The following is a 144,179-nucleotide window of genomic DNA, read 5'->3' on the forward strand; positions in this document are numbered from 1 at the left end:
TTAGCCCACACCACATTTTTAACACCACATTTTTTGTGTCTGTTCTTTCTTCTTTTCCTTACAGACATTACATTTAGCATACCATTAGCTATTCAAAATAGATTTTTTTCCAAATGCTCAGCAAGTGAGTAAGATGCATGAATGTGCTATTGCTAGTTTGGTACATTTTCCTTCCATTTTTCGACATTATGTGGATGTATAAGCCATTCCTGGGTTTCAGGAGATTTAGAGGTTATCATTTTTTTCTTTGATGTGATCCCTAGTGGGCCCAATGTTGAGTCAGTTTTTCCTTTTTTAACATATCATTATTGCTCAATAACAAAGAAAAAGTAAGCATGAGACACAGACGCAACTATTTATATATATTCATTATAATGTAATATTCGGTACAGGCAGTCCCCGAGTTAGGCAGATCCGACTTACGTCGGATCCACACTTACGAACGGGGCTTTCTCGCCCTGGAGCTCACAGGCAGCGGGACCACCCAGAGCGCAGCAGTCCCGCCATCTCGACCTCCGGGGCGAGAAAAGCTGCTCCGGGTGCCCCTGGTCTGCTGGGGACCGTCTCCAGCAGACCAGGGAAACGTGGAGCAAAGCCTGTGGTAGAGCAGGTGGGGCGCTGCCGGTTGGTCCCGCAGCACCGCTCCTTGGCGCTACTGGACCAACCCGGCAGCACCCCAGCTGCTCTGCCCCAGGAGTCCTGATTCAGCCGCTGCTGATCAGTTTCAGCAGCGGCTGAATCAGGACACCTGGGGCAGAGCAGCTGGGGTGCTGCCGGGTTGGTCCAGTAGTGCTGAGGAGCGGTGGCGCTACTGGACCAACCCAGCAGCACCCCAGCTGCTCTGCCCCAGGCGTCCCCAAGTCAGCCGCTGCTGAAACTGACCAGTGGCTGACTATAGGAAGCCCCTGCTCTGGGGCTTCCTGGAATCAGCCGCTGATCAGTTTCAGCAGCAGCTGACTTGGGGATGCCTGGGGTTCTTAAGTTGAATCTGTATGCAAGTCAGAACTGGTGTCCAGATTCAGCCGCTGTTGAAACTGATCAGTTTCAGCAGCAGCTGAATCTGGAGGCCAGTTCCGACTTACATACAGATTCAACTTAAGAACAAACCTACAGTCCCTATCTTGTACGTAACCCGGGGACTGCCTGTAGTATTAGCTGACCTTTTCTCCTGCTATGTAATGGTACGTGGAGAATGTTAAAGGGTTCTCAAATGTGTTCAGTGTAGCATTTGAAATAAAAATAAACACTAAGGATATTAATTTTGATGACATTTTTACCCAGCAATGATGGGGTAACTTTCCACATTATTATTTTGTTTGACACTTCTAATTCAAAGTCATTACCAGGAATTTTACTACAGCAATTGCAATTTTCTTTGTTATATCAGGATCAATATTTCCTCTATCACAACTGAGGACTAATATTTCAGATTTGTCTATGCTGTGTTTTATAATATATTTTCACAAATTCTGCCCAAGTATAAAATCATAAGGAAAGTAGATGACAGATATTATATATATATATATATAGGTTGTACCTTCAAAATCCGGGAGTCTCTGGGCAGGCAACATCTGGACCATGTATGCTCCTGGAGTAGAGCGCCTGGGAGCCTATGGGCAGGAGGGCCAGCTGGGTAGGACCTCAGAGCCAGATCCCTCCAGCAGCCCCCAGGAGCATTGGGACAGGGCCAGAACCTCACAGCTTCCCCTGCCTGTGTAGGACCAGGCTGGGGCTGCGTGGGGATGAGTCCAGGGCCCTATAGCTTCTTCCAGTTGCGCAGGAATAGGGCCAGAGCCCCATAGCTTCCTCCAGCTGTGTGGGGCAAGGGCTGGAGCCCCACGGCTTCCCCCTGCTACATGGGACCACGGCTGGGGCTGCGGTCAGATCCCCAATCCTACAGCTGCTCCTGGCTGCACAGGATTGTAGCCCCAGGGCAGGAGCTAGAGCCTGTACCACCCAGGGAGCCAGCAGTAGCTGGGCAAGGAGCCCAGCCAGGTAGGGGAGGGGAAGGCAGGATTGCCTGCTGGGGTAGCCAACCAGCTGATGGGCTTGGGGGGCCAGTGGCAGAAGACCTCCCTTGGCCCAGCAAATTCTCTTGTTTGGAACCTTCAGGGGGTAGCCGAGTTAGTCTGTCACAGAAAAAAACAACAAATGGTCTGGTAGAACTTTATAAACTAACAAAACATGTAGATGGTATCATGAGCTTTCGTGGGCACAGCCCACTTCTTCAGATGACCGGAGTTGAGTAGGGGATAGGAAAACTTTTAATAAATAGGAGAGGGGAAGGAGAGGGGGGAGAAAAAGAAAAAAAGGAAAAAGGAAGGGGGGTGTGAGGCAGGGCACCATTAAGTATCTGGAGAATGGGTATTTAAACATAAACAGATCAAAGTAAATAGATAGATGCTAAGACAGGAAGGATACCACTCACAGACATAGTTTAGGTCCCAATGATACCGGACCAGAGAGGTCCAATCTGTAGTTATTTAATATGTATATTTGAGTTGTGATGAGTTCTCAATGACTAAGATGCCTTCTATTATGCACATTATCTAGGTCAGCAGTTCTGTAAATATATGACGAGAAATTTTTAAGTCAGGTTTTTGCAGCTGTAAATATCATAATGACTGTTGGATGGTTTATGCAGCTGTTAAAAAGAGGGTGAGTGCATTAATTAAATGTGCTAATGGATTTATTTTGAAGCAGAGAAGAGATAAAAAATGAAATGAAGCTGCAGTTAGGAAGGGGTCTTGTTACTGTGCTCTCTTCCTTTGTATTCCCTATAATAAGGGAGTATAAGAATGGCTATCTTGATGTCAAAACACACATTTTGCAGGTAAGAACATATCCGCTAATGAAGCGTGGAATTTGCTGAGCTGCAAAACTCTATTTCTGTGGCAGAATTAGGAAATGGAAAGGCTGTGATTCAGCATATAACTGCATTTGGGATAGAGCATCTAGTTAGTTAGCAAAAACTAATTTTAAAGAAAATTGAGTCTGCAAAGTCAAACACTCAAAAGTTGGTTATTAAGGTTGCTTGTTCCAGTTTAATTTGGTCTTCTTGTGCATATGGATTATCATGGTTTTTAATTTTATAATCACATACTATTTTTGTTGCAGAACCCCTTCCTTATTCGGTGCAGAGAGTGGACTATGCTCAATGAATGAGCACTTATTCAGAATTTTGTTGTAACCTCATTATTCAGTGTGCCTTATTTACTGCACACTGTTCAAACCCTGCTCTGAATACAGAATTATTAATTTCCTAAGGGGCTCATTCCTACAGCATCTAAGTGTTTCACAAATATTAATTAAGTTATCTGCACAAGATCCCTGTGAGATGCTTATTACTGTAACAGCTGAGTCCTTCACAAATATTAATTAAGTTATCTGCTCAAGATCCCTGTGAGATGTGGAATAGTATTATTATTCTTTTTACACATGGGGAACTGTAGCACAAATAAATTAGAATCAAAAGTATCTACTAATTTTGGGTGCCCAAATTTAGATGCCTATGGCCTGATTTTTTTTCAGAGAACTTAGTATTTTATGGTGCTTTATTTGTACAGAAATCTCTACAACAAAGGATAAATGGGCAAAAATCAGCCATCAGAAATGGTAATGCACATAAACCTGTAAGGAAACCTGCCTGGTCATAGAATAATAGGACTGGAAGGGACCTCAAGAGGTCATCGAGTCCAGCCCCCCGCCCTCAAGGCAGGACCAAGCTCTGTCTACACCATCCCTGACAGATGTCTATCTAACCTGTTCTTAAATATCTCCAGAGAGGGAGATTCCACCACCTCCCTTGGCAATTTATTCCAATTCATTCAATCATGTATTTTAAAATAGCCATTCTTCTACAAAGGAATTTCACTAATCAATTATAGAGAGAGTCTGCAGAACTGGAATTCATCTATAGATTTGACACTGTTACCTTGTGTTTGAACAAAGGCTAGGTCTAGACTACAAAGATAAAACTACAAAGCCTTTACTTCCGAAAGAGGCTTTTCTGAAATTTGGCCTGTCTACATGGGGCCAAATTTTGGAGAAAAAAACCTCTTTTGGAACATCCCTTCTTCCTTGTAAAATGAGATTTACAGGGATGCCGACAAAACGTGTCTGCTTTGCCAACATTTTTTTTTTCGGAAAAGCGAATGCTTTCCATGAATGCGGCAGAGCTTTTCCGGAGGTATCCCAGAAAAGCTGTGCAGTCTAAACGTTAACTGGTTGAAAATAGCGAATGGTCCTATGGCACCTTAGAGACTAACCAAAATATACAGAATCATGAACTTTCATGGGCAAAACCTGCTTCATCAGGTGAATTGGGGTATGACTACACTACAGAGTTAATTCGAAATAACAGATGTTATTTCGAATTAACTGTAATAGCTGTCTACACATACAAACCGCTATTTTGAAATTAATTCAAAATAGGGGAGCCCTTATTTCGAATTAGGTAAACCTCACTCTACGAGGAATAACACCTAATTCGAAATAGCTAATTCGAAATAAGTGCTGTGTAGACACTTATTTCGAATTAGAGGGCCTCCAGCCTTTCCCAGTTCCTCCTGGTGGCCACTCTGGGCCAAACCAGGAAAACTCCTCTCCTCTCACCCAGCCCCTGGGCCCTTAAAGGGGCAGACTCTGGCCACTGGGCACGTGCAAGAGCCAGGTCTGCCAGCAGCCGCAGACCCTTAGCCAGTGGCAGGGACAGATGACCATTTTGCGGGTCCCAGGGCAGCACAATTTCATGGGGTCCCTTTGCCACGGCACATGTGTGGGGCTTCTTGAAGCGCGGGGCCTGGGGCGGCCGCCCCACTCGCCCTGCCCTATATCCGCCCCTGGCCAGTGGCCAGAGGATGGCAGCCGGTGGCAGCCAGCTCTTCCCCACCCAGTCCCACAGCACCAGGGGCCAGCCAGGGGCCGTAGATGGCACGCGCCCTCCTGGACTAGTGAGGAGGTCATGGACCTCATTGAGGTTTGGGGGCAGGCCCCAACATCCATGATCTCCGCACTAGGCAGAGGAATGCGGCTGTCTATGGCCCCATAGCTGCCACCATGGCCAGGAAAGGCCACAGGCGCACCCAGGAGCAGGTGCGCCTGAAGGTTAAAGAGCTGCGTCAGGTGTACACCAGGGCCACTAGGGGCAGTACCACAGCAGGGGCTGCCACCTGCCCCTACTTCCCCGCCCTGGATCAACTCCTGGGGGGAAGAGCGGTCCGTGCCAGCCCAGGAGGCAGCGAGCCGGGACCAGAGGGCCCTGATCCGGGCACACCAGAGGGGCCACCGCCAGCTGTTCCGGCACCAGAGTTGGCAGGGTCGTGCAGGGAGGCCATACTGGGTAAGTGCCAGCACTGTCCTCTGCCCGGGGGGAGGGGGAGGTGAGGAGGGAGATCAAGGACCGTGTGCGTGGGCCATGCCTCCCATGGATCACACAGCCACCTGTGCACGTGTGAGCACGTGCCATGCCAGCCTTGGGCAGGTGGCTCCAGCTGCATGACACCCAGGGGCCGTGGCCCAATAGGCACACATGTGTGTGAAGAGATCAGGAATAAGGGACCTTTCAGAAAAGGCTTTATTTTCCAAAAGATCCCAGTCTAGACTGGCGCTTTTTTCCAGCAAAGCTCCGAGCCGGAAAAAAGCAGCAGCCATGTTTATACAAATGAAGCGGGGAAAATTTAAATCCCCGCTTCATTTGCAATTCCGACTTGTCTCATCTGCATCCCTTTTCCAGAAAAGGGGTGCAGTGTAGACAGCCCCTTTCTACACAGAGGCAGGGGACATCTCCTCCCCGCCCCGGCCACACTATACACAGCACAGGGGCATGAGTGCAGTCTTGGGGTAGCTCCCAGTACTGGGGAGAGCCAGACATCCTGACCATGGCCTCTGTGCAAGCACATCGGCTCTGACAGTGTAGGACACGGTCGCCCTCGTGTCGCGGGGGAGGGGCTCGGCCTCATCCACTGTGTCCCCAGAGAGAACTGACCATCTCTTCTTTCTCTACAGCTGCACCAGCTGATCGTACAGGGCGCACCACCCCATCTGGGACTTGCTCCCGCACCCGCGTCCTGCTCCGGACCACCACCATGCGGCAGGAGTACTGGGACCAGCACCTGGGGGCCCTGTGAGCCCTGCACCGCACCGTCCAGGCCTGGATGCTGGAGGACCTGCAGCTGTGCTGGGAGCAGCTTGCTCAGGACCGAGCGCTGAACTCAAACCTGCAGGCCCTGCTGCAGAGCATGGTGCCCCATGCCGGTCCTGCACCTGCTGCCCCCCCAACTACTGTCCCTTCTCCCACTCCTGCCCACTGCTTCCTCCTCAACCTCCACACCCTCCTCTTCAATGTCCACACCCCCCATCTCATCCTTCGCACCCTCCTTCCCATCCCTCCAGGGACGCCGAGGCTCCCTCTCCCCCCCCCCGTGATGGGAGGTGGTTGGCCCGGTGAGATCCCCACCCCTGAGCCCTGAACTTCCCCTCCCCCTTCTTCCCCTTGCTTCCCCCTTCCAGCTCCCTCCTCCCAGTTTTCCCCCTCCCCTCTCCCACCCTCTCTCCTGCCCTCTCCCGCCTCCTTTCCCCCATCTCTCCAGAATTTCATTCCCCCTTCCCAGTTGTGTTAAATAAACCCAGTTTCTATTTTTGAAAATACATATCTTTTATTTGACATCAGGAAGGTGGGGGAGGGAGGCTAGGGAAGGATAAGTGGAAGGACGAGAGGGAGGAATGGGGCACGAGCCCCCAGTGGGGAGGACTGGTGTGGCTCTGAGGGCTCCTCGGGGTGGAAGCTCTCCGGCACGGCCTCCTGGATCCTGACAGCCCCTCGATGGTCCTCCTGGATGGCAGCCTGCAGACAATGCAGCCAGGCTGCTGGCAACGTGTCCACGAGATGCAGCAGAGTCCCTAGGGGCAGGTCTGGTTCCATGTTGCAGAGTGCTGTGGCGTCCCGAGTGAAGTCAAGCAGAGTACTCCAAGACACAAATGCTTTGTTGTCCCACGGCGAGGTGGACCAGCAAGCAGAGAAACCTGAGAACTGTCTGTCTGCATGTGGCCTTTGGTGGCCAGGCTGGCAGCTATCCTGCCATAGACAGCCCCGTTCCTCTGTCTAGTGCGGAGATCATGGACGTTGGGGGCATCCCCCACCCAAACTGAATAAGGTCTATAATCTCCATCCTGGACCAGGAAGGCGCCCGCCTTCCCTGGGCCCTGGCAAGCTCCTGGGAGCTAGCAGACTGCTCCTGGGGAGTGGTGGAGGACTGGCTGCCAGTGGCTCGCGGGCTCATGTTTTGGGGCCACTGGGTCAGGGGCAGTGAATACTGGCTCTGGGCTGGCAGGCTTGGAGCTGGCACAGACACTGTGGCCAGAGTCTACCCCTTTAAGAGCTCCGGGGATGGGGGGAGGGAGAGGAGTGTTCTTGGTTGCGGCCAGAGTGGCCACCAGGGCAACCTAGGAAGGCTGGTGGCCCCCTACTTTGAAATAAGTGGCTACACAGCACTTATTTTGAAATGGCAATTTTGAAATTGGCGTTATTCCTCATGGAATGAGGTTTATCAATTTCAAAATAACCCCTCCGCTATTTCAATTTAATTTCAAAATAACAGAATGGTTGTGTAGATGCTAAGATAGTTATTTCGAAATAACAGATGTTATTTCGAAATAACTTTGCTGTGTAGACATACCCTGAGGGACTGACCAGAGACAGGAACGTGGTTACACAATCTGTAGGAAATGAACCAAAGCCTGTCCACTTGGCCAGCCATAGGAGCCATAAGCATCCAAACCGACCCCCAGAGACAAAGGGGGGGGGCGGAAGTTGCTAGAACCCTAACTATGGGGGGAATCTGGATTTTGTGGCCAAGCCCCAAACTTAAGGACTATACTAAATTAGTGGGCCAGAGTTCCTTGGCCAGGGCTACCAGCACCAGGGTTCTGTACTCTTTTTCTGCCAGCTAATTCCATGACCTAACCACTAGGCCACCCCGTCGCCAGGGACACCCGGCCACATAAGGTCATCATGCTTAGTGTTAGGTCAAATTTGTAATGTGTGTTACACTGCCAAATTCTTCGTGTTGACCTAAAGGGTTTTTAAAATCAACTCCTGTATTCCACCTAAAAGGACATTCACTCCTCAATTTAAGGGCAATGTAAACACAGTGTTGTAATTTGGAGTTACTGGCCTCCAGGTGGTGATCCAGAATGCTTTGAACTCCAATGCTGTTTATCCAGGTGAGCAGGAAAAGCCTGGGAAACTTTTGAATGTTCATTCCTTGTTGGAGCAGCATAAAAAGCTCACCAGTAAAGCTTAACATGCAGTGCTCAGAGCTGCAAATGCACTCCAGCGTGGAAAAGAGTGTCACAAGGAGGTGGGAGAAAGTTGTTCTCCTTGGCCTCTGAGGATAGGACAAGAAGCAATTGGCTTATATTGCAGCAAGGGAGGTTGAAGTTGGACATTAGGAAAAACTTCCTAAATGTCAGGGTGGTTAAACACTGGAATAAGTTGCCTAGGGACGTGGTGGGATCTCCATCTCTGGAGATATTTAAGACCATCCCTACCAATAAGCAGAGTATGCAGATGCACAGGGCATCATGAAATTTGGGGCATCAAATTTCCCCAAATTCCATGGTGCCATTGCCAGTTGTGTGCTGTCCATGGGGCAGCATTAATTCTAGTGGCCAGCTCTATCCCTCAGCCACTCCCATTCTGACAGGTTGCACCCAGCAAGGCCATCCCAGGGGGCCATGGGACCTAGGATACCTCCACGCTTCCTCCACCCATGCCATCTCTTCCCTAGAGCCACATGGCCTGTGGGACAATAGGGAAGTCCTGGCACCAAGGGCAAGGGTTCACACCGCCCCCCTACTCACTGGCAACAGTGGTCGGGGAGGGGGAAAGAGGAGTAAGCAAGATGCTGCTCACTCCACTCCCCTGCCTCCCAAATGTGTTGCTTTGCTTTCTACCACCACTAAGTGCAGGAGGTAGTCCCAACCCTTTCTCCCAGCTCCCTCCCTCAAGCAACATGGCTGGGAGACAGGAGAGTGGAGGAGGCTGGGGCCAGCTTGCTCCACTTCCCACTACTTTTGGTAAGTGCAGATCCAATCCCTGCTGCCTCCCTGCCCCACTCCTGCTCCCTACAACTCCTCCCCCATGGTCAAGAGACAGTCCCCTTACATAGGGGCCGCCACCCCCACCCCTCCACAAAAGGACAACTGCCCTCTCAAAGGGAGTGGTGTAGGGCATTAACATTTCTAGGGACAGTCCTGTGTATAGGCAGAGCTTTGAACCAGCAAAAACAATGCTGATATCTATGCCAAAATCACACAGGGATTGGTGGATAAGGGCTCCACTAAGAACACACAGTAATGCTGTGTGAAAATAAAGGAGCTTAGATAAGTGCATCCTAGAACAAGGCTGGTTGTGAGCCACAGATATGGAAGGTTTATAGTATTCACTCATAACGACTGGCAACAAAGTTTTCATCTCATGAGACCCGAGCCCAGCATTCCAATCTGCTGCAGAGAGTGTAAGTTAGCTACCCACAATGCATCACTCCTTGAATCAATGCAACCACATTGATTGCTGACTCCATCAACCACAGCCACCTACTGGGGAAATGCAAAATCACATTTGTTAAATCACATGCTCAAACACAAATTAAATAAAATTGACTTACTTCAGTAGTGTAGACACACCCGAAGACAGTGATCCCCAACCTTTTGGAGCTGCCGGGCACCCAGGGGCGGGGCTGCTTCCGCTCCCAGGGGTGGGGCCCCCCATGCACCGCGGGCCCGGGACCAGCGACCCCATGTGCTGCGCATTCGGGGGCAGGGCTGCCAATTCACTGCATGCCCAGGGTCACTGCCCCCCATAGCCGCACGCCTGGGGCCAGTGCTCCCCTTGAGCCACACACTTCGGTGGGGGCGACGCTGCCCATTCGCCACACACCTAGGGCTGGTGCTCCCCATGCACCACAAGCCCGGGTGAGGGGCCGCCTTTTCGCAGGGGCGAGGCCACCTATGCACCCAGGGCCGGCGCCGCGCACATAAATGCCCCGGCGGGCGCCATGGCACCCACGGGCACCGTGTTGGGGACCTCTGCCCTAAGAGCTCTGTGCTGCCACCACTAACTGAAGGACAGGAAGACTGGAATTAAATTTAAGATAATAAAAATAGGATAGAGACAGAGAATCATAGTGTTAGAGTATATTTAGATATGGATAGTTTATTATTATAAAGCTTTAATTATTAATATAGTTTTAGGAGGTTACAGCTAGCAATGACAAGATGGTGGTGGCGGCAAGCAATCACAATTAGAGTAATTCAAAATGGAGGACTGGGAGTCAGCCATAGGGAGCAGACAGAATGAGGTGAAACAAAGGTCATTCCAAAACCTGAAGGGAGGGGGTCAGTTAAGCATAACACAGGTTCTCAATCAGGTCCAGTGTCTAAAGCTCAGGTTTTCTATCAGTTCCAGTTTCGATTGACAGATAGAGAGCTGAAATCTGATTGGTAGAAAACCTCAGTATTGTAAAAATAACCAAGCAGAAGAGGGAAAAATCTGTATATAAGAAAGAGAACTGTCAGTCTTTAGTCAATCTGTGTCAGAATATGAGTTGAAGGTGATGGAGTGAGTGAATGTTTTGAGTCTCATCAAAAGACATCACGAACTGAAAGTTAAAAGCTAAAATTACTGAACAGAGGCAGAAGCAAAGAAGCAGTAGCAGCAACATCAATCATAACAGATCAGAAGAACCTAGACTGAGAAGAGGAACAGAAGACTGTGGAGAAGAAGGCATGATGACTGTCACATAAGATATGTGATTGGAATAACGGAGACTTGTTGGAATGACTCTCATGATTGCAGCACTGTCATGGAAGGATATAAACTATTCAGGAAGGAAAGGCAGGGGAGAAAAGTTGCAGTAATTGCACTGTATGCAAAAGAGCAGTATGATTGCTCAGAGCTCCAGTATAAAACAGGAAAAAAGCCTGTTGAGAGTCTTTGGTTGAGTGTAGAGGCAGAAGCAACAACGGTAATGTCTTGTTGGGTGTTTGTAATAGACCACCAGATCAGGTGGATGGGGTAGACAGGGCTTTCTTCAGACAACTAACAGAAGCTTTCAGATCACAAGCCCTGATTCTCATAGGGAACTTAAATTACCCTGATATCTGTTGGGAGATCAATACAACAGTACACAGACAATCCACAAAGTTTTTGGAGAATATTGGGGACAACTTCCTGGTACAAGTGCTGAAGGAACAAACCAGGGGCATACTCAGCTTCACTTGCTGCTCACAAACAGGGAGGAACTAGCAGGGGAAGTAGATGTGGGTGGCAACCTGGGAAGCAGAGATTATGAGATGGTCAAATTCAGGATCCTGAACTAAAGAAGAAAGGAGAGCAGCAAAATTCAGACCCTGGGCATCAGAAAAGCAGACTTTGACTCCCTCAGGGAACTGATGGACAAGATCCCCTGGGACACTAACATGAGGGGGAAAGGAATTCAGGAGAGCTGGCTGTATTTTAAAGAAGCCTTATAGAAGGCATAGGAACAAATCATCCCAACATCCGGCAAGAAAAGCAAATATGGTAGGTGACCAGATTGGCTTAACAGTGAAATCTTTGGTGAAATCTTAAACACAAATGGGAAACTTACAAAAAGTAGAAATTTGAACAAATAACTAGGGCAGAGTATAAATATACTATGTGAGTATGCAGTTAGGAAGGAGAAAGTGCAATTGGAATTGCAGTTAGCAAGATATATGAAAAGTAACAAGAAAGGCATGTTAACAATAAAAAGGTGATCAGGGAGGGTATGGAACCCTTACTGGATAAGGGAGGTACTCTAATGATAGATGATGTGGGAAAAGATGAAGTACTCAATGCTTATTTTGCCTCTTTCTTCATAGACAATGTCAACTCCCAGACTGCTGCACTAGGCAACACAGTATGGAAAGGAGGTTGGCAGCTCTCAGTGGAGAGAAAACATGTTAAGAATTATTTGATAAGCTGTACATACACAAAACCATGGGGTCGGATCTACTGCATCCAAGGGTGCTGAGGGAGTTGGCTGGTGTGATTGCAGAGCCATTGGCCATTATCTTTGAAAATTCATGGTGAGTGCGGGAGGTCCTGGACAATGGAAAAAAGGCAAATGTAGTGACTATCTTTAAAAAATGGGAAGGAGAGTCCAGGGAACTACAAACTGCTCAGTCTCATCTTACTCCCCAGAAAAAAATCATGGAATGGATTGTCAAGAAATCCCTTTTGAAGCACTTGGAAGAGAAGAAAGTGATTAGGAATAGTCAACATGGATTCACTAAGTGCAAGCTTTGTGGATAGGAGAGAAAAAGTGGGTGTGGTATACCTAAACTTTAGTAAAGCATTTGATACGTTCTTGCATAATCTTCTTATCCATAAACTAGGGAAATACAATCTAGATGGGGCTACTATAAGGTGGGTGCATAACTGGCTGGATAACCAGTTTCAGAGAGTAGTTATTAAGGGTACAACAAAAGGGGTTCCGCAGGCGTCTGTTTTGGAACTGTTCTGTTCAATATCTTTATCGATGATTTAGATATTGGCATAGAGAGTACACTTATTACGTTTGCAGATTATACCAAGCTGGGAGGAGTTGTAAGTGCTTTGGAGGATAGGGTCATAATTCAACACTATGCAGTTGTTGAGGGATTTGGTCAAGGGATTTCACTTGGAGGATGGTGAAGCACTGGAATGGGTTATCTAGGGAAGTGGTGGAATCTCTATCCCTAAAAGTTTTTAAATCCAGGCTTAACAAAGTCCTGGGTGGGATGATTTAGTTGGGATTGGTCCTACTTTTAATGGGGATTGGATTTGTTACCTCCTGAGGTCTCTTTCAACCTTATGATTCTATAAGGAATATCTAGAATGTAGGAATGGTTGTATCTGAGATAATAAAACTGAATGATTGTATATGTACCTTATCTGTAACTGATCATTGCACATAAAATTTAACCTCTTAAAGTTATTTTCTAATTGTAGGATATTGCAATTTTGGGTACTTTAATGTGTATCTATGCTAACAGAATTTTATATTTAAATCTAAATTTAAAATGTTTTTGTTTAAAAAGAGTGGTTTTATTCTTTTTAATATATGTTTTAGATTTTCTGTGTTTTCATAATGTTCTTTTGTTTTAGATACATTAGGAAATCTGATGTAAAATAAAAAGTTTTTTTTATTTTTGAGGAATTTCTGCCTGAGCATCAATCCTTTGAGCCGAAGTCTGTATCCATGTTCTCCTGGAGGTGAGAGAATGAGTCTGTTCTGGGGAGCAATTCCTCTAGGCCAGGCCACCCCCTTTCACCTACCAAAAACAGAAAAACTTAGAATTAAATTACAAATATAGGCAGATAATTCTTAGGGTTTCTGAAGTCTGATTTTGGAAGTAACAAGCCCATAATAAGATAACTCAATCAATATAATATAATGCTATCCCCTAGGTCAATACAAAAATACTCATCCTTCCACTCTTGTTTTATATATTGAGGCAAGCTACATATTACATTCCATATGTGCTTTGTTTTTTATCCTGTGACTTGTACTTTTTAATGTGAACATAACAGTGTCTTGCCCAGAATCATATAGGAACTCTCAAGCAGAGACAGGAACATAATCCAGTTCTCCAGGGCAACATTAAACTGTATTAACTATGAAACCATTGTGACAATCAGAGTCCATACACCCCAAGATGAGAACAGATGGTTTAACCCCAAAAATAAGCATTGAAAACAACTGATTGTATACAATGTTATTGTACAGTAAAAATTAGAGATCTGTTATGAAAGCCTGTGGTGTTCTAAACTAAGAAATCATGAGATATGTATACAACTATGGTTATGAATATACGTTTCTGCTTATACAGAGAACTGTACTCATAAACACCTCACAGCATGGCAGTGAATGATCAGACAGGGAGAGGCACCTCTGACGCTAAGTATTTATACAAAACTGGACTCAAGTAATGATCCATTGTACAACCTAGGAAAAGACAGTGATCGGACGTTCCAGTTAATGGAAACATATTGAGATAACTGGAAATTTCCCTCACTTTGACTGTCTACAGTGCCTGAAGGGAACAAATGCACCCTTTTAAAATGGAAGGGGTTTGACATGAAATCTATTCAGAGCCTGACACACAGCCTCTAGACAAGAAGCTATCTGTAAAACTCTGGATCCTGTGTAGCTAGGAGTTATGCTGAGAAACTATTTGAATGCAAACATATATTGTACTGAAGGGGTTTTATCTAAATGGAATTATGTCTTTATGTTTATTTTCAGAATAACTTGTATATGTTTGCCTCATTATTTCATCTTTGAATTGGTCTCTTTTCTATAAAATAAACTAAGTAGATCTCTAGTATGCAAACTGTGTGAAATGTGCATGCCAGAGTGAACTAATAATTAGAGAACTGATTTCATACCTTCACGGAAACAAATGAATAGCTCAAATGTCTAGTAATTAAGAAATCAGAAAGGCTGGATTTGGGAAGATTCAGGACTAAAAGGGCTGTTAATGTCACCTGAAAGGAGTACGAGGGCCATGAGAGCATATAAACCATAGTCACATAGCACCAACACACTCTGAAGTTACAGGGCATGTGGTGATAGAACCCCTTACTGAACTAAATGATCCCCCAAAGATCACAACATTCCTTTTTCTTCCTGCAATCCCCTGCTTCATTCACTGTTGCCTGTCGCTTTGTGGGTAGCAGTTGAGGTGGCTGCTGCTAGCATTGCTACTGCTGTGCAGCTGGTGAGTTGGGGAGCTGGACAGGGTCCTCCCCACATTCCATCCACTCTTGCTCCTGTTGTTGAAGACTATCTCCTGGCCTACTTGTTTGCCAGTCCCCTGGGACAACTACTGCAATAGAGACTCTTATCACAAGCACATGTGAGGATTTTCCTTTCCCTTCCCTTCCCCCCCCCCCCCCCCCCCCCCCCGCTCCTGTTTACATTGGGCTGGGTGGCCACTTTCTCCTCCTTTTGTCTATGCCTGCCCAGCAACCCCTTCCTCTTGTGGCTTGCAACCCCTTCACTCTTGCACAATCTTGATCTTTTTTACAGCTGCTCACCCCCACTACACTGCCTATTGTGCCCAGTGCCCTTTATGCTTTATTTCACTAACTCCCTCCCCTCCCACATAGAGCCTCCATTCTCTTTACCCTGACTTCTCTTTATCATTTCTACCCTCCTCTACAATGGTTATTCCTCTCAAATGCCCTCAGTGGTGAACACCACCTACTCAACCACACATGACTTCTACTTCGGCGGCTTCATCCATGGGGAGACTGAGGAAGATCTGAGAAGCCACATGGGTGGGCGCTGGGCAACTGCCTTGCTCACCTTGCCCTAAGACAGGGCCTGGTACTGAAAAATAAATGATTAGGCTGTAGATGAGAAGGGAAATCCTGGGAGAAGTGAGAAGTCACTTGAATGGCAAGAAAGGAAACAACTGAAAGAACTAGGGTAACAGAGTATATATGAGGGATAGAGAGAAGGGAACGAAAGATGAAATACTCTCATACAGTGATAAACACCTAGATAAATCACCATGGTTGGAGCTCTAAAGGCTAACCAAAATAAAAGAGAATGATGATGGAAACACAGATAACAGAATGAAAGACTGAATATAATAACAATAGGGGAATAGAAGAGTGAAGAGATAGACAAGGCCATGTACATAAGACTTTAAACTGTAAGCTGTTGGAGATAGGGACCGTCTTTTTATTGTTTATATTATGCTGTTAAGCACTACCATAATACATAATAATAGAAAAGATGTATTAGAGAAATGTAGGCACTGTTTTTCAAAGGAAATAGACAGCACTAAACTAGTAGTGTTAAATATATGGTCCAAGGTCAGGTATGCTTATTATTTGTATTAGGTATTTATCTTATCTCATGAAAAACTGCAGCTTACAGGTCTTTATTTTTAAAATACAAGGTTTTTATGCTTTTATGATTATGAAGAAAAGCTCCTAAATGTGAACTGATTTTAAATCAATGCAAAATTGTCTTCCTTCACTGCAGATAGTCTGAAAAGCATGAACTGGTACCTTTACTCTCAAAATGATAACTTCAAAAGTCAGATTTTAAAATAATGTAAGTGTTAAGTGCAAATCTGTGCCTCTAATTTGTGCAATACATTGACAATGTATGTGTGAAACACGCAGTAACATGCTAACAATCTAATAAACAAAAGGCAGAAATAGCCCATGGCTTTAGGAGCTTTGTGATAAATGATGTGTGTGCAAAAATAACTTCATTAAAAACCTGATAATGGAAACACTTAACATGCAACTGCACTAGGGAAAAAGGTATGTTCTTAAGTCCTGAGAACATATATGATAACACAAGGCAAAATCTCAGCAAAGACAAGGCACTTTGTAGCTTTCACATTAGAAAGTTGAGCTAAAGACTTTCTAGTGAAGACAAGGCTTTAACCATTCATTGGGACTACAGGCAGTCCCCGGGTTACATACAAGATAGGGACTGTAGGTTTGTTCTTAAGTTGAATCTGTATGTAAGTCAGAACTGGCGTCCAGATTCAGCCGCTGCTGAAACTGATCAGTTTCAACAGCGGCTGAATCTGGAGGTCAGTTCTGACTTACATACAGATTCAACTTAAGAACCCCAGGCATCCCCAAGTCAGCTGCTGCTGAAACTGATCAGCATCTGATTCCAGGAAGCCCCGGGGTAGGGGCTTCCTGTAGTCAGCCACTGGTCAGTTTCAGCAGCGGCTGACTTGGGGACACCTGGGGCAGAGCAGCTGGGGTGCTGCTGGGTTGGTCCAGTGGCGCTCAGAGCGGTGCTACGGGACCAACCGGCAGCGCACCAGCTGCTGTACCACAGGCGTCCGGAGCAAAGCCGTGGAGCACGGGGGCAGCAGGACAGCCCAGACGCGCCGTGGCTCTCCTGCTGCCCTCGGGCTCCGTGGCTTTGCTCTGCTTTGCTCCCCGTCCTCCTGGTTTGCAGACCAGGGGGACGGGGAGCAAAGCGGCGGAACACGCGGGCAGCGGACATCCCAGACGCGTCTGGGCTGTCCGCTGCCCGCGTGTTCCGCCGCTTTGCTTCCTCTCCCTGGTCTGCTGGAGACCAGGGAGAGGGAGGGCCCCGTTCGTAACTGTGGATCCGATGTAAGTCGGATCCGCGTAACTCGGGGACTGCCTGTATTCATTTGCATGAAGTTATACACTTGCTTAAAATATTTCTGGTTTAATGTTTTGATCTTGTGAAGGAAATGTTGCAGGTGAAGCCCCATCAGCTATATACAGATGTAGAGATCCACCTATATTTCCAATATAAATTCCAACTCTAGTACTGGAATTCATGCAAAGAAATTTAGATATGTGTACTGTAAATCATTATATTTTTACTTTTGTTTGACAGTGTGATTTTCCCACATTAATGATGGCATGGGTTTCTAAACCAATCATTTTACTTGGAAACAGTGCCTGATTTCCTTCTCCTCCAAATGACTGCCATCACTATAGAATCACAGAATACTAGAAGTGGAAGGGACCTCGAGAGGTCATTAAGTCCAGTCTCCTGCCCTCACGGCATGACCAAGCACTATATCTGTAGTAGATATAACTATGAATTTTAAAAATGTATTGTTTGGCAATATGAATTTATTCGGTGTTTCTAACACACACCAGATTTGAATGTATTTAATTGTAGCTACTTTTTCTATAGCTAATGCTTTTCTACATATTTTCCCTGATTTGGGAAAAAACTGAAATATATTTTGTTTTGGATAATAAGGATCATGTATAGGTTTTTAGAACTGAGATGGGAAAGTAGAAGGATTTGTTTGACTAGCATTTGGTATCTTTGGTGATATTTAGAGTTTGAATGCTTATTAAAGAGCCAACTGTACTTTGTAATTAAGTAACTGAAGTTGTTTAGGTTGTCCACTTTGTTGTTGTTATTGGTAGGAATTTTAAATTCTTTCTTCCTTGGGTACTTCTGATAAATCTTTAGATTAGACACAATGTAAAAACTGGTTGATGCCTACACTCTCTTTTTTCTCCCAGAAGATAGAAGGGATTTCATCTGCACTAAGTGCAAGCTGGTTGCCATATTGGAAGAAAAAATTAGAGGACTCGAGGCCCAAGTATCAACCCTGCACTCCATCAGAGAAGATCAAGACTTCCTCGATAAAAGGCAGCATTTAATACTGCAGGCACAGAAGATTGAAGAACCAGTGAAGGCAGTACAGAATAAGGAAATGTAATCTCCAGGAGAAATAAGCTAACGCAGGTATCCCCAATTCCATTAGAGGTAAGTATCCACTTTCAGGCTCTCTGCACAGGTACTACGGTGGAGAATGTTTTGGCAGAGACCTCTCATGGAAGGGATCAGAAGAAGGCATAGGATGCGTAGTCCTAGGGATGGGGGTTCTACGATCACCACCCCCAAGAGAAGAAGATGGGTGGTGGTGGTCGGGGACTCTCTCCTCACAGGGATAGAGTCATCCATTTGCCGACCAGGCCTGGAATCTCAAGAAGTGTGCTGCTTACCAGGAGCTAGAATTCAGGATGTGACTGAGAGTCTTCCAAAATGTATCAAACCTTTGGATCGCTACTCCTTCCTGCTTCTCCATGTGGGAACTAACGATATGGCCAAGAATGACTTTGAGCAGGTTCACTATGTAACACTGGGAAGAAGAATCAAAGAATTTGAAATGCAAGTAGTGTTCTCGTCCACCCTCCTTGTTGAAGAAAAAGGTCCAGGTAGGGATCATCAAATCGTGGAAGTAAATGCGTGGTTGCACAAGTGGTGTCAGAGAGAAGGCTTTGGTTTCTTTGACCATGGGACCCAGTTCCTGCACAAGGATTGCTAGGAAGAGACGGTATCCACCTAAACAAGAAAGAAAAGAGCATCTTCGCGGGCAGGCTTGCTAGTGAGGAGGTTAAGTGGGAGAGTGGGATACTGGGAAGAAACACAAGGAAGAAAGAGCAACAAAAGAGGACCCCTGATTCAAACGGAGAAGGTAGAGCAATCAACTAGTTATCTAACATATTTGTACGCAAGAAGCATGGGAACAAACAGGAATAATTAGAAACCCTGGCACAGTCAAAGAACTATGATTTGACTGGAATAAGGGAGACTTGGGGGGATGACTTGTATGACTGGAACACTGTCATAGAAGGGCATAAACTGTTCAGGAAGAACAGACGGGGGAGAAAAAGAGGAGTTGCACTGTATGTAAGAGAGCAGTATGATTGCTCAAAGCTCCAGTATATAGAGGGAGAAAAGCTCATTGAATGTCTTTGGGTTAAGTTTAGAGGTAGGAGCAACAGAGGTGATGTTGTGGTTGGTGTCTGCTATAGACCACCAAATCAGGTGGATGAGGCAGACGAGGCTCTCTTCAGACAACTAAGAGAACCTTCCAGATCACAGGTCCTGGTTCTTATGGGGGACTTCAATCACCCTGCCATCTCTTGGGAGACCAATACAGCAGTACACAGACAATCCAAGAAGTTTGTGGAGAATGTTGGGGACAATTTCCTGGTACAAGTGCTGAAGGAACAAACCAGGGGCATACTCTGACCTGCTGCTCACAAACAGGGTGGAACTAGCAGGGGAAGTAGATGTGGGTGGCAACCTGGGCAGCAGAGATCATGAGATGATCGAATTTAAGGATCCTGAACAAAAGAAGAAAGGAGAGCAGCAAAATTCAGACCCTGGGCTTCAGAAAAGCAGACTTTGACTCCCTCGGGGAACTGATGGGCAAGATCCCCTGGGACACTAACATGACGGGGAAAGGAATTCAGGAGAGCTGGCTGTATTTTAAAGAAGCCTTATAGAAGGCACAGGAACAAATCATCCCAAACATCCGGCAAGAAAAGCAAATATGGTAGGTGACCAGATTGGCTTAACAGTGAAATCTTTGGTGAAATCTTAAACACAAAAAGGAAGTTTATAAGAAGTGGAAACTTGGTCAGATGACTAGGGAGGAGTATAAATATATTGCTCAAGAATGCAGGGGAGTAAGCAGGAAGCTGAAAGCACAATTGGAATTGCAGCTAGCAAGGTATGTGAAGTGAAACAAGAAAGGTTTCTATAGGCATGTTAGCAATAAGAGGGTGATCAGGGAGTGTGTGGGACTCTTACTGGATGAGGGAGGTAACCTAGTGACAGATGATGTGGGAGAAGCTAAAGGACTCAATGCTTTTTTTGCCTCTCTCTTCACAGACAAGGTCAGCCCCAAGACTACTGCACTAAGCAACACAGTATGGTAAGGAGGTGGGCAACCCTCGGTACAGAAAGAACTGATTAGGAACTATTTAGAAAAACTAGACATACACAAGTGCATGGATCCGGATTTAATGCATCTGAGGGTATTGGGGGAGTTGGCAAATATCATTGCAGAGACTTTGGCCATTATCTTTGAAAACTTGTGGAGATTGGGAGAGGTCCTGGATGACTGGGAAAAGGCAAATGTGGTGCCCATCTTTTAAAAAGGGAAGAAGGACAATCCAGGGAACTACAGACCAGTTAGCTTTACCTCAGTCCCTGGAAAAATCATGGAGGGGATTCTCAATGAATCCATGACTGACCAATCTGATTAGCTGCTATGATGAGGTAACTGGCTGTGTGGACATGGGGAAGTCAGTTGATGTGATGCACCTTAATTTTAGCAAAACTTTTGATATGGTCTCCCACAATGTTCTCAGTAGTGGTGGATTGAAGAAAAAGGAGCAATGGTCTCAAATTACAGTGGGGGAGGTCTAGGTTGGATATTAGGAAAAACTATTTCAGTAAGAAGGTGGTGAAGCACTGGAAAGGTTACTTAGAGAGGTGGAATCTCCATCCTTAGAGGTTTTTAAGTCCTGGCTTGACAAAGGATGGGATGATTTAGTTAGGGTTGGTCCTGCTTTGGGCAGGGGGCTGGACTCGATGACCTCCTGAGGTCTAGTCCAGCCCTAGGATTCTGTGATTCAGTAGATACCCTCTATTTCCTTTCTCTGCTTTCATTCAGGATTAGATGCTTACTTTCTCAAGATTTTCCTAGTTCTGTGGACCATGTTTGTTTCATAGGGATGAACTCCTCATTTAAGGCTTGTTATTGCACCATTGATGTGGAGGCAGTTTTTCAACTGACTTGAATGGGACCTGGATAAATCCCTTGCAAATCCATCACCATGGCATTTTACCACAGATGAATCAATGGTACTTGTAAACTTACATGTTCATAGATTTTAAGGGCAAAAGAACCATTATGAAAATCTAAGTTAAACTCCTAGATAATACAGGCCATGGAATTTTCCTAGTAATTTCTGCACTAAACCTATAGCTTCTGGCTGAACTAGAACATATATTTTAAAAGACATCCAGTTTTGGTTTAAAGACTTCCAGTGATCCATCACATCACTAAATTCTTTCTTGCTTTTCTTTGACAAGAAGGTCAATCTATTTAAGAAAGGTTTTCAAGGCTTTGAATCATTGTGATTTTTTTTCTGGACACTTTAACGTATTTCAACAAATCCCATCTCTCCTCACTTCAAGGACCGAGCTTAATTTGTTTTTAAATGCTGCTAGTGTGGTATCACTGTAATGCAGTGATTCTTAAAGTGGTTGAAGACCCCATTTTAATTTCCTGGGACCCAAACCCCATAGCCTGGGGCCAAAGCATGAGGATTTCAGCCCTGGGTGGTGAAGCTCAGGGTTTCAGGTTTCCCACCTGGGGCTGAAGCTCTTGGGCTTTGTCTTTAACCTCCCGCCCCATCCAGGGCTGTTGGGCTTGGGATTCATCTTGGTCCCCTCACCTCCCTCCACCTAAGACAGTGGGGCTTTGGCTTTGATCCTCCTAGCCAGGATGGGGGACTTGGATTAGCTCAGGGTTCAATCCCCCCTGCTGGGGGCAGGTAGCAATTTTTGTTGTCAGAAATGCACAAGGAAGTCTGAGAACTCCTGCAGTAAGGAAAAGGCAAGGTAAAAAAACAGGGTTTTGCAGTTTCTCTAAGGTTGTGAGAAGTGGAAGAGTAGCTGCCTCTTCTCCAGTCTCCATCTGTACTTTGAAACCTCTTTGGCTGAGATGGCAGCTTCATTACAAGCTACAGCCAATCAGGCTCTCCCAGTTCCAGGATCAGCTCTAGAGTTCTAAAGCGGGGCTGTTGGGGATCCCAACTGTCACCTCAGCGGATGGTGAACAGTTTAGTTGTCCAGTCCTTGCAGTGCAGCAGCCAGAGCAAGGCTTTCTAGCTTCCACCCACCTAGCTGATAGTTACCTACCTCTTTTCCCTTGCTATCTCCTGCAGCTTCCTCTCCCCTCCCCTGCCATTGCCTGCACTAACCCTATTTTTCCCTGTCATGGCCTAACAACTATCCTACCTCTCCTGCCCAGTCAGCTGTCACCCATCCTCCCCTTTCCTGCCATTACCTACCATTACCTACCATTACCTACCATTACCTACCACCCACTCCTTCTGCCCAGGTAGCTGTCACTCATCCTTCCCTGCTGTTGCCCCCCTGCATACCCTCCACTTCTCTCCCCTCCCCTGCTGTCACCAGCAGCCTACTCTGCCCTTCCCACCCAGCCAGCTATCACCCACCTTCTCTTCACTTACCATCTACTCTTTTCTTTCTTGCCATCGCCCCTTGCCTACCCTTCAAGAGAGTTAGCAGCCAACAGGTATGTAACAAATATCTGACTCCAAATATTCACTCTGAAATGTTCTTTTGGCATTAATTACTGTTGTCTTAGGCTGTGCTAGGCTTCTGCTCTCCAGATTAATATAGCACAACAAGCAGGGAAATATTGTCTAACTTCCTCATTCTAGTTATTATAATAATCCAGCAACTCTTTTTAGTACCTATTTATGATACTTCCCCTTTGCTATCTTTGTTTCAATAAGCAAACAATACATTCTTACAAGTCCTTGAATGGCTTTGAAACTCATACCTCTAGTTAGTAAATACCTGGTAACACTATAAATGAAACCTTGTCTGTAAGCATTTGTGATGAAGATTTTAAAAGCTGTCACCACAATTGTCCCATGGTGCTAGCCGTGTAAGCAAAATCTATCTGGTAAATAACAGCAAGAAGTTGGAGTATGACAGAATATATATAATTTCTGAGGGTACAAAATGGCAGATAAATAGAGACAAGGGCCGTGTATACACATTAGGTATTCTTGTATACCATCACAAGTTGCGGGGACTCAAAAAAAGATTGGGGGATTCTAATGGATAATCAGCTGAATATGAACTTCCAATGTGATGCTGTGACTAAAAACAAGCTAATACAATTTTGGGATGCTGAACAGAGGAATCTTGAGTAGGAGTAGAGAGGGTAGTTAGCAATGTTGCAACTGCTGCTAGATTTACCAAGAAGGATATTGATATATTTGAGACAATTCATAAAAGAGCCATGAGAATGATTAAAGGATTAGAAACAAAGCCTTAGAGCAGGAGTGGTCAACCCATTATAGGCAAAGAGCCAAAATAGTTGTGCATATAGCACAAAGAGCCGGGGAAGCTGTCGAGCAATGAAAAAAAGAAGAAGCCCCCAGCCGCATTTGGTCAAGCGAAAAAAAAGGACTATCCCTTTAAGAAACGTGGTTAAAGGCTTTCTGGCCACATCAGGCTCCCACTGGACACTGCCATCTTGAAGATGCCATTTTGAATGGTCATATTGGATGGCTCTTCTGCCCCAGTGAGCACAGGGAGCCGGGAGACAGGAACCGTTTTCAGGAGTGCAGGGGCAGCTTCGCGAGCTGCACTTATATGGGGGGGAGCCGAATGCATTTCGCGAGCTGCTAGTTGGCCATGGCTGCCTTAGAGCGACAGACTCAAGGAACACACTCTATTTATCTAAAAGAGAAAGTAATGAAGTGATTTGCTTATAGTCTATACATATCTACATGAAGGATACATTTAATATATGAGCTCTTCAAGGTAGCAGGGAAAGGTATAACAATATCTAGTGGTTGGCAGTGAAGCTAGATGAATTCAAACTGGAAGTAAGGCATGAATTTTGAACAGTTTGAATACTTCACAACTGGAAGTTTACCAAGGGTTGTGGTCAATGTTTCCTCTAATCTTTTCCATCCAAGTGCAGAATATATTCTTTTATGTGAACCAAGGCATGTGTGAATTCACACCCCCAGTAGAAATAAAACCTAGCTATGGGCTGTTAATCAGCTGGATGGCATTTAAATCACTCCTGAGCAGTCGCAAAAGCACACAACTAACAGGCAACTCTACTTAGGTTCTCCACCAGTGATAAATTTTAAATTATTTTTTTTAAAAGATCGAGTCATTATTTTGAGGGATTTCTGTGACCTGTGTTATTCAGGAAGTCAGATTTTACAATCACAATAGTTCCTGCTGGCCTTAACATATAATGAATCTAGCCTTGCAGTGTACAAAGCAGGATATACTGGATGGAATTCTGGAATCAGAGTTTTGTTTTTTTTGGCAAAGAAATGGCTGTTGAATGGAATATATATAATATGTACAACACAACAGAAACATTATGCATGTAGTATATTATCTGGAAATACCTGGACTTTAAATCAACAATACTGAGAATGTAATAGTTATTGACAAATATTTAATCCCTGTGATTTCTCCCTCCCCCCCCATGTTTAATAACATTAAATAAATGGTCCAATAATAGTCTCACTTCATCAGTCCCATGAAGATGAGAACAGCTGGAGTGAGAGCAAAAAATCTTCCAGTAGTGTAGGCTTCCATGTCTCAGGAAGAGCATGCCACTGTCTTTCTTAGTGCATATAAACCCAGAAATGGCGTGGGAACGATCACCTTCCTGTTTTAGTGTGAGGTTACTTACAAACCTGGAAGGAAACAAACGGATAGGAACCATTTTAAACTTGTTCTTAAGGTTCGTGGTAGAAGCCAAATCGAGCCAAGATTTTTAAAATAAGCCAGGTTCACGGTGGCCCCAAGAAAGATCTGACCAAAGTTAGAGAAGATTGCAACTACTTACATCTGGGACACTGCAGATATAAGTTTCCACTGCTGACTGATGCCGGTAGCAGGCCCAACAGTGAATGACCCTTGGCTTCACCCTGCCTGCTTTCTGCCTCTCACCCTTAGTTGCTATGCCGCCCAGCGTCCGCCACCTTCTCCTTTGCTCCCTGTCAGGCCGCCACTTTACTCCCGGCTGCTCCAGTCCTGCCTTCTCGCGTAGCTCCTCCCTCTGCTCACACACTGTCCCAGGGCGCCGGGCTGACATCACACCCGGGGTTTCCATCGGACCGAGGGAGGGGGAGCCTGTACTGAGCGGTGGTAGCGTGATGGCGGCGGCCGGGAGGACCTAAGCGGTGGCGGCAGCGGCACAGCGGCACCCTGGTTCTCTCCCGCTCCCGGTTCGGGCTTCATTGTGCGAGGCGCCGCGGGCCAGCCTGTCGTGTAGGTCAGCGAGGGGCCCAGTGCGACCGGCGCGGGAGAAGCGGCCCAGGCCCGGCGGCGGCCGGAGCAGCCCCCGAGCCCGGGCTGTAGGCAGCACTTTGCTCTCCACTGGGATAACGCTGTGTCCCGACAGCGCAGCCCTGGGGAGGCCCGGCCGGGACACGCGCAGGTAGGAAGCGGCCTGCTCGGGCGCGGGCTGGGCTCGTTAGTTTCTCGCAGGTGTGGAGCTGGACTCGCTGCGGCTGCCCGGGCTCAGCGGCCAGGCCGGGGGCTGAGTGGGAAGAAGCCGGCCGGGAGTGGGGCCTGTTCGTTGCTTCCAGGCGGGCGGGCGCGCGGGGGTGATGATCGCGAGGGAGCGGGGCTCGCTGTGAGCCGCGGAGGGAGCGGGGGCTCGCTGGCTCCTGGGAGCGGGCGGTGGGAGTCGGCGGGCCGGCAGCGCGGCCCTCGCGGTGCCTTGGCGAAGTGGGGAGCGGGTTTCAGCGGCCCGCGCAGGAGGCTGCGGCGGCCGGGGAGCCGTGGCCAAGAGCGGCGCCAGTGCAGGCCGCGCCGGGAGCGGGGAAGTGTCCACGAAGGAGGGGGGAGACCGACCATTGGCGGGAGGGGGCGGAGGCGGTTCTGACCTGGGCGCTCATGGAGGGCGGGTGGTTGGGAAAGTGGGAGGCCGCTGCGTTTAGGGGATTACGGCAGGGGGCTCTTTAGCCAGGGGGTCCCACAACACAGCAGGCGGGGAGGTGCATGGTGGGGAGAGGGAGCTGCGAGCACCGGGGTTGGCGGGTACATTTGGACGGTGCAAAAGGCCGATTGGCGGGGATGGACATGCCGGTGAGTGACTTTGGGGTGGCAGGACTGAGGAGCCCGGTCCGCAACGGGTGCCAGGCCTCCCATCGGGCAGCTTCGTTGAACGAGTAGACCCCACATGTTTGTGATCAACAGGGGCTCTCCGACCTCAACTGCGTCAGTCAATGCTGCGGCGTAGGGCCGCTCCACGGACGCGCTCGGCTCCTTGTGAGCGGCCTGTTTGATTCCCGGTCGGGTTGGGTGTCTGGTTGAGGCAGAATTATCGGGCTCCTCGGTCGCTCGTACCCTCCGCCATGTCCTTTGTGTACTGGCCTGGATGAGAGACTGTGTTGCGGATGATGCCTGAGAGTAGCCGTGGCCAGAGGCAATCCCGGCAGGACAGACAATCGGATCACTGTGGGCAAATCAGGAGGCATCCGGACTAAGTGGGGTGGGGGGAACCCTGTATGCGAAACCCTAGTCTCATTCACTTCCATTCAGTAGGATTGAGGGCAGTCTTCATTCGCTGATTTGTTAGGTTCATCCTTTTACTCCTGGTATAGGACACTTACACTGATCTCAGACACTTCAGATACTTGACTGCCCACATTTCTGATTATCCTGATATGTGAAAAAATAACCTTTCCAGCTGTGAGATCTTGAGTTATTTGTTACTGGATAACTCTTGACCAGACCAACTTTTTAAATGTCTTGCAGTTAGGTTGTGTGGTAATAAACTAAAATATTATGCCTGAACAGCAGAAATGCTTTTACCATATGTTTATAATATCTCTACTGATCTTATTCCATCAGTTGAAATAAACTACTTGTCTTTTTAACTTTGTCCTTGTTTAAAGTTTATAATGCAGTAGTATTTAGAAACTAAGTCTGATCATGCTTTTTAACCCCATGATACATTCAATAAACATCCCAAAATATTCACAAGTAGTACTTCCTCACCTACTGTAAACTAGAAAATATTTTTATTTATTTTCAGTTTGTGTACTTTGTGTTTGTCACAGTACTTTCAGTTTAGCAGTTCCTTTGTATAGCCAGTTGTACTCTGTTCTTTGTGTGGCCTTTTCACAGAGCAATAGGAAAAAGAGAAACCATTATTTAAAACAGGAAAGTGATTACAAAACCATCAGTAATTGCAGCTGTTCCAGAAACTTATTTTTTTTTAATTAAGTAGATTTCATATTTGATTCTTGTATCTTTGGCATCCCCAGAGGTTTATGAAACCATGCAATATTTCAAATAATATTCTAAATACTTTTGTCTAACTCTATTTTAGGTAATTTGGGAAAGGATCTTGAATACCTTTAGTGAACAGTCTAACAAACAAGCCACCTGTAAAACACGTGGACTACAAGGACAACAACAAAGCTGACTTTTAATATCCATCTCAAAAACTGAGTGGACTTGTATTTTAAACGTCTGAATATTTACAATGAATGGGCACAGTGATGAGGAAAGCATAAGAAACAGTGGAGAATCAAGGTAAGCACTAATCATTTCAAGTTTCTGCTATATGGCTTTGTTTGAAGACAGCTTGAATTTTTAACTTTATTGTGGAGAGCTGAAACTCTTTGGCATAGATGCAGATCATAGTTTTGAGGTCTTGCTGTGTCCTCTTTGGATCCTTGGTACCATTCCTGTCACCATAATAGTTTGATGTATTCTGTATTTATAAACATACAGTTAACTAATTGGTATTTAGACTAAACATTACATTTAACCGGTTAACCAATTAAAGGGGACGGGCAGGGGGGCTGCTCTGCTGGAACAGCTCCCCTGCCTGCCCAGGCCAGGTCTGCCATATGTGGGGGCTGCTTTACTTAATGTTTAGCTGGTAACTAATTAAATAGGATTTTACATTCCTATTTCAAACTTTGTTTTGGTGCTTGAGGATGTATATTGTTATTTGTTGTTTAGAAGATGTTCTTCTTGCTCTAGGGAAGTTTATTTAGTATAATACAAAATTTGTTTTTCAAACCAAGGTAAGCAGTCCTCATTGAACTTCAAAGACTATTTTTTGATTTTTCATTAATGGGAATAGGAAAAATACAACTTTGTGTATAATTTGCATAGAATGTATAAATGTAGGGTTTCTCTGGATTTCTGATAACCTCCATGGCTGTTTTTAGAGTAGAAAATATAACTTCCATCTAAGAAATGCCTGACTGCAGATAATTTGAGCCAAGTTGTTCTTTTTATTTTTTGTTATTTTTACCATCTTCACACTTAAACAACAAGAGTGAAATACCCTTTCTTTCAATGGGATGTTAACTAGTTGTCATTCAAACTTCAATGTGTCAGTATTAACTATTTAATCAATTAACAAATCAGTTAAACCCAGATAATGTGTCTAAGCGCTATGGACTGGAATTAGAAATTGTTATCCTACAAATGTACTTGGTATGGTGTGCTAAGCTTGTGTGACTGTAGGATGCTCAAAGATTTCTGTTTAAATTAGTGACATGATGAATGCTGCACATGGGAGGGGAAAAATATGCACAAATATATATTTACACGGTAAATGATCCTATGTCTCTGTTTAATGAGAACTTCAATTATACCTAGAGTTAACAATGTATGTGCATTTTATGCTATTCTCTAAAATGACTAGTTTCAAATTTTTTGTTTTAGTGTTTGATGATTATAATGATTCACTCCAATATTTTTAAAAGCTTAGTTGATGACTAGACAGTTACCTTGCTTTTTATTAGAAACAGCAAAGTTGCAGGATTTCAGCTGCAATTAATACCATAATGTTCCTCAAGTTCAGAGCTATACTTATTTTTACTTTCTCAAAAAAAAAAATAGTGTCAACAAACGCTAGCCTGATTTTCAAAATGTTGTAAATCAAAATTCAAAAACTGTGGCTAACTTGACTGGAACATCTCAAATTTCTCTGCAAATGTATGGAATTGCATTGGCTATTTAAAAAGAAACACAAGCCATCCTAATTAAAGATAATGTAGAAAGAGAGATGCCTCATCTCAAACTGAAATGTCGCACCTGCTGCATAATGTATCTAGAATAACAATGTGTGTTTTCATGTTTAAAAAAGGTATCAAAAATGTTGCAATTAACTAAAATGTTTCAATTATGTCCAATAATCCCGATTACAAGTGAATATCAAGCAGAGATTCTAATATACATAATCAGCTTAATTATTAATTCTGGAGTCAGATTTCATTCTGCATTTAAATACAGCTTGTTTAAATGTATTATTTATTAACCATATAGCCAAATAATGCATGAATAGAACTTGAAAAATCTAGTTCCCTACTTGCAAGCAGGAAGCCTTTCTTTGTGAATGGTAGATACATTTTCATTTTAAAAGTTATTTGAGCCCTAGTTGTGAAGGTAATCTGAACTGTGTGTAAATTCTAGCAGTACTGTCTAGCTAAAATCCATCAAAGGGTCCTTAAATGTGTGGTCAACCCATGTAGCTTTGTTATACCATAATGCTTTTTTGGAGACTCCAGAATGTAATCTTTTTCTTTTTTAAAAAAAGAACATCTAACTCTTCTTGTTGCAGAGATAAGCTTTCAAATGTTCCCAATTCAGTGATATCTGTGTTCTAACCATAACCCAGAGAGCTGAACGCTCATGTCCCATTTTAATCTGACTAGAAGATCAGTATTGAAGTCTTGTGATGACACTTCATTGTCAACATAAACTGTTTAATCGCAGATCATTTTAGTGGATGGAATGGGGGTGAGAATAGGAGTGAAACACAATGAGTAGGTGAGTCAGAGTTGCTGCAAGAAAGTAAATTCAGAGAAAAGGATATAGGAGGCACTCAAAGACAGGGAATGGGGAGAGAAACCAATAAAAGAGGTTGGGGAAGGAAAAAAAAACCCAGAAAGAGTTGTAAATCTAGAAAGGTCTTTTATATTCTGTGTGACAATACAACAGATGCGGCACTGAACAAAATTCAGGTGCTCCCAAGTTTCAAAATCCAACTTATGAACATGTACACTTACAAGCCATATTTTTTTTTACCTTTAGCCTCAGTGGTGTCAGGCAAGAAGCACAGGTGAAGGATAGCAGCGCGAGTGCTGGCTGCAGGAGTAGGGGATGACTGTGCAGCTAGTGTCTGGAAACAAGCAGCACTTTGAAGGGGAAAGCAAGCCCCTGTTCGCTGCCTCATGGTGTGCAAGAAGTTGTTGCACAAGTAAAGCTCTCAAGAACTGTTCCTGTAGCCTGATGATAGAATTCTAGCTGTCTTCTATTTCCTTCAGTTGGTAATGGGGGAAGGGAAGGAAGAAGAGATCTTGCTTCTGACTAGTACAGATCTCTCTTATTTGTGTTCAGTCTCATTCCCCATCCAGAGGTTGATTAGATTTATCATTTGGCTTTTCTATCCCTGTACACTCATAGCAGCTGCCAGTTGGGAAGAATTTTTATCACTTATGAAAAAACTTGTAACTTTCATGTTCATAGTCCAAGCATTTGTGAAGTATTGCACGTGAACCTTTGTTGTTCATATGCCATACCTGGAAAATGCTTTGGCTAAGAATATGAAAGTTGAATGGAGTTTTTTTTCCACAACTGAAAAAATAAACTTTGTATCTATAATTTATCACTGGGGCCAACGATGGTGACAGCTGTAGGGTGGACAAGACTAAACATTTTATCATCTACCTCTGTTTTTTATCATCTGAGTGTTCTGTTACATGATTGTTTGGAGGCTTCTTTTCTTTCTGCTTATTCCAGTATGTAAAGTGCACAATCCTGTGATAATGTATGTATCCAGAGCACTTAACAGTAACATCACAAATATTGTTTCTCTGAATAGGAAGGAAGCATGAGCAGATAAAGTCAGCAATAATAAAACTGTCTTTGTGCAAATGACTTTGGTTGTTAAGGAGGAAAGAAACATTGTGGGAATCAGGTGTTGAGAAAAAGTTAACCTTTGTGGGCTAGTAACTTTTTAAGGAGGCTCAGTTACATTTGCTTGCCAGTTAGCATCAAGAAAAGCTAAGCAAGTTAGGGCAGCCCCATGGGGAAATTCAGTACTACATTACCTACTCCTGAATTGCATACACATAATATCAACACTAATGGGCTGAACTAATGTCTGTGATCTGTATTCCATTTTTCTGCTCCTTTTATGTGCTTCAGATAGGACAGGGAAGTGAAGCATTGTATTGTACAAACCTCCCTTTCTCTGGGTGAAGAATGAATGCATAGGAAGGAGGAAAAGAAGTGTCACTGTCCCCACTAGTAGCCAAGAAGTGCCCTGGTAGTGCTGTCCCTGAACCCTCTCTATGTGAACATTGCATGGACTTACAAGATAGAGAGCTAGTTCTGCTAAGTGAGATGCCCTGCTTAAATTCAGCATCAAAGCCCAACCCATTCCTTGAGCCAAACTGGAAACACATTTTTTAGGGAAATGGGAGATACAGCACCCACTACTAAGACAAGTCAGTCTGTTCGATTCCAGCACAAATCGGAAAGTAAAAGCAGTTTGTAGTATCTTTTCATCAAAAGAGTTCATATTTTAAAAAACTCTGGAAGAAGATTCTATACAATTTTGATTTTATTTTGTGGGTGTACAGTGGGCTTCATGGATCCCACTGAGTTTCACCATGGTCCTTTACATAGAGGGGAGACGGGGGGGGGGGGGGGGGGGGAGAGACATTTTCCTCCATTGCTTATGTATTACTAGAAGGTTTACCCAGCATTGCTGGGGTTCTTAACTGAATTAATTTTTCAGTTTTTTTAAAAATAAAATGAAAATGTACATGCTTAATTTAAATCATTGTGCTGGGGTGGGTTGGGGATGGGGGATTCAGGATGCAGGCTACCCCTGGGAGGGAGGACTAGCCCAGCTCTCACACCATTAGTAGCTTGTGGCTAGGTGAGAAGCACCTCTTTATGGCTGCTGCAGCTCTAGTGCGCGCAGCTGAGGAGGGTGCATGTCTCCTGTCTGGGGCATGTGTAAGTTCATCTGCCCCCTGAATGCCGCAGGCAGAGTGAGGAATGCAGTTAACTGTGCACTTTCTCCTTGCTCCCTGATGAAAGGGAAAAGCCAGCAATATTCACATATGAATGGGGGAGGGGGAGCTTCAGCCCTCCACTGCCCTACCTAAAGGGCATCTGGGGGTCAGAGGCTTGAGGCTAGGGCAATCCTGGATGGGGGGGTGGGGGGGGAAGCAGCCAGTCCGCCTCTTTCACCTGCCTGGTGGTTCTGTGTCTTTTCTGAATGATTTTATGAGAAGTGATTCCATTCCTGGCACAAGAAAACCCTCATTTTGCTTTAAATTATGATAAGAGGAAGCTGTATGCTGAATTTGGTGGCCCTTGCTCTTACCATTTAGGAGAAGTTCTTGAACAGACAGGCACACACGGACAGTATTAGATTAGTGTTAGTGATCGATTAAGAAACACAACTCCAGCAATGTAAGATACTTGGCGCCCTCCTTTCCCAAGGCTGGAGTAGCCCCCTGGCCACCTGTTAACCATAACTGGTAAGCATCACCCAATAAAGGTGATGCTTACAGGTTAGCTCTTCACATCCCTAGTTCAAAGAGCTTCTATGTTTCGCATGAATTATCATAAGCTATTTTGTTTTTATACTCTGCTACAAAAAAGCTGTATCAATGAGCTTATCTCAAACAACCAGACATGGCCCATTCAAGTGTATTTAATTGTGTTGGATTCAGTAAGAAGTGGCATTACTGGCTAGTTAGGAGTTTTAACTTAGATATTGCACACTGTATTCAAGTGCGTTTGCATAATCTCATGGTTGTAGATTGTAGACCATGGCCTTCTTGAGCCCAACTTGGGAGTCAATGGTTCTCTCTGTGTATTAAAGTCCAGTGACTCTAATTATGGTGGCACATGAATGGCAAGGAGCTACATACTGATAAAAGAGTCTAGTAGGTTGAGGGAGGGTGGATGGGAAGCACAAGAAGAGAGAGCCATATGCTGGTTTTATTGTTTTACGTGGACATTTCTGGTGGAATTTTTGAAGTACGTGGTTAAGAGGAATAACAGAATTGGGAGGATATCTGTACAGAGGAGCAATAGAGTTACTGACTTTGCATGTGAACGATGCAACAGAAGCTCAATCCAGAAATTATTCACACTGTCATATTTACTCTGGAAAAAGTTTAAGATTGAACAATCTTATTGGTAATTACAGGGGAAAGTAACTTAAGGATACTGCCTTTTAAGTTAGGAAAATCAAAGTTTAAATGTTGGAGGTATTGAAGTGCACATGACTGCCTCGTGCCCTTTGTGCTAGGATGCTGAATCTTATATAATGTATTTTCTCACAGGCATAGTCATTTAAAAATGTATGAAAATTTTGTCTAGATGAATTTCCAATTTTTAAGATGAATATGTACAAAGTTTTCTCTATTAAATTATGTCAAAGTGATAGATCCACTATACTCTGGTTACAGATTTCAATTTAACAAGAATGTAGTTAGGGTGTCTCCATTCCCTGTTTACCCTTTCTGAGGTCTCTCAAAATAGAATGGACCTTGTCATTTAAGTACATTCTCCTTTGTTTATTCACATTGAAAAGTTATTTTAATAAAGTCAAAATCTGTTTTTCCCAGATATTATGTTCTTCAGCCTCTTTCTGTTCCTTTTGAGTCTAGTCTCATACTCCTGTTATGAGTGAGGCAAAGCCCATACTGTGACAAGGAGTTATAAACATATATTTTGTAAAAATATCATTGAAACAGCAATTTAACAAGAATGGAATGTAAATTGCGAGTGATATTTCTTTTTCATGAGAATTTTTTAAGTGTATCGATACAAAAAGAATAATTTAAATCTTCCATCTTTTCACTGGATTATCACGCTTTTCTTTGCATGCCTTTTTTGGCAAGTAATCTAAATATCCCAGGGTTGTGTACTTTTTTCCATATTGTTGCTCCTCATGTTGATTCTAAGAACATGAGTTATACATGAGTAATGTTATGAAAGGTTCTTTTTGAACATAAAATTAAACTGTTTAACCATACACTGTGAACTTGTGCACCCATCTCAATTCAATGTCATTTTTGCTGCAGTAGAAACAAAGCAATTTCCTTTGGGGGTGAGGTGGTAGGTGGGAAGTAGAGACACTCATGATGTATCACTAAACTCCCCTTTAAAATTTATCCCAGTCTGGCAATATGGGAAAACTACACTGAGACTCATCTACACTAAGATGTTTACCTGGTGAGTTGTATTAATGTGAGGTACAAGATTCATTCAATGTCTGTACAAGTATTGTCAGTTCTGTTGCATAAAGCACACCATGCCACCATTCTGCCTTGCATCAGGGCAGAAAACAGTGGTTTTGCAGCTGACCTGCTGCTATTTGTACTCCCTATGTAGCACCACAGTGCCCCTGAAACTATTATGTACATTGCTTATGTCACTTTTTTGTTTTGAGCTATTATTTATAAAGTGCAGTGCATGCATCTTTAGGTTTCTCTTTAAAAAAATAAAGAATATCTTCATCAGTACTGACACAATTTAGTTTTACAGAATATATGTTTTATACATCCAAAATGTTTGTTAGTTTGGCTCATATTTTTTCTTAAGTTTGTATAATACCTCTCTGACGAATTGCAGTTTCTATGAGCCTATACTTTAGGCAACTGGAGAGGCACCCATAGTGTACTATTACTCAGCTGTTGTCCAACAGTTTGTGACAGCAGATGCTTGGCTGCACACTTCCCACACAGCTGTCATCAACAGTGCTTTCTTCCAATGGTAGCTCAATGTGTCAGTGAAGAACAGGAATTTCTAGGATAGGTGGCTCCACACCAATATCCCTTCTTTTTCCCTGTATGCTTTTGGGTACTAAGTTTCTTCTAATGGGGTGAGTGGCCATTTGATATGACATAGTGGAAAATGAGAGAAGAAAAACAAATAAAAGGGATCTTTAGAAGAGGAATGTAATCAAGGATGGAGTAAAAGGAAGACTATACAGGCAGTCCCCGAGTTACGCGGATCCGGCTTACGTCGGATCCGCAGTTACGAACGGGGTTTTTCTCACCCCGGGGACTGGAGCGGTGGGACGCCCAGATGCACCAGAGTCCCGCTGCCCGTGTCCTCCAGGGCGAGAAAAGCTGCTCCACATCTCCCTGGTCTGCTGGGGGGGAACTCCCACCCCAGCAGACCAGGGAGACGCTGAGCAAAGCCGCGGAGCACGCGGGCACCGGGACAGCCCAGACGCGCCGCGGCTGTCTTTGCTCCCCGTCTCCCTGGTCTGCTGTCTCTAGCAGACTAGGGAGATGGGGAGCAAAGCCTCAGAGGACGCCGGCAGCGGGACAGCCGAGGTGCCTCTGGGCTGTCCCGCTGCCCGCGTGCTCCGCGGCTTTGCTCCACGTCTCCCTGGTCTGCTGGTCTCCAGCAGACCAGGGAGACGTGGAGCAAAGCCGTGGAGGACCCAGGCGGCAGGACCGTGGTGTGTCTCGGTCCGCCGCCGCATCTCCCTGGTCTGCTGGGGGGGGGGGGGGGGGGGCGCAGGTAGTGCACGCCTCCTCCCTCCCCCCCAGCAAACCAGGCTTTTCTCTGGACGCCTGTGGTAGAGCAGCTGGGGCGCTGCCGGTTGGTCCCGCAGCGCCGCTCTGGGCGCCAATGGACCAACCTGGCAGCACCCCAGCTGCTCTGCCCCAGGCGTCCCCAAGTCAGCTGCTGCTGAAACTGACCAGCGCTGACTACAGGAAGCCCGAGGCAGAGTTGCTCTGCCCCGGGCTTCCTGGAATCAGCCGCTGATCAGTTTCAGCAGCAGCTGACTTGGGGACGCCTGGGGTTCTTAAGTTGAATCTGTATGTAAGTTGGAACTGGCGTCCAGATTCAGCCTGTTGAAACTGATCAGTGGCTGATTCCAGGAAGCCCGGGGCAGAGCAACTCTGCCTCAAGCTTCCTGTAGTCAGCTGCTGGTCAGTTTCAGCAGCGGCTGAATCTGGACACCAGTTCCGACTTACATATAGATTCAACTTAAGAACAAACCTACAGTCCCTATCTTGTACGTAACCCGGGGACTGCCTGTATAATGTGGAGGTAAATATGAAATGACAGGAAAAAAAGAAGTTTGAATGATAAGAATATGTTTGTTAATAAGAGAAGAATGGAAAGAGTGGAGAGAGAAAATATACAACTTCTGACTTGTCACTTTCATTTATGCTACAGAAGTACTGATACAATTTCCTCTCTGGGGTTTAACTCATCCCTTGATAATTGCAAGTGAACTCATGTTATTGCTTACAGTTCTTTGAGAGAACAGCAATGATACAGAGATTTAACAGAGCACGACTAACTACTACTGTTTATTTCAAAATTTAAAAGAACACCAGAACCTCTCTATTTTATAAATCCTACCTAAAACTTATTTTATTGTCATTCAGCTTATAGAGGAAAGAATGCTTACCTTTCTGGTCATAATCCTTTAAGTGGTCTCAGTAGATGGGACTGACGTATATTGAGTTTCACTCTACTGCTTTTGTGTTTAAGAGTAGCTGAACCAAAGATATGATCCTCACATTGCTCTTGGAAATTTTCTGAAGTGTGGGGGAGGCAAATGAACAAATTGCCTTTCTTACCTCTTCATTTTCTTCTTATCCTCACATAAGAACCACCAGCAGCAGCAGATGATCACAATTTCTGCAAGAATATCAGAATGAGAAATGAAGGTTCCAGTTATTTTCCTAATTTTGAACAATATGAAACAGATATGATCCGTGGACTGTAGGGCAAGAGTCAAACATAATGGAGAAACTGCATTGGTGAGCTACATCATATTTATTTGCAGTAGTTGTATCCGAGGATATTCATTCAAGTGTCAGGCTTGGTCACTTACTTTGTGGACAAGCACATATTAGAAACAATGAGCCCTTTGAGGTCCAGGGTGAAGGAATGTTTCAGTAATACCTCAAACTATGAAAATGAGGGGTATAGTTTTAGAATGCTAACTCATAATGAGCAGTATCTGTTCAGGTGACCATTTCCATACAGTTCAGTGAGACTGCTTGGGAGTGTCAGTGAATGAGCAGGGAGAATTCATTGTGAGACAGGGCATAACTAAAGAGGTATGGTTGATAATGAGTAGAATGCATTACTCTCCAGCTGGGGGTATGTCTACATTTGTACCCACTTCGAGAGAGGGATGCTAATGCAGACATTCGAAATTGCAAATGAAGCCGGGATTTAAATATCCCGTGCTTCATTTGCATATTCATATTATAGCACTATTTCAAAATAACATATGCTGTTAAGATGCGGTTATTTTGAGAGAAAACACTTCTCTCGAAATAACCCGTATTCCTCATACAATGAGGTTACCAGTTATTTCAAGAGAAGGGTTTTCTCTTGAAATAACCACGTCTTAACAGCGTCTCTTATTTCAAAATAGCGCAATAACGCAAATATGCAAATGAAGCACAGGATATTTAAATCCTGGCTTCATTTGCAATTTTGAGTGTCTGTATTTGCATCCCTCTCTCGGAAGAGGGTGCAAGTGTAGATATATCCTGGGAAAGGGAGTTGCTGGAATAATATGCTACTGGAGAAAGTGGGAAGGGATGGGGGGCGGGGAAAGGAAATAGAGGAAGCAACGCTTCTTCTAATGGTAATTTTTAGTCTAAATTTTTAGAGTAATTTTTAGTCTCAATTACACATGGAGCAAAGGAGACATTGAGATATAGCTACATTTGCTAACAGCTACTAGTTGAGATTCACATCTTAATATCTTTATTACAAAGGGAGCCCAGGTACTATTTCATTGTAATGTTAACTTGACTGACATGCTGTCATGTACTTCTTCTCTAGTAAAACAATTACTTTAAAGGTCAAGTTTGATATAGTGTGGAACATTACCAGTAGTAGTTCAGTTAAAAATGGAAGCTTATAATGATTCTTGCCTGAAACATATTGATCACTTCTAATATCACATCTTTCCTTTTCTACTTCAAGAAAGATTAAACCACTTGTCACTGTGATACAACTTGGGAGAAAGTTCTTCATTACCATAAATTCAGTGTGACTATATTTAATTGTTTTTCAAATGGATTTAGATTTGGGAATAGTTTCCTCTTCCTTGTCTGTAACTAAAAATGTTAGACCAGGAAGTAGCATGGGGGATGAAATGAATCTAATTTGTGATACTAGAAAGCCGAGTGATGAATTTCTGATGTCCATTTTTCTAGTAGATCTGATTTTTTTTTAAAAAAGAAGAAATTTAAATGCTAAATGTCTTCAACCACTCAGCATAATTTTTGCTGCTTCCTAAAGCCAGTCGATAATGACATTGATGTGGAATATTGGGGATGGAAGAAATGCTGTCGTAGAATTATCTTATGTCAAAACAGTTTATCAAGATAGGTCTTGTATGCACTAGGAAAACTTAACTTTTATTCACTCTGTGGATCATTTAGCACATTGGTATACTCGTGCTTCTAGTGACATTGAAATGTAAATAAAAATCACTTTATGGATGGGAGTTAGTTCCAGTAAAACTAACCAGTGTGCCAGCTTGTCTAAGTGTTAACGCGGAGAATCTTAGTAGCTGTGTAAATGTAATAACAGCAATGGTTAATACATATGCTCTTAGTGCTATCATAGAATGTCTTTGCTAATTCTTCTCCAACAGTTTTGGTGTCTCATATTATTGCCTCTATCATCTGAATACAGACAGGCATGCAAACTTGTCCAACCTAATCTTCCTGTCCCAATTTAGTGTTGGATTGAAAGCAGTCAAGATGGTACTCTTCTGAAGTTGGAACCACTTATCTTCCACTAGACTGATCCCCAATTCCATCTTACAGCGAAACAATGAAACCCAATGTAATTTAAACTTGTAACTTTTGTATGTATATTTTACTCATGGAATTCCACCTGGAATTTAGTCTAAACTACACATGGAGTCCCCCTCTCCCTATATACTTGGGGCTGCTACAACTCTCAAGTCTTTTTCTTAGGACCATCTTCCTTAGCCCTTGGCTCTGAAAAACAGAACTAGGGTAGGGTTCCCAAACAGTTTGACACGGGGACCAGTAAATCCATTCACAAACTTTCGGAGGACTAGTAACATCATTTGCATATTCATTATGCAAATGATGAATATGCAAATACATTGTTTTTGGTCCTCCCAAAGCTCCCAGGGTTAGCTTTCGTAAAGCTTTTGATTCAGCCACCCACAATATTCTTACCAGCAAGTTAAGGGAATATGGATTGGATAAATGAACTGTAAGATGGATAGAAAGCTGACTAGACCAGGCTTTCCCAAACTTTTACTTTAGTTGGAAACTGGGTTTTTTTTCAGTATTATTTTTGCAGCCCAAAAATATAAAATCACATAAGAAAAATGTATAAATCTTCATTGTTTCACTCGCGGCATCCTCCACCCAACCCGGGCCAGGGTTTGGGGGACCCGGCGCTACACGGGCACTCCAGGAGGTGGGAGCAGGAGCAGATTGGGCGTAGGGTATCTGGCTAGGAGGGAGAGTGCAAGGAGGGATAGGGTTGCCAGGTGTTTAGTTTTGTACCAGACAGTCTGGTATTTGAGGGTTCTGTCCGGAAACAAATTGAGAAAATACCAAACATAGAAAATGTCCGGTATTTTCTAATTAGGTACGTTTTATTATTACTATTATTAGGTGTATCAGTTTGTAGTTGTCAACTTCCTGGCTGGTCAACATGTGCTGCGTGAGTGTGTCCACCAGCCAGGCAGTTCGCAACTACTCGGGGGTGGCAAAATGGAATCTAGGAGGCCAGACTCCTTTGTGCTTCGCCCGGACCATGCACGGGACGGGCAGCACCCAAGGATCTGCGTGTGCCCGGATCAGTCCCACTCCCTGCTGGCCGAGTCTCTTCCCCCTGCCCCTGGCCATCTCTGCTCATCCCGACCCTCTACCAGCCTGGCGGTTCCCCCCCGTTTCTCCTGATTTCCCCAGCTAGCACTGCTGCCCACGCCAGCTCTGCTTCCTCCGGTTGGGTCTCTCCACCCGCCCCCATCTTTCCCGGCCAGCCCCACTGCCTCCCCCTCCCCTGCCAGCCTTGCTTCTGCCAGCAGAACCAGCGTAATCCAATAAAAACCTGCACCATCACATCATGAAAAGGGTCTTATTTATTTTCAGAAAGCTGACACCATCTTTGGAATTTTTTATCCATATACTCATTCCGGATGGTGGGTGCACCAGGTTCTCTCCATTCTGACACATTGTAGTGCCTTTAAACCTCACTGTCAGCAGTGGGGATATTTAAAAGGCATTGCTTTTAAATTTTTATTCAGGATCTGCGTGCGCCCTGAACTGTCCCGCTCCCCTCCAGCCAATTCTCTCCTGATCTCCCCTGCCAGCCCTGCTTCTGCTGGTCAGTTCTCCCCACCCCCACCCATCTTTCCCTGCTAGCCCCACTGCTCCTGCCCCCCCCACCCCAGCCAGCACTGCTTCTGCAGGCCGGTTCCCCAGCCAGCCCCGCGATCGCCCCCAGCCAGCCTCACTGCCCCTGCCAGCCGGTTCCTCCCCCCGCCCGCCCCCGCGTTTTCCCCTGGACAGCTCCACTGCCCCGACCCTGCTTCCCTGAGGCCCATATCCACACCTCTGTGTCCCCCCTTGCACAGTGTCTCCACTGCCTAGGACTGGACCATCTGATAAGCCACTGCCCTCCCTGTTAAAAACTACCACCCTCTTCCCCCAGTTCTGAAAGGAGCCGAGAGACTCACAGCAGAGAAATTTTTGTTTTGCATGAATAGGACTGTGGCTGCCCAGCAGCCTGATTCAACTCCCACCCCCAAAGACAATACACCTGGAACGGGGGGCAAAAGGAGCATTCCTTCAGAGGGATGTGCTAGAGAGAGCTGGAACAGGAGAGCAGCACAAAACACGCCAGGTTCCCTGCTGACACTCTGTAACCAAGTAATAAAGGCCCTTGGGGCAAGGAGGCGCACGGTGCTTGTCCCGAACAGGGCAGCAAAAAGCAGGTGAAGGGATCCTACTCAGAACCAATGATCCCAAAGTGAAGCACAGAGTTGCTGGCCAAGCTTCAAGCTCTCATCAGAACAAGCCTGCGGTACCGCAGGAAAAGCCGATATTGGCAGCAGATAACAAAGCAGGCAGGCTGCAAAGCAGCGGAATGCCACACGCAGACACGCTTGCGGTATCCTCGGTACCCAGAGCGCAGAATGCACAGATGTATTCAGCAACGGCAAGCTTTATAGTGATGCCACTGCTGTCCCCGATACTGAGGTACAAGACTGAGGCGGACTTTGCGGTACCATTGGTATCATGCTCCCCATTATTTGGTACTGACGTCATACCATGCTACAGGTTCCATACTACTGTCCACACCAGCATCGCTAATATCAGCGCGATGTAGTGGTGATGATGAGTAAGGGCCAGCTCAGAGTCCCTCAGTACACTGCCCAGAATTGGCAAATGGTACAATGGGTACCCCCACTGCTTCCACCTCAGGGGCCCTATGGGACCTGTGGGCACCCTATAGAAATAAACTATAACAAACCCTCTGGGTACCAAGGTCTCAGTCATCCGACGCACACATATGGGATGAGTTCACTACAGCCCAGGCACCCATGACAGTGAGTCATTGATGGAGGAAGCTACACAAGATTGTTTATCCCTCCTAATAAGTCCTGTGTAATGATGGACGACCATCATCTACCTATGTCACCTATTGGAGGTGCAGCTATAGCAGGTTTCAAGACCTATTCCACAGGGTCACGAAGACACTAGAACAACTCCTGGTTGTAAGGCACAACAAACACAAGCATACTTGCCTTACCTCAGCACACCAAATTGGCTCTGCAGATGACCGAGGCCTCAGTGCCCCAACTAAGGCCATATGGAAGACCTCTACATCAGTACCGGGGACTTCCAAGCAAATAGATAAGAAATACTATGTAATGCCTATGGGGGTAGAATTCCTGTTCTCATACCCTTCACCAAATTTGGTGGTGGTAGAGGCTGCCTTTCTGAGGGGGAATCAACAGCACTACTCCAGAACACAGAGTCATGACTAGGAGATAGAGAAGACGGATGCTATGGGAACGAAGGCATACCCCTCAGTCTCCCTTCAGCCAGAATTGCTAATTACATAGCTTTAATAGCAAAATATTCACAACAGACATCTAGGACCTTCAGTTCCTTTATTCAATATCTACCAGAAGAGATAAAGGAACAATTCGAATCAAATGTGATGGAAGGTTTCTGATCTCCCACACAGCATTACAGGCAGTGTTGGATGCTATGGATACAGCAGCCAGGTCCATGCCAAATGCGGTGGTGCTGAGGAGAGTGGCATGGCTACAACTGTCTGGGTTTTTCCCAAAAAAGTACAATCAAACATAGAAGCTCTTCCGTTGGGGGGGGAGGGGGGGGGCTTCTGAGTGTTAAGGATTCAACTGCCTGGAGTTAAGAAGAAACAATACAAACACTATAATCACAGGTTCAGAACAACAGGGTATGCCCTATGTGAATAAGAGACGCCCAGACAATCTAGCCAAAGATAATCAAATGAGTAAACATCCAGGAGTCCAACTCTCGTCAGCAAATTTGTGGTGATGGTTGAGGGTACAGTGGCCCTCAATTCTCCAGGGCAGGCAGATCTAAGGAAACGCTCTCCCAATTCTATCCAGCTTGGAAAACCATCACCTTGGACCAAGGGGTCCTAGAAATAATACGAACCAGATACTGCACACCATTCACAGCAGCTCCTCCAACTCACCCACCCACCCTGTCCCTCTTCGGGACCCCTCCCGTGAGTGTGTGCTCTTGGCAGAGGCATAGCGCCTCATGAACTAGGTGCTACAGAGTGAGTACCCAGCTGATACAAAGGCAGTGGATTCTATTCCAGATACTTCCTTTCTGTCAAGAAATTGGGCGGGGAAGGGGATGGAAACCCATCCTAGATTTTCGTGGTCTCAACCAGTTCATCAAATATCAGAAGTTCATGATGGTTACGCTGGCAAGGTTCATTCATGCCTTGGAGATAGGACCATTGCTATCAACCCTTGACCTCTAGGACGTGTGATCCACATATCAATTCACCCCCAGCATGCAGACAGATCCTCAGGTTCACCATCGAGGACTTACACTATCAGTAAAGGGTGCTCCCCTTCGGCCTGTCGACAGCATCCAGAGTATTCTCCAAGATCCTTGCCAGGGTAGACAAACACCTCCTGGGAAAGCACATATAGCCATATGTTTATCTCGACAACTGTTTGATCATGGCACCCATGTATGGATTACGCAGCAGGTGTTATGTTCAACAAGGCAGTTACTCGACACACTCGGGCTCCTCTTGAACTTGGACAAATGTTCCCTCACTCCTACAGCAGTGCAGCTGGACTGCAACAAGGGTATAGCATCATTGCCAATCCACAGATGGCAAGGATTACGTGACTTGATCATGTCATGCCGAGTGGCAGATGCTTCTTGGCACATACATGCCTGCAAATACTTGGATACATGGCCGTGTCCACATTTGTAGAGGGACACGCTCAACTGCTTATAGGGCCATTACAGGCATGGCTGAATCTGGTGTATTGACCAAGACACCACCTGATCCACAGGACACACTCCATGTACCCATTCGGGTCAAGGCTTCCCTAGACTGGTGGACAGACATATGCAATGTATGCATGGCACCTCTGTTTCAGGCGTCATTGCCATACGTCACTATCACAACAGACATGTCCTTGTGGGCATGGGGAGCATGATACCACAGGGACAGCGGACATGACAGGAGTCCCGGCTCCCTACCAATATATTGGAGCTCAGGGCAGTCAGACAAGCATTCTCCCAACTGCTTGAGCACATACGGAACAAAACAGTGAGAATGATGTTGGACAATACTGCAGCGACATATTACATAAACAGAGGAGGTGTGAGATCACGCAGCCTCTGTGCGGACGAAATGAAACAGTGGAGAGATGGCGTTTCACACACAACATCACACCTATCGCAATGCATTTAGTGGGCAAGGACAAGGTATTACTGGATGTCCTCAGCGGACAATTCCCGCAGAAGTATGAATGGGAAATCAACAAGTCCATCATAAACAAATTTTTCTTTTAAGAAATAGGGTTATCCAGAGGTGGATGCATTGTGATGCATGCCAATTCCAAGTGCCCTCTGTAATGATCCTTGCTGGGGTAGCCGCACATCTACACCTTCCACAGCAGGTATTGTACCGTGCTTTCTCGGATGCATTTGCAGTCCACTGGGACTTCCCATTGGCGTACATGTGTCCAATACAACAGACGATACTGAACATTAAACAGGATGCAGTATGGGGCATACTGGTAGTCCCCAGTTTGCCGAGACATATCTGGTACCCTCCCATACTGCAACTCAACACTCATCACCCATATGAGCTCCCATCGGTATGAGCACTGCTGACCCAGGACAAAGGGCACATACCACATACTGGACTCCACACATTAATCTACTAGTATGGATTCTTGTTGGCTCTCAAATAATGAGGTAATGTGGTTTTGTAGGATCACAGATATTCTGATCAATTTTAGAAGATCCACTACAAGACGGACTTCCCTGTAGAAGTGGGCCTAATTTGAAGTCTGGAATTTAGCACAAGCACGAGATACACGTAGGGCAGGGATATCAGACGTGCTAGAGTATATGCTCCATCTGCAGGACACAGGACTGTCAGTTATTTACTTCAGTGTATACTTGGCAGCTATATCTGTGATGTGACCACACATAGAGGTGTATTCTGGGTTTTCCCCACCCATGTGTGAAGAGATTCCAGAAAGGGATATAGAATCTCAATCTACCACAGAGATCCAGCACCATTATGGGATTTGGCTCTAATGCTAAACTCACTAAGGGACGGCCTTTTGAGTGCTCACCAATTGCTCATTACTTCACCTTCCAATGAAAGTAGCTTTTCTCAGAGTAACATCAGCTAGGAGAGGGGAGAGCTAGCGGCACACAGAGTGGACCCACCCAGCCGTGCATGGTGTTCCACAAGGGCATAGTCATCCTTAGTACCCACCCAAAATTCCTGCCTAAGATACCTACTTCAGTCCAATGTAACTAGCCAATATACTTATCTGTGGTCTTGTCAGCCGACGGTCAGGGCAGTGAGTGGTGTGTGTGTGTGTGTGTGTGTGTGTGTGTGTGTGTGTGTGTGTTATACACCCGAGACTTCAACTGCTGAGACCGGGGTCCCTTGCAGTGGGCAACCTGGAAGAGGTTGATGGGCGCCCCAATAAGTTTACAGGGAGAGCTTATTACACTTCAGATTTTAGCTGCTAGAATCCGTGATTCCTTCGCAGCGGGCAGCCTGGGGGAGGCTGAGAAGTGCCCCAACGGATCTGCCACCTGGGAGTGACAAATCCAAACGCCCAAGCTCTTCCTATATCTGTCCCTTAAGACCGGCTGAAGTTCTTTTAAATTGTGCTTGGTTCTGTTACAGCAACTGAAGGAGTCAGGTTAAAGCTTAAACAGTTACTATTTTATTGTTACAGGGTAAACTTAGTTGTTAAATGCTACTACTGTGTTACAGATAACACAGTCACTACAAAGGACAGGACAGAAATTACACTAAGGAGTCACTTATAGGTACCATGAAACCCCTTTGGTTCTTTGAGCTCTTATTAAATGCATGCAAATAGACACATTGCAGGTATATATTCTCACCCCTGCATTCCAGACTTGGCGTGGCCAGCGTCTTTCTCTCAATCCCTCGGGAAGAAGTAGGACGAGGTTGGGCATCCCACAGACCTCGGGAGACAATCAATACCTGCCAGCAGGTATAGATGATTGGAGCTCAAATGGGGTGGGCTACTAAACCCCTCTTTATACCCCTTAGGTCACGTAGGCTTCTTCCTGGTCTCAAGTGGCCAATTAGGAAAAATGGCTTTGAATGCCAGGTTTCCCAAGAAGGGTGCAAAGCATAATTCACACCTGGGAAAATGCAGACAATGGGCACCTCTGGTATGTGATGGGTGAAGATTCCTCTCCTGGGGCAGTGCAGGCGTGTCAATTACTGATACTAGCCATCAGGACGGCGGGAGGCTCCGGGTCGTCAGCTAGCCCATTTACTGTCTGATTTCTGTTTATGGTAGAGTCAGGGACAGGCAGCACACCTGTGTTCCCAGGGCATCAAAGGCTGACTGCCTTTCTCTTGCTCTCTGGGAGCGGGGGACAAGATGGGGTTCGTGTCTGGCTACAGGTCTTCCCAAAACCACACAAGGACAGCAGTCAGGCAGGGCTGCATATGCTGGAGATGCGCAGGGCATTAGCTTCTACCTTGAAAGTATAAGAGTCTTCCGACGTACCCTCAGACTGTTCGTGTTGTGCACGGCCAGGTTCAGAGAATGACCTGTTTTCCAAACAATAAATATCCAAACAGATGTCTACATGCATACAACTGGATTACACCGAGAAACATACAGAGTTGCCAACTGTTAAAGAGGCGCATTCCACGAGTGCAGTATCTACCACAACTGCTTTCCTCAAGATTACGCTATTCAGTCCTTTCAGGACACTAGTTTTGGGCCTACAATGCTGTCCAACAACCAGTCCTGCATCACGGAGTGACCACCGCCAAGCAGGAGTACTGCTGCATAGTCACCTAAGTGCAGCACCCAAGGGGACCCTCAAAGAGGAAGGGAAGGTTACTCACCTTGTGTAGTAACTGGAGTTCTTCGAGAAGTGTTCATGTGGGTGCTCCACACCCACCCTCCTCCCCTCTGTTCCGAACTAACACACTCTGACGTAGAGAAGGAACACCGGGAATAGCCGCAAGCGCATGCCTAACTGTTACTCAGAGCAATTGGGCAATAGCGGCCAGGAACTGCTACCAAAGATCTCTGGGTCGTATACACAGCGGGACTGATACACGTAAGTGGAGCACCCACGGGGACATTCAGGGAACACCTCTTGAAGAACTCCAGTTACTGTACAAGGTGAGTAACCTTCTCTTCCCCACCTTATTAGTCAATAAGGGAAGGTGCTTCATCCCAGCTTGTGTCAGGTCCTGGAGCTACCCCTTCTGCACGAAATGCAAGTAGTCAGCTCGACTACCCGATAAGCCCAGACTTATCAGGTAGTTGACTACTCACTTACATCCCTAGTTGAAATAGCAGTACTGATATGAACTCATGACATTGTTGGTGCTTATGCTGGTGCTGTCCCACTGGTTCATTTACCAATGCCTCACTATTTTTTTGTACATGTTTCCTGAGAGAGTATATTCTGGTTGAAGAGAAGATTGGAAGTCCAGAGGCTGGTGGGAATGGGGTAGGACAAATCTTCCACATACTCATAGTCCGGGGTAAGAGTGCCAAAATCCTGATGCTTTAATCCCAGGACTGCTGGCCAGCCTACTAAAAAATGTACTGGTGGGGATAGGGGGAATGGATGTAGTCTATAGCATTAACCTATTAGCTTTTGCTTATCCGTTAATCCGTTAATCATCTACAATGTTACAACCGTATTCTGAATAGTTGAGTAAGTGTGAATACTAAAAGAGGGAAAATTGCTTTTTATAGTGAGCTAGCCACATTTAGGCTCTATACAGACCCAATTGGATAGTGTCAGATTTGCTTGTGAGTTGCAGCACTCTAGTATCACGTTGAAGTCTGGTTTTACAGGGTTTCTTGGATGAAGTGTGGCAACTTGCAAGTCTGTTGCTTAGTGTCCAGGGAGACTGAAGTGCTTTCCTACTTGGTTTTTTAGCATTACTATTCATGACATTTGATTTGCGGCCATTTATTCTTTTGCATAGAGACAGTCTGGTTTAGCCAATGGCAGAGACGCATTGCTGGCAAATGATGACATATATCACATTAGTAGATGTGCAAGGTGAACAAACTCTTGATGGTGTGGCTGATATGGCTAGGTTCTCGGTTCGTGTCACTTGCGTAGATATGTGGACAAAGTTGGCAGTGTGGCTAGTTGCAAGGATTGGTTCATGGATAAGTGTTTCTGCTGTATGATATGCTAATGAATACTTGCTTCAGGTTGGGGTTTTTTGTAAGTGAGCATTGTCCTGAGAGATTGTCTTCCAGGATAGTCCTTGATGAAGTTCTGGAGAAGCTTTAATTGGGGGACTGTAGGTGATGAGCAGTGGTTTTCTGTAACTTTGCTTGTTGGGCCTGTCCTATAGTAGGTGACTATTAAATACCCATCTGGCTCTATCAATCTGTTTCTTCAGTTCCCCAGGTAGGACTAACAGGCTACCCATCTGAAATTTCTTATCATGCTCTTCTCTAATCTAATTGGATATTTGTTATGTCTTTTTAGAAAATATAAAGCTACTGGTTGTCTTTAAAATAGTTACTGCATACTTTGTATTCTTACTCTAATGCATTATTCAGTCATTGATAGACAGGTCTGCACTTGCATAAATTGGTCCAAATAATTTTAGGACAAAAGAACATGAGTTTAAAATTAGATGTGATAATAGTTTCTTAAATCATGTTTGATGCAACTGATTCATTTTCATAATTGTTAGGTTTTTGGTATTACCTGTTATTTATCAAGATATTTGTTTAAAATTATGCAACTACTTTCAAGACTGTATAATTCCTATAATACTTTCCAAAAAGATACCTGTTTAAAAATATTGGGACTTCTGTATTAGATTAATATTATTGTTATTTGCTGGGCTGGGCATACTATAGAATCTACTCACCTGTGACGAGTAGATTTCAGCCGCGCACCCTGTTTACCAGAAGCGCGCGCATGTGCAATGCAGCTCTTGCGCCGCATGCGCAGTGTGGGGCTGGCAAGCAGCTTTCGCCGCCGTTTGTCAAGCCCTGATTATTTGTCAGTTTCTAGGTTTTTAGTATTGTTTTCAGAAAACAGTGTTTGTATCTTGAACATAGTTCAAAATATGTGCATACAAAAAATTGTTTCAAAATGTTATGTACAATAGTTCAAATAATTTATAGAAGTTAAAAAAGATGTGGTCTAACTAGTGTGGTCTAACTAAAGAACAGAGAGAGAAAAGGGGCATAAATATGTATGGAGGGCAGTTGACTTGGTGCTTATGCAGTAGTTTAGTGGCAGATTTATGCCAATAAAATTCCCCATTTAGAAAAGCACTCAGAATGTCAATATGGGGAGTTATATTTAAAAAATATTAGGGATGTTAAATATCAGTTAATTGAATAGTTGAGTACCCTCATGAATACTTCTCAGTTGACTATTCTATAGTTCCTGGGGATAGGTTCGGCAACCAATGCACTCCTAGGGATGTGAAAGACTAGGCGACTATTGGATAAGCAAATGCTTATCAGATAGTCAATAAGCTCGTCAACTAGTTGCTCCTCTTCCCTCCTCCCCCTAGTTGCTCCCTGTATCAGAAAGAGTGGGGAAGAAGGGCATACTTCAAAGTGGCAGTGCTCTATGAAGCCCAGGATCATCTGGGAACTCCCCATCTTATCCCAGGTGCTACCTGGTGCTGCCACTTTGAAACGCTGGCGGGAGGCTGATGCCGGGCTCCCGCAGTGCTTTAAAGCAATACCACTGCAAGGAGCCCTGGGTCAGCAGGGAGTCCCCAGCTGATCCTGGGCTCCATGTGGTGCTTTCGCCTTTAAAGTGTAGCAAAAGCCCTAGAGCTGTTTATACACTTCAAAGGTAAAGACACCCTATCAACTAATCGAATAGTCAGTTACCTGCAATTTAACATCCCTAGTGTGCTCTGCCCTTCACACCTGAGGAGCTCCCTGCCACTCCTCGCTGCTGCCTCTGTATCAAAGGCAGTAGTGCGGAGTGCCTTGCGGGAGATGGTCCACGAGGGGAGACACTTTAAAAACCAGCTCCCCTTCGTGGACTGGTTGCCTGCCGCCCTTTGCTGCTGCCTCTGATGAAGTGGCAGCAGCTCCTGTCTGGGGGAAGGGGAGTGTCTGAGCTGCTCGACCTGGCACAAACTGTAACTGAGCCAGGCTGTCTGTCTACCCGGGGCCTAATACATTTAAACTGCAGAGGCGCAGCAGGCGTAGGTCCTGGACCAGCGGGAGCCAAAACACAGCCGGGACCGCTGTGACTCTGCATTTAAAGAGCCACTTGGCTCTTACTACATTTAAAAACATAGCAGTTCCAGACTGGCATGAGCTTGGACTGAGCTGTGCTTGTTCAGTCCCAGCTGGCGATGAGTCCAGTAGCCCCTGTCCACGGCCAATCCCAACCACCATAAACGGGTGCTGCTGGAGCAGCCTTTGTCCATGATGAGCCTGGGCCTGCTGTGGGCAGGGGCTGCTTTGCAGCAGCAGCTTCCCCTACCTCCCTGACCCTCCCCATTGCTTGTGCCAGTCTGGCTCTTACTACATTTAAAATACAGAGCTGCAGCATTCCTGGCTTTTTTCTGGCTTGTGCTGGTCCGGGACCTACCTGGGACCTATCCCCGCTGCGCCTCTGCAGTTTAAATGTATTAGGAGCCGGGAGGGAAGGCAGCCCTGCTGAGTTCCATCTTGCGCTGGGTCCAGGAGCTCAGACCCTGCCCTAGACGGGCTACTGTCACCCTGCTGTCCCAATATTTTTAAATAGGCATCTTTATGGAAAGTGTTATAGGAACTATACTGCCTTGAAGATAGCTGCATAATTTTAAATAAGCATCGTGATAAAGAACAGGTAATATCAAAACCCGAATAATTACAAAAATCAATCCATCCTCTTAACAGTCTTTCAGTTACATCAAACATGATTTAAAAAACAGTTATCACATGTAACTTTAAACTAATAAAATAATAAACTTTAAAATAATTTGAACCAATTTAAGCAAGTGCAGAGCTTTTTGTCAATGACTGAATAATGCCTGCGCACCCAGCTCCTGCTACATTTAAACTGCAGAATCTCAGCGGAGGTAGCTCCTGAAACAGCACGATCTGGGACAGAGGGCTTTCCCTTATTGACTAATCATGTAGCCAATACAAATTGTATTAACTACACAATTAGTCAATTATTCACCTCTTATCCTTAGTATCACCACCTGTGTAGGTGAGCTATTAGGAATAGAATCCTTATAACCCTTCCTGATAACCCTCTCTTTGTGTATATCTATAGGTCCAGATTTATAACACAAGGTGTAAAATATGACATTACAAAGGATTTTGTTTAAATTGATGTTTTGTCCTGTTTTGGTTCCTCTATACAGTATAAAGAGGAGCTGAAATTGTGTGGGTTTTTTAAAGTTTTGAAGCTTTTTCTTCAGGTTTTTTTTTTCAGGTTTTTTTTCCCATTTTTCTTTAAAAGTATAGGACAGATGATCTGATCTATCCTGATTTTGTTGAAAGACCTCTTTGCTGCTTTAGATTATTTGTATTGTTCCTTCTCACCTGAGAGTGATGGGTGGTGTTTGTTTTAAATAACATGTATTTAATTTCAGTAAGTGGTTTAGATGGTAGTGACTTTCTTTCACACTCATTATGCCTGCATGGACTGTGTACTCTGATTATGGATGATCTGTCCTGTGTAAGAGTGCTGTCCCTGGTCCTTACTTGAAGTACAAATTTATACAAAGCTTGGCTAATCGCTCTGAATTTTTTCAGGCCTCTTTCTTCTTTTCCTGTTGTCTGGCTATTTGGAAGGAGGAGGGGCTATCTCTGACCCTTTTTTTTCCCCATCTTAGTCCCTTGCATTGTGTATCAGCTGTTATTTATCCGCAAGCCTGGAAATTGTAGTACAACCTACATCAGACAAGAAAGCTAGTATAACCTATCCTAAATGTGAACTTCATGGAAGTTGAGTGTAGGACTTGCACAATAGCAAGATGACAGCTGTACATTTTCCTCTTGCCTTGAATTTGGCCCTATTTATAAAGATCAGTGAAGCATGTTTGTTTTGTCCTTATCTTTATATGAATATAAAAGTGGACATTTAATCAATTAATAATTTTTCTCTTTGAAGCTGTGGGCTGCAGGGGATATGTCAATGGAAATGTTATTAATTGACCCACCTTGTGAAGTACTCCAAGTTATCACAGCACAGAAGCCTTAAACAATACACTGCATCCATTTGTAAGAGTAGGCTATTATATACGTACTTGACTAATTTCACAACGTACAGGTGAAGTCAAATTATTTCAAACTTTACTTTTTTCTGCTACTCAAAATGCTGCATAATATTCTTTTAATTACAGCCAATCGGATGACGATTCTGGTTCAGCATCAGGTTCTGGATCTGGTTCAAGTTCTGGAAGCAGTAGCGATGGAAGTAGCAGCCAGTCAGGTAGCAGCGACTCGGACTCTGGTTCAGAGTCAGGAAGTCAGTCAGAATCAGAATCAGACACATCTAGAGAGAAGAAACAAGTTCAAGCAAAACCACCTAAAGTTGGTGGAGCTGAGGTAAAATGAACAAATAAATGTTCTCGTAAAAGGTATTAGACTTTGTGTGGTTTTCTCCTATAGCTATTTTCACTATTTATAGGCTATAGATAAGATCTAGGGATGAAGGAATTGTTAAACTGTAAAGATTTGAGCTTTTATTGATTAGTAAAATATCTGTGTATCATGGATAGGAATATCATGGAATTTATTAAGGGCAAGATTTTCAGAAATGGGGATACATGAAATTATGCTACTAAATTCCCGGGTACCTAAATTAAATAGCCTGACTTCTAAAGTGTTGCGCACCCAGCTACACCTATCAATTGTAGACTGCTAGCCCACTTTTAAAGATCAGATCCTTTATTTCAGCACCTACTCTACTAAATCTATTCTTACCTTTATTTTTGAAAATCATGTCTGTATACGTTAGTTTGCTGTTACCAGGAAAACTTCAAATTTCCATATGGTTAGTCTTCTATGAGGAAAAAGAATGCAAAATTTCAGAAGAAAATCTAAATTGTTTAGAAAATTGTTTCTAAGTATATCCAACGAGGTGTAAAAACCTCAAAATTGCTCTAGCTGCTGTTGTGTGTAATATATAAAGTTTGTAAAATATTATTCCTCTTGGATGAAATAAAGTATAATAATTATGGTATTAATTTACATAATTCTGCTTAAAACTCAGTTTTACTTTTTTATTCATTTTTCAAGATGTTGCAATGCTTCCTTAATTGTATTAACTACATTCCTTTTGGAATTATTTGGGTTATAACAGATTGTAATGTATTAGCAATACAGTGCTATAGCATATGTATTTGTGTTAATATAAGTTGGACCTCCCTGGCTTGGCACCCTTGGGACCTAACGGGATAAGGGAGTTTGGTGGACCAGATGAGGTCTGGGAGAGGGGAGATGCCAGCTTCCCCGCTGGGTTACTCTCCCCAGTTGCCTGGCCTTGTTGGAGCTTGATTTGGCCCCATTGGAGCTCACAGCTACAGCACCACCCTGCCGGAGCTCACGAGATCCCCACTGGCTGCAGCCTCTGCTGCCCCGTGAGCTCTGCCTCCCTTCCACGGCTTCCCTGTCCCTCTGGCTGCAGGCTTTGTTGCCTTCCATGTGCACTCCAACTCGCTAGCAACCTCTGCCCCTGGAGCACTCTCGTCCCACAACATCTGTGGTTCTTCCAGACCATAGAGTTGCTGGACCAGAGAGTCCCAGATGACAGAGGTTCAATCTCCATAATAGTTACTACTTCATTGTCCTGTAAAACATGCTACATTTTGCATTAAAATATTATAACAAATTGTAACATTCTCTTAATTCTTCAAATTGAATACATTTGAATAATTCGTCAATTTCAATAATATTAAAAACAGCTAATTTTAGTAGCAAAACTTCAGTTAGGGAATTTGGCTATATTAAATTATTGTAACATTTCACAGTATTTGACTGCATGACTCTTCTATTTGAATCCTGTTTCAGTTTTGGAGATCAAATCCAAGTATTTTGGCTGTACAGAGATCAGCAATGCTCAGGAAGCAGCAGCAACAACAGCAGAAAGCAGCCTCATCAAACAGTGGGTCAGAAGAGGTGAATAGCTCAATTTGAGTCATCGTTTTAAATATAAGCATAGATATAATTACTCATTCTCTATGTAAATGTAACAATCTGAAGACAATAAGCATTATGTACATAATCTCAAAAGAGAATGTGGCTCTTGTGGAGAAATGTTGAATCATTTTTAATTTCACATATTTGGGTTAAGTAATGCAGAAATTACCCTTCCTAGAAAGAGCTTTAACCAGATACTACCAAATTACAGTCCATATACTCGCAAGTCACTTATTCCTGGCCCTCTTCTGTGTTTCCAGCTTCTAAATTACTTATACGCATAAAGATACTTTCCAAATATTACTTTTTTATATAAGCAATTGCTGTGGTTTCTAAAAGTATGTCATACATTAGTGAATGGAAGGGCTATATGACAGTCTTTGTGAAGATGTGGTCCACATAATTTAAAAAAAAAAAAGTTTGAGAACTCACTTCTAGTCTCTTTCAAGGATTCCTTTTCTTGTAATGATTTTTGAATTTTTCAAATACAAAATAGTTCTGATCAGTTGATCTTAGTTGAATCTAGGATGCAAACACATGTTATTGAGGTTGAGAGGGTAAAAGTTATCTGATAAGCAAAAAAGTATGTGAACATCTCTTCACTTCTAGGGAATAATTAAACAGTATGGTCAGAAGTATCTTCTCTCATAAATTCTACATTTTCTTCTATTACCATGAACTTATGTTTTTATATGATACAGTTGTGTTTTTTTAAAACTATTTATTCAGTTCTATGTTAAATGTAAATTAGGATTTTCTATGTAAACATATTGAAAATATTAACTTCTAACTATTGCTAGGATATCTATTGTTTCAGAATCTGAAGAAGTGGACTGTGCCCACAAAAGCTCATGATACCACCTCCATGTTTTGTTAGTCTTTAAAGTGCCACCAGACTATTTGTTGGTTTTTTAAAGTTTTTCATGTTGATATGGTTTATATAATGAGTTTTAAGGGTTATTTTGAAAAAATGGTTAAGGGTTATAAAGTGAGGTTTAAGGGTTATTGAAAGAAGGGTTTTCTTTCGAAATAACCGCGTCTAGACAGCGTTTTTTATTTCGAAATAAGGTGTTTTGAAATAGCGGCTGGACGCAATTATGCAAGTGAAGCACGGGAAATTCAAATCCGCGCTTCGTTTGCAATTTCGCTTCGCTGCATTTGCATTCTTCTCTCGAAAGAGGAATGCAGTGTAGACTTACTCTTTGTCTTACTGATGTCAAGCCTTAGGGCCTTGTAATTAGTTTGTTTATAGCAATTTGTGTTAAGTAGTTGTTAAGTGTAGTTAGCTGTTAAAGTCCCAGCCTGGACTTTGCCCCAGGTGGAGTATGCGCTGGTGTCCTGGGTTTAAGGCCTGCATGGAGTTCAGTGGGCCTGTTTCTGCAAGTGATTCCCCCCTCCCCCATAGCAACTACCTAAAGTGCCTGCAGGAAATCACACGAAAGACAAGTGCCATATTTGTAAAAGCTTTTCACCCTGCACACCCAAATGGGGATATTCAGTTATGAGCTCTCCTCATGGAATCTGCCCTTCATATAACTTCTGTGTTGTCTCACCAGCACTCACTAAACACCTTGGAGTCGGTGTACCTTCAGTACTGGGTTCTGCTTGGCATCTTGCCCCATTGCTGGTGCCTAAAAGAAAGGCTAGGAAGCATGGCTCCCTACCATCAAACAATAAAGGCCTTGGGTTATTGGGCAATGAGAACCACTTAGGGCTGCCCAGCCACTCCAAAGCCACGCATTTGAGGTTTCCTTTAGCAACTTGATAGGTTAACCACCCACTCCCAGGAGCAACATGGGACCTAAACTCCTGAAAGTACCAATGCCTTCACAAGCCGAGAGATCAAAGACTTCTTCACATGCCTCAAAAACTGGGAAAGGCTCTCTGAGACTAAGCTTGCTGGTCATGGGGTAGTGGTGCTCCACAGATTCCCCCAAGATGAAGCAGTGCTCTCCACCTCCACACGTCAGATCACTCAAGTTGCAGCCCAAACCCTCTCAGGTTCACCCTCAGTCACTGGCACTGCAGTCATGGATTATCCTGAGGGAGATGCTGATCACTGTACTGCCAGTGCTGTTTGCCCTCCTGTCAGTTGTCCTCTTGATGCAGGTCCCAGTGGCCTGCCTTGTCGGACCTCTCCTCATCATATTTCCAGTCCCTTCCCCCAGCACCGATTCCGAAGCTCTGCTGGTATTTTAATTGTGGTTGAACCTTTGGTTGGCATTGAAGGATATTCCATTCATGGCCCTGTTCCCGACCTTGGTCTCAGATGCTTCAGACCTGGGCTAGGGAGCCCATAGTGATGAGCTCAGCACTCAAGGTCACTGTTTGCAGGATGGATCTCATCAGGAAGCTAAGGTTTGTCTGGCCTGCAAGGCATTCTTGTCCCACCTTAGGGAAAATGTGGTTCAAGTCCTCAACAACAATATGTGTTACATCAGCAAGCAAGGCGGAGCCAGTTCGTCAGCCCTTTGCCAAGAAGTTGTTCATCTTCAGGACTGCTTTGTGTGGCTTGGTGTTCATCTTAAGGATGTTAAGGAACAAGTATTTTGCTAATCATTTTGTATCAATTACACAATTTGTCAATAAGGGGAGGAGCTCTGAAGAGCTGCAGTGAGGGTAGCTCCCAAAGCTGATGAGTTGAGATTGAACAGTCCCAGCTCACGCTGGCTCTGGGACCGCTATACTTATGCAGACGAGGACTACATTCTTTGAGTGTCTGCCACTCAAAGTCCTGGCTTGCGCAGTCCCAGCTCGTGCTGGTTCTGGAAGCCACCCCATGGTGGTTCTTACTACTCTTAAAATGCAGAGGCGCAGTGGTCCCGGAGCTGGCGCAAACTGGGACTGATTGGTCCTGGCTCACGGAAAGCTCAGGCTGTCACGAACAGAGGCTGTTTTGTGGCAGCGGCCTCTGCCTGCAGTGGGGTGGTGTCAGCTCCTTGCTATCCTGCAGCTCCCCCCAGTACTGGCTTCTGTATGAAAGGTAGCAGGGTAGAGAGCGAGTAAAGCATAGACTTATTGAGTAGTCAAGTACTCGCTTACATCTCTAGTTCATCTGGTAGCCCTGCATCTGCCAGAGACCAGAAATGTGCTAGAAGATTGCCTCTGCAGGACCTTCTTGTCTCTCTACAAGAGGTTGCTGTGAGGCACTCAGTATGATCTTGGGGAGTTCCCCATTTCCCAAGGTGGACTTGTCTGCATCCCATCAGAGCAGGAAATGCTACATGTTATGTTGACTCTGTGGGATGGACGAAGGTTCCCTGTCAGATGCTTCCTTGTTCCCAAGCTCTGGGGTCCTTGTGGGGCCTTCCACCCATGCTGTTGATGCATAAAGTCCTTGTGAAGACCAAACGTACTGGGCAAGGGTTATCCTGATATCTTTCAGTAGCTGTCCCAGACGGCTCCCTCTCTGGACCTGCTATCCTAGGATCACGACAATCTCTTGCACCCAAACTTGGAGGTATTGCACTTGTGAGACTGGCTAATGACTGGCTGAATACAGAAGAGTGAAAGACTGGGTACAACAGGTCTTGCTGGATAGCAGAAATTCCTCAATCAAAATGACTTACTTGGTAAAGTGGAAAAGGTTCACATGTTGGGCTATGGAATATTGCATCTGAGCTGAGCAGATCTCATTGCAGGTTTCTTCTGCACCTCAAACTTCAGGGCTTGTCCTTGTCCTTGATCAGAGTCCACCTGGCTTCTGTTTTGGCTTTCCAACCTCTGTTCCAGGGCAGGTCAGTCTTCGCTCACTATATGACAGTATGATTCTCAAAAGGTCTGGAGATCTTCATCCTCATGTCTGGGACCCTGCCTCCCTCTGGGATTTAAATTTCATGCTGTCAAGACTTATGGGGCTCCCTTCAAACCGTTAGCTTTCTGCTTTCTTCTCCTCTCCTGGAGGATTTAGATCCTGGTAGCGGTTACATCTGCTTTCAGGGTGTCTGAGATCAGAGTGTTTACATCAGAACCACCGTATACAGTGTTCTACAAAGAAAAAGTCCAGTTGTGGCCACACTTGGCATTACTACCTAGGTAGTTTTCCAGTTTCATGCTGGCCAGGATGTTTTTTTTAACTTGTTCTTTTGAAGCACAATAAATCTGAAAAGGAGCATAGATTATACACTCTGGACATGAGAAGGACACTGGTCTTCTAGGTTGACAGGACAAAGCCATTATGCAGGTCAATGCAGCTGTTCGTGACAGTGGCAGACACTCAAATAATTTAGTCCTGGATCACAGCCTGCATCTGATACTGCTACGAGCTGGCTAATGGTGACGGTCAGGTTCTTAAGTGTCATCAACAGCTTTCTTGGCTCTAGCGCAAATCCAATAGGTCTATAGAGCTGCTACCTGGTTGTTTGTCTGCACAGCAATCCCAGGATGATGTTGGCTTCAGCAGGGCAATGCTGCAAGCTGCAGGACTATGAACTCTGAGACCACTTTTATTGGCATTGCTTGTGAGTCACCTAGAGTGGAATCAATACAAGCAAGCACTTGAAGAAGAAAAAACAGTTATAACTGTCTTTTGTAACTGTTGGTCTTCAAGATGGTGTTGCTCATGTCCATTTCATTACCTGTCCTCATTGCCCCTGTCAGAGTTGCCGGCAAGAAGAAAAGAGAGGGTGTAGGGTCAGCAGTGTCTTATACTAATACATGAGTGTCTCACTCAAGATGACATTGCTGCCAACCCTGTGGATACTGCTAAAGCAAAAATATCCACAACTGTGCATATCGTTGCACACAAACCTAGAATGCAATGGATATGAGCAATGCATCTTGAAGAACAACAATTATGAAAGGTAGGTAAGATTTTTTTCTTTGACATTCTTAAGAAACATTTTAAACTGTTCTAGGGCCTGAATGTAACTAGCTTATGACTGTTTTAAAAATATACTGCATGCAGGCACAATAATTTTTAAAAAGATATTCTAGTAGAGCCTTATATATGGACAAACAATTGTGATAGATTTTGAATACTAAAATTTGGAAACCTTTCTCATATTCAGTGCATTGTTGTGTATTGAAAGAGACAGGAAATCAAACATGAAAATAAATGTATGCTAGTTCAAGAATGGAAGCCCAGATTGCTAACAATTGTATTGCTGTTTTAATATTTGATAACAAATTCTGTACATTCTTCACTTTCGTGGCAGGATTCTTCTAGTAGCGAAGACACTGTGGATGAATCATCCAGTGAGAACAAGAGGAAAAAACATAAAGAGTAGGATATTTTACATATAAGAATACTACATAAATTTTCCTTTGTACTTGCATATTTTAGTATTTATGTATATTTAATCTAATATATAAAAGTATTTCAGTTCTATTTGGACTTCAGGTTTTTTGGACATGTTTTTGTTGCTTTTCAATTTTGACTAGACTGTTGGGATATTTTCTAATATAGATGTTCATATGCAATTTATGTAAAACAGGACTTCGCATTCCTAGTTAGTAAAATACCCTGTATCAGGTACGCTTGTATTGATCATGTCTATTCAAAAGTACCTCCAGCAATGCTTTATAGAATCTACACTGAAACGTATTAGTTGTAACACACGTTTCCTGCTGAATAGCTGCCTATCCTGAACATTATCTATATACTAGAAGATTTACATGATGTTGCTCAGGTCTTTAACTCAATTAATTTTTGTTTTTTGGAAAATAAATTGAAAATGTATGTGACATGGCTGAAGGGCTCATTATGCAGGCTGCTCTGGGGAGTGAGGACTACCCTAGCCCTCTCTCACTGCAGCAGCTTGGAGTCAGGTGAGAAACTCTTCTCCATGTCCACAGCCTGGGAAGGGATGTATGTTCCCCAGCTGGGGCAGGTCCAGTGGGTGGGAGCCATAGAAGGATTATTCTGGTTTCCGGTGTTTGTGTACATGGCTTAACTGTAGTGCTGAATATTCTAATTCTTAACATTTCTGCCTTTCGTTATATGCAGTGAAGACTGGCAAATGTCAGGATCAGGATCTGTCTCTGGGACTGGTTCAGATTCTGAATCAGAGGAAGATAGAGAGAAAAGCAGTTGTGAAGAGAGTGAATCTGATTATGAGCCAAAAAATAAAGTGAAAAGCAGGAAACCTCCAATCAGGTAAGAATTATGGAATTTAAGATACTTTATGATAAGGTTTCTGATGAGAATCGGAATGTCTTCTCTTTCTCCCTAAGCTAAAATCAAAATGTAACTATTCATAGAATTCTGTATCCCTAGAGAGGAAGTTGATTTTTAAAGTTACAAAAGATGTAATCATAGCAGTAAGTCATAAGGTACATCTAGACTACATGCCTTTGGCGACATAGGCATGTAGATTAGGCTACCCGGCATAGGAAAATGAAGTGGCGATGTAGATAATCGCCGCTTCATTTAAATTTAAATTTAAATGGCTGCCGCGCTGAGCCGATCAGCTGTTTGTCGGCTCAGCGTGGTAGTCTGGACGCTCCGAGGTCGACATCAAAGGCATTTGTCGACCTCCCAGGTATGCCTCCGGGGATGAATTTTCCTATGCCGGGTAGCCTAATCTACATGCCTCTGTCGCCAGAGGCATGTAGTCTAGACGTACCCATAGTGAATGTTTCCTTGTATTAGAGTTCAATATAGTTGAGTTGAACAATCACTGTCAAATATTAGTACTCTGTAAGAAACGGCAGAACATTTGTGACTATTTCTGTATTGAAAACATCTTTGTTTTGTCAACTCCTGTTTTTTTTAAGAATTAAGCCAAAAAGCGGGAAGAAGAATGCAGGACAGAAAAAGAGGCAACTTGATTCATCTGACGAAGATGAGGATGATGATTATGATAAAAGAGGGTCTCGTCGCCAGGCAACAGTCAACGTTAGTTACAAAGAAGCTGAAGAAACAAAGACTGATTCAGATGACTTATTGGAAGTCTGTGGAGAGGACGTCCCACAACCTGAAGAAGATGAATTTGAAACAATAGAAAAGTTTATGGATAGTCGCATTGGACGAAAAGGAGGTATTTTTTTTTTAACCTAGATTCTCAAAATGCTACAGGGTGTGGGCCTGGGGGGAAGTTAGGTGTAGGAGTGGGGTAAGGGTTGGAAGTTGCGGTGCGGAGTCCAGGAGGGAGTTGGGCTGTGAGAGGGGCTCAGGGCTAGAGAGGAGGTTGGGGTTGCAGGGTGCTTACTTAGGGAAGCTTCTGTTTGTAGGGGGATAGGTGACTCTGTGTGATCTGTGCAGCCCCATATTCATCTGAAGATACCCCTCCATACACACACCCCACAGCTTCCCTTGGCTGTGATTCCTGGCTAATGGAAGCTGTGGAGGTGGAGCCTCTAGGTGAGGTCAGCAGAGGGATAGAGTTTCCCAGTGCTTACAGGACACGGCTGCAGCCCAGGGCTGGAGGAAGCGGGAGCAGGAGGAGGAATGAAAGCAGAGCCGTCCCTTCCCCCACCAAGAAAGGGCTGTCTTGGGGCTATTGTGGCTGCAGCCTGGGGACCCAGGCTTTTGCCTCTAAAGACCCTTTCTTAATTCAGCCCCAGTTTCTTTAGGGAAAGAAATACAGATGTTGTCTTAGCTAAGAAGAAACGTACTTTTTCATGGGTGTTAATTGTCAAAGAAAACCCTAGACTCAATCCTAGCACTATCCTCAACCAGCTAACATTTTAAAACCACAACTTACCTTGTCTTTATTAGGATTTTACCATGTATTAACACATGCTAAAATAAACACTTCTTCATAGTGTAGATATGGCCATAGAGAGAAAAAAAAGGGGGAGAGAGAATCAGCAGGGAAGGGTACAAAGAATGATGGTCCTGGGGGTAAGCATACTTTACCTAAGTGATGCTGAATGTAGCAATAAGATAATAGATAAATCTAAAACTTTAATAAAAGTTTAGTTAAATAAAATACATATTTTCAACTGTATATCTGTGCAAACTTTTTTTATTAAAGAAAATTTTATGTGGATTATGAGGGTAGTATATAGAGTTTAATATTTATGCCCTATCCCACAGCCATAATTAAAACAACTGTTTGGCACTGTCCAGAATGAGCCTTAAATAATATTGCTTAAAATTATTTTTAGGGTGTTTGTTGTAACTTACAATTAAGCAAAAACATTTTTACATTTCAAAAGTATATAGTGTGCATTTAACTTTCTCCTCTTCCCCCAAAATAATTTTAAATGTACATTCTATTTAAAGCACATTATGAATTATTTCTCCTTGATGGTAGAGCATTAAGGATTTGGAAAAATTAAGTTTCATAACTTCATAAGATCTTAATTAGATTTGACAGGCTGTTTGGAAAGGGAATACACAAGTGTATGTATGTAGTGATTAACCTTGATCAACACCAGAAATTCACCTCTGCTGCTGTCCCCTCAAATTGTAATGTGTACTCTTTTATAAATTATTTAAATTATTAATATACCCGTACATATATATCACCATTCCTGGGTGATGCTTACTGGGTACCGATTAACCAGTGCGTAGGAGCAGCCCCCTGACCCATGGCCTGCTGCGGGCGGAGGGCTGCCCCGGTGATGCCAGGAGCCATCAGAAGCTCCAGTCCCAGGCTGGGAGCATCCTGCTGCTGCTGGCAGCAAAAACCCGCCTGGCCTTGGGACCGGGAGTGTCCTGCTGCTGCTGACAGCAGCAGCTGCCCTGCCCAGGACTGGGACTTGAGAGTCTTCTGTTGCTGGCCTTGGGAGCAGAGCTGGGAGTCTGCTGTCCATGGTGGCAGCGGCAGCCCCAGCCCCAGCTCCAAGACTGGATCCCTACTTAATCAGTTACCTGGTTAAATGTTAGGTTAACCTAATGCTTAACAGGTTAACTGATTAATTAGGATTTTACAGCCCTAGTATCAGTGAGGCAAATTTTGGTAGCCTCACCGTTAATGTCTCTTTCTGTTAAAGTGAAACTATTATCAATGAACTACTGTATTTTGCTTATCAAGTGTGTTTGGAAATAATAAAACTAAATTAGAAAAGGTTCATTTTAGGGCACTTTATCCTCTGCAGAGTATATTCTGTGGAGATCTGTACAGCCTTGGTTTTGCCCAAATCTATGCTAGAAGTGCTTTGCTAGCACACTGCTCTTGCAAGCATTGATTATTCTAGTCCTTCAGCCCCACAATTTTAAAGCAAAATACATTCAGTTTTGCTGGTATAATTGCGTCTGATCTAGGGGCTTTTGCCAGCACAGCTATATTGGTCACAAACCACACCTCTGCAACATGGCTGTGCTGGTGGAAGTCTATAGCCTTGATATCCCAAACTATGAAACTTCCAGAAAATAGGGCTTTGTCGTCTCAGGAATGCCATCTAGCTGCATTGCTCCATCTTACCTGGGTGCAGGTTTTGCTGCACTGGTGAAAACTGCACTTGCATTAGAGGTGAAATCCTTTGCTTATTGAAGTCATGTCCCTGAGTCCCATTGTCAATGTGTGTTTTTTAACAATAATACTTTTGACTTTTAAAAAACTTTATCCCCCTCTATTGGTGTGTGAGAAATCACCAGACGGACTATATAAGAGAAACAGTAACACACAATATGATAAATGCATAGAGTATACAAGTGGAATTTTCTGTGCTTTTAGTTATGAGCAACTTTAGGTTTTACATATAACAATGTTAGGTTAAAAGCTTAAAACAGAAAGTGTTTTAAAATGGATAGTGCCTTTTAAATAAGCCTTGAAGAATATTGGGAAGCTTCCATGGTCAAGTAATGGGAACAGAATTAGAGGACAGCTGCTGAGGAAGGAAGTGGAAGCTAGTTCAATGTCATGCAAATAAATCCCAGTGCTGCTCTGTATGTACAACTGAATAGCTTCCTATAAACATAACCCCTATTTAGTAGAAAGCAGAAAGTTGACTAAATAGGATCCTTAATCAGTGAGCAGTGGTATGTTATTGATGGCAGTAGGACTATCATGCCACCAATTTCTAACTACTCTGACACTATGCTGGTAGAGATTCTTATGGTAGAGAACTACAACGTGGTTTATATTTCTCAGAGTAAGTTGTGTGTAAATGGTTGTGTGATCATTGCAAGTATGTACCCAGGTCCTGTGCTGGCATGTACAGCCAAGCTGATGCTCACATCACATCTTCACTGCACTTTTTAGCCTTGTTTGCTAGATTAGAGTTAACATGGGTGTTTTTTATCTGAGCTGCAATCACACACATGTGATTGCATTGTAGTTGTACAACAAAAAGTCAGGATAGATAAGTGGGCATTGATAAGAACGTCAGCTTTTCCTGAATCCCAGAATATCTAGGAGAGTAGATTTGCTGGAATTGTGATAGCTCACAATAGATTGGTTATGGAAATTGCTCCATCTTACAACTAATGCCCCCAGAAAAACCCTTTGAGTGGTGGGATGGTATTCTTTGACGTGAGATATCCTGACAGGTTTGTTCATTCTCTTCTATCAGTTTAATTTAGGTATTTGTAAGGTAGATGTCTGCCCCTTCTTTCATCATCCTTCTTTCAGCTTCACTTAATTCAGATGCACAGTTTTATTGGCTAAATTGTCTTATTAAATCAAATTTTTGAAACTCTTATTGACTGGCATACACTTTTACAGAATAATTTATGTAAGTAACACTAAGCAGAAGAGAATAACAAAAGTAGTTAGCCATGTGTTGATAAATGCCCATATTATAAAAAATTACCAATTGAATTATATTAATATCACATTCATTGTTAGGTGATTCACCGGTACATATATTCTATTACAATTTATATTGTGATTTGCTCTCAGCCACTGGTGCTACCACCACCATCTATGCAGTTGAGGCAGATGGTGATCCAAACACAGGATTTGATAAATCAAAGGAGCCTGGAGAAATACAGTATCTGATTAAGTGGAAAGGCTGGTCCCATATCCATAACACATGGGAGACTGAAGAAACCTTGAAGCAGCAGAATGTTAAAGGAATGAAGAAACTGGACAACTACAAGAAAAAGGATCAGGAAACAAAACGATGGTGAGTGTTATCTATTGCTATCTATTATAATTCAGGTTTGTTTGTTTTTTTACCAGCAAGTGTAATGGGATTGATCTCCATATGAGAATGTTTTCATAGTGTATGTTCAGAAAGAGAATAACACATGGTTTTTTTTATTGTTAAAATCACTTGAACATTTTAAGGTTCTAAGAGGTATACAGCATCCTCAACTTCATTCCATTGAGTGAAGGGTGAGGTGCAGCATATTGTGGGATTATGTCTTTAATAAACAGCTAAATCTTCTTGGAAATTATTTTTCTTAAATGTTTATAATGCACATAGTATAAATGATGGCCTGCCATTTGCTTTTGTTGATCATTGTTCTTTAAGCAGAACTGTTCTGTACGTTCTCCACTTAAATCTTTTGTCTGAGAAATTTACCTAAATTCCATTCACTTTTTTAGGCTTTCCAGTTCTGCTGTCTCATTTTTCTGCCCATTGTCTGGGATCAAAAAGTACACTCTGTCAGTGTTGTTAGTAGGGACATAAGAGTACTGTATAACCATTTAAAGCTTCTGCTTATCAGTTACCCTAGCAGTTGCATGCAGCTCCCAGTTTGGCTCGTGGAGGGAGCCAGCAGAGCAGGCCAGCAGCTGGTTCCCTGAGACTGGGGTGGTAGGTGGGAGCTGGAACTCTATGCCTCCCAGTGTGCACTGGCTCCCAGGAAGCTGGCTGCTGCCCCACGTGTAACCATGTAACTGCTGAACTTTTCAGAAGTTACATGATTACACAGTTACACGTATTTTAACATCGCTAGTTGTTCAAAGTCCTGAATGAAATGTTGGAGAAAATCCTTATCTTCCATTGCCTTCTTTTGATGCTCTCTTGTTTCCAGTGAGTTATTCAATGTCATGTATGAAAAGTGGTGGTTCTTGTCCATTTACTGTTAGGAATGATTGAAATGGATTTCTGTAAACTTAATCTTCTTTGTTGTTCTCATGAAGTGAAGAAAGTGTCCTACGAAGTAAGAAGTGTTGGGAATGAACATTCTGTATTATACCTACATTAATTATTTTTATCAGGTTTAGCTGCCATTAGTACAGTCTCTCAGTAAATTTCCTCAGCTGCCCAGCAGGAGAGCACCTAATTCAGATGAGGAATTTATGTAGCAGGTGTTTTTTCTCCATTGAGATTCCCTTAGTTCCTTTCTCAAAGAAGCTTTTCCTGCAGTTTCCTTGGGTGCTTTAGGTTTGTCAACTTGTCTTAATTTTAGAATTAAACAGTGTGATGAGTACATAATTTCTGTTCCAGGCTGAAAAATGCTTCTCCAGAAGATGTGGAGTATTATAACTGCCAGCAAGAACTTACTGATGATCTGCATAAACAATATCAAATAGTGGAGAGAATAATTGGTAAGTGACAATTTGGAGACTGGAAATAACAATATGGTCAATATACTGTCATTGTTTCTATTTTTATGGACTCTTAAAAATTTAGGATTCATAGGGACTTCAAGAAGTCATCAAGTCCACCCGCTATGCTGTGGTAGGACCAAGTAAACCTAGACTGTCCCAGGTGTGTGTCCAACCTGTATGATGGAGATTCCACAGCTCCCCTTGGAAACATATTCCAGAGCTTTATCATCCTTGTAGTTAATATGTTTTTCATAATATCTACCCTAAACCCTCCTTAATGTAGATTAAGCCCATTACTTCTTCTTTTACCTTCAGTGGACACAGAGAACAACTAATTACTGTTCTTTTTATAACCACCTATAATGTATTTAAAGCCTCATAAGGCTTTAAATCAAGTCTCTCCACATTCTTTTTTCTCAAGATTGAGTATGCCTTGTTGTTTTGGCCTTTCCTCCAGAGTTAGGTTTTCTAAATCTTTTTATAATTTTTGTTGCTTTTCTCTTTACTCTTTCCAGTGTATCCCCATCTTTCATTAAGTATGGAAGCCAGAATTGGAGAAAGTATTCAAGCTGAGGCGTCACTGAGTAGTCTGAAACAGTTATTGCCCATGTCGTCTATCTGACATTCCTGTTAATACATCCCAGAATATTAGCCTTTTTGCAATTCCATCGTATTGTTGACCTGTATTCAATTTGTGATTCACTAAGCCCCTCACCCCTACCAGGTTCTTGTCAATAACAGAACATTCTAGACATTTATTCCCCATTTTGCAGTTGTCCATTTGATTTTTAATTCCTAAATGAGGTACTTTGAAATTACCTTACTGAATTTCATCTTGTTTAAATCAAACCAGTTCTCCAAATTTTATATTTGTGGATAATGCATTTATTGGAATTCATAGTTATTTTAGATTGAAAGTAAAATAATGTGCACGTAAATTAAGATGCAGGTTAATTGTGTGTTCTTTAATTCTGAGCACTCTGTCACTGGTTTGTGTCATAGAAATGAAATAACACAATAATTTTGACTTTAATGATGAAGTATCTCAAATGTATTCTTCAGCTCATTCAAATCAGAAGTCAGCTGCAGGTTATCCAGATTATTATTGCAAGTGGCAAGGTCTCCCTTACTCAGAGTGCAGCTGGGAAGATGGTGCTCTCATTGCCAAAAAATTTCAGCCATGCATTGATGAGTATTTTAGCAGAAATCAATCCAAGACTACTCCTTTTAAGGATTGCAAGGTAAGTGAAATTTAAGATAATTTCATAGATGCCTGAGAATTGAGACGACAAAAATATTTGTATTGGGTTGTATTGTTCTCAGGATTATGGATGTTACATAAAGTTTTTCAAATTGCTTAGGTTACCTGTTGAGGTGTATAACTTATTAGCTCATAGTAGGTAAATATCCCCATTGTAGTTATTTTCATTCAAACATGGAATTATGTTAACTTTTAGAAGTTAATCTAGTAATTTAAATTTTTTCCTTTTTTTTATTTTATTTTTTTGTTGTTGTTGCAACATCAGTAAAATTATGTTTAGAATCTGAAAACTTTCAGTAGTAGGGCTAATTTCAATTTCATTTTGATAGGTTTTAAAACAGAGGCCGAGATTTGTTGCACTGAAGAAGCAACCATCATATATTGGTGGTCATGAGGGTTTAGAATTAAGAGACTACCAGTTAAATGGACTAAACTGGCTTGCTCACTCCTGGTGCAAGTAAGTACGATCTGAAAGTCTGATGTTATTTTATTACTTGTAAATAGTAGAAATTCATAAAACTGGCAGAATGGATTATTTTGTCATTGGAGTAGTAAAATGTAAAGTCCAGTTGATTTGTACAAGCAAGACTTCTCCATTGGTTTCCTTTTTCCCTCAAATACGGGGGAATGCTTGTAGGTGAAATAGAAAATGCTTGTAGGTGAAATAGAAAATAAGCTAAATTATCCTCAAATATCACACATTGAATGTTATTTTTAAAATTCATGGAAAAGAGCCATTAGCAGCTATATCTAGAACAAAATTTACATTGTCCCTCTTTACCATTTGATTAATGAAGAATTTTCAAATTGTAGCAGTGACAATAATTAAGATTCTTTTGAAATGATGCTCTGTCTATTCCTGTGTAAGTGTCTGTGCTCTGGTGTGCATGGACAGAGGGCTTTTCCTTAGTGGTACCCACTGGGGCAGCACCAGTGCCCTCTGATATCTTGTGCATCATGTTCAGGCATAAAGAAATGAACTGTCCTTGATCCCCCACCCTGCTCCTTCAGTTACTTCCCACTGCCCATGATAGTTACTGGAGATCCTTTTCCTTCCTCAAATCTGAAGTCAGATATGTTAATAGTATCTATTGTAGTCCTGGATTGTTAGTATAGTTATTTGAATAAGAAATTATTTTTTTAAGTGAATTTGTATGTATTCGGCACTCTGACTGGATACTGGTACCGGATATATGTTGTGCTCTCTGGATTTCAAGCTTGCCACTGTTGTGATAGGGCAGTATCTAACAGTGACCCTGATCCCAGCTGTCTTAATCACTTGGAAAGGCTCATTTGAGTGACAAATGTGCTGATTATAAAGGCTTTAAGCCCCACTTCAAAAACAACCTGCAACTAGATTGAAATCTACTGCTGGAATTGGTGCTGTGATTTCCGTATCAACCATCTACCTGAATCCAGGTACTAGACACCTCAGCATTAGTCAGTGGTGCACCTCTGGCGTTACCAGCACTGAGAGTTAGAATACAATTACTATTCCTAAGGAAAAGGCACTATAAATTGGACATAGTACCAGAATCTTCAAAGTAAGTAAAGAGGTTGAGGTTATGTAAGGACTTGAGAGGGTGCTAAGGACTCTAATCAGGGGAATTCATTGACTGAAGAGCCCAGTATGAGGCTGTTGAGTTTGTCTCTCTAACCATGATCATTGGGATCAGCTTACTCCTCAGTACTGAAGAGTGCTTTCCCAGAACCCCGGAGATATTTGAAGCTGAGAGAGAGTTGTTGAACCTCTCGGTGCTGCTGTCACTGACAATTTAGGAGTCTTATCTGTCTCAATAATAGAAGAGCTTTAGCATTTTAACAGCAGTGGACTAAACTGGTCAGATCTGCTCCCTTAAGGTTCTTCCCTACTGTTGTGGACTAAATGAAGGGCATTCTTATGTCCAAACAGTTCGCTAATGTGAAGCCACCAAGTAGTGTGATGGTTCATTCAACTAAGGTTCCGAGAAATCTCTGTGGCTTTTTTGGCTAGTGTGCCCATGTTCGACATTTGCAGAGTGGTAACCTGATCATCATGTAACATGTTTGCCTCTTGCTATCTCTCTCTCTGTAATCTAGAGATGATGCTAAATTTGAATGAGTGGGTTTCCAGTCCCAGTTCAAATAGACTCTGAAATCACCTCCTTGGGCCTGCTTGGTAGTCACCTACATGGAATAGACATGTGCAGTCACTCAAAGGAAAAATGAATGCTCACTTATTCATAACTGTTACTCTTCAAGGTGTGTTGCACATGTCCATTCCATGATTTGATCTTTTTCCCATCTCTGTTGGAATCATTCGCTAAGAGGGAGTTAGGGCGGTTTTGGGTAGCATGGTCCTTTATGCTGTGCATGAGGCAGCAGAGGGCACTTGTACTGCCCTGATGAGTGCATGAGGCAGCAGAGGGCACTTGTACTGTCCTGATGAGTGCTGCCCTGTTGGGTACCACTAAATGAAAAATTCTGACAAGTGTACTGGAGCACACAGACACCTACAGTGGAATGGACATGTGCAACCCATCTCAGAGAACAAACACTACAAAACAGTTTACCATTTTTTTCTGAATTGATTGTATGAAAACATTGTTTGTTTTATTTCTGAATATACAGTTGTAAGCAATGGTCCTAATAATCTGTGAGTTAATTTGAGAAATCATGCAAAATATCATTGAATTTCTGTTTAACAAATGCTTAAAAGAATCTAATTTTTTATCTTGGTGATTAGCAGTATGATACTATATCTGGGTGGGCAGCCCGTGGCTCGAAGCCACCCTTGTGCGCGCCCCCCGCCCCCAACGGCCCCTGGTTCCCCTGTGCTCACCGGCACTGCCCCCAAGATGAACGCCTTGCTGATACTACCTCCAGGGACAATGGAGGAAGCACGGGCTTCCTGTGGGGTGGGAGGAAATTCTGCAGCTCACGCCAGGTCCTGGAAGTGCATGGGCTGCTCTTTACCACCCCTCCCAACAGCCAGCGCGGTACCTAAAATGCCGGTCCATCGTGCACTGCGGACTTTGTTCCCCTGCTGCCTTCCTGCATGTGGAGGAGGGGGGTGAGGGTCTGGGATCACGCTGGCTCCGGCTCCTCCTGTGTCATGTGACACCATGGGATGTGGAGGAGCAAGGCACGCACTGCTTGAGCAGCTGGAGCCGGTGCACTGGGGACTTCATTCCCCTGTTGCCTTCCCCCGCGCAGGGAGGGCAGGAGAGTCCTGGATAGTCCCACGGCAGCACGCGTGTCTGAGTAGTTGGAGCTGGTGCGGTCCAGGACTTCCTCCTCCCCCCCTTCCCCTGCATGCAGGAAGGCAGCAGGGAAGAATGAAAGGAAGGCAGCAGGGGAGAGTGAAGGCTCCAGCTGCTCAATAAGTGCGTGCTGCCGTGGGGAGTGGAGGGGCAAGGCACTAGCTACCTGAGCATTTGTTACTGGCGCAGTCCAGGACTCTCCCTCCCTCCTCCATGCAGGAAGGCATCAGGCATTCAACGGACCAGCATTTCAGGTACCGCGCCGCTGTTTGGGGGTTGGGGGAGCAGCCGCACACTTCCTGGGCCTTGGTGCGCAGCTGCAGGATCCCCAGGTATTGGTCCCTGTCTCCTCCCCCCCACCCAGACCCCCACAAGTACCCTGCCCCAGCATTCACTGGCACACATTGGCCCCCTGCCCCGGCACCTTGTCCCCTGCCCCGGCACCTTGTCCCCTGCCCCCACATTCTGTCCCCTGCCTCCACCAGCACAGTTGGGGCCACATTAGTGAGGCTTGGGGGGTTTTGGAGGGGTTGGTTTTTTGCATCTCACTTGTGTGGCCCTGGCTGACTTTTGTGTGGATCAGTGACTCCTGACTCAAAAAAGGTTCCCCGCCCTTCTCATAAATAAAGATAACGCTGAAGCATTTTGTGTTTGACATAATATTTTATTTAAAAATGAAGCCTGGCCAATTGGGGCCAAGCCCCCATCTGGCCGCAGCATCATAACACTCTTGCACTCCCCCAGAGTCTAAACCTGAGCCTCTCATACGCTGGAACCCTTTGTCCTGAGCCTCTCACATCCCCAAACGCCTGCACCTCCACATCTCCAGTCTTCAGCCACAAAACTCCTGCACCATCCACACACTGCAAATCTGTGTACTGAGCCCATCGTGCTCCAGCCTCCCTGTCCTGAACCCCTCATGTACCCCAGCCCAAACTCCTGCACTCTCACAGCCACAAGCCTGCAGCTTGCGCAGCACCCCAATCCTCCCCCTGACCCCAACATTCTCCAGCCTGGTGCCCCCTCCCTGAGCCAGCATCCTCTTCTCTACTTCCTCCTGCACCCAAATTCCCTCCCAGACCTTGCACCTCTCACCCCTTCCCAGTGCTTTTTTTGTGATGGTATGCCCTGGGACAAGTTTCCAACAACTCCCTTTCCCTTCCCTTCTCCCCCGGTACATGGCTCTTTGCACTCTATCCACTGCTGTTTTGGCTCTTCGTCTCTAATGGGTTTGCCACCCCTGTACTGTATAAACGTTTTTATTCTTCTTTCATTTTACAGAGGGAACAGTTGTATTCTTGCAGATGAAATGGGTCTGGGTAAAACAATACAAACTATTTCTTTTCTGAACTACCTGTTTCATGAACATCAGTTATATGGACCTTTCTTGCTGGTAGTGCCACTTTCTACTTTGACATCTTGGCAAAGAGAAATTCAGACATGGGCTTCTCAGATGAATGCTGTGGTTTATTTAGGAGATATCAATAGTAGAAACATGGTGAGTACATTTGAACAGTAATGAAAAACACAGTGCTAAAAAGAGTTCTTTCAAATATTTGCGTACTATTCATCTTTTATGTATTTAGTTGCAGATTAGAAAGCACGTATTTGCCTGAAATACAGTATTTAATGTGCAAGTGTGACATAAACTGATTGGTATTAAATATTTTTTTATATATGCTTGTTTTAAAAAAAATCTAAGGTTCATTTTACAAAGAAATGTTCTCTCACCTCGTTATTGAGAAGATACATTTTTAAATTATGAACAGAATCTAAGCTGGTAGTGTGTCATCTGTTCAGGTTTGCAGATGCCATGAAACAATTTAAAGATGTGCAAACTTCCCTGTTCACATCAAGGAATTACTAAGTATATGTCACAGTTGATTATTTCATTGCTGGTCATAGCAGTTAGATAAGATCTGACAGTAATAGAGATGTAGCCGTGTTAGTCTGGTCTAGCTGAAACAGAACACAGGACTATGCAGCACTTTAAAGACTAACAAGATGGTTTATTAGGTGATGAGCTTTCGTGGGCAGACATGATGTGAGTGGTGTTGCAGGATTGTTGGGGCTTCATTTGTGGCCAGATTTGGGAAGAATACTATAATATAGCGAATATAACCCACGGGTTATATTTGTTTTTACAAGCCCCCCCCCCCCCCCCCCCGCCGGGGTATACTCGGGTATGGGATATACAGAATTTTTTTACTCCCCAGGTGGTGAGCTCTCCGTCGCTTCTTCCTGTGGTTGTGCAGCCACCAGCCTCCGGGACGGGGAGCACTCACTCCCCGGTTCCTGCTCAGCCACAGGAAGGGGCAGGAGAGCACTCATCTCTCGGTTCCTGGCCGCCAGCCTCCAGGCGGGGGAGCGCTCACTGCCCGGTTCCTGCGCAGCCACAGGAAGGGGCAGGGGGATGAGCGCTCCCCCACCCTTTCCTGTGGCTGCGAGGAACCTGTGGGATGAGCGCTCCCCTTCCCGAAGGCTTAGAGGCTGGCAGCTGCACTGGAACCTGGGGTGGTGAGTGGCTAATCCCCTCTCCTCTCCTCCCCCCCGCACCATAAATATACCCCCAGCACAGAAAAGTCTTGTATATCCCGCGGGTTATATTCGTGTGTAGATTTTTTTTTTTACTCAAATAGAAAAAACTGCGGGGTATATTTGGGTGCGGGTATATTCGCTAAATTACGGTACTGTTTTTTCCCTCCGGTTCACACTCAAAACCTTTAATTTTTCATGTTCACGTCTTCATCTCCCCAAAAATTCTTGGAATATTCTATAAGAAAGCACTGTCCAAGTATCACCTATTACTTTTCTCCTTGAGCTTTAGGAGGCTTTAGCCAGCTTTTATTTTACTAAAGTAACAATGAAATAGCCAAGTATCATATAGCTACAAAATTGAATTAGAACACAAATTGATGATCCATAATGAACATACAATAACTTTTAAATATTTTTTCTATTACTAGAATAGATTTACATCATTACAGAGAAAAGATTTTATAAGTTAGTTACTGATTGTTTGTATGAGGAATATAAATGATGGCCAAAAATGACATTAAATAGTATCTAGGTTCTTATTTTGGAATAAATTGTAAATGTATCTAAAATGTTTTTATAGATCAAAGCTGTCATGTACTTGAAAATGGAAGATAGTTGACCAACTTTTTCTTCAGCTTCCTCCTTCAAATGCTACTTTTTAGGAGCAAATTACTGTCCTGTTTTTCTTTAATGATTTTATGACATTGCCCGTATGCCTAACAAGATACTTTTAAATGTTTGTCATATATATATTTAGTGCTTCTAAGTATAATTATTTCCTAATAGTGTTTGTTTCTATTTTGTGCTTTTTTAAATACAGTAATTCCTCATTTAACATGATAGATGCGTTTCTGAAAATGTTCAAGCTAAGTGAAAATGTGCTATGCGGAGTCAATTTTCCCATTAAAAATAATGGAAAAGGTGGGGGTTGTGTTTCAGGTAGTGGTGGCAAAGTCAATTTTTTGTTGGTGCTGGGTTATCAATGTCAACATTAGTTATCTAGCAACACAAGTCACTGCGGTTTGTTACAACACAAAGATAAACACAAGTGAGTGGAGGAGTGCTGTAACTTCAGGTATTCATCCACTCATGCGTATTACCACTGTTTTCACCAACTTATACCGCGGCGCAAGGTAATCTGCCACTTGATTATTTTCATGTTATTTCGGGGGTAGTTCTGTTATTTGAAAAACATTCTGCCCCCCCCCCCCCCCCCAAAACCATGCTATTGCAAAAACATATTAAGCGGGCACGTGTTAAACGAGTAATTACTGTAATCAGAGTATTGTATATTATTTAACATTCATACTTTTATAGCATTTGAAGCTAATCAAGTTTAAAATGATCATCCCAAATTTCTCTCTTTAATTTCTGACAAATTTACAATCTTTCTTTGTAGATACGAACTCATGAATGGATGCATCCACAGACTAAGAGGTTAAAATTTAATATCCTTTTGACAACTTATGAAATTTTGCTAAAGGATAAGGTAAGTCATCATTTTTATTGTTTTTCATTAACAGAGATCACCATTTGTCTCCGGGTAGGGAACCTCTTTTGGGTTGGGGGTCGATGACACAGACAAATCAGTCGGGGATCACACACAAGTGAGAAGCAAAAAAATAAAACAAACCCTCACTGATTTGGCCCCTGACAGAGAAGGAAAAAGACACTCCCTACACTTCCTTCACACACAAAAGCCTAGGGGAGCTCAGGCTAGTAGATTTTGTGTGCTTCAGTGCCCATGGTATGGCAGCAGGGGTGGCTGAAGCACCAGCTCGGGTTTCCCAATTCGGTGGAGGGAGTCCTGAGGCTCAGAAGCTGAATCCAGGCAAGTTGAGGGGCCGCATCCAGCCCCCAGGTCTGACGTTCCCCACCCCTGATTTATCTTGTACCACAACATACAGAGTTGTCCATGCCATTTCATTTATTTTGGTTCCTGGTAATGTGCACACTTTATTTTATAAGTAGGATAGATTTTCTTTGGCAAGTTGGCTTTTTTTCTTTAAATTTCTGTGAGATGTTAAGATTTGTTTCTCTAGGCTATTAGTGCTACTGCTATCTGTTGTTGCTCTTTCAATTTTGGTATGAACCTTGAGGAGTGGCATCGGAGAGTAATGGATATGGCACAATATCCTATAATTCAATGGCAGTCTTTGGTCAGTGTATAATGATGATGTACATTAGTGCAATGTTTTCATATGTCAGTTTCTAGGCACTCCAAATATCTGAGTGGAATTCAGTGTGCTTAGAACTTCAGAATTGAGCTTTAAACAAAAAAAAAATTCTTAGTCCTTAATTATCAATACAAACATCAGAATGGCATGTCAGAAGATCATACCACAATTATTTTGTGGTTAACTCACAGTGTTTTCTCTTATTCTTCCTAGTCCTTGCAGCAAGTGATGTTCTCTCCCTCCCTTCCCCCATTGTTATCTGTTTTATATATTCTGGGAAGAAGAGGACCATGGTGACTTCTTTTTGTAATGAAACTTGTACAGGTTGAACCTCTCGTGGTCCGGCGACATCCATGGTCCGGCATAGTTTTAGTTAGCCGGATGTCTACTTACCATGGGCATGGCCAACTTTCCTGTGGTCCCATAAAGTTTCTTTACAGTTACCAGTGCTGGCTGTTAGATTTCTGTGTTGTTACCTAGCTTTAATTTGCCCCTAAATGTCATTTAAGAGCACAGTATGCTGTGAAAGTCTTGGTAATGCTGCTAGGCAATATTGACCTCCTGTGATTTGGCAAATTCTCTGGTTTCACACAAATCAGGTCCTGAGGGTGCTGGACTAGAGAGGTTCAACTTGTACTACCTCATGTGTGATAGCATTCCTCTGAATTATTGCAGAACCAGAGGAAAGCTAATGTAGTGTAATGACCTCTTGAGGCTTGAGTTTTGTTGGAATAGTTCACATTTCAGCTAATTATATAATTAAGAACTCTTTTCCTGCTGTTGATCTCAGCTAACTTCAAAGACATACTTCAACATTAAAATACACTGGTGTCCATATACCATTTATTTAAAGGTTTGTTATTGAACATTATATCCAGTCATTGGTTACTCAGTTTTGTCTTAGACATGTGAAAAGGGACTGGCAGAACTAGCGGTCAGTTTAAGTTTTGAATATTGATTGTAGACAATTTGTATTGTCTCCATTATTCTAAGCTTCCTTTACATAATTTTCTTTTCTTTTTTAAGTCTTTTCTTGGCGGTCTAAATTGGGCATTTATAGGAGTGGATGAAGCTCATCGTTTAAAAAATGATGATTCCCTTCTGTATAAGACGTTAATAGACTTTAAGTCGAACCATCGTCTTCTTATCACTGGAACTCCTCTTCAGAATTCCCTCAAAGAGCTCTGGTCTTTGTTGCACTTCATCATGCCAGAAAAGTAAGTAAGATTTTGCATACTCTTGTTAATATAAAATTCTTAAACAGAAAATTTCACAAAGAAAAAATACTTTAAAATAGCCTGTTTAAACAGATTATTTTTCATGCTGCTTCTTATAGATAACTTTGATGATAGTTTAAAACTTTTCTGTTTTTAGAAAACTATTAAAATTAAATGGATTGATACTGAAAACCATATTTCTTAATGCGGGTTACAATTCTGACAGTATGCCTCATCTTATTCTGGAGGATTATCTCTACACAGTTAGGGTGTGTCTACACTACAGCGTTATTTCGAAATAATGCATCTACACACAAAATGCATTTCAAAATAGCTTTTTGCTATTTTAAAATAGCACGTCCACACTGAGTGGATGCTGAATCGCATTTAAGGCCAGCCGGAACCATGTCCGGCAGGGCATCCAGTCAGAAGTTACTTTGTGTGGCTGCTGCCTAAGGCTATCTGAGGCCTGTGCTTAAAGGGACACCCCCCCCCCCACCCCGGACAGCTGGTTCTCAGCTTTCCCCACTTGCTTGCCTACCTCGATGAGGGACAGCAAAGCATTTTGTCTCTGCGTGCTCTGGTTGTCCTCACTTGGGACACCACAGCACTCTGCAACATGAAGCCAGAGCTGACCGTGGGCACTCTGGTGCTTCTCGTGGATGCATTGCTGCGAACCTGGCTGCGGGGGGCTGTTAGTATCCAGGAGGCCTTGCGGGAGAGCTTCCACCCTGAGGAGCACTAAGAGCCTCCCTGGTGTACCCCACTGGGGGCTTGTGCCTCATTCTTCCTTCACGTCTTCCACTTACCCCTCCCTAACCCCCCTTCCTGATGTCAAATAAAATAAATGTGTTTGTGTTTATGAAAATACATGTTTTATTTAACAAAACTGGGGGGAGGGGAATGAAATTGGTGATATTGGGGAAAGGAGGTGGAAGAGGGGAGAAGAGAAGATGGGAGAGAGGAGGGGCTAACCTGGGAGGAGAGAGCTGGAAGGGGGGATCAAGAGGAAAAACGGGGAGGGGAAGCTCAGGGTTGGGAGTCTTTCCGGACCAACTTGATTTTCATGCAGACCTGCTCCTGGGTTTGTATGTGGCCTTTGGTGGCCAGGCTGGCAGCTATCCTGCCATAGATGGCCGCATTCCTCCGTCTAGTGCAGAGATCATGGATGTTGGGGGCATTTTCCCCCCCCCCAATCTGAATAAGGTCCATGATCTCCACCCTGGACCAGGAAGGTGCCCGGCCGCGCTGGGCCTTGGCAGGCTCCTAGGAGCTGGCAGACTGTTCCTTGGGAGTGGTGGAGGGCTGGCTGCCAGTGGCTTGTTGGCTCATGTTTTGGGTCCACTGGGTCAGGGGCAGTGACTGCTGGCTCTGGGCTGGCCGTCTTGGAGCTGGCACAGGCACTGTGGCCAGAGTCAACCCCTTTTTAAGGGCTCCGGGGAGCGGGGAGGGAAAGGAGTGTTCTTGGTTGAGGCTGGAGTGGCCACCAGGGCACCCTGGGAAGGCTGGAGGCGCCCCCTATTTCAATATAAGTGTCGATACAGCACTTATTTTGAAATAGCTATTTCGAATTTGGCGTTATTCCTCATGGAATGAGGTTTACCAAATTCGAAATAAGCACGCCGCTGTTTCAAATTAATTTTGAAATAGCGGTTTGGCTGTGTAGACGCTAGTAAAATTATTTCAAAATAACGGCTGTTGTTATGAAAAAACTTTGCTGTGTTGACATACCCTTAATTCTCAACAACTTTTCAATCATTTTCTTTGAGACAGCTGCTAATGTTACCAGTTAATGTCAATTATATTTGTATAGCAAAGGCCTCTTGTGTCTCATGTCCTCCAGTAAAGCTTATTTATGACTATAAAATACAAAGGGAAATATAGTGTCATTGATTCCTATGCAGAAGTCTATATTGACATCAGAACCAGTGATGCTGTATGGTCCATTGTACTAAACTAAATGTTATTGAAAATCATAGCCTAATCCCCTCTCCAACTATATTTACATAAAAATGCAAGCAGTCTGAACAGTAATTTGATTTTCACTATGTTGTTAATATATTTGCATTTCAGAGCTGGTTGGGAGTTTTCCATTGGAATTGGTTTTCTCCTTGAAAATGTAGCTCCTAAAAATTCAGACTTTTTTTTCTGAGAAATTTGGTTTTTCTGAAAACTTTTGATTTTTCTGTTGAGGAAAATCTAAATTAAATATTAAATTTTGGATCAGCTTAACCTAAAATGAATTAATCAATCTTTTGTTGAAGTGATTCGAAACAAAACCTTTGTAGTCAAAATGAATCTGAATTAACTGTGTCAAGACTACTTCCCTTACAATGCATTGTTTTTTAAAGAGACTTGTTCTGGCACCCATTCTTAATATTGACTGGATTCCTCAGAGCAATTACATCTCCCATTATGGGTTTGTCTCTGAGCTATATGGTGCATTATGAGAGAAATGTGACTTGATGAAACATAGAAAATGTAATTTGGGCAAGTAGACCTGAACTCTAGGGGAATACAAGAACCCCCAAGTTCTCGTACTATAGTTCCCATGAAGAAATGTACTACTATGAGCAAATGCAGTTTGTTATTGAACTAATTCAAAATGAAGCATTTTCTGTCAGTTCAATAAACCAAAATAAACATTCTGTTTTCCAGAATAGCAAAATATTTAATTTCTTGATCAAATATGTCAAAAAGAAATGTTTGTATTTCCTGATCAAAATTTCCTTTCCACAAAAAACTTTGAAATTTAATTTTTTCATCCGAATTCAGGATTAAAACAAATGTTGAAATGTTGGCATCCCCTACGGGAGGATATCATAGGTTTTGGGTATAATAGGCCAAAGGAGGCTAAGCTTCTCTTGCTGTGCAGCCACCTACCACTGCCTTTCACAGCACCTGGGGAATGGTGGTCCTGACTGCACTTGTCCTTTTTCACTCTCTGCTCTGCCCTTTCTCCCAGGCCTCCACAACCAACCCCTGACTGCATCCCTCCTCTTCTTTGAATCCCTCCCCATATGGCCCCACCTCTCGGCATTCCCCTCCTCCTTGCAAGCAGCAAGCATCAGTTAGGGACACCTGAGGCAAGCAAATGCTTCCCTCTTCTCCTCCCCCCCCCTTCTCCCCTAAAAAACAAAGTTGAAGGAGGGGAAGAGGTAGAGACTGTGTGCAGCAGGATCTAAGGGGGAGTGTGGAGAAGAGGAGGGGCCTCGTGAGGAGAGGTGAGACATAGGTGGCAGGCAGTAGGGGCCTTGTGGAAGAGGGAGGTAGAGAGGAGGAGGGAGTTGGCAAGCAGTGGGTGGGGGCCAAAGGGAGGGGCAGCATAAGAGTGGGGAATAGGCAGGATATCGGTGGAAGAGGTAATGTAGGGCTGGCTGTCTGTGCAAAGCCCTGGTCTGGGCACTAGGAAAGCTTCCAGCAGTTGGGCCAAATGCAGGAAGCATGCCACTCTCCATGGAGGATATTCTGAATTTTGTTCCAATCTGCTCTGTTTGGCAAAACTAACTAGTCATTTTTTAGTCCATTTCCCTCTCAAGAGTGTTTTAGTCCTTCGTTTTTCAAATGCTACAGAGAAACAGAAAAATCTGATTCCACTGAAATTGTTTGTTACCTTAAGGTTTTCTTCCTGGGAAGATTTTGAAGAGGAGCATGGTAAAGGGAGAGAATTTGGCTATGCAAGTCTTCACAAAGAACTTGAGCCATTTCTGTTACGAAGGGTTAAGAAAGATGTAGAAAAATCTTTACCTGCCAAGGTTGAACAGATTTTGAGAATGGAGATGAGTGCATTGCAGAAGCAATATTACAAGTAAGTAGGAAAGTATGAAATAGACACACACCAAAAAACCCACCACCTGCTTCCTGTATAAGTGTGATTGTCCTATTTTATGGAGTCTTTTCATGATACTAACTTCTAAACAGATATTTTTTAGCATGTAATAAAGACTTGTAAAATCCTGGCCTTGTTTAACCCCTGAGACTTTTGTCTTGAATGGATTTCACTTTTATGGGCTCTGCTTTTAAGATTTATTTTATTGGAACTCATATTCATTTCCTTTCAGTCGGTTTGTTTTATGAGATACTTGCAAGTTTTATGTTTGGAGTTTCATTTTGTTTCATGCAGTTACTATGCGATTTTATAGCTGCCTGCCACCTTTTGTCTCCTCTTTGCCCCCCTCTGCCCCCCCGATACCCCAATGTGGTTAAAAATTACACTGCATATTCTATATCATAGGTGGATTTTAACCAGGAATTACAAAGCCCTCAGTAAAGGTTCAAAGGGCAGTACCTCAGGCTTTTTGAACATCATGATGGAACTTAAGAAGTGTTGTAACCATTGCTACCTCATTAAACCACCAGATGATAATGAATTCTATAATAAACAAGAGGCCTTACAGGTAAAGATACTTTTTTAATAAAACTGTTCACTTCAGTTTATTTTATTTTTTTAAATATGCACAAAAATAGTTTATACAGTATTTAGCTATCAATTGTCCTATTGAAGCATACTATGTAAAGTGAAGACTTGAACTTGTGATGTATATTTTGTATTACTGATATGTGATTGAATTGATTTTTGTTTCCTAGTTTCCATTTTGTGTCATGATTAATATAGTGATCTATCCTTATTTTTGAATAAAAGTATAGCAGATTGATTTAATTAAAAGGTAAGTAGACTTGATTGGGTTGAAAATTTGAGACTGTATTTTGAATAAAAGGAAAACTTGACTGATTTTTAATAGGGATGTGAAAATGTAACTGTACATGGTTACATGCAGGCTTCCAATCCACAGTTGCTCTTACTGAGCCCTTTTCCGCCTCCTTACATGTAACCATGTAACCACTGACATTTTCAGCGGTTACACATTTACTTCATTAAACACATTTTAACATTCCTAATTTTAAAATCAATCTGAAATAGAACAAATGAAAAGGCCAAGATACTACTGTAATGACTGCTTTCTAATGCAGTTTAAGTATAAACTTACATGAGTTATAGTGAAGTAGACGACAGAATAACTGATGACAAATATAGCCTGCTAAACAATTAATACACTACTCCTTTGCTATAATGAAACCTTAAGGATTCTAGCTATTTGGTTGTTCTACCCAGGGGTTCATTATAGGGAAAGAGTACTGCTGCCGGGAGGTTGCCAATGATTGACACCTCAAGGTAAGTCACAGAGCTGAGTACTCCTCTGGCTTCTGTGTCTCATGGGGCTGACAGCTCTTCTGACCTCAAGGCCTCAGGAACACTCTTCACCTGAGTTTTCTGCTGCAGTCCTGGGGCCAGAGGAACTGTCTGGACTGCTTTCCCCATCCCCTCACTTGCAGCTCTAGTGCTGGAGGAGCTAAGAAGGCTGAAACATAATTATCTTAAAATTTGGCTTATTGAGTATAAATTTGTACATAAATCATAGGCCATATTTGTAAAAAATTCAGCTTAATCATTCTAACAGATGCATATTCTAAATAATACCCTCCCTACTCCTTATCTTTAAAAAGATAATGAGTTAGTGAAAAACTGTAAATGATGCACAAATTGCATCTTCATTTTCTCCTAGAATATTTCTTATATGGGTTGAACTTCCTAAATCCAGGACTCTCTGGTCTGGCAACATCCATGGTCCAGCAGGATCTGTCCAAATATTGCTGGACCAGAGAGCCCTAGCACCCGGGAATGTGAGCCAGTCAGGAGTCCATCAGTGGGGAGCCCTACCATTGGAACGGTGAGCCCTGTCCCCAGGGAGCCCTTCCATATGGGGCAGCAGAGAGACTGGTGAGGCCTGTCCCAGGGAGCCCCAGCCAGCCATGGAGCCTGTCTCTGGGAAGGGACAGAAGCGGGGCTGTGGTGCCTGAGGATCACTGTCCTCAGAAAGCCCTGGCTGGCAGAAGCAGACTAGAGCCAAGACCAAGCCCTGTAGCAGCAGGGCTGGAGCAGAGGCAGTCGGAGGGAGTGGCAGTGTCCTGGGAGGCCGGTGACAGGGGACCTCCTCTGATCCATCAGATCCCCTCATTAGGACAGGTTAGAGTGCAGGACCAGGGAGGTTCAACCTGTACCCTGTTACTACAGACACTTATGCTAAGTGTATGCAGCAGAATAGTCCCATTGATTTCAGTGAAGCTACTTGCATGCTTATAATTAAGCATGTATGTAAATGTTTACAGGATTAAGATTTTAGCTAATCATACCTATGTTAAAGTTCTATCAATCTATTATACTGTATAAATATTAATTTTAGTGGATACATGTTTACTATGTACAGAAGATAATGGTGATCTGTAGGGATGCAAAATCCCAGTTAATCAGTTAACCCAGGGGTTCCCAAACTTTTTGACATGGGGACCAGTAAATCCATTTAGGAGCTTTTGGAGGACTGGTAACATTCATTTGCATATTTGCATATTCATTAAGCAAATGATGAATATGCAAATAAGTTGCTGGTCCTCCCAAAGCCTTCCTTGCCAGCTTTAGCAAAACTTTTGATACGGTCACCCACAATATTGTTGCCAGAAAGTTAAGGGAATATGGATTGGATAAGTGGACTGTAAGATGGATAAAAAGCTGGCTAGACCAGGGTTTCCCAAATTTTTTACGTTAGTTGGAACCCATTTTTTTAGTACTGTTTTTTGCAGCCCAAAAATATAAATGCATATTAAAAAAAATGAAAAATGAATACATTTTTACTGTTTTTTTATTTATTCACAAGAACAACAGTACATAACATAAATCTTAATAACAGTTTAACCAGTAGAATTTTAACAGTTGTGAAGTTTGTTTACTTATAATTGAATGAGTTGAATATAAGTCATCTGAGTGCTCTTTATAGCTTTTAAATAACTAAAAAGAGAACTAATGGGAAGAGTGATGTTGTTTTGCATCACATAGCAACTTTGTCAGGCACAAAAGAAGAAAGTTTTATCCTCAAATCTGGTTTGACATTCAATCTATTTCTATATTTATTTTTGAAGAAAACCAAAGATGAGAAACTAGTTTCACACTTATATGTCGTGACGAAAGGCATTAAGAATTTGACTGCTTTCTCAGATAAATGTGAATATTCATTTCTACAGCTCAACCAAAAATCAATCAAGGAGAGTTTATCAAAGTTCTCTTTTAAGGCAGAATCATAGGAAAGTTCAATTAATGAATCTACTTCTGATGCAGTCATTGTAGTATTTCTTCATTTTCGGTTTCAACAGTAAACGGGTTCTTAATCCTTATTTTACTGGTGTCAATTGGAGGAAAATATTCATTTAAACCTGATGTTAGCCCCAAGAGGTGTTCTTGGATTGCTGCAGAAATCACATCTGAGATATTAATTTCAGCATATTTTTCTTGTAATTTAGTTAAAGTACAAAAAGACTTAAAGTTTCTCTTGTTAACTCACTGTGCCCATAAACAAAGTTTTTTAATTGTTGCCTCAACTGTTTCATGAACTTTGTAAATATTAATTTTAGTGCCTTGTAAATTCAAACATAAATCATTTAAAAGACAAAATATATCACATAAGGAAACCACCGTTGTTAACCAATCAAATTCATGAAACCTGTCTTTAAATGTAAATATAACATCTTTTGCCGATGGAGGGTGTCGCTCCAAGTACAATAAAACATCCTTCATTTCAAAGAGTTGTTTCAAAATGTTTCCTTTCAACATCCATCAAACCTCACAGTGTAATAAGAGATGCTCATGTTCACTTCCTAATTCGTTGCACAAAGCAGTACAGATTCTGGAATTCAAAGGATGAGATTTGATATAATTTATAAATTTCACACATTCTTGAAGAGTAGAACTCAAAAGTGATGGCATAGTTTTCACGCTAGTGCCTCTTTGTGAATACTACAGTGCACCTATACACAGTCAGGTGCTACAGCTCGAATCCGCGGGACAAGCCCAGTGCGAGACCTTGCCATTGCTTGAGCCCCATCACTGCTCAGTCCAACACACTTTTTCCAGTCAATATCGCTTTGAATAATAAAATCATTGATTAGCTTAAAAATTTCGGCAGCCGTTGTTCTTGTTGGAAGTAGTTTATGAAATAAGAGATCTTGAATGGAGCTTTCATAATCATATCTAACAAAACACATCAAATTGGCAGCGTCAGCTATATCAGTGCTTTCATCTACTTGTAATGGAAAAAACTGACTATTCTGTATTCGATGAATGAGCATTCCTTCAATATTTTTTGCCATTTCTTCAATTCTACGTTTCACTGTAATATTGGATAAAGACAGAGCACCCAACTGATTTCCTTTTTTCCTCCATAAATACAGGATATAATAATATGCAATGCGGGAAGTATTAACCTTTCGCCAGTAGTATGCGGGTAACCTGTCTCGGCTATTAGTTTTGAAATTTCATATGAAGCCAACACAAAGTTTTCATTTGAAGAGCCCATAGAAAGTGCACTTTTCATGCTTTTTTTAGCAAAAGCTAATTCATTTCTCCTATTTATGCAAAAATCTATGGGCTTACTTGCGTAATCTGGATGTTTGCATTCCTAATGGCATTTCAGTTTTGATGGTTTCATGTACTCGTTGGATAGTTCTGTGAGACACATTAGGCATAGTGGCAAGTGATTATCACTACCAACACTTTATAAAACTAAATTTCAAATATTCATCAGAATAATTGCGGGTCCAAGGAGTTTTTATCTTCTTGTTCTCACTTGTACTAGGCTGCACATTATTCAAACATTTTTTAGTTGTATTTCCAGTCGCATTTTTCAGCCATTTATCCATATTAAAGATGAAAATGAGAGGGTATATTATTGAAAATAAATGAAGAAAGCTTAAGCAGTTAACCTAGGATGATGTGCATGTTGTCCCACTGCATAGAAACAAGCTGAGGCTGCTGTATCACATGACAGAAAAACCAATGACGCAGGCTTGGCTGCATGAAAACACACGTGCTTCCGGGGAAACGAAGCCCTTTCCCGCTGCCCTTGCCAGGTGGCCTACGCTCCCCAGCTCTGCCAAAGCACTGTGCTGCCCCTACAGAGAGCCAGTCCCCTGGAGGAGCCACTGAATTCCCATAAGTAATAGTCCGCCACTCACCCATGGAGACCACCGCCATCCAGCAACCCCGGCTGCATCCTCCATCCAGCCCGGCCCAGGGCTTGGGGACGCGGCACCACATGGGCAGTCCAGGAGCCCAGAACTCCAAGCCGCATCCTCTGTCCAGCCCGGGCCAGGGTTTGGGGATGCAGCGCCGTACGGGCACGCTGGGAGATCGGAGCTCCCAGCTGCATCCTCCATCCAGCTCCAGCCCAGGCCAGGGATTGGGGACGCGGTGCCGCACGGCCATACTTGGAGCCCAGAACACTGGCATCCATGCTGAGGCTCGGTATATTTTTGCCGTGGCCTGGTACCGGGCCACGGCCCATAGTTTGGAAAATGCTAAGTTAACCAGTTACGTTTAGGTTAATCTAACATTTAACCAGTAAACTGACTAGCAGGATCTCATGGCTCCAGCCCCCCAGGACTCACACTCCCAGCTCTGCACTGGGATTGGAGCTGGCTCTGACTCCCAACCCCAAGGCTGGGGCTGGCTCCCAGCTCGAGCCATGAGAGCTGGAGCAGCCCTTCGCCCGCAGCAGACCATTCTTCAGGTAACTTTTTACCCGTTCGCATCCCTAGTGGTCAGTTCAATGTGTACTGCACTTGTGGGACAGCATACTTTTTCCAGGAACTCAGCTATATTCAGCATGCCCCCGGGCAATTAAACTAAAAATTAAACAGATCCAACTAGTTATAGAATCACAGAATACTAGGACTGGAAGGGACCTCAAGACATCCTACTCTTAATATCTCCAGAGATGGGGATTCCACAACCTCCCTGGGCAATTTATTCCAGTATTTGACTACCCTGACAGTTAGGAACTTTTTCCTGATGTCCAACCTAAACCACCCTTGCTGCAGTTTAAACCCATTGCTTCTTGTTCTATCCTCAGAGGCCAACAAGTTTTCTCCCTCCTCCTTATGACACCCTTTTAGATACCTGAAAAAATTAGTTGTCATGTAATTTTTTTTTATGAAGAAGGATAGGATTGGTTGTGATGAGAGGGGAACTTTTAAGGCACTCGTATATTGTTCCAAGTTTCACCATGATACTATCTCACTTTTAAAGCATTAAGTTGTTTTACTTTTTACTTTTAAGACACTCAAATACCATAATATCTGATTGTTGTTCCTGGTTAAAACAAACAGACAAACAAGCCAGATAACTTCTCTGCCTTTTGAACATCATCTAGGGCAGTGTGTCTCAACCTTTTTTTATAAAGTACCCCTTTAAAAAAAGTACCCCCAGTACCTACAGTTCTCAGACACACACAAATTTTTCGTCCATTGCAACACATTTGTCTATACAATTTAATCATAGCTGGGCGGACGATGAAATTTTTGGGTGTAAAAAGTACACAAATAATAAAGCACTGCAAAATTTAAAACAAAAATTCAGTTTTCTTCAAATTTCTTCAAATTGTGTTGACATACCTCCCAGACTTCTCTCGAGTACCCTTTAGGGGACTCATACCACTGGTTGAGAAACACTGATCTAGGGTAGTAACATAGTTCTATAGCAATTGTATTTAGTTACAAATCTGACTTTGTCTAGTCAAGATCCTTTGTTTTCAGTTTTTAAATTGTTTAAAATTTCCCAGTAAAATACCAGTATGTATTAGAAAAATTAAAGACTGGGAAAAATTGGTGCCTAATGGTGATGTCCTGGATAAATAATGGGTTTAATGTTCAGGGTCAGGAAGGCAGAAAAAAATAGAGAAAAGTAAGAGTATTAAAATGAAAAACAGGTTTTAATGCTGTAGTTGTTTATTTAGTTAAATGTGTTTAGTTTCATAAAACCATGTTACAATTTTTCATAAAACGTTTCTTTTAAAAGAAAGCAATCTTGTTACCATTGAGGTCAGGTCTGATTACCAACTCTTCATCTCTTCTTCCACAGCAGGGAGCAAAATCCAGAGAATTCTAGAACTACTTTTTTGGGGATTCAAAAAGTCTTTCTCTTGCACACACACACACGTGCATATGAGTATCAGATACTATGCTTCTTTAATAGTCAGCCTCACATATGCACTTAGGGCTATATTAATATACACACATATATAACTAATGTAATATATTGGATTTTCTTAACATAATCAATGTTTTCATGTATTTGAGTGGTCCAAAATTCAGGTGAAAATTAGTTTTAAAAAAAGTGTAAAATATGGGTATTTTTTTGTTAAAAATCAGTAAAGAGCAAAAGAAAATTAAAGGGGCCTTATGTTTAGTAAATCGAAGTGAATGAAATTGACTTAATTGAAAGTTCCAGTGAAGTTTTCTATTAAAATAGTATGAACATTCTTCAGACTACTGTTACTGACTAGGACAGCCCAGCAAATTATATTTTGAAGAGTTAGGTGTCATTGTACATTAAATATTTTAGGTATCAAAAAGTTGCCTTCTGATTGTACTTGATGTTTTTTTTTTAATTGTGCACAAATACTTTATTAATAAAGCTCTCATCATCTACCTAACAGCCATGGCTCTCATTGCTTACTTTTGCCTGCTTGAGGCAGGCTTAATTCATACTGTCCTGTTATACTGAGGTGGAATTGAATATAATGTCCTGCTTATTTGATTTACTAATTATTCAACTTTTGCTTATTGCACAAGTACTCTGTTATTTATCTTATAAAAATGTACTCTTCTGGTCACCGAATACAAATTTATGTGGATTCATTTGGTAATAAAGACACTTATTATTCCTGCAGCATTTAATCCGTAGTAGCGGGAAATTAATCCTTCTTGATAAGCTACTGATTCGCCTACGGGAGCGTGGCAACAGAGTTCTTATTTTCTCTCAGATGGTGAGGATGCTGGACATCCTAGCAGAATATTTGAAGTATCGTCAGTTTCCTTTTCAGGTAAAAGTTTGTTCTTGTTCTCTTGTACTGGCCTAAGTCAAGACTGAACAAAAGCCTGTCAGTGGGCCACATCCGGCCCACCTACCTCTTTTATCCAGCCTGTGCGGCAGTTCCCGTCCCCATCCCCTAAAGCAGAGGTGGCCAACCCACGGCTCACGAGCCACATGCGGCTCTTTAACCCTTGAAAGTGCAGCTCACAAAGCCTCCCCTGCGGCTCGCTGAGTTTCCCCTGCTCCCTGTGCTCAGTGGGTGCAGGGGAGGCATCTGGTGTGGCAATTCAAAATGGCGTCAGCAAGATGGTGGTGGCCAGTGGGGGCCTGATGTGGTCAAAAAGCCTAACATTTTTAAAGGATCATCACCTTTCTTTTTCTCTCGTTCTCATTTTTCTCAACAACTCTGGCTGGTATGGCTCTTCACATTTTTTCTGCTGCTGTTTTGGCTCTCTTCATTTAATGGGTTGGCCATCCCTGTCCTAATGCATTGCCTGGGAGCCACGGAGACATGAGCCCTTTCAGCTGCTTCTATTTAAAAGGGTTGTGCCTTCCTGGCAGCTGCTAAGATGTGAGCCTTTTAAATAGAAACAATTGAAAGGGCTTGCAGAAGCCACCCCTGCCACGCTGCTTGGGGCCACAGAGGAGGCATGAGCTCTTTCACTTCTTTCTATTTAAAGAGCCTGCCCCTTCTGCCCAAGGCCCCAGCATTTCCAGGAGAGCCCACAACCACTTTGAAAATTTTTGAAGTGTCCTCCCTTCAAAAATTATTGCCCACTCCTGGCCTAAAGAGTTCACATTCTCTTTCACTATATACTGTCTTAATATCATGTTTATTTAGCAGAAAAGTGCCTTTCCAAATTATCTTTACAGTTTTACTTAGAAGTAATTATGAACAGAAGACTTAGGCTCTTCTACACCTACTGTAATTAGTGGAACAGGTTGTACCTCCTTGGTGCACCACCTTCGGGACCTGACCGTCCTTGATGAGGGTTTTTGCCAGAACAGGGGCCCCGCTGACAGTTCACTGCCAGTAGCCCGCTACCCTGCCAGCCTGCTGGTCTCGTAGCAGCCAGCTCTCCACCAGAACTCTTTGGCCCTGCCAGACCATGGAAGTTGCTGGACCAGAGAATCCCGGTTTAGAGATGTTCAACCTGTACATTGTAAGAACTAACTTTTATATGGATTTATATTTTAACGGGCACATTCAATCTTTCTAGAGATTAGATGGATCAATAAAAGGGGAATTGAGGAAGCAAGCACTGGATCATTTTAATGCAGAAGGCTCAGAGGTAGGCTACTATGTGTTTTCACTTGTGGAATTTGCTGTGTCTTTTTCTATTACTTATATTTTATTTCTTGCAATTAATAATTATGATAAAAATTATTACAGTAAAAGACAAGATTTTAGTTTTATCCAAATGGTCACAAATACTCTACTTCATAACTTACTTATGTCACTTATTCTTTCTGTTGGGTATCTACCTTCTAGGATTCTGGCTTTTTTTGTTATTTAACATTAGGAAGAGATAACTTATCTCTTTGTGAAGGTTATCTAGATTTAGCAAGACAGATTCATCCTCACTTTTTGTTGAAGGCAGTCCCACATTCTTGGGATTTCCATCAGCATAAAAAGCCTTAATATTTACTTTAAAAAATGTACTTAATATCAATATTTATTAGTTGTATTGTGGTAGCAACAGGAGCAAGCTACAGTTATAGACCCAGGATTCTACTGTGGTAGGCCCTACACAAATACACTTTTTAAAAGATTGTTTCTTCCCCAAAGAGCTTATGCAATCTAAATTCATTTAAGTTCCAGATTGATTTGGGATGGATTTTGATGCCATATTCATAATGCATTTCTTTGTCTTCTACTTACAGGATTTTTGCTTTTTACTGTCTACAAGAGCTGGAGGTCTAGGTATAAACTTGGCATCTGCTGACACAGTAGTTATATTTGATTCTGACTGGAACCCCCAGAATGATCTGCAGGCACAGGCTAGAGCTCATAGAATTGGCCAAAAGAAACAGGTATGTATATTCCAGCTTTAAGCCCTGAACCTGTTAATAGGGGGTCTGTCAGGTCAGGATTGAGAGCCAAAGTCTGTACATTTTTAGATCAATAAATTTTGGGTTCATAGATAATTCTCAATATAAGGTGTTTGTGTGTTTTTGTATATAATACATATATAACATCTGTGCAAGTAGGATGTTCACTTTACTAACTGATAGTTAGTAAAGAATTTTCATTTGTAAAATACATTAGAACAATTAGAGACACAAGGTGAGTGAGCTAATACTTTTTCTTGGACCAACTTTTGGTGGTGGAGAGGTGAACTTTCCTTGTTTCTTTAATATCTTGGGACTGAGCTGCAACATTAGAGCAACGACGTGTCTATTGAAAATGTAATTGTGCGAACAATTTTTTTAGTTAATGCGCATTGTCACACTAGTAAGATTATAATAGTAGATTCAAGCTGCTGTGCTCCCTACATTAAATGTGATATGAAATTTTTTTCTGTATTAGAGCTTAATTGAGCTTTATATTGACTAAAACAGGACATTTTCATTGAGAATCTGGAACTTGCTTTTTCATAGCAATGAATATGAGAGGATAGTTGCCATTAGTATGGGGCAAGTTATAGGTCTGCCACAACCGTAGCATGATTTAAGCATACATTGTGCATGGATGCTATTCTAGAAGATAGCTGAATCTATGTGCCTCATCGCTGGGGTTTAGGTTCTAGAATTACATTACTTAGGAAACTGCTTACGGAGATATTTGAGTAAGAGAGCTGACTTAATCTCTAAAATGAATTTAAATCTGGAAACAAATTAACAAAAAATTAGGACATTGAAAACAAAGATTTGGCATCTTTATTTTTTCTTTCCCTTTTTCCATAATATTTGTTAATTTTAGATTTATTTAAATACAGTTTTAATGTGTAATTTCCAAATGTTTATGTAAAGTTTATATTTTTTTGTATGTAGGTTAATATTTATCGACTAGTCACAAAGGGATCTGTAGAGGAGGATATTCTTGAAAGAGCGAAAAAGAAGATGGTGTTAGATCATTTAGTAATTCAGAGAATGGACACTACAGGGAAGACTGTACTTCACACAGGTTCCACTCCTTCAAGGTATACTGATGCACAATTCAGAAAGGGTGATAACATATCAACATCGACTAAAAATAATTTTACTTTTTAGATGTTGTATGCGGAAGTATCTCTTGTGAATTTGGATATGTAAAATTTAAAGAATTCTTAATTCTGATTCAAAATTACTTTTGCTACTTTCAAAAACTTTTTTTCATATTACGTGTTAGATGCAACTTTTTCTGACAGTGCAGAAAAGTGAGACGAAAAATTGGTTGAATTATGGAGAAATTTGTCTTGCTAATATTAAGTTAGTGTTTTTATAAATAGTAGAAAATGTTTATTGTTTGTATTTTCAGCTCTACTCCTTTTAATAAGGAAGAATTGTCAGCAATTTTAAAGTTTGGTGCTGAAGAACTTTTTAAGGAACCTGAAGGAGAAGAGCAGGAACCGCAGGTAGGCCGGGCTAACTTTCCACATACACATCAATCTAATCTTGTTTTTAGTCCTTTAATGATAAAAGAGAAATGTTCTCTTTTTTTTCAGGAAATGGATATAGATGAAATCTTGAAGAGGGCTGAAACACGAGAAAATGAGCCAGGCCCATTAACAGTAGGGGATGAGTTGCTTTCCCAGTTTAAGGTACTACTCTTTCTTTATTTCTGTCAGTGGCAGTTTCTTGTACAATAAGGATGTTAAATATCGGTTAATTGACTAGTTGAGTAGTCAATGGAATTTCCATCGACTACTTGACTAGTCAATAGGCACTTTCGCATCCCTCCTTTGAAATGTACAAGAGCCCCTGTGGAGGAATGCAGAACTCCACATGCAGCCCCGGGGCCAGTGGGAAGTCCCGCTGACTCAGGGCTGCACGTAGTGTGCCAGCTTTGAAATGTACAAGAGTCCCCAGTGAGGGCTCTTGTGCATTTCATAGCCGCAGCGCAGCATAGAGCCCAGGGTCATCGCGGGACTCCCCAGCTGATTCCAGGTTCCCCGCAGCATTTCAGCGGAACCCAGGATCAGCTGGAGACTCCACAGCTGATCCCAGGATCCGCTGAAATGCCGCAGGGAGCCCAGGATCAGCTGGGGAGTCTTGGTTACAGAAATCTCCAATATATCCATCTTATCTCTATTTGTATGTAACAGTCATATCAAATTAAGGAAATTCACTACACTTTTTTCCAGAAATCTCTTTTTATGTGCCCAAGGTGGTTGTCTACAATATAAGGCAGGGGTTTCCAACCTTTTTAAGCACGAGATCACTTTTTGAATTTAAGTGCAGTCCAAGATCTACCTCAAATATAAATACCCTTGTCCCACCTCCCTCCGGTCCCTTCTCCAAGACCCCGCCCCTGCTCACTCCATCCTCCCTCTCTTGCCCATCCTCACTCACTTTCACCAGGCTGGGGCCGAGGGTTGGGGTGCAGGCTCTGGTCTTGGATTATGGGATCTGGAGTGTGAGAGAGGCTCTGAGCTGAGCTTGGGGCAGGCAGTTGGGAAGTAGGACGGGTTCTAGGTGCAACCTATGGGAAGGTGTTTGGATGCAGGGATGCTCGGGGCTGGGGCAGGGGCTTGAGGTGCAGGAGGGGGCTTGAGGTGGCTCCTGGGTGGTGGTGCAGTGGAGCTAAGGTGGGCTTACCCCTGCTCTGACCCTGGTCCATTCCCAGAAGCAGCCAGTAAACTCCATCCCAAGTCCTGTTGTGCCCCCTCTCTGCTCTGTGGAGAAAGGATTCAGAGTGGGAGGGGGTACCATGACATCAGCACCCTCGCCTCCCTCCCCTGCCTTGCACGGCAAGCAGGAGGCTCCCCAGGGGAAGGGGCAGCTCCAAGGCAAAGGGCAGGAGAGGAGCAGCAGTGGGGGGAGGGGCAGCTGAAGTGCTCGCACTTGATAGCCTCTTGGCCAAACCAGTCAGGATCACCTGCCAGAGGCTCCAAGATCTACCGGTAGATCCCGATCAACTGGTTGGTGACTGCTGATATAAGGTTTTAAAAAACCTAAGCTGTTCTTATTTTGCCTCATCAGTAGGACATCAAGTAATGACCTATTGTGCCTTCAGTTACAACTTCACTGTGATTTTTATAAATTATTCATGCCAAGATTGACACATCGTAACATCTAACATTATATTAAAATAATGTTCAGGTCTAAGCTCTTTCATACTAATGGTAGCTAGTCACATCTTTTAGATTTAGATTGCTTAATACATTCATTTTTAAGAGCTTCTTGTGGTGGTTTATTTGGAAAATCCTTAACACCTTCATTGCTTGCAGCAAACCTTTGAAGTTTCACATGGAGAAAGCTCTTGGGCTAGCAAAGTGTCTTTTCTTTATCCAATGAAATTCCACTTGGGTTTAGCTGAATTATAAACTGTAAAAATAACCATTTGCCCGTCTTGTTTACATTCCCGAGGAAAAATTTGACAGTGTCAAAAGAATTAAGGTGTTTGATACAGTCTCTTATGATATTCTTATCAATAAACTAGGTAAATACAACTTAGATGGGGCTACTATAAGGTGGGTGAATAACTGGCTGGATAACCATACTCAGAGTAGTTATTAATGGTTCACAATCCTGCTGGAAAGGCATAACAAGTGGGGTTCCGCAGGGGTCTGTTCTGAGACCGGCTCTGTTCAATATCTTCAGCAACGATTTAGATATTGGTATAGAAAGTATGCTTATTAAGTTTGCAGATGATACCAAGCTGGGAGGGGTTGTGACTAATCTGGAGGATAGGGTCATAATTCAAAACGACCTGGACAAATTGGAGAAATGGTCTGAGGTAAATAGGATGAAGTTTAATAAAGACAAATGCAAAGTGCTCCACTTAGGAAGGAACAATCAGTTTCATGCATACAGAATGGGAAGTGACTGTCTGGGAAGGAGTATGGCACAAAGGGATCTAGGGGTTCTAGTGAACCACAAGTTGAATATGTGTCAGCAGTGTGATGCTGTTGCAAAGAAAGCAAACATGATTCTGAGATACATTAACAGGCGTATTGTGAGCAAGACACGAGAAGTCATTCTTCCGCTCTACTCTGCGCTAATTAGGCCTCAGTTGGAGTATTGTGTCCAGTTCTGGGCACCGCATTTCAAGAAAGATGTGGAGAAATTGGAGAGGGTCCAGAAAAGAGCAACGAGAATGATTAAAGGTCTAGAGAACATGACCTATGAGGGAAGACTGAAGGAATTGGGTTTGTTTAGTTTAGAAAAGAGAAGATTGAGGGGGGACATGATAGCAGTTTTCAGGTATCTAAAAGGGTGTCATAAGGAGGAGGGAAACCTCTGGGGATAGAACAAGAAGCAATGGGTTTAAACTGCAGCAAGGGAGGTTTAGGTTGGACATTAGGAAAAAATTCCTAACTGTCAGGGTAGTCACACTGGAATAAATTGCCCAGGGAGGTTGTGGAATCTCCATCTCTGGAGATATTTAAGAGTAGGTTAGATTCTGTCTAGACCATCCGTGATGCACATTTATTTGGTCCTGCCATGAGGGCAGGGAACTGGACTCGATGACCTATCGAGGTCCCTTCCAGTCCTAGTATTCTATGATTCTATGAATTCCCGAGGAAAAAGCTCCATCAAAATGGAATTTGACATAAAAGGATTTATCAATAATTTAACAGTAGAAAACATGACAAGAATGTTGTAATTATCTTAGAAATAAGCTTTATACTGTTCAAAAATATAGAATCAAAGTTACACTTAAAGTTCAAATATACTATAAGAAATGTACAGTTAGGCACCATCTGCCTTATAGTATCATCATGAAATGATCATATGACTACAATTTTGTCACTACAGGTTGGACCTTCCAAAACCGGGACTTCCTCATCTGGCAACATCTGTGGTCAGGCAGGGCCATGGATGTTCCTGGACCAGGGAGTCCTGGCTGGGATCCCCAGTGGCAAGAGAGCTGGTGGCCCTGGTAGCACAGCCAGGGCCATAGCAGCCCGAGTAGTGGGGTCGGGAACACAATAGCCGTGGTAGCGGACATGGGGCCAGGGATGCGGCAGCCATGGCAGCCCCATTTCTGAGGCCAGGGCTGGAGATGCACAGCCGGGGCAGCCCCAGTAGCGGGCCAGGGATACGGCAGTCCAGACTGTCGGGGCTGAAGCAGCATGGCAGCCTGGCAGGGGGACGGACTAGGGACCAGTGCCTCCTCTGGTCTGGCAAATTCCCTCTTTTGAGACCAGTCAGGTCCTGAGGGTGCTGGACCAGAGAGGTCCAACTTGTACCAGGCAAGGTGGTGTGTGTTGTGCATGCACATGTGAAAAATGGTATATAATGTATACATTTCAGGCAGTCCCCGGGTTACGTACAAGATAGGGACTGTAGGTTTGTTCTTAAGTTGAATTTGAATGTAAGTCGGAATTGGTACATATTGTAGGGGAAACTCTAGCCAAACATTTCTCCAGTGCTCAGCTTTATTCTCCCACACCTCACTTCCCTCAGTCCTTTATTCTCAAGCTGAGGTGTCTGCTGAGAAAAGCCGCTCCGCGTCTCCCTGGTCTTCTGGGGGGAAGCAGCTAGTGCGGGGTTGCCTCACCCCGTTTGTAAGTAGGGATCCAAGTCGGATCCATGTAACCCGGGGACTGCCTGTATACCTAAGCATAATTGTAGTGAGTTGTAGTTATAAAAGTTGTGTATGCTGTTGTGAATATAATAACCATATTTTTCTAATATTGTAGTTTATAGAAGTAAATTGCCATGTCTTATTGGCAAAAATAAATGTGTTCTGCTTTATAAGGTGGCCAATTTTTCAAATATGGATGAAGATGACATTGAGTTGGAGCCTGAACGAAATTCAAGGAACTGGGAAGAAATCATTCCAGAGCTCCAAAGGCGAAGATTAGAAGAGGAAGAAAGACAGAAGGAGCTTGAAGAAATTTATATGCTTCCAAGAATGCGAAACTGTGCAAAACAGGTATCTTTGGATTCTGAAAAGCTCTTCCCTTCTTTTTCATTTTTTTTTAATTACAATCAATTTTAGCTAAAGCTTTTATTATGAATGTTGATCATATAACTTTATGCTATTTATTCCTTTTTGAAATTCCAGATCAGCTTTAATGGAAGTGAAGGGAGGCGTAGTAGGAACAGAAGATACTCTGGTTCTGATAGTGATTCTATCTCTGAGAGAAAACGACCAAAAAAACGAGGACGACCACGTACTATTCCACGAGAGAATATTAAAGGATTTAGTGATGCAGAGATTAGGCGGTAAGACTGGGAAAAAACTTGCTTATTCATAGTTATGAAATGAAATTAGACAGACTATAGTTTAAAACTATGTAAGTAAAACCGTTTTTACTGAATTTCAATTAAGAATTTTCATTTTAGGCATTTAGGTCTTCTCTTTTAAGTATTTATATGGTGCTGACATAAAAGATTATTAATGTGTACACAATCCATTCTAATAAGGTATGCTATTAAGTGGAGTGTGAAGATTTGTTTCATAGTGTGTACAATTGCTAATCCCTGCATTATCTGGGTATATCAAAAGGACAACAGGAGATACTTAATACAGATTTTAATCAAGTTACAACTTTATTATATAGATTGGGGTAGGGAAACTACAGCCTGTGGGCTAGATCGGCCTCCAACTTACCTTGATCCAGCCTGCAGTGAGGCTCAGTGGGGTGTGCCCAGGGGGCTGGAGTGTCAGCATAGGCTCCCCAATGCTGGAGGGAGCCCCAAGCCTTGGGGACCAGATCCAGGCAAGCCAGGGGCTGCATCCAGCCCCAGGGTCGTAAGTTCCCGACACCTGCTTTATAGTTTTCAGACATTCCTAAGGGGATGAGTCAGAGATTCAAACTGCCTCCCATCTGCCCTTTTTGCAGCAGTCTCTGACATGCATCTCCCTTGCCTCTTGGCCATAAAGCAGAAACTGTCCTTCTCCTGGAAGCTCAGACAACCCCTCTCTCCATTTAATTGTGGTGAAGTTATTCCTGACATTGCACTTTCAAAAACAGATTGTTACAATGATGAGAAATGTTTATAGAATATATATAATGTTTCACAATCCTGCTGGAAAGGCATAACAAGTGGGGTTCTGCAGGGGTCTGTTTTGGGACCAGCTCCGTTCAATATCTTCATCAACGATTTAGATATTGGTATAGAAAGTACGCTTATTAAGTTTGCAGATGATTCCAAGCTGGGAGGGGTTGCGACTAATCTGGAGGATGGGGTCGTACTGTCAGGGTAGTCAAACACTGGAATAAATTGCCCAGGTAGGTTGTGGAATCTCCATCTCTGGAGATATTTAAGAGTAGGTTAGATAAATGTCTATCAGACATTCTATTATATGTGTAGGCTAAATATTTTTATAGTTGTTTATATAAAACTGTAGCTGTAGCAAGAACCTGCACCTCTCTGTGGGGAGACCTACAAAAACTGAGTGGGTTTTGTTTTGAATTTCTCACCAGCATAATTGAATTCCAATGATATGGTGCTTTAAGTTTTTAAAACTGCAAGAAATCACTTAAACTTAAGTGATCTTTTGGAGTAATCTGCATGGCATGGTCCTTTCAAATAGTTGGTACAGAAAACAATATTTGGCATGAAGGAGAATAATTACTTTCTTACCTTTTCAGCATTTTGTAAATATGCTGGTTTGTTTCTGTAATTTAAGTATTTAAATTTATCTCTATTCAAACTATTATAATACTTACAGAATATTTTGAGTTAAAATCATGATTTTAAACTTTAGGATCCTCATTCTTTCTCTGTTTCATCTAGCAACATTAATGGATTGCTGCTTCTTTTTCCCCAAGGGTGCTTTTGTCACTACATTAGTAACTCAGGTTCTGATCATGAGTGGAAAGGAAATTAAGATTCTTTGCTTCCCCTCTTTATCCCGAATGTTTTAAATATATCTTAATAACCTATCATCCACATGTGATTCTTTTAATTGCAATAATATTCCTTCTCTTTTCTGCCATGTTATCTTAAATCCTAATAGAAGTACTGTAATCTGTCTTGAATCACTACTCCATCTTAACTACATAAGGGATAATAATCTCTGAATTAACTATTTACTGTAAATTTACATTTGATCTTATGACTAAACTCATCTAGTTGCTTTGAATAACTGTTATCTTGTGAAACTAATAAAGTAATTTCTGAAATAAATTAGAGCTTCTATTGTTTTATTTATATTACCATATAAACTTAATGAAGCGGTTGTTTTTAAATGTGGATTATCTTGATAAGTGGTCTAATGATTTTTCTTTTTAGCCTTATTCATATAACTTGGTTTTTATATTGTAATAGACATATTATTCACTCTAATTTTTAAACTTTGATTAGTTAAACTTACACTTACACCAAGCAATTATTTTCTGTTATTAGGTTTATCAAGAGTTACAAGAAATTTGGTGGGCCTCTGGAAAGGTAAACCTATTTGCTTATAGTTATGTAGCAATTCGGAAGCTTATATATCAAAACTATTTAGCAGGAGTCCATATCTTGAAAAGAGAACTTTGTGCTAGTCTGTTACCTTAATAATATTAATTAATCTGAATATTCTTTATTTTTCCTTTTTCCCCTATATATAGCATTTCCAAAGGAACACCTCAGATCATAAAATCTGACCCTTTGTATTTTGTAGGATTATTCACTATGTCCTTCCAAGTACTATCTTACCTACCACAGTGTTAAGTCACCTTCAGTGATGGCTAATTGGCCACCTAATTTTGTAAATTATCATAGACCCTGTTCAATTTAAGTTTATAAAAAGACTCACAATGATCAGGTCCCAGTTGCGCAATTAGTCTCACCATTATGTGTGTTTTCCTGGTGCCAGTCCTCTTTTTTTCTTCTTAAAAGATCTTACTTTGTATAATGTGAGCAAGTCATCTCTTTCTATCTTTCTGTAGATTGTAAGGTCACATTACCAACTGTTATCGGTGTGGGTGTGTCTGTCTCAAACACACACTGTGTACACACTCCAATACTTAAAAATAAAATTAGCTTTGTTCCTGTGTTCTTGTTTCCTGATCTCTACATCACTTTTATTGACATTTTTACAATTTCTCTAGTTTTTCTATAGCATTTCTAAAATGTATTCATCAGAAGTGCTCACAACATGGAGTAGGATATGCAGATTGATGTAACTCTTCAGTAAAAGACAAACTTAAACAACAAATGGTTTGGTAGCACTTTATAGACTAACAAAACATGTAAATGGTATCATGAGCTTTCATGAGCACAGCCCCACTTCTTCAGATGACAGGAGAAGTGGGCTGTGTCCACAAAAGCTCATGATACCATCTAGATGTTTTGTTCCTCTATAAAGTGCTACCAGACCATTTGTTGTTTTTTAAGTTTATCCTGTACAGACTAACTCGGCTACTCCTGAAGCTTCAGTAAAACAATCGTTTATAAAGTGTCAAAGCTTCAAAGATATAAGAAGAATTTGTGTTTTATTACAGGTTAGATGCTATAGCTAGAGATGCTGAATTAGTTGATAAATCTGAGACAGACCTTAGGCGACTGGGGGAGCTCGTACACAGTGGATGCATTAAGGCTTTAAAGGACAATTCCTCTGGACAAGAAAGAGCAGGTATGTCTGAACAGAGCAAAATGGAATAAAAAAATTATTACAAATAAGTTACATAAAGTGGTAAGTATTTCAGAGTTGTTAATCTGATTCTAACTATTGCAAATACACTAGAAACATTGAATAGGTAGATTGGGTAATGATTATCATTGTGCCTAAAGCTTTTTTTCTGGGTGAATTACAATGGTATACATTATCACTGGATCCAAAAGTTTAAATTAAATCTGGGTTATCGGTACTTGACAGTACTTGAAATTCTGAGGATGACTGGAATTTTTTTAACCAAAATTAATTTGAGTGGATGGATAAAATGTTAAGGTGCATTGTTTCATGATGGACATTTAAGACCAGAATCAGGCACTTTTTTTTTAACGTTTCCAATAGATAAAATACAAGTAACATTTATCTGTTATGTACAAGATATGTTATACTGTTATGGCTCTTAATTCAAGGGGGCAGACTTGGAAAAGTTAAAGGCCCAACATTCCGAATTTCAGGAGTACAAGTGAATGCAAAGCTAGTCATCTCTCATGAGGAAGAGTTAGCACCATTGCACAAATCTATTCCTTCTGATCCAGAAGAGAGAAAACGGTGAGTAGTAGTAGTTATATAATATGAAAAGAAGTTATTTTCTGTTACGTTACTATGTTAAATGCCTTTATATATTGGCCTGTACAAATATCTTTTGCACCCTAGCTTGATTAAAGCAATCCGGACTTTAGGCATGCCGGGGTCGGGGGGCTCTTCCGTTTTTCCCCTGCCCTTGATTTAGAATGGTGGTGGTGAGTCCCCTTCATTTCCCTTTCCCATCACTGAAGAAGTATAGGGTGTGGCAGTATGTACCCTTGTTACTGGAATATATCTACTTGGATGTCTAGGATTGGCACCTCTCTGGCCACATGAAGAATACTGATTGTGTGGTAAGAGTAGGGCCTCCCAAAGCATGTGACTTTTGGGTTAACCCACTGAGATTCCCATTAGCGGCGAGGAGTCCTGTGGCATCCTGAGATTCCCATTGAGATTCCCACCTTTTACAGCTATTATTTAAGACTGTCCGCGGAAACTTCAGTGATTATGCTTAGGACACATTTTCAAGGTTTTATTCACAACTATCTGAGATTAGAGACTTCAAAGTTATTGCTGAAACTCTGATAAGTCACGTGACTTCAGAAATAATAGTCCCAGACACCTTATACTCTTTTATAGTAATATTGGCCTATTTAGCGTACAGATTTAATTCTCAAAATTGTTGTAAAATGATTGTGAAAACGTTAGAAAATATATTTGTTTCTTTCTCAGCAAATGAAAACCTGACCTTTTCCCCACCTTTTTAGTTTTCACAAACCTCCCAAATCTGGGACTCTCTGGTCCAGCAACATCCATGGTCCAGAAGGAAGGACCATGGATGATGCTAGACAAGTGAGTCCCGGAGCTGAGGAGCACAAGCCAGCTGTGAGTCCCTCGGATGCTGGGGAGCCTAGTTTCGTGAGTGGGGAGCCCATCCCTGGGGAGTCCCAGGCTGGGGAGTCCTTGTGGTGGCTGAGAGGAATCGGCCCCAGCTGCGAATCCAAGCAGCATTTGAGCCGTTGACGGAAACCCTAGCTGGGATCCCTGGTGGAAGCGGGCTGGTGGCCAGAGGCGAGATTCCTGGCAGGAGCAGGGCCAGTGGCAGCCAGCAGGAATCCCCGGACCAGGCCCAAATTCCAGCGGCAGCAGAGCCAATGGGAAGATCCGGCCCAGCTGGGAATCCCAGCCCAAGGAGGCTGACCCTGCGAGCCCCAGAATGGGGCCAGCAGCGGGGAGGGAAGACCCAGGTTTTGGGATGCCCACAGCCCAGAGAGGAGCCTTGACCTCCCCTGGTCCAACAAACTCCATGGTTCGGGACCACTCAGGCCAGGCCAGAGAAGTCTAACCTGTATTAAGTTTGACTTTCTGATTTCTTCCCTCTAGATATGCCATTCCATGCCACACTAAGGCAGCTCATTTTGATATAGATTGGGGCAAAGATGACGACTCCAATCTTTTAATAGGCATCTATGAATATGGGTATGGAAGTTGGGAAATGATAAAAATGGATCCTGACCTCAGCTTGACACACAAGGTACGTCATGCCATCCAGCTTAGTGAGCATGTTTTAAATGTATTTTGTTTAATTGGTAAGGAGAAATTGAAACTGTTTATTTTATGGGAATTAGAAATCTCCTAAAATAATACGTCAACTCTGCTTTATTGAAACCCCTCTTGTGGTTAACTGGTAGATGCCAAGGCCATCCTTACCCCACTGTTCTATGTCCTGGTTCAGTGATTTTTGTCTTCTTTTTTCTATCTGTTAGCTCTCTCATCCCCTTTCTCTTTTGGCACTTTGCATCCATTTTTACTCTTACTTTTTGCTCCCCATTCCTGTTTGCTCATCTGTCTCATTCCACTACTCAGTAGAAGCAGGTAAGCTATTTGAGGTAGAAGTTCCATCCATTGATAGCCATGTGAGGCAGGTGCCCCACCTTCTCCTAGCTGAATTATGTGATGGGGGAGAAGAAATACAAACTCAAGAATGGTAACTCTTGTATTGGTGAGTTGCTTTTGAGACTCCCTACATTAGTATGTGAGGAAGCAAAAAGTTGAATGTGGGTTCCAAGAAGTTTTCCACTCCTTCAGGGACATTTGCACATTTACAGTGTAGTGTTAGAATGGATCCAAAATTATGCAGCTTTTTCCCATCTCCAGTACTCTGTATTTCTGCTGCTACTTCTTCTCTGTTCTGGCATCTTCCAAATTGGAAATATTGTTTTTTTTCATGGTTTTTTTTTTCCCCCTCTCAGATTCTACCAGATGATCCAGATAAGAAACCCCAGGCCAAGCAATTACAGACCCGTGCAGACTACCTCATTAAATTACTCAATAAAGATCTTGCAAGGAAGGAAGCACAAAGACTTTCTGGTGCAGTAAGTGAAATTTCTAATCTTTAACAATATGATAAAGTAGTCATCTCCTTGTTAGCAGATAATCTCCTCCACCCTCACCAGATGCCCACCACTTGTTCTCCACACTGTTAACCATTTAATCAGAGCAAGTCTGCCTAGATCAAATGATTTATAAGATCAGATCATGTAGGATTGTTGTCTTTAGTTTGTATATGCCCTTTATTGTCAGGCTAGCTCCCTTTCCCATTTCTGGTCAAACTAGGTAACTTGTCTAAATAAAATCAACTTTTATTTAATATAGAAATTAATCTTTCTGTATGGCTTGTGACACTGAGACATTTTGAACAGTTGGCAGCATTAAGATGGTGCTTTTATACTCAGGGAAACTCAAAGAGGAGGAAGACAAGAGCGAAGAAGAATAAAGTGGTAAAACTTGCAAAAGTTAAAGAGGAGATAAAAAGTGATTCTTCTCCACTACCCTCAGAAAAATCTGATGAAGAGGAAGAGGAAGATAACAAGGTGGGTAATTTTGAAATGTCTGTTAAAAGAAACATTTCTGTGGTTCGCTTTGTTCCATCTCACTTAAATATAGCTTTTACACAAAATAGTTTGAATGGCACTCTCATAACAAAGCATATTTAACATTTGAGTGCATCATATTTTCTGTAATAGCTCTTGTTAACATTAGGTAAACATTATGGAGGAGAGACAATTTTTTTAGCTTAATTGTAAAGAAAACAGCATCCGTGGCAGTATTGATGAAATGCTGAATTCTTCCATAATAAAGTATGATTATAGTCTGAAAAATGATACTGTGAAATTTGCTAGAAATGCTAATCCAGCATTTGAGCAACAGATAAGGCTGTACTGTTTTGTGTCTAAGGCATCATTACTAGCTGCATTGATTCTTAAAATGGAATTTTAACAGTTGTGTTGGTGCATGCATAGCCATTTTTAGCACTTGAAGCATTTTAATCAAATGTTCAATTGAGTGTGAGTAATGCTGTCTCCAGTTTCCATTCGGAAAAAGCAAGACACAGGAAGGTTACATAACTTCTCTTAAACAAACCTCCTTCACCTCTCAAACTCTAGGCTTCTTTGCTAACATTTGTTTGTTTTTAATGTGACCAAACATGTAAACCAATTTTAAAAAGATAACATGTATTTCAAGTCTGTGACTGGTTTCACCTGTTCAAAGATGTGATTTTTAAACCAATGCAGCACCATGGGCATCCTAATGCCCCAGATGACACCCTAATGCCTGATTCTCCAACAGCGGAAGGGGATTTTAAATCATTCCAGGATCTTTATAAAAGGGTGGCCAACGTACTGGAGATAGGTTTCCTTAGTGAGCCTCCCTGAAACCCAGGATAAATTAACCTGTATAGCTGCTTGCCTCCTCATCTACTAAGCTGGCTTTACCAATGGACCCTGCCAAATTGATCTGGCAGATGCCAGCAACAGTGCCACTGGTCTGCAAGAGTTCAGACTGTAAATTCTATGTTGCACCACAGGGTGCTGACTGCTTGTTTTCCCATCTGTCCCTTAACTCCTTAGTTGTAGATGCAGTTAATCAGAGGGAAAAACAAAGCACAGCTAGAACCACACCTAATGACAAGAAATGGAAATTGCTGGTCCTCATGGGGAGGAAGGCCTATTCCTCTGTGTGTCTCCAACTCCACATATTAAACTACATTGCAATGCTCGCAAAATACACACACCATATTTTTGAGAAACTATCACATTTTATTGACTGACTTCTGGAGGATAAGAGAGAGCAGTGCGGGGCTAATATGAATGAAGGCACCCTGAATTCCCGCACTGCTCTACAAACTGCATCTGATTCCATTGTGACGGCCGTGGTGATGGGGAGGTCATTATGTCTTCATCTCTCAGGTTTCCCCCAGGAGGTACTGACTACAGTGGAGGATCTTCCTTTCCAGGGCTCAATGCTCTTCTCGGATACCACCAATGCATCACTCCACTCACTTAAATATTCCCAAGCCACAGTGAAGATGCTCAGTATTTACGTCCCTGAAGCAAAATGTAAACAGGGAAGATTCTTTACTCAACAATACAAACCCATGCTTTTAGTCAAACATAGAGACATTTTGACAACAGAAGGAAGCAGTGCCAAACCAGACAGAGACAAACCCTTGACCAGCCTTCTACCTCCCATCCCTCAACTTCGAGGCACACGTTGAGAGTCTGGTGACACCTCTCTGTTTAAGGCAACCACAGTCCCACCAACTGTTCCACCAGTGTCTAGCACCCGTCTACCGGCAATGATCCCCATATTGATTGGGTGAATGTCACCTCAGGAAGAAATGCAGAGACAAAATTTCTTCATACCTTAAACAACTGCTTCTTGGAGCAGCTGCTACAGGAACCCACAAGGGGAGCAGCAGTTCTCGATTTAGTCCTGAGTGACGTGCAGGATCTGGTCCAATAGGTAACTGAAACAGGACCGCTTGGAAATAGTGACCATAATATAATAACATGGAACATTCCTGTCCTGGGAAGAACACCTCAGCAGTCCAACACTGTGGTATTTAATTTCAAAAAGGGGAACTATACAAAAATGAGGAGGTTAATTAAACAGAAATTAAAAGGCACAGTGACTAAAGTAGAATCCCTGCAAGCTGCATGGACACTTCTCAAAGATACCATAATAGAGGCCCAACTAAAATGTATACCCCAAATTAAAAAACATAATAGAAGAACTAAAAAAAGAGCCACTGCGGCTTAACAACCATGTAAAAGAAGCAGTGAGAGATAAAAGGCATCTTTTAAAAAGTGGAAATCAAATACTAGTGAGGTAAATAGAAAGGAGCATAAACACTACCAAATTAAATGTAAAAATGTAATAAGAAAAGCCAAAAAGGAGTTTGAAGAACAGCTAGGCAAAAACTCAAAAGGTAATAACAAAATGTTTAAGTACATCAGAAGCAGGAAGCCTGCTAAACAACCAGTGGGGCCCCTGGACGATCGAGATACAAAAGGAGCACTTAAAGACGATAAAGTCATTGAAGAGAAACTAAACGAATTCTTTGCTTCAGTCTTCACGGCTGAGGATGTTAGGGAGATTCCCAAACCTGACTCGTCCTTTGTAGGTGACAAATCTGAGGACTTGTTTCACATTGAAGTGTCATTAGAAGAGGTTTTGGAATTAATTGATAAACTTAACAGTAACAAGTCACTGGGACCGGATGGCATTCACCCAAGAGTTCTGAAAGAACTCAAATGTGAAATTGCGGAACTATTAACTATGGTTTGTAACCTATCCTTTAAATCCGATTCTGTACTCAACGACTGGAAGAGAGCTAATGTAACGCCAATATTTAAAAAGGGCTGTAGAGACGATCCCGGCAATTACAGACCGGTAAGTCTAATGTCAGTACCAGGGTAAATTAGTTGAAATAATAGTAAAGAATAAAATTGTCAGACACATAGAAGAACATAATTTGTTGGGCAAAAGTCAACATGGTTTCTGTTAAGGGAAATCATGTATTACAAATCTGTTAGAGTTCTTTGAAGGAGTCAACAAACATGTGGACAAGGGGGATCCAATAGACATAGTGTACTTAGATTTCCAGAAGGCCTTTGACAAGGGTCCCTCACCAAAGGCTCTTACGTAAATTAAGTTATCATGAGATAAGAGGGAAGATCCTGTCATGGACTGAGAACTGGTTAGAAGACAGGAAACAAAGGGTAGGAATAAATGGTAAATTTTCAGAATAGAAGGGGTAACTAGTGGTGTTCCCCAAGGGTCAGTCCTAGGACCAATCCTATTCAACATATTCATAAATGATGTGGAGAAAGGGATCAACAGTGAGGTGGCAAAGTTTGCAGACAATACTAAACTGCTCAAGGTAGTTAAGACCAAAGCAGAGTGTGAAGAGCTTCAAAAAGATCTCACAAAACTAAATGATTGGGCAACAAAATGGCACATGAAATTTAATGTGGAAAAATATAAAGTAATGCACGTTAGAAAAAATAACCCCAACTATACATATAATATGATGGGGGGCTAATTTAGCTAAAACTAATGAAGAAAGAGATCTTGGAGTCATCCTGGATAGTTCTCTGAAGACGTCCACGCAGTGTGCAGCGGCAGTCAAAAAAGCAAACAGGATGTTAGGAATCATTAAAAAAGGGATAGAGAATAAGACGGAGGATATCTAATTGCCCTTATTATAAATCCATGGTACGCCCACATCTTGAATACTGCGTACATATGTGGTCTATTCATCTCTAAAAAGATATACTGGCATTAGAAAAGGTTCAGAGAAGGGCAACTAAAATGATTAGGGGGTTTGGAATGGGTCCCATATGAGGAGAGACTAAAGAGACTGGAACATTTCAGCCTGGAAAAAAGGAGACTGCCCATCTGACTTTTTTCTTCCGTTCTCAGGAAAACTAAATGTGATTCCCTTTGTTCCTGTAACAGCTAGTGTTGATCAATTCAGTGTTCTCTGACACCTGTCTAATAAATTTCACAAGTGTAATTGTTTTTACATAATCATTTTATTATTTAGCTGCACTTTATATGTATTAATTTTTTTTAAATCACTTACAGGAAGAATGATATTTTTAATATATCTACTGTAAAATTTGTAAAGTTAGGAATTGAGTTTACTATGAGTATGCTTAAATATTGCAGGATGAGATCACTTCAGTGAGACATCAAAATAAAAAAATAAAAGCAGAAAAAGAAAATGACGAGAAATCCGAGCCAGATGCTGGTATAAAGAAGGAGGCTGACGAAAAAAGAGAAACAAAAGAAAAGGAAAATAAGAGGGAGCTGAAAAGGGAGAAAAAGGAAAAAGAGGATAAGAAAGAATTAAAGGAAAAAGATACGAAAGAAAAGAGAGAAAGCAAAGTAAAGGAGTCTACACAGAAAGACAAAGAAGCAAAGGAAGAGAAGGTAATTAGGTTTCATGTATTTTGTAATACCTTAAAAAAAGGCACTCAGGTTGTTATTGAGGCAGAAAAGCATTTCAGCTCATTTAGTGCTCTATTAAGATTACAACAAAACTTTTCCCTATAACTGGTATTTTGCTTTCACCACTTTCAACTAGAAGAAATGGCAACTGATTGTAGAACCTACACCTTTACTGCCACATACTTTAATTGGCAGGAAATACAAGTGGGATAAGAAGCCTTTACACATCCTTAGGCAAAAAACCGAAAGAAAATATTAAATGGATGTCAATGGTTCATATGTGTAGTAAGGTTATGTTACTGTAGACCTAAACTTCAATTCCCTTTTCAGATCTATTTTTATATATTATTTATAGACAAGTGAAGTTAAATCTGACAACAAAGAAAAAACCAAGAAAGCTACACCAGCAGATACTCCAGTTCACATTACTGCAAGTAGTGAGCCAGTTCCTATATCTGAAGAATCTGAAGAATTGGATCAGAAGACATTCAGTGTAGTAAGTTCCTTATTGCTATTTTAATGCTTATATTTAACACAAAAGTATAATGATCTAAAATAAAACTGCTTCTTTGTGTTCAGTTAATGCCAATATGTTTAGACATTGTGGCCCTTGATCCGTTGCCAGAGAGGTCTCAGAATAGCATACCGAAAGTGTGGACAAGGCATATATTTTAAAGGTTCAGTTCTGTCTTCTAAACATTACAAAATTTGTGGAAAAATCCGCTGTGCACAAGCCCAATAGCAGCTTTTTCACATGTGTGCTTCTACTCTCCTTTTTAGTGAGTTCCTATGAAACTATTATAAGAATGATCTCCCAGTTGTTTCATGGTGCCTACATATGTTCTTTTCTTTGAAAGATTGCTCACGTCCATACCATTTAGGTGCGTGCATGCTGCATGCATGATTGTCAGGAGGTTTTTCCTTCAGCCATACCAGTTGGGCTGGCAGGGGAGGCCCCTGGAGTGGCGCCTCCATGGTGGAGCATACATAACCCTGCTGGCTTTCTGCCTCTTCAGTTCATTCTTACCACATGTGACAGTTTTTGGAACGCTCTAGTCCAGTGTTTCTTAAACTATGTTCCATGGACCACTGGTGTTCCATGACCAACTCGTAGATGTGCCGTGACCTCTTCTTTGTGTGGTTTTTTTGGTTGTTTTTTGGTTTTTTTTTTTTTTTTTTTTTTTTTTTTTTTTTTTAAAGAAAATTTTCATCGTTGTTCCACATTTAAAAAAAAAAAAAAGTTTGGTGTTTTGTGGTCTCAAAAAGTTTAAGAAACGCTGCTCTAGTCCTTGTTTCTACAAGTGATTCCTTAGTGGTTTGCTGTATATAGTTCATGTTTGTTATAGTTAGTTGTATAGTTGCCGTTAGAGTTAGTGGGGTTTCCCTTCCACTTTGGTTTCCACAAACCGGGGTATACCTGGACCTCAGGTTTTTAAACCTTGTGTTAAATCCCTGAACTCTATGCCCCATGGCAACCCACATGACTCTGGTCTAAAGTGCTTGGGAGAGTATTACTAGCCAGTTTGGTGTAAAATCTGCAACGGATTAAACGTTGCACTAAAATGGAGAGAGACAACCACTTAAAACTTCTCCTTATGAGGGCAGCACTTCGGCTGCAGTTGGTCTCGGAATTGGCACCAGTGCTGCATATGTAAAAGAGAGCAGAGAGGGGTCACTCTCCTTCCCTGCATGCAGCCTGAGTGCATCCCCAGGAAGGACGTTCTAAGATGGTTGCTCCATCAGCACCTGCTCCTGGCACTTCAAGAACACATTTGAGCCTGGTACAGGTTGATTCCCTGGAGTTGGAAGACATGGTGGTAGAAGACATTGACCAGCCATCCCCCTTCAGACATTGTCGGCACTGCTGCAGGTTACTGCCCCCAGAGAGGGGCCCTCTGCTCTTGGCACTGGCCCCACCCATTTCTTCGGTTCTGGCACCAGTTGTGATACTGGTGTCGACTCCACCTCCACCCGTGGTGAGACTCAGGAAGCAAACTAGTAGGTATATTATGTCACTCCCTGTGACACCGTTCTCCAGCACTGTCCTGGTCCACCTCTGAATTTTCTTATGAGTCATAAGCAGACAGAAGTAGCTTTCTAGGACATCTAGGACACATCTAGGACAATGGGTCTCCATTCCTAGGCTCAGCACTATTCCTGGCACCGAAGCACTACCCCCAAGCCTCTCAGATGACGTGGGCCACCACAATGGCAACCTCACATGCAGCAGCCCTTCTGGATACTGTGGGCTCATCACCAGGCCTAGGGTCCACCAACATCTTGGGCGGCATCAGTCTACTCAGTTACCCAAAGGGCTCCGTATGCCACACCTCTTCCAGGGGCTCCCAGGTTGGGGCCAAGACACAGCCTTCAGAGGGCTAGTCCTCAGCCTCCTCTTGAGAGCGAGACCGTGGCGACCTTGCAGTCCCCAACCACCCAACAAGCCTGTCATGTGGAAGGAAAGGTACTGCAAAAGCCTGAGGAGCATGTCCCCCTCAGAGAGTCATCCCTGGCCTCACCTAATGAGACAGTAGCGGGTACATCTTCCTCCCTACCAGCCATGAACACAAAGGCCCATCAGGATTTGTTGAGAAGGTTGGCCCAAAATCTGGGAGTACAGGTAGAGGAGGAATCCAACCAAATGGCGGACATTCTAACAGCTGAGGATCCATTTTGAGTGGCCCTGTCATTTATCAAGACTGTGGCTAACATGACCAAGATGCTGTGGCAGACCCTAGGCTCCATCCCCCTGATGGCTAGAGGGGTAGTGTCGTTATTTCATTTCCCTGAAGGACCACTAGCATCTGTTCAAACCCAGATACACTCGTGTTGCATGCTTTTAACCAGACAGAGAGGTGAAGTAAGCCTGGACCACCCACAGAGCCCAGGAGCCCAAGAGGCTTTATTTATTAGGCTGAAAGCTCTGTGCCACAGGGGGCCTACAGCTTTACAAGGCGGAAGCCATGCTAACCTTACCTATTAAATTTGTATTTAAGATTTAAGCAAATGCTATCTAATGTTAATATAGAAGCTAATTATTTTTCAAAAGGAAACCTGTATTAAAACAGAACTTTAAGTGCTATGAGCCAGAGATTTGATGTTTCATTTGGCTTAGAGTGGCACTAAGATGTCTTGCCTGTGTAAATATCATAGTAGTGAGGGTGGGTCATGTTTTAGAATGTACCTTTTATTTTGTCGTCCTGATTTATATATTCATTTTTCCACTTTACAGTGCAAAGAAAGAATGAGGCCTGTCAAAGCAGCACTGAAACAGCTGGATAGACCAGAAAAAGGTCTTTCAGAAAGGGAACAGCTGGAACATACTAGACAATGTCTGATCAAAATTGGAGATCACATCACTGAATGTCTAAAAGAGTACACAAATCCTGAACAAATTAAGCAGTGGAGGAAGTAAGTAACCCTACACTTTTCATGAGGGAAAGGGAAAAATCAATCACTGTTTCTGATAGAGTGATTTCTATCAATTTTTGTTCGTTTCCAACTCTCACAGTCTTGTACCTACTTATGGATATTTTTAAATATCATATGAGGATCCATAAAAAAAATTAATTGTACAGTGGATTTTTGAAGCCTGAGTCATGTTCCTCCACATGCTGAACTGTATATCACGATTAAAAGCATTAGAGGGGTAGCCATGTTAGTCTGTAATTGAAAAAACTTAAAAAACAATGAATAGTTCTGCAGCACCTTAGAAACTAACAAAAAATGTAGATGGTATCATGAGCTTTCACGGGCACAATCCATTTTTATCTGTAAAGAAGGAAGATGACATTTAATTTTTAATGTTGATTATTTTATTCAGTATGCTTTCATAGTTCATACTTCTGAATTTTTATAAATTTGCTTAACGCTTCCATTCTAGGAAAATACTAAAATTTATTGTGAAACTAGATTGCTTATCAGCTCTGTCTTTATAATGAAATACTAACTTTGGCACAATATGCTAAGATGTTTCACAGCTATTCGCTTTGAAATTTCAAACATGCTGGCAAAAGAGAATCAGAAGAATCTCTGAATATGTTTTTGTGCTTAATTATAAACCAAAGACTTCACTTCACCTAGATTATACTTTCAAATAAAATACACAGCTAACTAGATAAAAAAAGTTGTAAGCCCTTAGGGAAGACTCTGTCATTTGTTATCATTGCAAAAAAATAAAATCCTGAACTTCCAGAATACATATGAATCTCCCTTCTCTGGGTGTCCCTAATCTAGGAACACCCATGATAGGGACCCTGCCAGGGGGAGGAGGAAGCAGTTCTGCAGGATGCTGCTTTCCTTCCCCTAGCTAGGGAACAGCAGCACAGTGAGACACAGCATTTAAGGCTTTTCCCCACCACTCCCATAGCGATGGGGGGGCGTAAAGCCATGTGTGCCTCCAGGAGCAGGGTGCCAGGTAAGTGCCCACCACAACTCCCCTCACACCCAGACCCCAAGGTGTCCTGCCTGGCCCAGAAAATTTTTAATCCCAGGGTTACCAGGTTAAAGTGTATCACTTAATTGAATGCTACAATTTTTTTGAAGAACAAATTTTAGCCTACATATGCTGCTGTTCTTAATTATTGTATTTCAGCATTGTGTTAAGCACTTTAGATAAGCACGAGAGCAGGATCCATGTCCCAGAAACCATAAAATCTTTAAACAATTATATTCTTATTTTTTAAAGAAAAACAATATAAACATTCACATTTTAATATCGTCCTTGCTACCTTATCTCTGCCCCTGTATCTCTGCCATAAAACCTACCAGAAAATGTTGAGAAATCATACCTATTCATAACATATATGGTGTTTGGGTTAGATTACCTTATATTTAATAAACAATGGCTGTACAAACTCTGGCTTCTTTTTGGCCATACATAAGGCACTACGAGACAAACTACACCAAACAACATGCTAAAGGCAGTCATTTCCTACACTTCTCAGAGATTACACATGTGACTAGTTACTCAAGTTTCAATAAATACCGCTATTGTACATATTTAAAAAACATCTTAGGGTATGTCTACACTAGCCCCCTAGTTTGAACTAGGGAGGCTAATCTAGGCATTCGAACTTGCAAATGAAGCCCGGGATTTAAATATCCCGGGCTTTATTTGCATGTTCCCGTCCAGTCGCCGTTTTTAAATGCCACTAGTCTGGACTAACTGCCCACGGCTACACGCGGCAGTTAAATGGTAATTCGAACTAAGTCCTTAGTTCTCATTACCTGTTACTCCTTCTGGAATGAACTAAGGACTTAGTTCGAATTACCGTTTAACTGCCGCATGTAGCCGCGGGCAGTTAGTCCGGACTAGTGGCATTTAAAAATGGCAACCGGACGGGAACATGCAAATAAAGCTTGGGATATTTAAATCCTGGGCTTCATTTGCAAGTTCGAATGCCTAGATTAGCCTCCCTAGTTCAAACTAGGGGGCTAGTGTAGACATACCCCCAGACTCGTAGTGTCCAACCAGTTCTGAAGCAGTAGCCACTCGAGTGGCTACTACTATACTACACCAGACTAACACGGCTACATTTCTATCACCACTCTACTATACCATAGTTCTAGTACTAACCAGTCAAATAGCCATGCTGTTCGAACCAACTAGCCACACTCAACTGGCCAAATAGCCACATCTGGCTAGTGGCTAGCATGTTGGACACAAGTGTTAGGCCAACATAGTAATAATAAATCTCTTGTAACTTAGTGTACTGAAGAAGTAGTAAACTAAGCACTAAAGACAGTGTTTTGGAACTTGTGAGAACATCAGTGAATACTCTTTGGTTTGTATTTTCCACAGTACACCTACAAACTTTTCTGAAGCAGTGAAGTTGGAAGTCATACTGTGAGGTATGACTGTCAGAGCAAAACTCCTTTTATAAAAAGGATTCTGGCCCTCCAAAGCCCAAGAACTTGTGTTGTTCCTTTTTACTTTCTTCAAATAGTATCTGGTAGTTCTGAATAGTTCCAGGCTTAGCCTTGCTCCTTCCACCCTCTCTTTCAAATTTAACTTTCAACCATGATAGTGAAAGTGGCAATTTAATGCTTCTACATTCTGTACTGCAATCCTGGCTTTTAAAGTGTAATTGGGGACAGAAGCAAAGACATTTCTCTTTCTCACTCTCTTGAATCAATAAAGGCCAAAAATTTGAAGGCCTTTCCACTGATTTCTCCTAATATTCATCTGATTTCAAAGCAGTAGATGCATGACCAGCTCTTGAAATCACATGGATACTTCTGCTCTGCCTCTGCTATTTTCAACCAATTAGGCATGTAGCACAAAAGTCTTGGACTGGTAAAGAAGTCTGTCTTGGAATTTACACCACTGGTAACACACTTTCCATTTTAGAATGGGATTTTAAAAGGTAGCAGGCTTTTTGACTTTGAAGAGGAGATCTGTTTAGCTCAAAAGGCTGTCTCTTTCCCCAACAGTTTGTTTGGACCAAGATATTACATCACTCAACTTGTTTCTCTTAAGAGAACTGAGCACGCAGCTCCTATTGTAAAGTCAGATCCATCCTACCCTTAAAGTAGCAGAGTTTTCATTAATGCCAGTTACTTTTGTACTCTAAATTAATTATTATAAACATCACAGAGTAGTAAAGAAAAAGAGAAATGAATAATATATTGGTAGCATTTAATGCTTTATCTTGTGTCTTCAGATAATTATGCAAACTTGTTTATTGTACTATTACATATGCTGCCTCCTCCTGTGATGGGATCTAATTCACTGCTTCGGTACAAATCTATTGACTTCAATGTAGTTATACAAGTGTGGCACTGAAATATCACAGTGGTGTATCAGGCCCATTGTATACAATATGGTATAAGGGAAATCCAACATATGCAGAAAGGCTAGCCTTTTCTTCTTTTTTTTTAATTTCTCTAGAAATTTGTGGATATTTGTTTCAAAGTTTACAGAATTTGATGCCAGAAAGCTGCACAAACTATATAAACATGCAATCAAAAAACGCCAGGAATCTCAGGTAATATATTATTTTATATTTAGAGACATTCTGAAAAGATTTTTTTTAAGTATTAAAACTGTTTTGTGAGGGTAAAGCTGTAATGGATTCCGAGTTTACCTTGTGCAAATGAAAATGTCGGACTTAAAAGATATGTTTCTATGTGTTTATTAACATCACCTTTTTGATCAGATGGAATGTTTTAGCACCTAGTATTTGTAATTTTGAGGTTTAGCAATGTCAATTGTTCTGTCTATTTCTCTTAGCAGCACAATGACCAGAACATCAGCAGCAATGTGAACACACATGTGATTAGAAATCCAGGTAAAAAGTTCTGCATGTTGTTGTGTTGAAATGTTGTACAGGAGGATATTTGAAATCAAATAAACTTCAGTAACTATGAAACCTTCTAAAACTTTCCCTACCATTAAGTACAGTTGTCCTTGTATAGATTAACTTAGCCGTAGCATACATCTTTCTGCTAGTAAAACTAAATCAAGCCCAATCCAACTGCAACAAGTGTTTTTAAAAGAATTTATTTGTCAATCTTTTTCATTAAAGTACATATAAAAATGTGTTTAATTATTTTATGAAAAAGAGCTCTGAATGCCTCAAAGACTAGTTTCAGGCTCCAACATGGTTTTGTTTTGTTTTGTTTGGGTTTTTTTTGTTTATTTTGGTTTGGGTTTTTTGTTTGCTTGAAGCTGTCATAATCATTATTGTGGATTATTCTAAGGCCTTCATTGTAAAGCAGAGACCAGCAATCTGTGGTGTAGGATGCAATATCCCATTTTTCATTGACCATGACATTGTCATCCCAGTCTGAGCTTGCAGCCACAATGCAACACTTAACTTTTTGTTTCCTCTTTCACTGTATCGATCCAGTCATTCATGAAGCCATGATACTGCTTCTTCTGAATTACACTAAAATGTTATTTTTCATTACTTGCACTAATAAAACTTTTGTCCATGCCATGAACATTCCTCACCTTCACTACTATAAATTTCTCTGCTCCTCCTCTGCCGCTCTTCAGAATTTCGCTGGAAAAAGCAATGTTATTGTCATTGATCTCCCATTGAAACACTGTTAGGTTTTTGTCCTTTTATCAAATTGAACTTTTCATCCCTTCTTTCTAAATCTTACATAATCTTTATCTCTCCACTTCTAAATCCACTCTGCATTTCTTGGGTCTGCCTATTCTCCCCTCAGATTTCTCTCTGTTTTCACATTTTTGTTCCCATTGTTAGCTTTTGTTACAAATCATTGTATTTCTCTCATAGTTAAATCTAGGAGGTTCAAGTGTTGTCCTGTACAACAGTCCTTTAATACTTTTCAGCTAGAAATTTTGTAATTTATGAAATTCCCTGACACAGAAATGTACAGTTCAACATAGCTTTCTGTTTTATTAAGCAGATGTGGAAAGACTGAAAGAGAATACAAACCATGATGACAGTAGCAGGGACAGTTATTCTTCTGACAGACATTTGTCACAATACCACGAACATCACAAAGACAGACATCAAGTAGATGCTTACAAAAAAAGCGACTCTAGGAAAAGGCCTTATTCTGCCTTCAGCAATGGAAAAGACCACAGGGACTGGGATCACTACAAACAGGACAATAGGTAAGTTTTGTCAATAATCCATAGAAATCTGGGTTAGGGGGTTAGTTTTGTTTTTTGGAATTGTTTCTGGAGATTTTTAATTGCATTTCAGTTAAATGGTTCATATCAAAACCAAGTTGCCAGTTTGCTAGATCATTGAAGATATTTATCCCACATATTTTTATATAAAAATATTTTTAAAACTTACTCCGTTAATTAGAATACAGTTCTATCATTAAAATGCCCACACTTGTCCAATAATTGAATGCTTCTCCTATGATTTGTCCACAAGAACACATGCCTTTTGTGCATTTAAATCCCTCTTGAAGATTGATTTATTCTGTGTGAGAGAGAGAAAGAGAGATGAACCTTATTTTGCCAAGATGCAGCTAAGCACCATTTTAAAACTTTTGTTATTTCAGATGATTTTTGTGCATAATGAAAAATTTAAAAGAATGAGCACTTGAATTAATTTGCTAAATTGACACCATGTTAATCCTTGCTTTTATTACTATAGGTTGGACCTCCTTGGTCTGGCACCCTTGGGACCTAACCAGTCCCAGATGAGGGATTTTGCCAAACCAGGAGAGATGGCTCCCCTGCCACCAGCTCCCCCAGGTCTAGCCCTACCGCTGGCCTCCTGGTTGGCTTTCTCCCCTCCACTTCCCCCACCTGCCCTGCAGCCCCGTGCTGGGCAGCCTCACGACCTCTGTGCACTGGGCTCCCAATGCCCTGTTGGGCAGACTGCTGCCGCATGTCACTTTCCTGTTACCTAGCTGGGAAGCCCCGCTGCCACGTGTCAGGCTCCCGCTGCCCTGCCAAAAAGCCCCACTGCCGCATCGTAGTCTCCCACTGCCCAGCCAGCCCACAGGGCTCCTGGACGATAGCCCTCCACTGGGACTCTCTGGTCCTGGATGTTGCCAGACAAGAGCCCTGGTTTAGAGAATTTCAACCTTTTTTAACAAAATAACAATTTATCTTATCTTTCAGATACTACAGCGATAGCAAACATAGAAAGCTAGATGACCACAGGAGTAGAGATCACAGGTCAAGCCTTGAAGGAAATTTAAAAGACAGTCGGTCTCATTCAGACCACCGTTCCCATTCCGATCATCGGATACACTCAGATCATCGATCCAGTTCAGAATACAGTCATCATAAATCTTCCAGGGACTACAGGTACCACTCAGACTGGCAAATGGACCATAGAGCTTCCAGTAGTGGCCCTAGGTCACCACTAGATCAGAGGTCTCCTTATGGCTCAAGGTCTCCCTTAGGACACAGATCTCCATTTGAACACTCAGCAGATCACAAAAGTACACCGGAACATACATGGAGTATCCGAAAAACATAACAAAGACTAACATTTCTGGACCTTCTTTTAGCCATATACAGAAAACTAACACAGTAATTGCCTTACATGACTTGAAAGACGTGGACTGGATATTCTATCAGTAGCAGTATTGTTACTTCTTTCCAGGATGCAAGGTCTATTATCCCAACAGAAGAAAAAATATTTTTGTATTTAAAGTTTATGCTGCACTGTGCTGCAAATGTTGTGGCACTTTTTTTAAGAAATGGAAGATGTTTACTTTTACAGGGACCTCAACACTGCCCCATTCAGACTGGATCTTATGAAACTCTTCATGTCAAAGTGCTTTTAGGCTGAATACAGTTTAAATTATGTTTGTAAATGAACTTTTACACACTGACCTGTGATCGTGTTTCAGGAAGGAATGAGGCATTTGAGTTTTATTTTGTTTTATTTTTCTTAGTAAGGAACTCTCAAGGACCTTGTTCACTTTCCAAAGCTACTTGTTTACATTGTACACTGCGACCACCTTGCCGCTTTTCATCACAAGCTTGAATATTTAAATTCTGTACCTAGAACTGTAAAAAAGCCAGGATTTTTTCCTGTTGGTGATCAGTTGTAATGCCTTTTTACAAAAGAAGCTGTAAATTATTGTAAATTAATTAAATGAGCTTTTTCCCCTCTCAGGCTTTTTTTGACTGTTCCTTTCCCCATCAACTCAGGCCGTCTTGTCACAAATAGGAAACAAAATCAGTGTATTACACTTTTGAATGAAGTATCTTGACAGAATCACTGTTCAGAATGTAAAATTGGGGAAAAGGAAAACTTCAGTTTTAGTGCTCCTTTTTTTTTTATTGGATGCTGTGTGCGATACATGTTTTGTTTTTTTAATAAACTGTCCGTGTTGTGATTGTTGTAATGAAATGGTGAGAAATATACAACTGATTTGGGCTCTGAATAAAACATTTTTAGATGTATTTGTTTTAAAAGGAGAAGAGTTTAATACATGAAACCTTCCAAATACATATCAGCCAAAATTTATTGTAAATCCATTTGTTTTCCCTTTCAGTATAGGCAATAATGTCAAATGTGCTATGCAGCCAGTTAATATTTTAGAAGAGTTGAGTGACTTTATTAATAGAAATTGTTACAATGCACACTGATTGTAAATAGATAACTTCTATCTGACAAATTAAATTTAACTAATGGATACTTGGGCTCCTGTAGTTTTCTGATGCTCTTTTCCTGTAATGTTACCTTCCTTATCAGTTAAACATTATTAAGTTCAGCCCCTTTAAATGTATAGTAGTTTTAGTAATTACACCAAATTTCAGAATATTGTAGCAAAATCAGATATTTAAAATATATGATATTTAAAATATATGGCAGAAGGAATAATTTAATAAGATTAAAAACCCACTGATTTGAATGAATGCTTATTTTAGGGGGCTCAGATAGTATTTTATTTTTCCATATTATTTCTTTAAATCCTATGTCCAAAACCAGGATCTCTTTGTTTAGTTAATTTATTTCATGATTTGTAGTCCCTGCTTACAATTTGTCTTTTGTGAGGGGAAGACAAAATACAGGAAAAGGTATGCAAGCAGAATTTTTTCCCAAACTTTTTCCTGGGGTTGACTCATGTTCATCTTTTAAAATATTGTCTACAAAAATCCAGTATACGTAGATACAAAATGAATAAGTTGAGGTTGAGATTTTGCAATACATACATTTCTCTTTATATTTTATTTATATTTATATATAATATAAAATTGATAAGATCTCAACCTCAAGTTATTCATTTTGTGTGTGTTCAAAAAAAAATTGATAGCTGTTCTTCTGTTAACCCACAATGTTTGTCAGCTGCCTTGCTGGAAAACGAGTCTAGAAAAATAAACTTTCCCCTAAATAGTTTTAGTTTTATATATATAGAGAGAGAATAAAATTATAAAATAAAGTAAAATATCTTAGAACTGATACCAATTGTGCATCACATGACATTTATCCCTAATTTCAGACTATATAAATCATATATTGCTCAGATTTCTCATTCTGATTTCTAATTGTATAAAAAAATTTCGGACACTTGAAAGTTTTATAAGTTGAAATGAAGGTTCTTCAAGCATTGGCCCACACAGATCCCACTGTATTTTTTGTGTGCCTTGTGCATGCAAACCTGGAATCTTGTAGCCAGCATTGTTTGGGAACCCCATGCGCCCTTTGTACATTTCCATACCCCTTGCAACAAGAGTACAAAAAAGCAGAACAGCTTCAACCACCATTCAGAGTTCCTTCTCACTATCTGCAGTAAAACTTGATTTTTAAAACCCATCTGGAAAAGTGGAAAGGTGAAAGCAGAGACCAGTCTTGTCTGAGAAGTCATGGGTGCAACATGAGGTGTTGATGTCCACATACTTTAAACATAGACTAGAGCACGGGCATACTCTACTGCTGAATATTGAGTTCTGGTTACATACCAAATTGTTGGATGCGCAGGTTAATGCTGCAATAAGAATCGTAAGTGGAACATTACAATCAACGTCTCTTTATTTGTTCACTTTGCCACATATACTTGAATCAAAATCTTGAGAAATAAACTGTACATCATAGGAGTACAGTTAAACCATGGCAATCTTGAATTTACCAATTAATGAGAATCTGTAAAACCTTCATATAAAATCTTTCAAGCTTCTTAAAGCATCTTCAGCCAATCCTGAGGCACATTGGGGAAAAAATTCTCAGATATTGCTGATGTCCCAAAAAAGCACCTGATTGTAAGCTGCATGACAAGAACTTCCAGGCTTCAACCTATTTCACAAACAGTGGATCACAAACTGTTTTAGAATATTGCATGGCAGTGCTGTCATATCTTATACCTTTGGAAGATAAGCAAAAATGTACAATGAAATTGTGGCTACTAGTCACCAATTGTACCAAATTGTAAGTCAGTGGCTGATGCGATCATTTGTCAGTGGTATCTCAGACTTGCATCAAGCCATTCCTGAAACTGCCCACTTACTTCATTATTTGAATGTTGCTAATCATCTCCCTGGCCAAACATTAAAATAAAAGCCTCTGTGTCTTCCTGATTGCTTTGTAGCTTAGATGGTATTATCATACAAGAACCACAGTAACTATGCTACTCAGCTTGTTAGCCATATGCCAGCATGTGTTTACATGTCTGTGTGTGAATGGTTATGCCTACAATCCCTCCAGTGTTGGCTCAGGACTATTTATACACTGCATGGAGTCCCTGTAAAAGTTTATCTAAAGATACTCTCTCTTCTGGTAGACAGACCCTGTGAATATCTGTTAGTGTTTTGTTTTGTTCACCACCACCTAATCTGCTGGCAGCTGAAGTGATATGAGTCAAGATTGAGCTGCACTGTTCATTTGGGCTCTCTTCCAATCCAAGTCATGTGATCCTTAGCAGAGTCTCAGGCTACATCTAGACTGCCGCTTCCCTCTCTTCTCCCCCCCCCCCCCCGAAAAAGGTATGCAAATTGTGGAGTGCAATTTACGTACCTTTTTCTGATTTATTTATTTTTTTTTTGGAAGAGGCTTTTCTGAAATTTGGCCCATCTATATTGAGCCAAATTTCAGAAAAATATCTCCTCTTTTGGGAGAGCCTTTTTTCCTCATAAAACATTGGAAGAACAGATGCGTTTGCAGGATACAGTGGAGGTTTTCAAGATCTTGGAAGAACTCTGTAGTCTAGACATAGCCCCAGTGGCCTATAAATATGTTTGATCTCAGAACAGGTGAGTTAGTCCACAATGGTTTTCTGCCAGTTCTTCAGGACACCACTACTCAAATCCTGATTGCTAAGGCAAAAGCTGTGTACTATTTAAACGGAGGTGGACAGCAAAAGAAGCACGTCTATGGAACTGGGTAAATCCTACACTTTCCCAGTTCTTACTCTTGCCCTTTTTCTCAAAAATTCTGAGAAGAGGCATTAAGTTCTCCCATCCTTCTCACCCCTTTCTGAACTCCTTCTTTAACCTCTTTTTTTCCAAAGAGTCACCCGGCCGAACCTCTTTAAAAAGAGGAGAAAAGAAAAACAAATCTCTGCATCCTGAAGAAATAAGACAACAAAACTCCCAACCATTGCCACGTCCAGTTTTCCAGGCTTTAAGCAAGGCAACACCTACAGAGACTCTTGCCAGTCTCTGGACACTCCTCCTGTCTTCATAGCATCAAGAGAGAGCCATATCCATCAGAAGTGCTCTTATTGCAGTAACAAGAAGGCCAAGACCACGCGGATAGAGAATTATGCCTGAAAATGATTGATTCCCCTGAACAAATCTCTTTAACCGACACAAGATGACCCTGCCACTGACCCGTCAAAATCTGGGTCTATGGACAATGCTCAGTCTTCCATTGCTCCTAGAAACAAGTCTCATCATCTTCAGAATGGGACTCTTGTAGTTTGAGGGTTTCCTCGCAGGGGAGATCTCTGCCTGCAGTGCCAAGCTCTTTCAGAGTAAGACAAGCCTGTCAACTCTGGCACCGCCTTGGCACATATGCCGATGGTGCCCAAACCCTATACAAATTTGACACAAGGTCTCCATAATGGCACCAACAACACTAGCATGGTAACCAGCACCAAAGCGGGCCCATGCAGAGATGCTGCCACCACCAGCACCAGGCTCAGTGCAGACTTCAGCACAAGAGAATGGGACAGCCAGCATTGATCAGTACCACACCAAGCTAGCACTGAAACACACCACAGCAAAATGCTTTTCAGCACTGACACAGTTCCTCTACCACATCAATACAGAAGTCCACTCAATGTCGCAGTTACAACTTCTCAGTACCAATCACTCCCCTATTGGTGCAACAGGGCAACCACCTCTTTGTCCCACTGCCTCTACCGTATAGTGAAGGCTATGAAGATGGTCAAGATAGTCACTTTTCCTCCCAACATGCCAGTGTAGACACGCCCTATGTTAGGGAAGGAACTGAGTGGTAGATGGGACTACTCTTTTATAACCACCTAAGAAACACAAGGATGTGCAATGCACATGTACATCCTCAACAGATGCTGTTAGATTCTGATCCTGCATGCATAAGGCATGCACACCTTCAGTGAGATTCATGTGGGCAAAAGCATCTAGTAGAACTCCACATACTGCAAGGTAGGTAACCTCTCTCTTCGTTTTCTAGGTTAAATAAATAATCCAGTCTCCAAATATACTGTATACTGAACGATATTTAGCCACTCTTAAGTAGGTAAATTTCACTATTTTTTTTAATTGCAAAACCTGTAGGCCTCTCTCTTTAGATAGAAACTGTTCTTTCCTGAATTATAAACCTGATAATATGAAGGAAATTCTAGAAGTTTCAAGCAACAAATTATTATAATTATTAATTTGCACAGAAATATCTAATTAAACGGGAAAGAAGAGAGCTATTAAGGTGTTCAAATAAAAACAGTAGCCCACAAGATCATTAGTAATTGAAGATGAGTCATCTTTATTCTCTGAACGATAACATATTCTGTAACATTTCTTCACAAACTTATTATGAAGACTGCATTTTATGTTTTAATGTTCAAGACTGAAGGTGTGTTAGGTTGTTATACACATGACTGTACCAGTAACACCAGCACTTAAAATAAGTACAGTAAATTCTGTACAGTAAATAAGTGAAGATTCTTATAAAAGTAATACAGTACCTTATATTCTAGATAAAGCTCTTTGATTTACAATTTAGGGGGTTTGTTCATTTTTCTTTGCATTTCTTCAGCATCTAGGAGTCCCTATAATTGACCAGAAACTGTGTGTGTGATTAAGAGTCTATGCTGACTGGTTGAAACCCAGATTTCAGTTCATTCCAAAGGTATGTCGTTCTATGCAGGCACATGTGAACAGAATAAAATAGAAGTACAAAATTATTTATGTAGAATTACCATGATAAGTTTGCAGCAGGCAATAAATATTTCTGTTGGTAAATATATAAAGTAACAGAGGTTTGTAAACATGCTTATGATTTTTTCCTTGTATTTCACTTAAACTTACTTAGTAGATGTGTGCATTATTGAGGAGGTATTTCTGATTTGTTTTCTTCCATTGTACAATATATATATGAGAGGCTCAAGCTTAAGTCTTGCCACCAAGGTAGGTCATTTTTATCTCTATCTTATTTATGGTGCGGGTAAATGATTTAACAGCCATAATCATCCATTGAATCAATGGTAATTTCCACATGGAATCAGAACCCATGCCTGTCTGGTAATCTTATCATTAGACTACACTTCTTTTATTGTATTTTATTTTGTTTAATGATGGGAAAACATTGTAACTGAATATTTTATAATACGAACAAAAAGGTATTTCTGAGACCTGATTAGCTCCTGTTTTGTCACCTTAAGAAAATTAATCCAGCTAGACCAGGTCTATGTTAAAACTGAAGTGCAAACTTTGGATACAGCTTAGTACTTTTTTGTGGAGTTTTCACATTAAAGTCAATGATAATATATACTAATAATTAAAATGTATGTGAAATGTTATTCTGTTTAGGATTTCTGCCAACAAATATTAACTCCAAATTTGAGTGAGTTAGTATAACTAACAAAAGAGCTAGAAATTACCAGAGTTGGTATCTCCCAAGATATGGTTTGGTATCCTCAGGCCATAATTAAATGAAGTCTTGGCTACCTGTTTTGTTAATATCAGTTATGACTTCACCTCTTTGCATAACATGTGATGTTATTTACATAGCTACAATATAATTACAAACATGTAAAATTCAGTCATTTTAAGGTATTTAATGTGAAAGTGGGCCTCTTATTAAGAGCTTTAGAGCAATGAATTGCAGGATATAAAACATTTAAATGCTTATATTAAAATCTCTCTTAATGCTTTTCTTCAAAAGCTTTTATACAAGCTTTGAGTCAGACAGAAAAGCTTTTTAGATTGGATCTAGGGTGAGTCCACACACTGAAAACTGTAGTGCACAGGACGTGTATTTTGTTTTGTTGGGATTGATTTTATTCTCTCATATTAAATACTCAACAAACTCAAGGTTTTGAGTCAGTGTCTCTAAAGAGAAACAACCTGCTATAAGTTATTGTAGCAGAAAACCATGCACTGTTGCTATGATATAAAGAATGAACTGGGTCTGTTCCGTTCCTTGTTTGCTTGCACCTCAACTGGTTCTAAACTGAAACAAATTTCATACACTGGAATAATCTGGAGCATCATGCTCTGAAACTCAGAGGCACTGAGGTTTGAAAAAAAATCCTCCTTTAGTACTTGTGGATAGCATTGGCTTTGACGTATCTTTTTTAGACAATACAATTCAATGTTTCTTTATGATTGGTCATAAATCATAGGGATACAATGAGGTCTTAGAAGCATTTGCTATATATCAAAGGCCTTGTTTTAGGATTAGAGCAGAAGATTCTTAGTTGAAAAAATTATCCATCCTGAATTCACTTGTGCAGATGATTATCAATGTATTATTCATATGTTATGGCTTTTGACTCCTTATATTAAGCACATTAATCCTGGAAACACATATGCATCTACCATAGCACTGACCAAGAAAATGAGAGGTCCACAATCTCAAATGCCTTTCAATTCCTTTTCTTCCCTGTGTTCCTGGAGTCCTCCTAGTCAGGAAGCTGTTAATATGAGAGAGAAAGTTATATTAGTTATTCTTTTTTTATTGTAAAATTTAGATTTAGTGGGTTTGTATCCTGTTCTTTTTCCAGAAGGAGGAGGAGAAGGGATTTGGTTTTAAATGACCTGCAGTATTAAAGGAGAGATCCTTCCCAGCTGAAGTTAATCAAAAAGTTAATCAAAATGGTTGAATATGGTGATACAGATCTGACCTAAATGTCCATTCTGGAGCCGAATATTTAAGATGTCTGGAAGAAGGAGAATAATCTCCTTAGGGCTCCTTGGTCTATGTCACTTTTATCCTTGGGACTCAATGTAAACAAGACAGGAGATGTCAATATCCTCAAAAGGTCTTGAGGATTCACTCAACCAGGCAATTTTCAAGTAATTGAATTTGAAGGGTAATGATCCAATCAGTCATAGACCATATTAGAGAAATTGATTGGGAATGGACTGTTCCATTATCAATTTCAACAAAGCAAAAAAGACCCTGAAACAGTTCTCTAGCACCATAGGATATTTCTTGAGCACATTATATTGAGACAATCTCTAGTTAATAGTGGCAGAAAGATCTTTGTTAAAATGTACACCAGCATCAAGGGGCAACTAGAATTTGAATAAATACTCTACAGCCCCTCCTTTAGTCCCTGTTCAGCACAAATTGTTGATGTGTGAAATCTCAGTCTATCAAAGTATACCTTACCCTTTTTGTTCAAAGAGGAAACTCAAAAATACAATTCACTCTTGGAAAGCATTTGAACATGACCTGGATTCCGGGGCAAGAAGATGAAAGCAAATTATAGAAAATCAGCTTCATTTCTCTTTTCTCTGAAATAGGCTAGTTGCAAAGCTATTATGGTTTGAGATTGTTTCTACTTCCAAAACGAGTGGTTCTGTGTCACCTTAGAGACTAAAGAAAATACAGTAGACTTTGGGACCCAGGTGGTGCCGGATTATCGGATATGCCAGACTATCAGGAGATACTCTGGCGGGGGGGCTGTGACGGGTCTGCCGGGACCCGCACTGCCTCTGGCGGGGGCGGGAGGGGGCAGGCTCGGCAAAGAACGGCGAGGGCCGAACCTTCCACCATTTTGCAGGGAGGCAAAGTGCAAGTGCAAGTGGCAGCGGCAGAGAGGGGGCGAGAGGCAGGCAGCTGCTTCAAGAAGTTGTTAGTCAATTACACTACCACTGACTGACCATAGTCCGGTGGTAGTGTAATTGACAGGTTCGCAATTTATCTTTCCTCTACTGCTTCTGGCGGGGAGGGGCGGCGCGGCAAGGGCTGAACCCTCCGTCGTTTTGCAGGGAGGCAAAGCCTGCAAGCGGCAGGGGCAGAGAGGGTGCCAGAGGCAGGCAGCTGCTTCAAGTAGTTGTTAGTCAATTACACTACAGTGTAATTGACCATGATTGAGTGACCAGGCAGGTTAAAATATTCCCCTACAGACTTGTGTTACCATTTCTGATGTCTTATTTGTGTCCATTTATCTTTTGTCATGGAGTGTCTGGTTTGGCCAATGTACATGGCAGAGGGGCATTGTTGGCACTTGATTGCATAGATCACGTTAGAAAATGTGCAGTTACATGAGCACCTGATGTTGTGGTTTATGTAATTAGGTCCTGTGATGTTGTCACTTGTATAGATATACGGGGACAGAGTTGGTAATAGGTTTTGTGGCTGGGGTAGGTTCCTGGATGAGTGTATCTGAGGTGTGATATATGGCTGCTGGTAAGTATTTGCTTAAGGTTAGGAGTTATCCATAGTCAAGGATTGGTCTGTCTCCCAAGGCCTATGAGAGTGAGGGATCATTTCCAGGATAGGTTGCAGATTGTCAGTGATGCGCTGGAGGGGTTTAAGTTGGGGCTGTAGGTGATGACCAGTGGTGTTCTGTTATGTTCCTTGTTGGGCCTGTCTTGAAGTAATTGACTTCTGGGTACTTGTCTGGCTCTGTCAATCTGTTTTCTCATTCCCCAAGGTGGGTATTTAAGTTTTAAGAATGCCTGATAAAACAAATTTTACCTCTTTAAAGATCAAAGCATTAATCTTAAAATCACAAAGATGCTTACATAATTCCTAAAACAATAAACTTCAACAGAGAGGTTCTAAAGCCTCTATTTCATATACTTCATTGCAATTGAAAAATCATAAGTTGAAAGCGTTTTGCTACTTCCCAAGTTAAGAAACAGAATTGAAAATGATAGCAGATCACTTTCTTTCTGTGACCAGTCTGCTTGTTCACATTGCCCAGAAAAATATTTAGTAATTGACTAGTAGTAATTTCATTGTGGGTGATCTTTCTAAATCTTTGTATCTAACTAAAAGTAAAGTTGAAGTCAAATTTTCACTGATGACCAAGTTTAATAAGTTATTTATACAGCTTTACAAACATTTGAGGGGCCCAATGGAGAGGTATAATGAAGTAAAAAGTTTTTGGACAAAGAGTTTAGCTACCTTTGGATCCTATTCATAGGAAGACAACCTAGGTTGGTGGCCATAAATGGAAATTAAACTATTTAAGTAACAAATTTTCTGATATACCCATGCAGTGATCAAGGATGTCACTGCTAAAAATTCAAAAAGAGCCATACAAAAGATACTGACTGAAGTGGGATGTTCTAAGGTCTCTAAATATCAGTGGGCTTCACTGTTATTGTTGCCAAAGGGAGGAGGTGATTGTTTTTGCTAAGGGAGCCTTTAGTCTCGGACTCTTTGGGAACAATAGAAGCTGGCAAGGCAACCATTTTGAAGAAAGCAGTTCTTTGTGAGGCTCTCTGAGAAAAACCGTTATTTGTCAGTTTCTCCTTACGAAGAAATGTATCCTTCTGAAGAATAATGACAAAAATGAATGTTATTCCTTAACTAAATTCTTCAAGTTTGGCCAATGTACTATATTTAAATTTATGGAAAAATTTAAAGAGTTTGCTTTATTTGGTTATTAAAATAATTCAGGACAAAGATGGATCTGATATAAGGGGCTCAATTATTAAAAGCATTAAGCTTGTTAGTTCAAGCTAATTAATCTACTTTTTTATTTTTGGAGAGTTCCTACTATACTTGGAATAATCATTATAATCTGGGGAAGATTTGCTACATTCTGCAAACATAACAAAGAGATTGAACCCCTGCTTTGAGTGCAAAACTCAATTCAACCTTAAATATGGATCTGCCAAAAGCAAAGAAATGCAATGCATTATATTTTTAACTTTGCTGCTTTAAAAATGAATCATGTTCTTTTTTGAGAGATTTAACATACAGTGAAAGCTTGTAATGACATAAAATTAACAGATAATGTGACATATCACATTAACAGATAATGGTGACAATATGTGAATTTTAAATAGAATGCTTTCAGAAAATTGACCATATTACATATGCAAAGATAAGAAAGAAACCATCTACAATGTTTTGTAGTATTTAAAAGAACTGTTTGTTATAAAGCAAGAAAACATTCATTAAGAAAACTTATTCCATCAAAAAGATTCTTGATAAAGCCTAGAGCTGGTGCAGGTCCCAGAACCAAAAATCCCCAATTCATGCAGCAGTTAAAATGCTCCAGTCTTTCCTGTAGCTCAAAGTCCACTTAGCAGCAATACTGGCACACCATTCAACAACATAGTTGCTCTCAATCTTCTCTCATCCATAGGGAACTTAGGGGTGTGACAGGTGTGACAACATACCTAGCTTTCACTGTGAAAAGTTCCTTGCTGCTGTGAGAAGGAAGCTAGCATAAGTTCTGTTTCTTTAGACTCCTGAAACTATGCCACACCTATCTGATAGAAGCAGAAATTGCACTTTTTCACATTGCTTTTCAACACACATGTCTAACAGTTTCGTTAGCTGGCTTTTAGAACCCTCACTATGAGAAGTATTCTAGTTCCACTGCTCTCATCCAACAGTTTTCAAGTTTCTTAAAGGTCTAATGCACACATTCCTACCTGCTAGAGAATCTAGTACAGCAGGGGACCTCAATGTTATTCCTCTGAAGCTAGAGTGCCCTTTTGAGCCTCTCTTGGAATGCTCCATCCTCCATCTCTCCCTCAAAATGGTCTTTTTAGTGCCTTCGGAAGAAGAATGAGCAAGTGGCAGGCACTTGTGTTCATGTTCTATGTTTTGTAAGGACAAAGTGATACGGAGACTTCATGCAAAATTCAGTAAGAAAATGGTTTCCAACTTCGACTTAAGTCAATCAATTAAATGTGACCTGTGTTCTTCCCCAAACAATATTCTTCACAAGGAGAGAAGAAGCTATGTACTCTAGACGTCTCTATAGGTCTTTGCTATTACAGCTGTTGGACCAAATCTTTCAGAATGCTTCAGTGTCTATTTGTGGCTATGGCTGGCTGTTCCAAGGCTCGTGCTATTTCATTATGAGGATTATCAAAATGGAGAACACCTTATATTTAACTGACTAGTGTACTTCTCTCATTTGTCTATTACGGCTCACTCTACCGGACACCAAGCAATGACTTCAGCCAGGTTCCAAAATGTTCTAGTATCTGAAATTGATGAGGTGGGTAAGGGGTACCTTTGTATAGCATTATGAGCTGCAGTTAGCTGCTAGATCAGAGGCCAAATTTGGGAGAGCAGCACTTCCATCTTTAATCAAATGATGCAGCCAATACTCTGCCATGGTCCTGAGAGGATACTGTTTGCATGTCATTCCCCGATTCACATCCCATCTTCACCCAGAGAGGTTACCTATCAGATGACCTATGCGCACAACAATGCATTTATTGCAGATGGCTCCAAAGATATTTAAACCTAATTCAGTGACGTTTGTTTCAAGGATGTTGCTCTGTCACGAGGTGTTAGCAATATTTTAACAGAGTAAATCATATCTTCAAGGAGAGTGTCTTGTGAATCATCCCACACTAGGGGAATAATTGATACAGTGGGGGTGCTCAAAGCCACTGAACCAAACTGTATATATATAATGGAAATATATAATGGAAATCACTTCAAGCCCTATATCTATGTAATCTAATTGAAATCACTTCAAGCCAGGGACCAGGAATAACCTGAATATTGCAGCACACCCAGAAACCTGAGTTCCAGCACCTATGTCCCACACTCACCCTTCATAGATCACTTGCCTTACCATTAGTTACTGAATTGCATCCCTGTGACAACTGCTGTAATTGCTTGCTTCAAAAATGATCAGTATTTTTAGTTTTGAAAATAGGATTTTAGCAACTGAAAATGAGAATGAGCACAATGTGAGCTGTGAGTGCTCCTTCAGTTGCAGTTTGGAAGGCTGTGCTGTCAATGAAAGGTCCCTGCAATTTATTTACTACACTGGATCACTTCTGATTTTTATTTTCGAAATTGTTAGAATTATTTGGTCTCTCTAGAATTATATATTTAATCATGTTCCTTATTCTGGGATTTGCCAATTCTTTTCATGTGATATAGATGCATTCCTGCATTTATGGCTTAATCCTTCCCTCTGGGTGTTGTCTAAGAAAACACATATTCTAATCCATGGAGGGAAATTTATTCTTTTTCTACCCATAAATGTAAAGGACTAGTTCAGACCACTAGAGGGTAGTATGCTTTCAGTTACTGTGCTGAACAATAGCCTGGTAATAAGCATCTCTCATAGAAAATTCAGGTCTGTGTCCGGTTTTTTTAAAAACTACTAGGGAGCTGCACCCTTGCTCACTATACTTGCCAACCCTCCTCTGTCCACCATAGCCAAATTGTAGCCTCTCCTCCTACCCATGCCACAGCAGGAGGAGGGCCACCACCAACCCTTTCTGCAGCCAGACTGGCAGGAGCCAGCTAGGGGCAGGGTGTCGGGACTGGGGACGGGAGAGGGAGGACAGGACGTGGACAGGGTGTCTGGTGACAGGACTCTGTGGCCAGATGGGGGCTGAGCCCCAATTGAAGCCTGGTTGGCCAGGCTTCATTTTAATTCAAGTAAAATACTATGTTCAACACAAAAAGTTTCAACATTGTCTTTATGTCAGGAGTGGGGAACCCTTTTTGAGTTGGGAGCCATTGACATGCTGAAAAATCAGTTAGGAACCAAACAAGTGAGAAGAAATAAAAAGTTCCTCCAAAAAACCCCAACCCTCACTGATCTGAGCCCCCAACTGAAACACCTCACTCCCCTAGTGCTCCAGCCCATGTCATCCCACAGGAAAAGTTTTTTATAGAGAGAAAGATTCTGAAAAATGTCTGAACAGTAAGAAAAAACATTTCAGGAACAAGGTACTAACCTTTGCTTATACAGTTATACCTATATAGTAAATTCTGACTTAAAAAATAATTTATATGTAATGGACAATAATTTCCAAAAATGTGCTCCTTTGAATGTATTTAATATGGATGGTTTCTCCTGAAGAGTAGAGAATATGTAATGATTTATCAGATAGTGAAATACTAAAGGTTAACCATAAGCTTACTTTTTTATTACAAGCCCAGTGGATGTTCTAGTTCTAAAAAGGAAGATTTCATGATCTGTCTGGCCTGTGCTGGTGTCTATTTCTTCTTAATCCAAATTCATATGAAAAAGGAATTCAATATAGTCACTTATTGATTTCCAGAACAGAGAGATCCTCTTGATTGCATTCCAAAATCTGTAATTTTGAAGACCGTGGGGCAAATATGTTCAGCTAAAATCATAAACAAAAATAACTACATGGTTTTCATATTGAAAAACAAAATTATTTCAGCAGCACAAAAGGGATCAGTTAGATCTATAGCTGAAATAATTTACAAGTTTATAATTCTAGGGAAAATGTCGCTGCATAACGTTAGGACTGGTCTACATTACAAGCTTAGGTCAATTTATTCATTATTATTATTAGTTCAAATTTGTAATGAGTGTATCTACACTGCCCAGTCCCTCCTTGTACTCCATGCGAATGAGTGAAGGTGACATTTGCGCCTCAAATTAAGGGTGGTGTAAACACTGTGTATTGTAATTTGGAGTTACTGGCCTCCAGGAGGTGATTCAGAGTGCACCATTTTGAATGCTGTGGCAAGCACTTTGACCTCCAATGCTCTTCAGCCAGGTGAGCAGGAAAAGGCCCAGGAACTTCTAAATGCTCATTTCCTGTTGGAGTAGTGTAGAGAGTTCACCAGCGGAGCTGAGCATGCATTCCCAGGGTCACAAATGGCTCCAGCATGGAGCATTAAGGAGACTGGATCTGATTGCTGGGAGTGGTGGAGAAGAAAGTAGCATCTGCTGTGCAGGCAGAGCTCCAAATCAGCAAAAGAAATGCTGATATCCACCAAAACTGCACAGGGCATGTTGGTCAGAGCCACACAGCAATGCCATGTGAAAATAAAAGAGCTTAGACCAGCGTACCACTGGACAAGGCTGGTTCTGAGCCACAGACATGGGTGGCTGATGACATGCACTCATAGCCACCAGAAACAATGTTTTCATGTGAGGCATGGGGACCCTAGCCCGAAATGCCAATCTGCTGCAGGGACTCAGAGCCATCTACTTCTTAAATCCATGCATCACCTAGCAGTAAGCAAAATGCAGGACAATGTAGCACTTTAAAGACTAACAAGATGGTTTATTAGATGATGAGCTTTCGTGGGCCAGACCCACTTCCTCAGATCAAATAGGAAGTGGGTCTGGCCCACGAAAGCTCATCATCTAATAAACCATCTTGTTAGTCTTTAAAGTGCTACATTGTCCTGCATTTTGCTTCAACTACCCCAGACTAACATGGCTACATTTCTATCACTATTCTAGCAGTAAGGATACATTCTGTCAACCACAGACATCTAGTGGGGATATGCAAAATCACATTTGTTAAATTGGATGATCAAAGTCAAATTAAATTCAGCTGAGGGGGAAAAACTGGCAGAATCCTATTCAAATGTTAAGGCCACACAGAAGCTAAGAAAAAGAGCAATTTGTTCCCTCCCTCCTCCTTCCATTGCTGCATTTGCTTTCCTGCACCTATCACCTCCAAATCCATCACAGTTTTCTCTCAGCTCCTGGTCAGCAGAGATCAGTGAGCTTCTTCATACCGTAGTGCAGGAGGGACCAACCTCCCTCCTGGCCCCCCTCCCCAGCAGCTGGCAGGATTAGTCCCTGGCAGGCTGCTGCTACATTTACCGGCACCTCAGCAGGTATTAGAAGATCACAGCTTTTGTTGGCCACGAATCACCATTCATGGCCAATGCAAACATTGGGAAGAATCACAGAATGGGATGCCGCAGCCAACCAGAGCTGTGATCCTCTGATACTTCCAGGGGCGCAGGTAAACATGGAGGTGGGGGCCCACCAGGGACTAACCCTGTGAACTGAATCCAGCCCTCAGGCTGGAATTTGCCTACCCCTGCTGTTGAGTCCCTTAGAACTACTGCACTGCCCTGGAGCTGAGCACTGTAAGTGCAAAGGAGTGAATGGGAGAGAGAAGCAGCACCTCCAGCAGTGGTCTAGGGAATTTTCATCTGTCCAGTTGCAAATGCAAATTTCTTGCTAGCACTTCATCCACTCAACATTTCCAGTGCTTGAGTGGCAAAGCTTCCTTCCCTTCTCTTGGAAAGTTGTCATCTTAGCATAATTTTAGGGTGGTCTTTGGTCCCACCTGTGTCCTTCCCCTCTTGTTGACTGCCTTTCAAGTCCCTTAGAACCACAGAGCCTCCTGCTTTCCAACATGATGGTTTCCCAGAAGTGCACAAGTTTCAAAACCGCATTCCAAAAGCTCCTCAGGAACTAGGCCCCATGTCTAGTGGCAGTGACCCCTGTGCAGCACTCCCTCAAAGTCTGTGGCAGATTCAAGTCAGTTAAAAATGAGGTTTCTAATGAATTAAATATGAAAATAAATAATCCAAACAATGCTGTGTTCCTTGTTTCTTTTACTTTACATTTAATCCATTTTATGCTGCCCCCAGGCTTTCCATGTTCTGCTGCTGCTTGTATCTTAACGGAGAACTGACATTTAGAAAGTGCCAGGGGAAAGGTGAGTAACGAGGAGCTGGGTCTTTTGGCACTCAGAAGTTCTGTGATGTAGGTTTGCTTCAGAGGCCACTGAGGCTTCTTTGGTCAGATGAGATGCACCTCTTCTTTCCTTCTCCCTTTTGAGCAGGGGCTGAAGTGACTTTAAATTCATGAGCTGAGGGGAGGGACTTTGGATTTTTCATTCCCTTAAAACCCTCTGACAGAAGCTAGCTGCCAAACTGTCTGATATCTGCTACTACAATCGATAGAAAGCTACCCCTCTATTTGTTTCAGGGATGCTTCTGATTTCATGCTCTTTATTGTTTCTATTCAGCTTTGCATTACTCCTATCCAAAGCAATGATTTGAATACAATGGAAATAGATGCCAAGCTTTAAAGTAACAGTACCCTTTTTCAGTATATAATTTGTGAAAAAAGAGGTGCCAGGGCTCAAACAATTAGGTGCTGAGGCTCAAGCAATTTTTTTACTTTCATAATTAATGTGGCAAGCAGCGGTGCTGACAGCCACCACAGGCCCCCAGGCGAATTGGTGGGTGGGGCAGCTCCTTAGTCCTGCAAGGCCAAATGCTTAATTTCACCTGGTTCATGAATGTCTAGCAGAGCTAAACGCCTCCCTGCAGCCCAGACTTAGGCTGTGAGAGAGACAGAGCATAGGACACACTTCTCTGGTTGGCATTTCCCGTTGGTTAATTTAGGCAGCTCCCCACCTTAGCCTGCTGTCTTTGTTCATCACAGTATAAAGTACCTCTCTCTCCTCAGGCACTGTATAGGGAGCTTAGGTGCCTAACTCCACTTAGTGGATCACCATGTTTGTCCTATGATTTTCTAGGTTCCTACAAGCTGAGTGATGTGACATTCAGCATTGAAATGCTGAGAACCTTCATGGATCTAGGTCTAATCTCCATATTCAGTAATTCTTTCTCAAAGCATTTTTTATTGCTACAGATGAGCCTAGATTATGCTATTTAATATTTGAGTGCATATCATCAGCTAAATTGTAAAATCAGTCACTGCACTTTTGCACAGGCCAATTTTACAAGATCTGTCTATTGGTAGGCAGAGCTGAGTTTGAAATGTTAGGTTGCCTAATTTTAATTAAATCCAAATGCAACCTTTTGGGTTCACAAGCTCCACTGTGAGCACGGAGATGCTATCATTGGAAATTTTATATTATGGTCAATGGAAGGATAATGGCTCTTGTAATATTGTATCTGACAACATGAACCTTGCATGAAGTTGAATGAGGAGTGTCATTCAATGGGGACTCATATTTACTTTAGCAGCCTCACACTGGATCTGAGTGAACCACAGGCTGACCAGACTGTTCATGGAAGTGGTTTTTCTTCACATGCCTATTCCTGTATTAGGAGAGCGTGCGCCAGATCCTTAGCTGTTATAAACTAGTCTTGCTTCATTTCTGGCTCTGTGGTTATAAGTTGCTAATATTCACATTTTCTAATATTTTGTTACCTTATTTTCCCCACTGCCCCCCGTGCTGCCCACCACAGAAAAGCAAAGAAATTCAGGGCTAAGACTCTGGCTATTTAATTGATGGTAGTGTACTTAATAGCTATTGCATGCACTGAGATGCTAGCAATATGAAGGCACAACAAAGTGAGTTATAGACAAATTAGCAGCCATCTGCCTGAATTTCCTTGTTTTTGATTATCTATTAGGCCTGCACAATGTGTGTTTGGCAGTATTCTATAGGCAAGCCCTGGACTAATAGCAATGTCAATAAATGTGTAGCTTTTAAAGTGGCTTTTTGGACACAAGGCAAAACTCTAGATGAAAATGCATAGAAATAGATAGCTGAGTCTACTTGCTGCATTACTCCACAGCATTAATTAATAAGGCTTCAATCCTGCAAACACTAACATACATGCTGAACTTTAACTACTGTGAGAAGGGCCACTTCAGCCAATGGTGCTACTTGAAATAGTAAATTTAAGCATGCTGTTTTCAAATGTGGGGCCCATTATTGTAATTAGCAGGAACTTTTGAAAGAAAGTAGAAGGACATCTTCCCAAGAATGTGTGCGCCATGATGGTATCAGCTCTTTATTTATGCTGCACATTGTAGTCAGCAGATTCAATGAGAGTATTTATCAAGTGTGGGTGAGAGAGATGGTGTAGTTTTTTAACACTTTGAAAATAACCAATCTATTTGCTGCTTTAGTCACTGAAGCTGCCTTTGTTCCTAATGGACTCCTCTATGCTCTTCCAGGGACTGGTGGCAAACAAGGCTATAATAAATGTATTCTTCCTGTGGCATAAATCTGACTTGATTAGGTTATTATCATGTCAGGTCTGCAAATTTAATTTGCTTTAGGGTTCTGCAAAACTCACAGCCATAAAGAAAAATGTTTAAATTGGGGTCATGAGTATCCAAAGGTTGTGACCTCATCAATGGAACCACCTGAGCCCAGCATTTCCCATCTCCTTCAACCCCCGTAGGCAATCGATTCAAAGTGCTCCCAGCAAACCATCCTACTGTAATTTTATCAGCATTGATGTTAACCAGCAAGAGACTGACAATTGGCTTCACTAATACCAATCCATCCTTTTCCTCCAGGGATGGCAACTTGGCATGAAATCCTGGTGGCAGGTGGGTTTAAAGCCCAGTTTGCAAGATTCTTCTGTGCCAACCAAATTAGCCTCAGCTGGGGCAAAAAAGAAGTTATGCTGCCATTCTTCCCCAGAGAGGCTTTCTGCCTGGCTAATTAAAGCTGCTTTCACATAAAACTGAGATTCTAAAAATTTGGATCAAGTAATCTATTATATACATATGAGTCAGTGAGTTTGTCTGTTCAAGATCACCTCTTAAATGGTAAGCGTTAGGACTACCAAATTCAGTATGCAGCTTCCTCTTTAACTTAAAGCAAGGTACGGGGTTTGTTTTTTCCAGGAAAAGAGGATGCCCCTGAAAGGGGATTGCTTCTTATAAAACCATACAGAAAAGAGAGAGAATCACCAAGGAGGAGAAATGTGTGGCTGGGGGTGCTCTCCCCATGCAGGACTGCCCTGGTTCTGAGCCTCCTACCCCCCCTAGGCACCCTTTAGGGAGGGCAGTAGTGGTCTGAAGCTCCCTGTAACCCCAATTTATATGGGACTATTGATGGATGTTGCTCTTCATAGGAGAGAAAGGGGGAAGTGCACATTTGCTGCATTCCTCATTTTCCCCAGGGAATACAGGGGCAGACAAACCTAGACCTGCCCCAGCTGAGAGACATGCACTTCTCCCCAGCTGTGCCTGCTAGAGCTGCAGCAACCATGGAGAGTCTCTTTTGCCCCAAGCTGCTGCAATGAGAGAGGGCTGAGGTAGTCCTCTCTCCCTGGCAGGGGCAGATTTACGACAGGGCGAACGGGGCGGCCGCCCCGGGCCCTGCGCTTCAGAAAGCCCGTGCATGCACCGGGGCGCCGCTACGCATGCGCATGGCGTCACTGCGCATGCGCCGTGGCAAAGGGGGGGCCCCACGGAAGTATGCTGCCCGGGGCCCCGCAAAACCGTCATCTGCCCCTGCTCCCTGGGGTGGCCTGTATACTGAACCCCTCATCCCCAGCTTCATGATTTAAATGAAGGAAACGAAAAAATAAATTAAGGACCTGAGCAAAGTCAGGTAAATCTTCTAATAGTGTATATTAATGAAAAGATCATTGTATGGAATGGAATAGACCATAAGTTGAGAATGTCCAGAGCAAAATGTATCCAGCTAACAATCTTTTGCTTTATAAGCCCTTCTCTAGCAGGGTAGGTTCTTCCATCTTCCTCCCTTTGTTCAGCAAGATGATTATTTACATAACACTAATACTGGATCAATACTTTCTACATGTGTAGAAAGACATTGCAAATGTTCTGATTTCCTTACTATCGACATACACAATATTCAAAAAATGAGCTTTAAAGTGTGGCACGTTTCTTGTGGGTTTCATACATCTTGATGTTTGCTGAAATGATCTTTTAAATTAGGGGAGGAAGGGAGATAGTGATTGCTTTCCTGAGTTGAGAAAAATAGCAACATCACCTTCCAGAAATTCCCTGAAGTACTTTCTTAGGGTAAGGAAGGTACTAAGTTAGCATTTTGAATCTCTGAATGTATGTCATTTATGGTGTTTTGAAAAGCAGCACTGGAAAATGAGATGGAGGTGGCCAGGGGAGAATATTTTATTTAGAGTTGTTAACTCTCAGGCAAGGTTTGAATTTGCCTGAACCCTCTCCTGGGGCTATCTGAGTCAATTCGGCTGCTTAGCTACCCCCATGCCCTGGCAGCTGAAACAGTTTTTCTTTTCCACTCAAGCTCTGTTGCTAAATGCCCTCACCTAGGCTTGCTTTTATATGGCTGCTATGCTGCCTGCTCCTGAAGCCTCTGACAGGTATCAGGTCTTATGTGTGTTCTCAGAATGCCCACAGTATCAGGCCCTCTTGGGGAGATACTTTTACTCCTGCCTCCTTTGAGAATCCCTCCTCAGAGCCTTTGGATATTCAGCCTGAGCTTGGGCTCCGAGTCGCTCATTATCGGTGCGGTGCATCAGGATTTGGGCAGCTTGTGAATGCCAACCACCAGAAATGTAGTCACTTACTGGACTTAGAGGCAGTTAAGTGTCAGTTTTGAAAATGCCAGTGGTTTCTAACTGATGGATGTAGTTACCTAAAGAGAGAGAGGCTTTTGAGAGTTTGGCATCTAGGTGCTATTGAAAATTTAATTTTGAGTCTTAAAATCAAGCAGCTACTCTGTCCTCTTTACATGCTGTTCTTTAGCACTGAATTACTGAGAACCTGGCCAGAGGCTGAGTCAATTATTAAATTATTATCTAAGACTCAGTGGTATATCAGTTTTGCTAAGTAGACAAGACAGACAATGGGTTGGAAAAAGGCAGGCACTAGCGAAGAGGCTCACTAAGTCACACAGCGTGTCAAGGGTAGGGCTGAGAATACAATCCAAGTCTGAGTGCTTGTCTAGTTTTCTGTCCTCTGGACCATGGTGTAAACTCTCTTCTGGCAGGCTATAATTTTATCCACTGGTTCCCTTACAAAATAGGTTGCTTGAGTAAGAAAACCAAGACCTACTCTTACATACAATGTGGGAATTAAGTTATTGAATGAATCCTCTATTCAGCATTGCCAGCCCCATGGCTGCCTTCCAGCATGAAGAGGGTCAACACTCAGTTCCATAGGCACTGACTCCATGTGTGCTCCAGGGCTCAAGTGTCTGTGGGAAAAAATAGTGGGTGGACAGCACTAATCAGCCACAGCAGGCAGTGGCATTGCTGATCAGCTGTTTGGGGGAGGCAAAGACAGGGCCAGAAAGAAGCAGAGCATGTGTGGAGCCTTGGAGAAGAATGGGAAAATAAAACTCAGCACCTGTACCCACAGCTTGCTGATTGCTATTTTGTTCTACAGAAGCTCACCTACCTTTTTTAATTAAGGGTCTAGCTATTATGGCTATATAGAAAACTTCAAAAATGATCTAATCTTGTGATGTCAGTGTGCGTTTGGAAGACTAGGTCTGTGAGGTAAGAACTAATGATAATTTACACAGCTTTGGAGAGGCTCAGACACATTCCCATCCACCAGGCTCAAGGCTTTCAGCAGAGCCCCTGGGCTCGTCTACATTGGCCCCTTTTCCGGAAGGGGCATGTTAATTTCACGAGTCGTAATAGGGAAATCTGCGGGGGATTTAAATATCCCCCGCGGCATTTAAATAAAAATGTCCGCCGCTTTTTTCCAGCTTTTAGAAAAGCCGGAAAAGAGCGTCTACCCTGGCCCCGATCCTCTGGAAAAAAAGCCCTTTTCCGGAGGCTCTTAGTGAAGTAGGAATAAGATCCTCTGGAAAAGGGCTTTTTTTCCGGAGGAACAGTGTAGACGCTCTTTTCCGGCTTTTCTAAAAGCTGGAAAAAAGCGGCGGACATTTTTATTTAAATGCCGCGGGGGATATTTAAATCCCCCGCGGATTTCCCAATTACGACTCGTGAAATTAACATGCCCCTTCCGGAAAAGGGGCCAATGTAGACGTAGCCCCTGAGTATAGGAAAGAGCCACAGATGAGGACCACAGCTCAAGTGCCTCTCAGACAACTGCACCCTAAAGTGAGTGGGCTCAGTTGTGATTTTTAGCACATAAGCAGAGTTTATTTGGGAGACAGAATTTGGAAATGAATCATTTCCTCACCCGGTGTTCCCAAAGGGAGAGTCAGGTCAAAAGCTGATCCTGTGGAACATAGCCTGGCTCTCCTCCTTCTAGGGGTTACTTTTAATCAATTCCAACTGGAGTCTGGGCCTGCTCTGCTCAGTTGTGATTCTGGCATGCTGTCTAAGCTTTCCTGATGAATACAAACAACAGAAGAGAAAGGGTACTTCTCAAAAGTTTGTTTTACAGAAAAAGAATGGCCTTTAATGAGACAACGATGACACTTTGCTAACTCTCACAGTTCTCCCCCATTACATTTGTAAAGGCTTGTTGCAAAAAGCAGATAGACCTTTTGAAAAATAAAGGCTACTTAAGTATGGAGAAACTCCTTAACATGTATATAAAAACATAGGGCTCTCTTATACATGAAGGGACTTAGGTACTTAAAGCTGTGTTTTAACTCAAGTCCCAGTTTTTTGGTACCACTATGATCCATACCACATCTGGGTGACTGATCCATAATCCTGTAGGTGTCTATATTCATTTGGCATCTGAAGTTTTGCTCTAAAGCACTGGTCCCCAACCTTTTTGTGTAGTAGGCACTGCACCGGTAGGTGACATCATCCCACTGCATCACCTGGCTCGCTGGCCCTGTGCCAAGTGTGCCTGCGCTGGCACCAGACCCCCCCTCCCCCCCAGGGCCATTTTGCTGCTCCGTACTAGCCGCCAGGCTCCCCAACAGGTTTTCCTGCCGCCGGCGCTTCCCCACACCCCGTCATGGTGCAAGTTCAGCCCCGAGCGCGTGCAGCCCGTCCTTCCCCGGCCATCCTGCGTTGCGACCCCGACTAGGTGGGTGCACATAAGTGCCCTGATGGGTGCCATGGCACCCATGGGCACTGCATTGGGGACCACTGCTCTGTTTCCTAGGTGTGTCTTTCTACACACACACACACACACACTACTGCCTCATCTTAGGCATCTGTAGGATTAGCTCACATCTAAGACAACCCACAAATGGGGAAGCTAGGTGTTTCTCTACCTCTCTTGCATGTGGCATCACAACTTGTAGGTGGGGATAGAGTAGGTCTACCACAGCAGGCCCAGGAGGAGATATGAGCTCTTTTATAAGTTTTAGCCCAGAAGCATCAGAGTCACTTTAATTCCCTCCTGTGCCTAAGGGGGCAAAAGGAATTGAACAGGCATCACTTACCTGGCAGGCGTATGTTCTAACCAAAGGACTATGGGATACCATGCTGGGTGGCTGCTTCACTCTCTCCTGTTTCATTTTAGATACTTAAGTCATTTAAAAGGTGAACATGAGGAAAAACCCTGTGGCCAGGTAGTTAGGGGACTAGGCCTCGATTTATTTGAAGAGGGGAACTTGACCCCAAGTCTCCCACATCCTGGGTGATCATGCTAAACCCATGAATTTAAAGCTTTAAGGGAAGTGGGATTCCCCAGCTGATCCCAGGCTCCAGCATGACATTTCAAAGCAGCAGCGCAGCACAGCACAGAGCCCTGGGCCAGCAATTCACGGCCTAGTACCAGACCAGCAATTGGGAACTACTGGTCTAAACCACCTGAATCCAGTTCACAAGTAGAAACAGCCCAAACTAAGGTGCCCAACAGCAAAAGAGGTGGAGTTTAGGACACACCTCGTCTGCATTTCATATTGGCTAGCTTAGGTTTGGGGGGAAAGGTCCCCAACCTAGATGCCCTGCCTCTCTCCCCCCACATTTCAACATGAATTGTATACGGCTCCCAGGCAGGCACGTTTATGAAGCTTAGCACTTTGTTGCTAACAGGTAGAACCGTATCAAATTCATGGTCTATTTTGGTTGATTTCTTAGTTATAGGCTTCTAAAAATAATGTCATGACTGCAGCCACTAGGAGCTCAAATTTCATAGTGTTGTAATTGTAGGTGTATGGAGCCAGAAAGGAGCTGTGGGGAGGTTATAGTGTGTGACTGCTACACTGACTGCTGCTGGTGGCAGTGCTGCTCTCATTGCAGAATCACCACCAGCACAGAAGGATGAGGTGGTAGGGTATTGCCACCCCTACTTCTGCTCTACAGCCTGCAGAGCTGGGCCTAAGTCAGCAGCTGTCACCTTCTAGCCTTTCAGATCGGCTGGCAGCAGCACAAAAGGGTAGCATGGTATGGCATTTGATTCTCTGCTAGTGGGCTGCTGCCTTCAGAGTCATGCCTAGCCTAAAGCCATTAGGCTCTGGCTACTCAGCTCTGAACACAGCTCAGGTGATCTCTCCTACAAAATCTGTATAGTAAAGGGGAAAGCACACAAAAGATCAGATTTCATGGTCTCTAGCATGTTTTCCATAGCTCTGAATTTGGTAGGGCCTTAACCAACTAAAATCAATAGTTAGACATTGCATTGCCAGGCGATAATAGATCGTGGTGCTTTATGAACCTGGGCTAGTCTACATGGCAAGTGCATTGATAGAGCTATGCCACTGTAGCACTAGTAAGGAACATACCCTATGTCGATGGGGAAGAGCTCTTTCTCAGCATAATTGCTTCACCTTTGTGACAGGCAGTAGCTATGTCACCAGGAGAGTGGATCTAGATGGCATTTCACTGCCCACACTCGTGCTTAGGATGGTGAAACTTGTGTTGCTCAGAGCAAAAGGGGTAGAGCTACAGCTAAGGGCTTCCTTCTGTGTGTTCAAATATATTTAGGAAAAGAAGGCCCTGTGCACCAACCGTCAAAGTCTCCAGAATGAGGTACAGACCCCTATGCCCCCATGCAACACAGTGAATCGCCTTTGTCACCTACAATCCATGCCTGATTTACCAGTTCATTCTGCAAGGCTAGGGCTGTTAAGAGGCAGTGCTTGGTGCAGTCTTTTTTTTTTTTTTAAAAAAAAAGGTAACTCCCCTAAAAAACCTGTCAGTGTGAGAATGTGCATAACTTTTTCCTATTGAGTGGGTTCTTCACATGTTGTTTGTATATAAAAATGGTCTTAAAAGTAACCTTAGTGATAAAAGCAACTGCCTAAGAGGAACACTTCCTGAAATTGCATATACTGAAGGGGTTTTTATATCTGGTTAATGGCTCTGTATATTCAAAGGCTGTAATCAATCTTACCTGCTCCCCACTGATTCTCTAATCAGCAGCATTTTGTCTTACAAGTCATTTACAAACAAACAATCAGAGCAGATGTGATTATGTGTGCCAGTATTATAAACATACATCTAATTTAGCTTTGTCTGTTAACTTGTGTTAATATATAGTCCTTATTTTTGAGGTAGAGGGAAATCTAGTAGCATATTAAGAACACTGATCAAAACACTGAATAGC

At 42.2% G+C, this 144,179-nt stretch overlaps 1 protein-coding gene across 5 annotated transcripts; it reads left to right on the top strand.

Annotated features, from left to right (window-relative positions):
• Positions 1-22,655: 22,655 nt before the first annotated feature.
• CHD1 (chromodomain helicase DNA binding protein 1) lies at positions 22,656-118,866 on the top strand. 5 transcript variants are annotated; one of them, XM_025187610.2, is made up of 37 exons: positions 22,656-22,674; positions 27,490-27,695; positions 52,287-52,491; positions 53,956-54,063; positions 59,241-59,308; positions 60,032-60,181; positions 60,802-61,064; positions 64,818-65,043; positions 66,316-66,416; positions 67,482-67,660; positions 68,010-68,137; positions 72,204-72,420; positions 74,860-74,949; positions 76,664-76,854; positions 80,474-80,662; positions 81,089-81,251; positions 88,629-88,781; positions 89,992-90,063; positions 90,656-90,805; positions 91,766-91,914; positions 92,232-92,328; positions 92,419-92,514; positions 96,621-96,797; positions 96,930-97,090; positions 99,221-99,262; positions 100,303-100,433; positions 100,883-101,021; positions 102,381-102,531; positions 103,250-103,372; positions 103,733-103,870; positions 108,015-108,278; positions 108,652-108,792; positions 111,529-111,707; positions 115,189-115,285; positions 115,531-115,588; positions 116,676-116,889; positions 117,859-118,866. In XM_025187610.2, exons 2-37 carry the CDS (start codon positions 27,646-27,648, stop codon positions 118,220-118,222), a joined length of 5,424 nt encoding a protein of 1,807 aa, XP_025043395.1. In that variant the 5' UTR covers positions 22,656-22,674; positions 27,490-27,645; the 3' UTR covers positions 118,223-118,866. The 5 variants fall into 5 exon arrangements, with proteins under 5 accessions (XP_025043395.1, XP_075788195.1, XP_075788196.1 ...); XM_075932080.1 differs by lacking the exon at positions 22,656-22,674 and adding an exon at positions 25,450-25,587; XM_075932081.1 differs by lacking the exon at positions 22,656-22,674 and adding an exon at positions 25,450-25,587 and having other exon boundaries at positions 116,679-116,889.
• Positions 118,867-144,179: the final 25,313 nt, after the last annotated feature.

The sequence above is a fragment of the Pelodiscus sinensis genome, chromosome 6 (genome assembly GCF_049634645.1).
Source record: "Pelodiscus sinensis isolate JC-2024 chromosome 6, ASM4963464v1, whole genome shotgun sequence".
Lineage (NCBI taxonomy): Eukaryota > Metazoa > Chordata > Testudines > Trionychidae > Pelodiscus > Pelodiscus sinensis.

Bases quoted from the DNA above. Each gene is read 5' to 3' on its own strand.
- CHD1 (XM_025187610.2), top strand. From the start codon at position 27,646: ATGAATGGGCACAGTGATGAGGAAAGCATAAGAAACAGTGGAGAATCA. The intron at 76,855-80,473 runs GTAAGTAAGATT...TGTTACCTTAAG, and splicing joins CACTTCATCATGCCAGAAAA to GTTTTCTTCCTGGGAAGATT. The intron at 90,064-90,655 runs GTAGGCTACTAT...TTCTACTTACAG, and splicing joins TTAATGCAGAAGGCTCAGAG to GATTTTTGCTTTTTACTGTC.